At 39.6% G+C, this 144,179-nt stretch overlaps 7 protein-coding genes across 38 annotated transcripts in view; 2 read left to right on the top strand and 5 right to left on the bottom strand.

The window, feature by feature from the left end:
* Positions 1–6,879, bottom strand: part of LOC144516750 (nuclear receptor subfamily 1 group D member 1-like) — a 9,896-nt gene extending 3,017 nt beyond the window's left edge. Inside the window, exons 1-4 of the mRNA XM_078248328.1 lie at positions 6,237–6,879; positions 1,182–1,493; positions 986–1,074; positions 723–867 (exon numbers count right to left, since the gene is read on the bottom strand). Of these exons, the coding sequence (XP_078104454.1) occupies positions 723–867; positions 986–1,074; positions 1,182–1,493; positions 6,237–6,255 (565 nt within the window). The 5' untranslated portion in view covers positions 6,256–6,879. The remainder of the gene's footprint in view (positions 1–722; positions 868–985; positions 1,075–1,181; positions 1,494–6,236) is intronic.
* Positions 6,880–25,416: 18,537 nt separating this feature from the next.
* LOC144516748 (retinoic acid receptor gamma-A-like) lies at positions 25,417–62,587 on the top strand. Of its 2 annotated transcripts, XM_078248324.1 has the most exons (9): positions 25,417–25,625; positions 38,383–38,736; positions 55,919–56,067; positions 56,566–56,707; positions 56,827–56,990; positions 57,139–57,315; positions 57,533–57,737; positions 57,872–58,030; positions 59,171–62,587. In XM_078248324.1, exons 2-9 carry the CDS (start codon positions 38,568–38,570, stop codon positions 59,500–59,502), a joined length of 1,497 nt encoding a protein of 498 aa, XP_078104450.1. In that variant the 5' UTR covers positions 25,417–25,625; positions 38,383–38,567; the 3' UTR covers positions 59,503–62,587. The 2 variants fall into 2 exon arrangements, with proteins under 2 accessions (XP_078104450.1, XP_078104451.1); XM_078248325.1 differs by lacking the exons at positions 25,417–25,625; positions 38,383–38,736 and adding an exon at positions 45,742–46,222.
* Positions 62,588–62,688: 101 nt separating this feature from the next.
* On the bottom strand, positions 62,689–69,792 carry LOC144516749 (calcium-binding and coiled-coil domain-containing protein 1-like). Its single transcript, XM_078248327.1, has 12 exons — positions 69,644–69,792; positions 69,399–69,501; positions 68,060–68,262; positions 67,622–67,867; positions 67,372–67,520; positions 67,224–67,293; positions 66,778–67,032; positions 66,418–66,543; positions 66,002–66,097; positions 64,923–65,010; positions 64,654–64,823; positions 62,689–63,363 (listed from the first exon to the last, which is right to left on the bottom strand). The coding sequence occupies exons 1-12, from the start codon at positions 69,773–69,775 to the stop codon at positions 63,340–63,342; spliced, it is 1,662 nt and encodes a 553-aa protein (XP_078104453.1). The 5' UTR covers positions 69,776–69,792; the 3' UTR covers positions 62,689–63,339.
* A 3,055-nt stretch (positions 69,793–72,847) lies between these two features.
* On the bottom strand, positions 72,848–75,171 carry LOC144516747 (single-strand selective monofunctional uracil DNA glycosylase-like). The gene is made up of 2 exons (XM_078248323.1): positions 74,629–75,171; positions 72,848–73,987 (listed from the first exon to the last, which is right to left on the bottom strand). Exons 1-2 carry the CDS (start codon positions 74,959–74,961, stop codon positions 73,457–73,459), a joined length of 864 nt encoding a protein of 287 aa, XP_078104449.1. The 5' UTR covers positions 74,962–75,171; the 3' UTR covers positions 72,848–73,456.
* A 5,580-nt stretch (positions 75,172–80,751) lies between these two features.
* Positions 80,752–102,494, bottom strand: znf740a (zinc finger protein 740a). 30 transcript variants are annotated; one of them, XM_078248292.1, is made up of 22 exons: positions 102,184–102,493; positions 99,683–99,885; positions 98,844–99,006; positions 98,473–98,676; positions 97,370–97,516; positions 96,590–96,710; positions 96,258–96,341; positions 93,986–94,099; positions 91,625–91,708; positions 91,043–91,126; positions 90,438–90,521; positions 90,011–90,094; positions 89,173–89,256; positions 87,149–87,232; positions 86,705–86,788; positions 86,233–86,316; positions 85,712–85,795; positions 84,868–84,951; positions 84,345–84,428; positions 82,502–82,585; positions 81,967–82,085; positions 80,752–81,777 (listed from the first exon to the last, which is right to left on the bottom strand). In XM_078248292.1, the coding sequence occupies exons 3-22, from the start codon at positions 98,886–98,888 to the stop codon at positions 81,604–81,606; spliced, it is 2,016 nt and encodes a 671-aa protein (XP_078104418.1). In that variant the 5' UTR covers positions 98,889–99,006; positions 99,683–99,885; positions 102,184–102,493; the 3' UTR covers positions 80,752–81,603. The 30 variants fall into 30 exon arrangements, with proteins under 30 accessions (XP_078104418.1, XP_078104419.1, XP_078104417.1 ...); XM_078248293.1 differs by lacking the exon at positions 99,683–99,885 and having other exon boundaries at positions 98,494–98,676; positions 102,184–102,494; XM_078248291.1 differs by lacking the exon at positions 99,683–99,885.
* Positions 102,495–106,867: 4,373 nt separating this feature from the next.
* LOC144516743 (LIM domain and actin-binding protein 1-like) lies at positions 106,868–122,269 on the top strand. 2 transcript variants are annotated; one of them, XM_078248289.1, is made up of 10 exons: positions 106,868–106,966; positions 110,909–111,048; positions 112,201–112,246; positions 115,401–115,835; positions 118,228–118,282; positions 118,550–118,647; positions 119,449–119,527; positions 119,744–119,775; positions 119,874–120,007; positions 120,147–122,269. In XM_078248289.1, exons 2-10 carry the CDS (start codon positions 110,930–110,932, stop codon positions 121,246–121,248), a joined length of 2,100 nt encoding a protein of 699 aa, XP_078104415.1. In that variant the 5' UTR covers positions 106,868–106,966; positions 110,909–110,929; the 3' UTR covers positions 121,249–122,269. The 2 variants fall into 2 exon arrangements, with proteins under 2 accessions (XP_078104415.1, XP_078104416.1); XM_078248290.1 differs by lacking the exons at positions 106,868–106,966; positions 110,909–111,048; positions 112,201–112,246 and adding an exon at positions 113,285–114,330.
* An 893-nt stretch (positions 122,270–123,162) lies between these two features.
* Positions 123,163–142,199, bottom strand: LOC144516742 (SPRY domain-containing protein 3-like). Its single transcript, XM_078248288.1, has 10 exons — positions 142,053–142,199; positions 141,824–141,899; positions 137,037–137,161; positions 133,832–133,964; positions 133,510–133,698; positions 129,159–129,308; positions 126,698–126,755; positions 126,002–126,121; positions 125,786–125,907; positions 123,163–125,683 (listed from the first exon to the last, which is right to left on the bottom strand). Exons 1-10 carry the CDS (start codon positions 142,178–142,180, stop codon positions 125,549–125,551), a joined length of 1,236 nt encoding a protein of 411 aa, XP_078104414.1. The 5' UTR covers positions 142,181–142,199; the 3' UTR covers positions 123,163–125,548.
* Positions 142,200–144,179: the final 1,980 nt, after the last annotated feature.

The following is a 144,179-nucleotide window of genomic DNA, read 5'->3' as shown; positions in this document are numbered from 1 at the left end:
AGTCAAAGACTTGAAATAGAAATGGCTTCTGTCCATATTCACAAAATGAAAACATGTAAAATATGGTTATTAATAATAAAGTTTCCCTGCTGTGATCTGATGCAGGTAATTTTTCACTCCTGCATTTTGGCTTTTTTAGGTCAGCTAAAAATGTTTGCTCCAGAAAAACCATGATTTATTATCACCTAGTTTAGCCAATCCCCAGAGATTGGAGTCCTGGGGTGAAATGATGCACTAGAGCAGATTAACTGTTGTAATATTATTTTAATTTCAAGTCAAGCGCTGTAGTTCATAAGGAAAGAATAACATTATGTCTCAAATGCCTGTTTGTTTATGTCAGTGTAGACAAAAGTAATAGGTAAGACTGTACATCTTGTTGGACGCACTGCGTATGCAACAACCTTGTGCCCCAATTTCCCAAAATAAACTACATTTGTCACAGTTTCTCCATGACTGATGACTACTGGGACTCTAGAGCTCATCTTGCCATACATCAGACAGGAGGGTGAGGAGAGGGGATGACAGAGGGGAGCAAAAAGAGGGGAATGGAGAGAGACAAAAGAGACGAGAAGATGTAGGGAAAAAGAAATGACGTGATGAGGAGCGAGACCTCCTTTTTATCTTAAAGCTACGACAGGAACATCCTATTCTCCATGTAACCCTGCATACATAGATACATTAATTCTTCTCTACACTAATATCTTCTTTAAAAAGACACTCACCATCTCTGGACATGCCCACGGAGAGACACTTCTTAAAGCGGCAGTGCTGGCACCGGTTTCGGTTCATGCGCATTATGACACAGTTTTCATTCTTTACACACATCTTGTAGTGGATATTCTGCTGAATGCTGCGTCTGAAGAAACCCTGGAGAAGGCACAAGAATAATAAAGACATTGTAAAGTGTCTTTTGTGGCAACATGCATGTTGTGTGTACGAAATGAATAGAAAGACATGGCATAATACTATCTTTGCTGGGTCTCACCTTGCAGCCTTCACAGGCATGCACACCATAATGGAATCCAGATGCAATGTCCCCGCACACCTTACACAGAAGTACCATACCTCCGGTCTCTATGAAAGAAGCATACATTCATCATCAGAGAGAGAAGTACAGTAATATAGTGCTGGCAGGTAAACATAGAGGAGAACAGGAAGGAGGGAAGTGAGTGGGTACTTACTAGTGAACGTTCCAGTGAAACCACAAGGTCTTTTGGCCACTGTGGGATGGCTGTAAGTTGCCGATGATACTGTTGTTATTTGGGCAACAGGAGCACTGTTCACCTCAGGAAACTGGAAGACCAATTTCGGGGAAGGAGTCCCTCCCCTCCGTTCCTCTCTCTGCTTCAGGGGCCCAATATCCTGAAAGAAGACACCCTCTGGGGATGAAGGCTGCGAGTGGGAGGAGGGCGACTGGGACTGGTATCCACTTGAGGGGCTGCCAGGATTCGGGCTGGCACTGCCGGACGAGCCAGCGTACAAGATAACACCACCTGGAGGAACAGAGAGGGGCAAAAACTCAGTTTGCTGATCTTCACCTGGGTTGTGTTCACATGTACAAAGTGAGTGGGAATGCAAGTGTTGAGCAATGCCCTACTTTGATCCAGTGAGTCTACTTGGCAGACTTTCACAAACACACACAAAACCCTGATCATATTGGGGCAACAGAAATTTGATCTGATGAATAATTTAGAAAAAAAAAATGGCAGAGCTAGAACAACTCTGACCTGGATATCTGTGTGGAGTCTTTCGGTTTCTAGTCTGTTAGATAATCAAATAAAAACTCTGTTTCGTGCCAACAGGCGTGTTGCTTTTACTAATACTTTTGAATTTCTTGGAAGCCCATTGGAGAGTTATGTGAATAAATAATGCTAAACACACAATGTTCAGGTAAGAAAACACCCTATCTCTTGGTTGAACAGGTTATTGAGCCATAACATTATAGCCTACTATGGATCATATCCTAGCTAAATGTATTTCAGGATACTACAAAGCAAATCTACGTGAATGGGAAACACCATAAAATGCTTATCACAATATGACTGAGTTACTACATGGTCACAATGATAGACGAGCCATAAACAGGCTTTTGTTTACGGATGTCACATCAAGTCAGAAATGCCCTATTACCCCTCAACACAACCCCCCCACCCCCCACCCCTTGTTTTGCAGACCGTTCTTCCCTGCAAGATTAAAGCCTGCCCCTCACGTGCAGGCTAAGCCAGCCAGCTCCCTGCCTGCCTGCTTTCAGCATTGACTCTTTCCTCCTCTCCCTCCCTCCCTTCTTCATTATTCTCCTCCCCTTCTACCTCCTCCTCCTCCTCCTCCCTCCCCACTGTGGCTGCGGGCATACAGACCCATCTATCCGCCAGCCACCTGACCGGGAGCTCACATGGACTCTTGACACAGTTCCCGCCCGGCTCACAAGGCTCTTTGCGCAGTCTCGTGTAGACAACAGCAGCAGTACAATAACAAGCGCTAGAGCAGATCACGTTTGGAATAGAGAGGGCTTTAATGCCGTGACTACAGAGAGGGAAGCAAAGCAGGGCACAGCTTCCTTACGTCACTGTATTCCACAGAGTCACCAGAAACCAGTCACGTTGTTGCTGGCCATTATTTTGACACTTTAAAATGATTTGCTTGAGTTTTTTATTTTTTTCACATTTCATTATGCATGCATACCACAGGTGTTTAAGGATGGGAAAAGTGCAAACCCACCTAAACTAATGTACCCACTTTTATGGCGGACATAATTATTTCAATTTAAAATATCATGTTACTAAAATGAAAAACAGTTGTGAGAATCTCTAATACTGCAAGCATTTATGACTTAAATAATGTATATATTTCTGCGCATTTTGGTGGCCCCTTATGACGATCCTCGTCTTCCGTTCAGTTTGCTCTCCTTTTTATTTCTCAATTAGATCACTGTGTCAGGTGTCTAAAGACCTTAGCATAAAAGTCTGCCAACCACAACATTTCCCATGTGAGGAAATGGCATGCTCCACATTCATTTATATCATGTTGATCATGATTGCAGTTGTGCATGACTCAGACAGAGTAAAATAGCTTTTTTCAGATTTCTGCCTTATTCTGCAGGTTACTGCACTCGTGTACAGAGCTTTCTAGTCTTACTGTAGTGGCAGTGTTATCTCAAGTAGTAACAATATCCTTGGATTGTCAACACTGTCATACTGTGCACGTTCCCTCTTGAACCTTGACCTTGAATCATCGGAGAAAAAGCCTCCCTCGTCTCTGGTGTTTTCTCCCCTTGAGAAAACACGTGCTGCATTTCTGTTAAGCTCTAAGTGCCTCCTTAATTCCACTGCTTGCACGTGTCAACACTGAATTCAAGGTACTCTGGGCCTGACATCTTTTGTAGTGCCGTCAGCCACAATAATAAACTGTGACATGCAGTTTTCTGTGTGTTTGTGTGTGTGAAAAATAAAGCTTTAAGGACATGTCATGTACCTTAGCACAGGGTCATACTGTCATATAAGTGCCACACCCAATTTCTACATTCACAACTGCATCTCCGCCCCTCTCCCATGAAAACATTCCTTAGGCTATTTTGTCTCCTAATAACCATTTCCTAGAATCTGGACTGACTGGGTGCCAGAGAAAGCTCTGGGAATATCATCCCTTCTGCACTCAGGCACAGGTTACAACATGTGACCTGTGGATACACAGAGGCGTAAGAAGTACAGAATAAACACCTACACTCCACCACCCCTCCCTTTTGCCAGACCTCTATAAACTTCCACTCTCATGTGTTCCCAACCCCTGGCCATGCATCCATAGCAGGCCAACTGCATGCACATGTCATGTCTGGAGGGGAGACACCCCCTCTTAACTTCCAACTAGTTTGTCCTCGTTCATGAGAACATTTGCAACTGTGCATGGGCAGTAAGCCTCACTCCACGTGTAACAGCTGGCCTCATGTCATGTGTCTATTTATAAAGCACTTTGAAGAAGCATGGTTTCCTCACAATAGAGGGCAACATTTCCTTTATATCACATAACCCTTCAATTATCTTTTATTGCTATATAAAGAAATGTTCATGACTCCATTGTATGCTGTTCCAGTTTGGACTTTAAGGAGTATTGTGGGTTCACCCACACATATATAATAGACTAGAAGTAACAGGATATACTTAATACTCGGATAGAAATACTATCTGACACCCAAATCAAACTGGGCTTTTAATGTGAAATAGTGAAGTTGTGTGATAGTCTGTCAAGCTGACAAAAAGATGTGGTTTTTTTTATGTTTGTTATTAATGACAAATTGCACCAATACTAGTTTTTTTATCTACAGTATCTATCTATTGCTCAGTGTCTGCAGAATAATTGTTCTTCATGTTGGCAACAAATTGTTATTGTAGCAACTATACCACCACTGAAATAAATGGTAGCTGTGCGCACAGTAAGAACAGTTAAAGGTTAGTCATGTCACCCAAAACCTAGTTTGAATGCAACGAAATGTAGGTTAATGTGTCCTTTTAGACACCAAACAGTAGATTCACGTTTAATATGGTCCATCATAATTACTGACAAACCTTTGAAACCGGTTACAGTAACCAGAACGAAGAAAAAGGCTGCTAAACCTCTCTGACCCACTGACCAAGCTATCAGCGAAGAGGGATCCCCGTGCAAGCTGAGCGCGAGCAGAGTGCGCGCGGTGGAGAGGAGCGGTGTGCTTGGGAATCAAGCGCGGCACGTGGATTCTGAGGCTGTGTACACGTGCTGTCAACTCGAGGCGGAGTAACTGCGTAATAAAAAATAAAAAAAATCCGGCGCATGATTCCCAGTATATCACGACTGTTTCTACCCAGAGTGCACTGGGCGAAGAGAGAATGAAGAAGACATGCCAGCCAGTCATAATGGGCATCCGCTGTTCAAGGACGTTGTGTCTGTTTACTGTTTGGTTATCATAAATATAATATTTCTGTTGGGAAATGCACATTGGACAAATCATCACATGATGATCATAAGTCCAGTGCATTATGATTATTTTACCTCGCGGTCTATGCCACTTAGTGGCTTGCTCTGACATGGTATAGGAGTGTATAATTAAGTAATGAACACAGACTTTAATATCTCTGTCATGATGACTCGTGTCCATCATACAACCAAGGTGTAAACGGTAAATTGTTTTTACTGATAAACTGGTTTGCTTGTTTTCATCATCCGCTATATTAGATAATGACTCAGGTCCTGGTAGAACTGGATGTTGACTCTGAACAGTTTTTTTTTCTTTTTTCTTCTAATGATGGCCAATACATGGATGGAACATTTGGCACCAGACACTAGTTTTGACTCAGTGGGTGTGACTGCTCCTTCACACTCACAAGTGTTTTGGAAAAAGTTGCGCTTCAGCCAAAGACATTACAAACAGCCAAGTTAAATGAGTCACACACTGCAACAAATAATTCACTCTCTACAACTTACACACCATACAATCGAAAATACAGAAACTCCGTCTAAACTAAAGCGCATAGGCTATCCCCGAGTGAGCGTGATTCACCCTGTCTGACAATCAATAAAGGCAATAACGTTAAGATAAGTGAGATGGGCTGCAGTGGACAGACAACGCACTCGGTCAAGGGGCGTTTAGGATCGTGCTTTTTGTAAGTTTTCTGAGAATCGGAAGTCGCCGTGGAGATTGAAGAGAAAGGACTTCCCTCTCTGTGCTCTCACCTCAGCTCCCTCAAAACTCTCAACTGTCTGCAGCCCAGGAACACTTGGCAATGTGCCACATGTTACAGTTGCATTACAGTTAAAACCCTGCCCTATTCAACCCGGATTAGGCTATAGCTATATAATTCCTGAGCATGACTATTACAGTGACGTTCCCAAACGCTGTCCATTAAGTTCAAAACAAATCGGCTTTAGCTCTGCATATAAATTGCATAAAGTATTGGATGCATTAGACAGTGTTTTAAAATGGCATGCGGTGAAACAGGATAAAAAACCAAAGACATCATCGCATTTATGCTTTCGTGGCGTTATATTAAGCAGTTTTATGTGGGTAACGTTAACTGATTCAAGTACATACATGCACAGTGCTAATGAATCATCCTTAAAATTAACATTTACAGAACAATATTTGATGTAAATAAGTGCAATGGCATCTGCTCCCATCATGCAACATTGTCTGATTTTAAATTACTGCTGATTGGCACTGGAGTAATGTTTCCAGTGGATTCAGGCAAAATATATTATAAAGCACTTACCACCAGGACTGTGTTCCATGTTTCCTAGTAGGTCGATGTTGTTCAGTTGTTCCGTGCAGTTAAATTTGTGGGCGTCTAATGCTGGACTGACTGCCTTTGCTTGCTACCGATCAGTATCGTTGATATAGGTGAAAGAGTCCAGAACTGCCAAGGCATAAAGAATGTATCCACAAGCTCAGACAAACAGCAGTGTGCGCAGAGCATTGAGGTTGTTGAGAAAACCCAGACAGCAAAGAAAAAGAAAAAGTAAAAGAAATATTTTGAAAGGAAATTAGAGCAGATCTCTTGATCCAAATTATTTCCGAGGTGAAGAGACGGCACAGGACAGCTCGGCTCTCCGTCTGCACACCTTATGATACCAGGCTGCGAAATAATATCACTGTTGCGGGGTTCTCTAAATTACAGAGGTCCCAACGCGTTCAGCTGCTTGCCATGTACAGTCACGATCAAAACATAATCGGAGTAGAAGTAGTTTAAACACTCCCACTCATCAATGAGCAACACGAGTCCTAAAATAACCCGCACGTTTTCAAGTGCCTGAGAAATGTGACCAGTTTTTTTTCGTGTTCTTTTTGTGTGACCCGTCAACCGCCTGTTTCTCGTTATGTAGGCCTATCAGGGATGTCTCTCTCTGTATGTCACGCTCTCTGAAAACAATTCACCCCCTCCCTTCCTCTCCTCGTGTCCCCACTCTTTTTACTCTTTCTTGCTTTTTCATTGGCCGAGAGCCCCGCGTGGAGACGGCACATTGGGCTCGTTCGACATTGGAATGCTGGTTAAAGCTCTACAACATGTGCGCATGGCATGTGAGCTCGCGCTGCGCTGCCCTACTGACACACATTTTATGCTAATGGTTGCGTGGGCTCGGCGATTAGACAACGAGGAAACGAGGCAGAGAGAATCAGAGGAAAGAAGAGGTGTCACTCCTGTCTCGTCTCCCGATTCTTCTTACATTTCTGTTAGATAAGGACAGACGATAATGGGCTTTAATGCCATGATAGAACATTTTTATTGATAATGCTGGCAACGAGTGAAGACCAATAATTACTTTGTGTGGAAGGTGGGTTGTGCAAGCACTGCAATGCTGATAAGTTTATTTTTTTTTTTTCAGATATAATGGAAATAGTCGAACATTAGATTTTACCTTTAGCAGATTTTTTCTTTTTTTTATCTCAACAAACATTTTATGTAACATGATAGGCATGCTTTACTGAGAGTAATGCTAATAAGTAAATGTCGTAAAAATAATAAATGATATACATGTATTTTTAAAAATTCTAATTTAATTATTATTTAAGACAGTAAAAAATACGATCAAATCAAGCTTCATTGACAGATTTAGCATTTCAGCACAAGGAACATGAGACTAAGTCAACAAAATATAATATAAAGATACCCCATGTCAGTTTCCATTAATGAAAAGTAGGCCTAATCAATAATGCCGTTTTCTGTTATTTCAGATTATAGTTTCATAATATACTACACACTATTTTAGAAACAATAGTATGCATAGTAAAATTGTGAGGATAATGTATGTGGTATGTACAAATAAATATGAATACTATATCGATATGTGAAATAAATAATATAACACACACAAATATGATGCAATTTTACATAAAAAGATAAATTAGGAAATATAATTATTTATTTGTATCAATTCTTTTAGAGTCCCTCCACTTCTGGTGGACTACCATGGGGCCTTAGCTTGGAAAAAAATATGTACGGTAGTAATGGCGAGAGACAAATGATTATTTTATCTCATTTGAATTGTGCCATGAATTACACATATGATTTGTCAATTTAAAATATAATTTTGCAAGTGAAGAAAGTCTCAGTTGGATGTAAAACTGTTGAAGTAAGACTGTGGAAATACGTAATAAGAAAGACTACACACCCCAAAGTTACCATATTGCGCTACGTTGACAAGTAACGTTAGCTAATGCTAATACTTGATGTGTAACGTAATAAGGTTACACGCTTATGAAGTCATTTTTAGTATGATTGTTTTGACCACGGTTAACAGCACTGGCCTAACCCACGATTAAGTTTTCTATGTACCGTTAGCTGTATAGATAGATGACTAATCTAATAATAATTTAGCCAGCTAGCACATCCCTTCTGTCTGCCTCACTCCCCCGGCACTAAGAGACTTCAGTTGGGAATGGGATGAGAGCGGATAACTGCCCCGGGACATATAGTTAATATAGATTCCGCCACCCTTTCCCACCTGAGAAGTATATCTCTCAGCGTCTTGAGTAACGTTACAACAAACCCCTTTCCCACCCAGTGGTGAAAACATGACACTGACATGCAAAATATATTGTGATATTGTGGTTTTAGCTGCTGGCTAATGTTAGCTTGCTTGTTCGCTAACTGGTCAGCTAGCGTAACCAATACAAATCGAATCAAGAAAGACGAAATTATGTGGAAAACTGCAGAATGACATGGTGAACGTTACCAAACGTAATGTAAATAAAACTTGATTTGATAAACTCGTCCGTGAACAGATATATTTTAATCAGGTATGTTGTTTAGCAATGAAAACTACAACTCCCATAATCCCATGCAACGTCAAGCCCACTAAAAATCCGGTCAAAGAATTTCTAATAAGGGAAGAAGTTCTACTCTCTCGTTACTTCCGGCTTCTGAACTGGTTGCAGTTCCACTCTTGATCCATATAGGGAGCACTCACAGGCCAGTGCAGAATGAATGGGACTCTATGGAGCTATACCCCTCAAAATCCACTTTTCTCAGAATATCATTTTTTGTCTAGTAATTTGAATGTTGCATTCGAAAGGGGAGGCTAAGAAAATACACACTGCTGAGTGTTCGATTTTTTTAAAGTCGCTTTTTTGTTCTAAAAAGCCTCTTAACGTTCACTGTACCGTGTACGGTACACCTTGTGGCTGTGGCGTCGCTGTAACCTCCACTCATAAAAGTTTTTATAATTTTAAAGCATTAAATCTTCAAAATATACAGCCATGTGACACACCAATTGAAAGCTTAGACTCTCAGGATTCCATTAAGCCCACACACAAAGCATAAGATGATTTATAGCAGTTACACAACTGCTACAAAGTTATAGAAAATAAAACAATACAGCGTAAACAGCGCAGCTTGTGTCTAGTGCATCCATACCTTTTTCCTTGTACCTTTAGCCACTGCGGGGATTTTTTTGCCCAAAACCTTTTTTTCTTAAATCCCCAAGAGTCCAAGGAAATGGAATATCCAAGCCATTATATCCAAAACAAGCTGTTCGCCTCACAATCTTGACGTTTCTGGCCGACTCACAACGGAAAATCGTTAAACTGTTTTTCATTTCCATATTTGTATTGCTTCCTCGCGTCTCTCCTGAGCGTCCTACCAACTTGATGTGGGTGTCACTGTATTCACTGACTTCTTAGGTTTCCATAGAGACCTGGTATAAGCCAAACGGTGAGGTTTGCCTGTGATACACCAATGGAAAGCTGACGCGATGTGAGCCCACATGCACTCGAGCGACATTTGCTCGGACCACTTAGATTTAAATGCTATAAGTCCCGTCTACATTTTTAGCCAATGAGCAGACAAGTCGATAGATACCAAATATTGATTGACATTTTAACCCTGTAATGGCTGGAGCTGTGTCAAAGCAAAAACAGGGCCTCCTATAAGCATATAGCACCCTGTGCAATGTATAATTACTTATTTCTATATATTTATGTATATAGTTATTTCAAGTACATGTGGGTGTGTTTGTGTATTTGAGAAGTGTTTTATTTTGTACTTTATTGGCTTTTTTTTCTTTGCACTTTTCAAATGGAAATCAGAAAAACGCACAGACATATAGGTAGAAAAGAATTCATATAAAATCCATTTTTGAGTCTTTTGGCTTCTGGATTTTTTCTGTAGTAAGCTGAGACATGTGGCTATGACATTGTGTTGTCTGTAACTCACTAGATGTGTTTACAGCTGTGTATTTTAATAATTTTACAGATGTATGACTTGGACGGAAATAGAAACCCTCCATTCTAGCCTCTGTAACTCTGTGTCAGTAAGGCCTAGAATCACCCTGACACTTGTAACAAAAACTGGAGAGTGTTTCCTTTCCAATGATAGCAGGCACATTCCTGACTGTCAAAGTATATGGGAGCTGTACCACTTTTAATTTGGGTATGACGTTTAGACCAAGCTTGAAAATGCAGCCGTTTGTTAAGAGGTTAAAATGTCAATGACGTCATACTAGAATGCTAGGGTGTTACGGGCAACAACGACTCAACCTGTAAGAAATCAAAAGGAAACAAGTACTCGTTCATTCAACTTTCGACCTATAATCCATGTTGAACTTGCAAAAACTACAATCAAATCTGAGATTTCTCGACGACAATCAGGCGAAAGAGACAAATTTAGCCGTCTAGCTCCATAGAGTCCTATTCATTTTGCACTCACCTGCGATCACCCCCAGTGGAACTCTGGTGGAACTGCAACCAAATTCGGTACAATGGGGCTGAATAGGGAGTGGAAAGGCTTTCCGTAGACCGGCTTTTGGTCCGGTATACACATAGATAGTAAAAGTCAAAGTCAATTAGAAGCAATTTCCCGGTGATGGCTGAGCATAGTGCACAGCAGCTACGCAGCCTCAAACTGAGCTTGACGACGTAGATGTGACGTGAGCAACCTGTCTGAAATTTGTAAGTCTTCTGGTAGCTGTGCCAAGAGAAATCTCAATCATTCCCAATCTTGCAGAGACGGAGAGCGTGAGTAGGAGCTGTCCATGAGCGTAGGAGCAGGAGCAAAACGTTGCTGAAATATTTTGTTCCGATGCTTTCATGGACTCTCTATGGGCTTCTCCCTTGACTGTATGCCTCCACGTCCCCACGATTGCCTGCAAACTTCTCCTGACTATACCGTAATTTCTCTACTGTGCGACAGAAAGTAGCGTGGTCATGACACAATCGTTAGCCTATTTTTACAAAAACGGCTGCTACGGGGGCCATGCTATTGTGAGATACAAGGCACTGGAGCCTTTTATACATTGTTGTGTTTCTTTAGAAATAAACAATGGACAAATAGAGTCTTTAAATGCTTCAGATGTAAAGTTATTCGCTGTCAAAGTGACGCCAAAATGAATGGGAGTCAATGGAATGCTAGTGGAAGGTGATGGCTTGTTAGCCTCAGAAGAGGTACGCTTTCCGGATGCTCGCTTATCCCCTTGGGTATACTGTACATCCATTGTTTTGATTGAGAGATCCCTAGCTGCAATTTTTTTTTTACATATTGTGTAATGTAAATTAAAAAAAAAAAAAATATATATATATATATATATATATTTAAAGTTTTATTTTATTAATTGAATAAACAATTAAACAAAAAAGTATGTAATTATTTCAGTAGCACACTCCACACTTCACAGTGCTGGCAACTTGTAACAAATAAAAAGTCTTCCAAATAACACATTAGAAGACACAGAAAGTAAGAAAATAAATCATTATACTGGGCTTTCCACTAGTGCCTTTCATGTTTAAGGAAAAACTGCATAAGCAGGGCGCATTCAACACGGAAACTGGCGCAGTCTTTAATTGACGAGTGGCCGTCTTTCCAATCATAGACGATCTTTGCCTGAAAGAGCTGGCACGTGCGAAAAGGGCGGTGCTCACCGTGACTCCCACCGCCCCTCCTCCCCTCCATCACGTGTTTTTTCTCTACACAGATTGTGTTTGCTAAAAACCAAACTATTGGCCGGAACAGAGTAGATGTAGGTCAGAAGCTGCTTGGGCAAACATCGTAAAACCGCACCGAAAGCACTCAAGAGACCGCCTGTTGCTGGCAGGCACACAGAGAATAACATTTAGGTCACGTAACGTTAGCTGGGTGGGATTTATTTTATTCACAACTTCTTATTCTTGATAGGTGAGCCGAATGAGAAACTCCTCACCAGCCTTCAACCTGTAGGGAATTAGGCTATGGGGTCACAGTGTGTTTCATAAGCAAGTCAGCCCCTGCTCTGGATTTTAAAGTCATCTGCTAGTAGTTTCAGTTACGGAGATCTAATGATAGAACATTTTCTTGTTGTGGACCTCCATCAATGTTTGTTTTTTACATTTTCATCCAAACATTCCTCCAGATTTTGTCTTTGCCTGCTACACATTGTTATAATCCCAAACATATTACATCAACTAGTGAAAGCCATCTCAAGTTTGGTAATATGAATCATATATATTGACATTTACTCAAGTATATTTTGAGGTACTTCACTTGAGTGTCTACATTTGTAACTACTTTATACTTGTACTCCACTACATTTCAGACAGAGATATTGTAATTTTTATTTTATAGCTGTAGTTCCTAGTAAGTTTCAGATTACATTTTCTTGTCTTCTTTACTTAGGTGATTCTTCCACCACTGTAGATACTTTTATTAGGGCTTAAACCTGTATTAAAGACAAATATTATTTTAAATGACAATACAATCACTTCCTGTACATTTTTTAATCAAATGTCAAACCGTGACACATCAGGCCTGGGTTTCTCAGCCATACAAATATAATCTACACTTAAAGGAGTCATAATGTGCTTTCTAAACAATTAACTATTGTTCTTCCATAAAACATAGTAGAACACATACATACATTGTTTTAAGCCACAACTTCAAACAATCTTTGATAAACTTGAAAATTGGATTGTGCAGCAGAAATATATAACATTTCAAAATGACTTAATAAAATAAAGCTAATCTCAGACATTACATCCACCTGTCCTTTAGGAAAGATTGTCTTTGTAGCTGAGGGGTACAGCATCAATAACTAACTTCAGCACAGGACTCATAAAACAGTTCATATTAGACTCCTTTATCCTTATACATCTCTGTTAACTAAATAAAATTATGTTAAGATTTATCAGTACAGTTGGTTCTATAAAAAAGGTCTTTATTAGAAAATTGTTTAAAAACTGCCCTATACTATTTAGTAGTATAACTGGACAATTTTAAAAAATAATTTTAATTATTGATAAACATGTATTCAATTTGTTTAAATAAAACCAAATTCTGGAAGTCATAACAGTCATATTACCCTTATTGGCATATGCCATTGATGCAATTTTTTTTTTTTTTATCTCAATTTCCCATTTACTGCTTGCTCCACTCTTTTCCACAACTCATATTAACAAATGAACAAACAATGAGATACTGATAGTAGTTTGCATTGAAGGGCTGAATGAATTGTTTGAATGTTTGTTTCAGCATATATCTTGTGAGAAAATAAATAAAATAAATGCAGTTTTCCTTGTGTTTTATAATACCTTATGTCCCCATATCTGAATTTACCCAACATTCTTAAAGCAGAATGAATGAATAAATAAATAAATAATTTTGCTGCAGACCCCTCTGAATGGCATACATGGTTCCCTGGACCCCATTGAGATCCTCAACACAAAATGTTCTTGAACCTGAAACCTGAACCTGATGCCTACAGAAGATGTAAAAAGTAATTGAACAGCACCTCTTTGTGGTGTAAATAAGCCGTGCAGCTTCACTTCTGGTGGACTAGACAGACGTGATTATTGCTGTTGCAATCAGGTTCATCTGGACATGAAGAGTTATTTGGGGCATGTAGTTGGTACTGCTGACTTTACCAAGTGTTGCATTGTAGTAAGTAATACAAAATGTATCAGAGAAGATAAAGCAGTTTGATCATGAAAATAGTAACACTTGTTTTATTTTATTGTCCCCCCCCTTGCTTAGTTCATCTAGAGGTTTGGGGGTCATCTCACCATGCCTATCAGATATTTAAGCAATAACAATGCCAGGAACAAAGGTCCCCACCCCACCCCATTCCCCTGTCAGAGCTATGATTCCACTACACAGGACTATTTATTTTCCACAAGGTGGCAGTGCTTGTATAGGTAAAGGTATGTGATGACTTGGGCTTATTTTCAGTGGGTTGTTGTTGAAAATGTCTTTATTAGGAGTAACCCCTTGAGATGCAGCATCTTGTTTTCGAGGGGGTCCTTAACAATAAATAAATAAACAGTACAATCATAATTAGACACAACAAAACAAAAAACAAACAAAAACAGACATCATAATCAGTCAATCATAATCAAGTTTGAGGCAGAATAAAAATGAAACTGGATATTCATAATTAGAAGAGGTGATATCATGGTATCGTAGAGGATTATGGACAGGTACAGTTGATACTGTAATAGGAAAACATGGCATTTTTAAAGGAGTGGAGAGATAGACTGGATCGAATGTTTACAGGTAAATTATTCCAATGTTGGGGGCTTTAAACCTAAAGTGTGATTGCTATTTTATCAAGTTCTCCATGTCCTCATGTTGATTTTGGCGGCCCCTGTGGACAAAAACGGCAGTGTTCCCATAAGAGCATCACTGCCTCGTAGCATATAGCTACAGCACCGGAGGCTGTACTTTCAGGACCACATTTTCAGGATTGCAATTCTAGGACCCTAACTAAAGGGCGGGTCTTGCAAAGAAAGCGAGTGGGATTCTTAATAACGCGTCAGGACCGCATTTCCCCCCAAAATGGAAGAAGAGCTCCTCAAGTCAAGTGTGAGTGACATTACTGATTGTGAATAACATTATTTTTATTTGTTTAATGCTTAGCCTACTGTGAAAACAGTTAGTGTCTTGAATAGGACAATAAAGTAGCGTTAGCTGTCTAGCTAACGCTAACGTTAGAAGTCTTAAAGTTCCCAAAGTTACAATCATTGTTAGCTTCTGATAGCTTGCTAACTTAGCCTAAGGTAAAGGTGTATTATATTACTTGTTGACTACTTGTTAACTTTATGACTATAATAATTAATTATATATAGCACATTGCTTCAAAAGATGATAAAAGCCTGTCGTTAGGGTTGGTCTTCACTGTCAGTGTACGTGAAATATTTAGTGTTCATTGTTATACCTGGGACACTTTATCATTACAGGTATTTCACAGTGTTTTTACACAATGTAGAATAATGTTCTTACTATATTACTATTTGCAGATAAATATAATAAGAATGTAAAAGGTTTCCATAAGAGACCAAGTGTGTTTTGGGTTATGCTTATTGCACAGAGTTGTGTGCTGTCATAGAGAGGGGTTGGTTGAAAGTTCTCCGAGTGAAACACGTCTGCATTTCCCGAACAAAGGAAACTGACGTACAGAAGGTTTAGCTTAAGCCATAACTACAGGGTACTTAAAGGTCACGAGTCTCGAGCAAAGTACCTTGAGTAATAATAACAAGTAAAACAGGAGCAGAATGTACCGCTTCGCGTGAGAGCAAATGAGGACGAGACGTAACACAGCGGCCCCCACCCTGGCGTGTGAAGATAACAGTGCCTGTGCTGGAGAAGAAGAGGGGGCCCACGAAAGAAAGTATACGAAATGAGGGGAAGAATAGATCGGGGTTCACAAGGTGTGATAGTCTAGAGATACGTGGACTGGCTCTGGCTTTTTGTCTGTTGCTAGGGAAACTTAGGCTGCGTCTCATTTCTCTGTCTTACCCCTTACCCTTACCCCTTACCCTTAGTTTTGCGCGTTCACGTGAGAGTAAGGGCTGTCCCAATACTCATTTTGATCGAGGGGTAGGGCTAAGGGGAAGGGGTAAGGGGTAGGGGTAAGATGAGAAATGAGATTTAGCCTTAGTCTCTGCGTGCTTTGTGATCCCACAGATCTGTGTATTGAAAATCCGATGCTTGACTGATTAAACAAATGTATTTGACTTTGTCTTATCGTCTTATTTGGCTCTTGCTTAGGATCAATGTATCAATTGTATCAATTTAACGAATGCGTGGGGATATATAGGCAGTCCCTCCAGGATTTCGTGATGTCGCGATCGCGCCCATTCACGCAAATTCAACCAATCACCGCAAATTTAGTGCGACTCGCAATTTTGACCAATCACCGCAACTTTTCCGCAAATTTGACCAATAACCTGAAGTTTCCCGCGACTTCAACCAATCCCAGCAGTCCCACGTGCTGTCAGTATGTAACTCTGAGAGCCAATGACCAAACGGGAGTGAGAACGGCCACGGGTTGATTATTTCCTTGTTTCTGATGAAGACGGGACGTGTGTGACTGACTCGAACATCTCACATTTACCAACAAAACGTACAGCGAAAGACCGTGCAAAACATTTCAGACCGTCCTGCCAACCTGTATACATTTTAACATTAATGTATGCTGTGACGTTTTTTTCTCTCTAAAGTCGCTGAAAGTGGCTGCCGTTTCAATCCTCTTGGCTCTCTGCAGTGGGCGGGGCTGCTCAGTTCCCCCCACGACTGATGCGCGCACCCACACACACAAACAATCACACACGGTGGCTGCAGGAAAAACCGGAGATGAGACGTACAGGATGACCTAAATTGAGGACAGCTATGCTCGTTATTGTAAGAGCAATGATAAGTTAAAGTCCAATAAGTAACGTTACTTTATCAAACCGTATGAATGTGTGTCCCAGGCCAGGTTAGGAAAATAACTAATAATGTAAAGATCAACAAGCCACTGACACATATGTTCAGATTTGATTCATTCAATAAATTATTATTTTTTGTCTCAAACCCACCAGCCATTTTCATATTATACCAACATTTGCAGCATCCTGAGCCTTTTTGGTAAGGTTACTAGGAAATCTCAGCCCAGAGTAGTTTTATTCTCCCCAAAACAAGTTTCATAAAACAAAGACTATAAAACTATAGTATATAGTATATAAAACTAACTACTATAAGACTACTTTTTTTGCAACTTTCACTGTCTCCCGCAACTTCATTGCAACAAACATACAAAACATACAAAAGACATCGTAACTTTTTACAAAAGCTCCCGCGAAATCAGGCATCTTGGGCTGCAACAATCTCAAAAAAAGGCAGCGAAATCCTGGAGGGACTGTATAGGTCTTTTATTGGAGTCAGACACATTGTCCCCAAAGGGGGGGACACAGAGAAGGGAATCCCCAACAACAATGCTATGAAATCTTTATCAACTATTTACAAATATTAGGTAATACCTTAATTAAGAAGTAGTAATGAATGCATTTTTTTTTAAAGTGTTACCAATATTTTTATAACCCATCAGTGATTATGTTGTCCACTTATCATTTCAGTGAAGTGGAGGAATTCTGCAGACAATTGGAAAAACAAATGAGAAAAGAAGAAAGACCACTCAATTAAAAGGTAAAAAAAATAATAGTCTGTCCCAAAAAGTTGATAAAGCACATGCTTATATCAGCACTGCTCCTACCTTCTCTTTGTACAACACAATCACTCTAAGCAAGTGTTTGTAGCAGCATGGCTTCACTCTCTCTAAGCAGCAACAGGCCACTGCCTTTATAGGGCTCTCAATCAGCCCTGGACTGCACCACTATCATCCTGGGGGAAATTCTCTAAACATTTGAACAATACCACACTCTGTACAAAGCTAGACAGTTGTAATTCTACTACACAGATAAAGAACACTTTTCTGAGGTATGCTGCTTCCCCCCCAATTAACCCTCAAATGCATAAACCAAACATGATTAATCACTATACACAAGAAACGCCCATCCCTTGGTTCTGACCCCTGATGTCAGTGATGACATCATCAATACCAGAGCCATAGAGAGAGAGAAGAGTTGAGACACTCTTTGATCTCGCTAGCGGGGTGGTCACGTGGTTCACGTAAGCCTATATAGTTCCAAAACACGCCGCGCTGTCATGTTTGTCTATGGGACTGACAGCAGAAATTGAGATATTGAATGGTAAATATAAATGAAAACACATACCCAAGTACTTGTTTGACTGTTATTGCATTATTGCATATTTGTAAATGTCAGTTTTACATTTGTAGTGGTAGGGTGACAACTGAAAGCTATGTATAAGTATTACTTAGATACGTTTTTAAGTTTGAGGGAAAGCTTCACCTTCGTGTTAGCATGGGTAGAACTAGGCTACTGGCTTTAGTGGCTTAACCTTAACTTTTACCTTACTACATCTCTGTTTGAAATCAAAGACGACTCAAGATGTTCTTTTTTGCACAACTGGACTATTGGATTTCCTTGATTTTGCTTGTAATTCCGATTCACTTACCCATGTTTCAGAGAGCGATTGAGAAAGCAGAGTAGCAACAGTCCATTCAGCATTTGGTGTCCAGCCGACTTCTTCTGATGATGAGTTGACCACACAACCATGATAATTTTAAGACTAAGCCATACACAAAGTATCAAATATATTAAAGAATAACAACTCATTACGCTTGGATGAATGAATGAAATAGTATTTTTTTTTATTACACAATGAGTGAGACAACAAGAACAAGTGTGTGTGTGTGTGTGTGTGTGTGTGTGTGTGTGTGTGTGTGTGTGTGTGTGTTTGTGTATCTAACTGGAAAAACAAGAACAAAGTGAAGGAACAGGGATGAATATTATTATTATTATTATTATTATTATTATAGTGCATATATATATATATACAGTATATATATATATATGTCATATACATACCTGTCTAGGTAGAAGAATCATCTCAAATCCCGCAAATATTTCCATCTGTTGAATAATGAGAACACAGGGACAGCGAGGGACAGGCATTAAGAATCATATAGAAATAGCTAGTGCATCTTCACAAAGCTGAAAACAGAGCTGTTTTTCTGACACCATGAAAAGCTGACTTTTGTGGCCGGGTTAGCTCAGTTGGTAGAGCAGGTGCACATATATAGAGGTTTACTCCTCGACGCAGCGGCCGTGGGTTCGACTCCGACCTGTGGCCCTAAGCTTTGTGTCGTTCACCCTCTCTCTCCCCTTTCATGTCTTCATCTGTCCTGTGGAAATAAAGGCCTAAAAATACCCCCCCAAAAAAGAGATAAATGGTTCTCACAGGACAGCGACGGTACAAAAGACGATATGGTTCTCACAGGACAGCGACGGTACAAATGACGATATGACGATCATATAGAATATGATGCATTGCTGCAGATTATTACACGGCTTTGATGAATACTCAATTATGATTGGTCAATCACTGCATTCTATGGTCTATAATATCTGACCGATGCCATTGACAGAGTTGTGATCATAAACCATAAACCATCATAGACTCTAGGGGACAATTTTTTTAATCAATAAAGCATTTATAAATCAATTTATTAGGAGATATATATATATATATATATATATATATATATACAGTCATGTGAAAAAATTAGGACACCCATGCTAAAGTTGACTAAAAAGAGGAATAAAAAAAATCATCATCATAGGAGATATATATATATATATAGGAGATATATATATATATATATATATATATATATATATATATATATATATACAGTCATGTGAAAAAATTAGGACACCCATGCTAAAGTTGACTAAAAAGAGGAATAAAAAAATCATCTTTAGGAAATTGATCTTAATACCTTAATTAAAAAAATGAGGAAAAATCCAACCTAAACGACAAAACATTTCTTTCTGAATGAATAATGTATCGTAAATAAATAAATGTTCTTCCTTAAAATACAGGGGACATAAGTAAGTACACCCCTATGTTAAATTCCCATAGAGGCAGGCAGATTTTTATATTTAAAGGCCAGTTATTTCATGGATCCAGGATACTATGCATCCTGATAAAGTTCCCTTGGCCTTTGGAATTAAATAGACCCACATCATCACATGCCCTTCACCATACCTAGAGATTGGCATGGGGTACTTTCCATAAAATCATCTCTCAATGCAGATCAAACCAGCTATTAGGCTAACTGTAATAAAACCATGCCAATTTCAAAACCACGTTTTCTCAGTACCAGACGTTTACCCGTCTGAAGGGGTGACATCAGCCTCTAGGCAGACAGCTGGAAATATTAAAAGTAAAGCAATTTAAAAACAATGAAAACAGTGGTTGGTAAGTCCAGTGGCTGCAGACTTGGTGTGTTGCGTTGGAAAAAATGACACCATGGGTGAGGTTGGCAATGCTAAATTAGCCACTAGTCAGTTTATGAGTGTAGATGGGGGTGTGTAGATTTGTCCTTATAGCTATGGGCTATAATAATGATATGCCAGGTAGAGGCACAGCCTGGCATTCGGATTAGGAAAAGAAGAACGGGGTTGGGTTTAGGAAAAGAAGAACAGGGTTGGGTTTAGGAAAAGAACAAATGTGGAAAGGAAATCACACATAGGACACAAAGGAAATGTCACACACCGGACGCAATCCCCGCTCTCATGGGTGAAAGTCCTGAGTTTTACCCAATGACCAACCTCCCTATGCAGATTTTTTCCCTTTCATACAACTCGCTACAGCGTCAATTCACACGCAACTGGCGCTACATATTCACTGTACAGACATGAGAGTAATATCAATCTTCTCACCTAACTCTTGGCTTGAAAGCAAATAAGCATATTTCCCAAAAAGTGGAACTATTCCTTTAAAACGGGTACTCTCTTGTCAGCCATTTAAGGGGCATTGTGTACTAATAATCTACTACGTTTTTGACTGTCTGAGTTGATGAGGAGCATGTCTTTGTGGACTGTCTCATTTTGAGGATGAGGTGCAGGCTGAATCACTGAAGAGCCATTGAATTGGCCCTGAATTGGAAAAAAGGCCTTATGTCTGAGGCTGAAGAGGAAGGAGAGGGAGATGAGGCGGAATCCACCATGACACTTCTCTCGATCTTCTTTCGCCTCCATCTCCAATTACCCGTCTTGATTTCTCCCCCATCCAATCATTTCATTTTTTAGCGCTGCGCCCGCCAATCACCATCTGTCCTCCAGGCAGTAACACTTCAACATATCTGCTGTAATTAGACAATCATTACCACATGTGGATCAAACTTCTTCAACCACTCAACCCCTACCTCACCCTCCCATTCGCCCACTGTCTCCTTTTTCCTCCCTCTGTTTTTCTTATTTCCCCGTCTCACACTCTACTACCCTCTGTGTGCCCCTTTTCACTTTTAACTCCCCCTTCTCCCCTCTCTTTCTGATTGAATTACCATAAGTGCAGGTCCTGGCCAAAATATGCCAGCTTGTTCTGATTTAAACTGTCCTTGTTATACCAGAGACTTTCCAAATGGCTGTGAGCAGTTTGTCTGTGTGTAAAGGAGGAGGGGGGGGGACCATGCAGATTGTGTTGAAGAAAAATGCAGCCAGACAACATTATATGGCAAAGGATAAAGAGTAAACAACAAGATGGGGACAGAGTGGAAGGAGTGTGGTAAAGCAGGAGGGAACAGAATGAGACAGTAATGGTGGTTGACAGAGTTGGGTTCACAACAGGTTCATGGTGACATCATGGTTGAATTTTGGGGAACATTTATATAGGAAAAACTATTCGTTGTTCATTGGATGCACATGTACACCCCCAACCTCCTTTTTCTTTTCGTTGTCCTTCTTTCTTTCTCCACTTAGCCACAAACACTAATCCATGCAAACAACACGGAATATGCAAATTAGCTTTGGCACCTTAAAATAAAGTTATGGTTGTGGTTTTTGTGTTTCTTTGTTTAGGCATATGCTTTTCCCAGATTTTGCCTTTGTTTTAATGAAACATTTTGTTTCTTAGGTCACGTGTTAATTGTGTTTATGACCACAAACTGACAACTACAACCCAGAGTGTCACCCCTTTCCCCTTCTCTCCCTCCTATTTCTCCCCCCAGTCCTTGTTTTCTTTCCTCCTTTGCTCCCACTTTTTTGCCTGCAAGTGTAGCCAACCCGCACTGGTACAGTATGTTCTTTGTGTGCATGTTTAGCATTTGAGAGACAGAAAAGACATAAAGGAGCCTTGGGACTCAAAACCTGTTTATGGTGTATGTCTGTGTGGGTGTGATTATATTTGTGTCAGCTCTTTTTCTTGCTTGAAGAAAATTAATAGCAGGGAGTTGTGGTGTATTAAAGGTTCTTTGTGTCTTGTGCATGTGTATTTTGTTTTTGGTGCCAGCGTATTTGGTTTGTGGGCATTTGCCAGCCTTAAAAAGAGTGTAACTCTGTCTTTGCCTTCCTGTATGTATGTGTGTATGTTTGTGTGTGCCCGAGCAAGCCAGCAAGCTTGTCATGCATGCCTGTCATCCTCTGCATGCCTCTCCATGCACCACAGAGCTTTACATGACATCAATCTGAGAGCAGTGGGATAGTGATCTCATTACCAACAGCCTGTTGCTGATTAAAACCTGCCGTCTGCACCCTCCTTCTTCACCCTTTTTTCCTTCTCCCTCCTCTCTGCTCTATCCTGCTTCCTTGTCCTTTGCCCGCTCCCTCCTCCTGCCTCCTCCACCCCTCAACTCCAGAGTCGCACCATTCTGCGGTTTCTCCGCTGCTTGCTGCCAAAAAGGGCCCCATTTGAACCTCTGCAGAAAGTTATAAGCTCCCATATTTTTTCCTCTTCAGTTTTCCTTACTTCATTTCTTTCTTCTTTACTGTATACATCTTAAGGCTGTCTTTAATCGGAGGCCTCCAATATCCTACCTGCAGGCCTCATCGAAACCCTTCTCATGTTGCTAATCTTCTCTCTGAGTCAACTTGCTTTAACAATCATTGACACTAAACAAGAACAAAAGTGGGAGAGAATGGACATGTCTGTGAATGTGTCTGAGTTTGAGCATGTATCAACATGCTATGCATATTACTGGCCCATATATTTACAGTCAGAAATATACAAATGCTTCTTTCACACTTAGCCAGATGTTATACCCTTCCCTCCTCTTTGCGCATTTCACTGACTGACAGAAACACAAACAGGAATAACCTTTCACCTCCCTCGCTGACACTGTTACTGAGACGTGTGGCAGTAACCCAGATGATTGAGGCAGTGGACCTGTGATTGGACGGTCCCTCAGTTCATATTTGTGAACAAAGTGAAATCAAAAAATGTGATTCAAGACAGAAGTCTCATAGCAGAGAATTCAGATTTTGACAAAGGTTTAATGTGGACATTAAATACTGTGCTTATGTTAATATACTCAATGATGTTTTTAAGTTTCCATTCAGTAGTGTATGTGGTGGGGTAAGGTGCTGAGGTAGGGAACAACCGAAAAAATCTCCTATTTGTACATAAAGTCCCATAGTAACAAAATTCATCCCAGGTATTTCTTTTGTTCCACTATTGAATGTGTTCACACATTGTATCACTGCAGAGAGCTATTTCGCCTATTGTGGTTTAGATCTGTTGTTTCTATGTCTTGTATGAAACGAACCCATGAAGCAGTCAATTTCACAGTGTATTGACAATATGTTTTGTATATTTTATCATAAAACGACGAGAATATGCATTTAACACCTAATTTAGCAAGTGGGATTTATTATGGTGACATCAAACAGTTTGATGGTGCAAAGCGTCGCTCCATTCTTTATGTCCCTGCCATATTGTGGCTAAAAGACATAACTTGCCTTTGTTGCTGTTTACACTGTAGTCTTTTATAAGGACAGAAATTAAACAGTTCGGGGACAGCTTTCAGTGTGGTTTCTTTTTTCCATTGAAAACTCTTTTGGTTAGTGATATGGATAAATAAAAGGCCTCTGTCTGGTTTGGTTTGAATCCAATGTATATGAATATAAAAATCTAAAAAGGTTTATGGGATTTTTTATAAAAGTTCTTTGTTTCCATGCCTCAATTTATTTTGACATATGTAAGTACAATTATTTCACAGATTTCCTTGTATGGAGAAGACTTACTCAACAATAATAACAAGCTTGTTACAATTTCTTTTTGCAAAAACTTTATGACAAACTGTATGAATAATTTGCTTAGGTGTGCATAAATGGCATTGTTAGGCATGGTTGATAAAAACATAACATTTAAAAATGTCTTAACAAATTTAAACATTTCTAAATAATTATTAAACTTCTTCTAAAAAGAGTGATTTTATGTTTTGTTTTAAAACCTTATTAACCAGTCAAAAGTCAGAGTAAAAAAGGCTTTTGTTTTGGAAGGTGACCTGTGCTGACTGTAGTGGGCTGAGGCCAGTCAGACAGACAGTAGCAGACAGTTTTATCTCTGACATGAAGAGGCAGGTAGCCCTGCCCCTGAGGGGCCGACTGGCCAGGTTTGATCTCATCACGGATCAAATGTATTGCCATTAAATGCTTCCTTACCAGAAAACCACTGAGTTGATTTGCTTAGGAAAATCCTGTAGGAGGAAAAGAGTTCACTTGAACTGATTTAAAGGTGCGGAAACTGCCGGGAGAATGGCCCTTTGTACTTCTCAGGCTCGGAAAGATGGAAAACAGCTCATAGTAGTTTGCATTTAGGAGATTTAATGAAGTCATCTAACATATATACCAGGCTCTGTGTGATTTTCAGAGAAGTACTATGGGTTTGTTGTGTACATACTATTTTGCACACTCCTCTTATTTGTAATACTTCAGATGTATTGTGCACTTAGAGAAGTTTATTTTGTACAGTTGTTTACATGTGATCATTACGTACAGATTGGCTCACTGTTTGCATTTGCAGTATTCATTTTGTTACATTATAACTTTCGGACACTCAATGTTGCGTTTCCAGTTTTTAAGTTATTGTTTCCATCATCAGGTCACGGATGCTGAGAGTATTTCTTTCCCATCAGGGATATGTAGTCACAATAAAGCACTAAATGGCCCTTGATTGGCCCCAGGCCGTAGACCCCCTCATTGGCTGGCTACGGTCCCAAAGTCAAGGCATTGTAAACATGGAGTGAAAGCCAAAAGCTGATACTGATATCCCCAAAGGTGTGCAGCCCTCTGCAGCATGTGTGTTTGTGTATGTCTGTGAGTTAATGACTGTTTCATTAGTGCAAGTGTGTGTGTGTGTGTGTGTGTGTGTGTGTGTGTGTGTGTGTGTGTGTGTGTGTGTGTGCGCTTTGCTGTGTATGTTGGTGTAGGTCTATCTTTGGATGGTGAGGAGAGGAGGAACACATTTAGAAATGTAAAACAAACACTCAACGACTTAAAATCCAACAAAAGACTGTTGACTGACAATACAGTGTAGAAGGAATGGAGGTAAAGAGAGAGAAAGAGACTGTGAGACAAAGAAAGAGAGAAAGAGAGACGGGAAGAGAGGGGGTGGGCAGCAAGTTGAAACCTAAGCTTTCTGGACCCTGTTTTCCCTTCCTTCAGGCATTCTGTGGCTGGTTACAAATGTGCTGTATATTTGAAGTGTTGGATCACGTGACAAAGGCAGGGTTTGTGAATCAGAGTACACAATGATTTTAGGAGAAGAGAGGGAGAGAGGGTGTGTGTTAGTGAGAGAGAGAGAGAGAGAGAGAGAGAGAGAGAGAGAGAGAGAGAGAGAGAGAGATAGAGAGACGGGAAAAGGAGAGGGAGGCGGAATGCAACAGGCTGAGCTCTGTCGTCGCTATGAGAGGGACTTCTGACTGACAAACATAACTACTACACTCCTTCTCAGCTCATTTCCCCACTGACTTACCCTCGCTAACCACCACACTGTGTGCCGTGTTCACATCCCAGTCTGGTAAGTTTGGTTTTCAATCCCATTTTTTTTTTAAATGTTCTTTTCCTTATAACCTCTGTTGGCGGTGTGTGTGAGAAAAGAGGACATGTCAGAGCATGAGTGAAATGTGTGTGTGTGTGCTTCTCTTGTCTCTCTCCCTCTTTCTTTCTGTGTGTGTGTGTGTGTGTGTGTGTGTGTGTGTGTGTGTGTGTGTGTGTTTTCTGGGACAGCACGAGTGGTGAGATTGAGTTTCCTGAGAACAGCTTTAATTGAGAACAGAGATTTCGAGCGAGGGAAAGAACAACAGAAACAGCTAAGGAAGGGAATGAAAGCTGATCAGCACTTGTATGTGGAACGGGGCTGCTCCATGTGAGGATATGAATGCTTGTGGAGGTGTATGTGTGTGTGTGTGTGTGTGTGTGTGTGTGTGTCTGTGTGTGTGTGTGTGTGTGTGTGTGTGTGTGTGTGTGTGTGTGTGTGTGTGTGTGTGTGTGTGTGTGTCATTTGTTTTCCCCACTGATGGTTGCAGAAAGATTATGATCACTACTAAGGTCCTCTACACAAATAAAGAAAACTGGATCATGTTTTGTTAATAATGGATGTTGTAATTCCCCTAAAGAATTTTATAGATAAGGGGAGAAGTTACGACATACTGTTTTCTACTGTTGCATACCAGTCTCTGCTACAGGTGAGCTCAGTAACCATCTCAGGCCGTTTTCCAGCAGCAAATAAAGTGGCTGCAGGCTCTCAGCCAACAGACTGGCTGTCAGTCACATGATGGACGCTCCATCAACATCACAAATGGCTGAGTAGGTCTGGTCTACCTGAGTATGAACACCCCCCACCCCCCTCGCCGAAAAACACTGAAATAGGCTACTCCGGATATCACAAGACAGTCTGCTGTGTGTCTGATCACTGCTGCCGCTGCTTTGCATTTTGTGTGTGTGTGTGTGTGTGTGTGTGTGTGTGTGTGTGTGTGTGTGTGTGAATACACTTACTGACCCCCTTTTTATACAGTCTGTGAATCATTTCAAATAGCATCCTTTGTGCGACATGCGCTGTATAAATACAGATGCATTGCTTGATTGATGATTGTGATTAAGATGCTATTTATCTGCTAAGTGCTTCTTGCCAGCTGATCCGAGCTGCCCGCGTCTGTCCGCTAACACCATACTGCTGAGCATGCCACTCTGCACTATGCACTCCAATGCGAGGCCCTGCTGCGAGCTGTTGTAGCAAACTCTTGACAAATCTATTCCAGATTAATTTTCCTTAATGTCTGGAGGAATGCTCATCAGCACATCCACAGGAATAGGTGGACGAGTCTATAAGCAGGGCATAAACAGCTGGGTGTAAACAATATTTAGTATATTAGAGATCACATTCTGAAGAGCAGTGAAAGACTCGCTAAATATAACTCTTCTTGTTCATCTCTTCATCTTCTGTTCTGATTGAATAGGTTTTATTTTACCATGCTTTCACTTGGTCATTTTCTCTGTCAGTGGACATCTGCAGAGTGTCGGCTACTGAGTGAGCTCTTTCTCTCTGATCCCAGGTCAGCTTTTTCATATTTTAAAACCTAACATTTAGGGTGGATGCATCTGCTCTTGGTTAAGTAAGTCCTATTGTTTTTCTTTGGTTTCATCATTTGGAAAAGAAATTTCTTGAAAAACTATGTGTGCATGGGTTTGGGTGTGTTGGATATAACTCTTTTAACTGCATTGCAATCTTGTCTTTGTTCTCTCCACTTTTCAAGAATGACAGCCCCTCAGGCTAAGGAGGCTATCTGGCTCCACTCCTCTCCCTCTTTCTTTCTCTTTCTCTCTGTCTCACTGACTTCCTTCTTATTTATTTCCTCAGAATAGGAAAAAAATACTCCATCTTTGCTGTTCCGTGTCAGCTGAGTTTAATTTTGTACAGGGTTGTTCTCATGCTAGCTACACATAAATGGAAACTTGGAACTTGCAAAACAAAGAAGCGATCATGTGCTACTTGTTTTTGAGAGCAGGAGGACACAAATGTTTGGTTGTCCTGCAGAATTACATATCGTCCACAGAGTTATTTTGAGAGCCATACACTGGCTGTGGTTCTGCTTGACGTGCCCAATTGGCTTAATGCGATTGAAAACACTTGTTCATTATTGCTGTCAATGCATTTTTGTTCAAAATGTAGGGCTGAATGTGTCTTAGTGTATCTAAAGAGCTTCTCAGTGTGTTTAATCATGGCCCGGGGTTGCTCTTCAGCACAGGCTACAAGTCCCTTTAAACACACTTCTAATCCTCTGTGTTGAGGAACAGCAAGGCACAGATTGTGTGTGTGTGTGTGTGTGTGTGTGTGTGTGTGTGTGTGTGTGCGTGCGTGCGTGTGTGTGTGTGTGTGTGTGTGTGTGTGTGTGTGTAAGACATATGCGGTGGGGATTCAGACACACTTTTCACTTCAATACTAAATGAAAAGCTGCCTACGAAATGCTTCAATTAGGCCTGACCCATGGCCCGGGCTGCTGAGCCTGGAGCGACAGGGGCTGACCCTGGCCCCGACCTGGAGACCCTTGGAAGCTCACAGGGTTGGCTCCACATAATGACAACATTGTGCGTTTTATGAAGCATTACTATCATCAACATCATCCACATTAGCACTGCTAACACAGAATGCACACTGTGTTATTCCAAGTATGTCGGACAGTTTAAATTTGTGCAAAGCTATATAAGTTAGTCGAGAGTCAAGTGACACTTTGTGGCAAAGAATGAAAAGAATCATTTTCTACTGGGTGAAGATGATTTGATGATTGCACTTCTGGGTAGTGTGAATATCGACCCAAGGAAGCAAAATTGTAACTAATTGAAAACTTGGATTTATTTAAATGTCTTTTGTTAATAATTCCATTGATCTTTTTGAAAATTGCCAATGTTGAGGATACAGCCTAATTTCAATCATATCCAGCATAACTAACTAAACTCTTTTCTGGGAACAGTGGTTATGTCCATCCATAAACATTTGATGAAGACATCCCTTTAGTAGATATACTGTTATTCTTGAAGACTGAACTGTAAGTGCAGGTGTGCCGTTAAAGGATTAGATCAACATGTTTTGGAAATAAGTTTATTGGCTTTCTTACTGTAAGTTAGATGAGAAGATTAATACCACTCTTATGTTTGTATGCTAAATATGAAGCTTAGCTTAGAGACATGAGACGCATCAATATTGTCATCTAACTCTGTAAGAAAGCAAAATAATGTATTTCTCAAAACTACTGCCTATTGCTATGGAACTATTGCCTTTCGGATGAGACGTCACAGTGAACAAATTGACTATCAACTTTGTCCCCCTCAAACTTACTGGAAATCATTTACATAAAATGAATGTCTGGCAATCATTCTGAAAGATGTTTCTGAGTATTAACGATTGGAAAATAGATATCAAATGTTGTTTTGAGGCCTAATATATACATCTGTGTGTACATTCTTGACTAAGCTAACAACATAATGGTTTGCATAAAATGAAAATATGTTTGCCACAGCCAGAACCAGTTTGCGGTTATAAGATGGCTGTCAGACACTGATGGTTTATGGCCTTGAGATATTTGTATTCCTCAAAAGACATTTTTACATGTCAGTTTGACAATAAATATAGTATGGTCATTTGTTGGAAAATCTAATTATGTTGTTTGTGGGTGATGGTGCCTGTGTTTGTTCCCCTCTGTAATGGTTTCTGTGTGTCAGTATGTGCATTTTTTACTTGGTGTGTTCAGCACAGATCATCCCTGGCTGCCATCTCTCAGAATAAGTCAAATTTGAGTGTGGTTTTATGGGTTACAGTTAATTGTCCCTGCTGAAGTCATGTTTTTTTCTTGCATTTGGCTGTTTTTGGGGAGTTTTTAGCCTTCATATTCATTCACACTCTGCCTTTTAGTTGGCTCGGTGTTGTAGCTACACAGAAACTCTGTGCTTTCACACGCAGAGATTATATTTAAGTTTTGATTTTGATTTCCTTAGTACCACCCTCTAATGTTATGGTTGATACATCTGCAAGCTGAACAAAACCATGAACTTTCTTCTGTTGTTCAAGTCAAAAGTGGTTCAAAAATGTGTTCAATCATCTACTGATAATTGCAAATAGAATTCTGAATAAAAGAAAAAAAAACAGCAGATAAGCAAAGCTCATATCCACAAAAGAACCACACAATATAACAAAACCAAAAAATTCAAAAAGAAAGAGTCTGTAGCACTTAACCATTGAACGCTTGCCTATTATCCAGCTGAATCACATCACTCTGGATTGAACCCAAACACTGAAAGTTTGGAAACAGATAATACAACTGAAAGATGACTAAGAAGTTGGGAAGAGAAGAGAAAAAAATATATTTTCTATTTACTGACAAGACGAGACTTTTCAGTCCATGTGCTCTGTTCTCAGTCCAAAAGATCAAAGTGCATTTATTATCAAACTGTTTTTTTTTCAATGGGGTGAACCCACATTTAAAGATTTTTTTTTTTAAAGGATCATTTTTTATGCATTTATTTTGACAGGACAGCTGAAGACATGAAAGGGGGGAGAGAGAAGGGGAACGACATACAGCAAAGTGCTGCAGGTCTGAGTCGAACCCAGGTGCTCTGCATCGAGGAATAAACCTCTTTATATGGGCGCCTGCTCTACCAACTGAGCTATCTGGGCACCCAGTATGTAACTTTTTGATATTATATTATGATATATATATATATATAAATTATTATTATTATTATTATTATTATTATTATTATTATTATATTAACGAACGTCCATTACATTCAAGCCATTGCCAAATGAATTGCTACAAAGCTAATCAAGACTATCAGCTCCACACAACTCTCTCTGTATTTCTCAGTATGGCTATGTTCAGAAGATTGTGGCGTCCAGTGACTTTCGCGCACAGAAACTGTGACGAGTGAAGAAAATGACCTCTTCTGAAGAGTCCATCATGTTTTTTTAATCCTCCGTGTCCTCCGTGGCTCCAAGCAACTGCGTGGAGGAGGGGTGGGGGCACGTGCGTGATCACGGAAGGCTTGTGTTATGTGGACCCGCTGACAGTGTTCTTGTCATTACTTAGAATTCCTCACGGGGGCGACAGAATCTGCGCACTTTAAGGCTTTAAGGCTAAAAAACCCCATCATGATTTAATCCATCTGATATGCTAACACTAAGAACAAATCAACCACATGATGATACAAAACAAAGGACATCATTATGTGATGTGGAGCAGAGCATTTATACCCTATGGTGCTAGTTTGAGGTCACTTAACTGACACTGTTTCAATGTAATGGAAACATTAACAGTATTAACACATTAACATTTACCTTTCTCATTTCTTCCAAGCTCTGTACCTAAAAGCTTCTGACTGAAATCTTAAAACCCAGCAATCCTTTGTAGTTGAGACAAGTTGAAAATGTTCCATTGTGCACATATAGCTTTGCCAAAAAAAATTATGTTGACTGTGCATAATCCAAGTGTATAGGTTTTATGCTGCAATCACACCAAATCAAGCATTGCACCCTCCAATTCGTTTGAATGTGGGCAGTGCGCTTAGGCTGTAGAAGTGGCGACCGCAGGGGACACCAAAAGAAATCACTCGTAAGACCCAAAATTCTAGCAGCATGGCTAAATACTTGCACAATGGAGACACATATGGGCCCTTTAAGTGACACTCATACACCGCCACACAACCATGCACTAATCGCCGCAATGCCTGATTTGGTGTGAATGCATTCTTATTAATGGAGAACTGCTGACACACTATAAATAATAGAGCGATTTGTTTTGTCATTTTGTCTTTATTCCTCATAAAATACAGTTAGTATTTTAAGTTAGAAAATAAAGTCACTTGCTGGTTACCGACCAAATATGTGGAACCACAAAAATAGAAATGGCATAGATATTAAAAGATATAGATATATTTGTTCATAACAGAGTAAAAGTAAAGTCAAGATGATCACCTTTACATCTCTCTTACATTGATAATCTATTCATATGTCTCAATGTTTATTGACTCTATACTCTCAGATTCAGTTTAGAACACAGCTTATAACATTACAGGATGGACCAAGGCAAAAAGGAGACAGAAGGGGCGCCTCAAACCACAGGGTACCCATCTACCACCACTGACCAAGCTCTGACAAATTATACTACTCATGCAGTCAACCTGCAGTCAGCCCTTTCCAACTAAATTTAGACTTGTTCAAATTCATTCCATCTTTACAACACTAGTTATTCTATTATGAGGAGAGAAACGGCAGTAATAATGAGAGCAACAAACCTGTCTATGTGGGATTGATGGGGGATTTTATGACATGAAATAAGTTGAATCAGGTGATGCCAGTAGAATTAAAGAGGGACTCGGAGTGTTTAAAAATTAAAAGAATAGTCAAAACAGCTGACATGTGCAGAAGTACTGATGCGCTACCATAAAAGTACACTAGCAACACAGCTGTTTTGTTGCTGCCACTGTGAAGCCTGTCCAAACAGGGCAGGGAACTGGGAGCTATTATTCCTTTCAGATGGATATTGTTATCTGTTCTATAAAATAATGGTTAACATCCAGGGCAATTGACTAAGCAAAACATGCAAGGTACTAAAACGTACTCAGGATTATATAATTACATGCTTTTCAATGCCAACTAATTAGCCTAATATTCAGGATTGTATAATCCTTTCATGTTTCCCATGATGCATTCATTTTTTATACCAAGGATAGTCAACAGTGCCAGTTCCAAACAATATGCACTGTATAATATACAGTGTATATATTTCTTATTAACCTACGCACCCGGATCAAGCTCCATTTTGTGAACGCTTTAACTGAGGCCGTTGTTTATATACTTTTATACACAGACTTAATGTTACCACACATTCTTCAGCCCTAAAAGTGGAATCATTATGCTATAAAACTGAAGATGAGCTGTAATTCCCCAGTCATCTATTTCCCTTAAAATGCTGCGCGACATTATCTCGACACCATCAGGACATTTTACTATAACATGCAGAAAAAAAACAACAACCGAAAAATGTACCAAAATTCTCAATACACCAAATATTGATGGATCTGAGACCTAACAAAGCTTTTAACCGCCATTATGTTAAGCTTTTAAACAGCAGTAAAGTTAGGAAGTCAACTTTCTGCCACTTCTAACAGAAAGTTAACATTTTTTAATATAGCCAATCACGAAATACAGGTGTTGTCATTAAACTGTATTGATGCTGATTTTGTCAGATGACTTTGCAGTCGTAAAATCAGAGTCAAGAGTCAAGAGTGCCTGAACTACAGGTAGCAGTTATAAATTAAAAACACATCATTCTTTTTTGCTAAATCAGTTATCTGACAACAGAAACAGAAACATGTGAAAACTACAAAAATCATTCAAACACAGTATAGATGATCATACAGGAGGGGACAGAATAAAGATTTAACCAGGTGAGACCCAGGAGAGCACGGGCTGTCTGTCTCACTCCTGACCAGATGTTGACTGCTGCAGTTTTGTTGTTGGCTGACCAAAATACAATTTTTTTTATGAAAACAACCTAGGTCCATTTTTCAAGTGTTGCTTACATGCAGAACGCTAATGGTGGCAGTGTCACTTTTTTACAAATGCTTGTCACTCACAAATGATGAGTCCTATGTGGCTTTCGCATGCAGTGAGTTGTCATTACAGTTGTTTACAGCTGAAAGATGTTTACAACTGCTGCAGCAATGCGCTGAACACAACGAGGTAGCTCCTACAAGCGTAGTTTGATGGAAGTTATGTGGAAACAAAGTTGACATTATGTATTGGCTTGTCGGAAAACACAGAGAGGTGGAAAGCCCCAACATTTTTAGACTAAAGCTGTTTTTAATCCCCATAGTCTGGGAAAAGGGAGCATCAGTTGTGAGTGTCTGTGGTAGTGTATTTGTGTGATAGCAGGACCAGGACCAGGTGACCCAGTCTGACCTGACCCAGTCAGGTCTCATAAAAGCAGCAGTGAGGCCTGGAGGCGCGTAGACACAGCACTGCTTTTGTTGCCCTACCCAAGGTGTATTCCCGCTGGAGGGAGAGTGATGGGGCAGTGTGTTACAAATTAGTGAGAAAGAAACCATTCCTTGGCTTGGGCACACATTACTTCATAGTTTATTAGTGGAAATAGAACCGTTGCTTTATTTTTATGTATGTTTTCTGCAACCGCTTAACCCTTTTTTTTTTCTCCCTTCTTCCATGCTGCTTTACCACAGTTCTTTCTTTCTCTTATTAATCCAGTTTCCAGTATGTCTCTAATTAATAGGACTCTGTTCACTTCTTACACATGGCCTGCCAGATGCCTGAAACTCCCTCCTATGTTCGTCCCTTCCCTTTCTTTTCCTCTGTTTCCCTCTATCTTTTTCCATCCTTTTTTCAGCTTTCCACACTTTATTTTTTCTTCATCCCGATCCTTTTATACATCTGGCTTTCATAGTAGTGATTTTGGTCTTTGAATTTGATTGGTTAAAGAGTCAACTCGAAGCCGAACGATTCAAAAGCTGCATCTGTGGAGGGATCCTCTGTCCTATATTTGCTCCTTTATTCTTCAAGGTCAATTGCAACTTTTAATGGTGCTTCAGCATGTGTGAACGCAGTGTGTTTTCCACTGATTACTTGCCCATGAACATGATTAAAGTCAAAGAACATCTGTGTATGTTCACTTCTGCAGCCTACATGTCCGTGCTTGTATCTTTCTTGTGTTCTGCTTTTAGAGAGACATGTGCATGCATATGTCTTGCAAAATGTGACCATTCCACACCATGTATGTAATCACTTTTTTAAAATCGCTACACACTTTGACCAACCTGTTTGACATTTTCTGATCGTCAAACACAAAAGTTCTTTGTGAAAATAGTCCCAGGGACTCTCCCTAACTAGACTTTGCAGTGAAGAAAAACCGCAGCAGAGCCAAACAGTTACAGAGAATATGTCAATATGGGAAATATGACTTTAAAAACAACTGTGCTGACTTTGTGGCTTTGTGTGTGAATGTGTAATATGTGCTGTATGTGCACGTGTGTGGGGAAGAAATAGCTGCTGCAACAACAAAAGGATGTAGAAGAATTTTACTCTAATAATAGTAGCACAGATGCCTTTTGATTAGGCTAATATTTTGTCCACCCCATTTATATCTGTGAGGGTACATTAATTATTAGAAGAAAAAAAACTCTCAGTATGATGCAATACATTTCAAATACACCACAAACGGCAGGCTCCAAGTTGAATCACCACCTCTCTAAAACAGTTTCAAAAAAAGAATCTTTATGAAGGTAGAATTTATTGCAGCACTGTTGTATTAGACTGCATTCATTTGAGCATAAGGGTACCTAATAAACTGGCAACTGAATGTATATATATATATATATATATATATATATATACACAGTGGGGAAAATAAGCATTGAAAACATCAACATTTTTCTCAGTAAAGATATTCTGATGGGGCTATCGGCATGAAATTTTCACCAGATGTCAACAACCCAGGTAATCCACACATACAAAGAAATCAAAACAAATGTATCCATTAATTAAGTTGTGTGTAATAAAGTGAAATGACACAGGGAACAAGTATTGAACACACTTGCTGGCATTTATTTAATACTTAGTAGAAAAGCCTTTGACAGCTTCAAGACACCTCCTGTATGAAGAAACTAGTCGCACACATTGCTCAGCTGTGATTTTTGCCCATTCTTCCACACAAACTGTCTTCAAATCTTGAAGGTTCCAGGGGCATCGTCAACTCTGATCTTCAGTTCTTTCCAGAGGTTTTCAATTGGATTCAAGTCAGGTGATTGACTGGGCCATTCTGATTGTCTTTCTCTGAAACCAATTGAGAGTTTCCTTGGCGGTGTGTTTGGGATCATTGTCTTGTTGACATGTCCACCCTCGTTTCATCTTCAGCATCCTGGTGGATGGCAGCAGATTCTTATCAAGAATGTCACGGTACATTTCTCCATTCATTCTTCCTTCAATTATATGAAGTCTGCCAGTGCCAGATGCTGAAAAACAGCATCACACCATGATGCTCCCACCTCCAAACTTTACTGTTGGTATGGTGTTTTTAGGGTGATGTGCAGTGCTATTTCTCCTCCAAACATGGTGTATGCTATGACAGCCAAAGAGTTCAATTTTGGTCTCATCTGACCAGATTATATTCTCCCAGTATGTCATTGGCTTGTCCAGATGTTGTGCAGCAAACTTTAAGCAAGCTTCCACATGCCTTTTCTTGCATGGTGTGCGTCCATAGAGGCCATGGAGGTTGAGTGCATTACTAATTGTTTTCTTTGAAACAACTGTACCTGCTTCTTCCAGGTCTTTCTGAAGATCTCCGTGAGTGGTCCTTGGTTCTTCGACAACTCTTCTAAGTATTCTATGGACTCCTCTGTCAGAAATCTTGCGAGGTGCACCTGATCGTGGCCGGTTAATGGTGAAATTATGTTCTTTCCACTTCAGGATAATGGCCCCAATAGTGCTCACTGGAACTTTCAGAAGTTTAGATATTCGTCTGTAACCAATGCCATCCATATGTTTATCTACAATAAGCTTGCAAAGGTCTTGGGACAGCTATTTGCTCTTACCCATCATTAAATGCTTCTTGAGTGACACCTTGGTAATGAGAAACCTTTTTATAGGCCATCAATTAGGACTAATCCACCTGATATTAACTTGTACTAATAGGGAGCAGGATTGCTTCCTAAATACTGATAGATTTCAGCTGATTTATTGGCTTCCCATGTTTTTTTACACCCCTTTTTCTTCATGTGTTCAATATTTATTCCCATTATCATTCCACTTTATTACACATAACTTTTGTCATGGACATATGTGTTTTGATTTATTTGTATGTGTGGATTACTTGGATTGGTTACTGACATATGGTGAAAATTTCATTCCAATAGCCCCATCGGGAATATATTTACTGTGAAAAATGTTGACGCGTTCAATACTTATTTTCCCCGCTGTATTTTATTTACAGTCTAAAATGTCCTGATAGCTAAAGAAAAAATGTATTTGCACAGGGGTAAGAATACTGGAAAAGGTGAGCCACTCAACAATAGATATGAAGCATAGAGTTAGTATGAACTGCCAGGTACTTAAAGGGTTAGTTCACCCAAAAAAGAAAAAAAAGAAAAAGGTAATGGTAAAAAGTCTGGAGCACACTGTTATGGTTAGAGCTTTTTAATAAGGTGCAGCAGCAAACAGTTCAAAATAAAGCATGTTTTCATTAGAGCAAACACATTTTTTTCATTTAGCCCTAGTGGTATTGAGCCATCCAAAACTGTTTGGGATATATTTGTCCAGGTTTTGAGATGTCCACCCAAAACAAAAGCGCTGAATGGTTGCAAACACTTTTAATTGGAACTAGTTTTGCTCACAGAGACGTCTGTGGAGAGTAACTGGGACACTGTTCCTGTTCCTGTTTTTTTTTTTTTAAATATAAGTTTTTGAATTCTGTGAATACATACAATCTCCATTTTATTGGGTTGGACGCAGAAATAGATATATAGATATATTGAGTGAATTGACCTTTTAATATGTAACCTTTGGAACCGTGTACTTTTGCTAAATTTGGAGGTTTTGCTTGGGTGTCTGTATGTATGTATGTATGTATGTATGTATGTATGTATGTATGTATGTATTTATGTATGTATGTATGTATGTATGTATGTATGTATGTGTGTGTGTGTGTGTGTGTGTGTGTGTGTGTGTGTGTGTGTGTGTGTGTGTGTGTGTGTGTTTGCATGTCTATGTGCTACAAAAGCTTGGAACAGTTTACTTTCAGTCAGGTATGGAGCGACCCTTTGAGGCAGCACTGTAATTGACAGGCAGGTGTATAACTGTGAATTATGTATACTGTACCTGTATTTGTTTACCCATTAGTTAGTCTGTCAGTACAAATGAGAGACAAGGACAGGGATTTGTCAACAAATGCATATTTAAAAGACAGATAGTTCAAATATGTATTTTTCACTCTTTATTTCTACTGAAATTCTTGTTATTAGTTCAATGAGGGACATTCGTGAATTCATAATTCTCTCAGTCGGTCTCTTACTCACCCTGGGTGTTTGATTCCCAAAACAACAAGACATTCTTTGGCCGAGCTGTATTTACCAGAGCTCCACCACAGAGAGTTAAGCTCCACCCACTCATGAAATCAGTGAAGGGGATGAGAGAGTTATACAAGAGGGGAGGGCTGCCCTCATTGAATTTATTGAGAGGGTCACAGAGCCACCATGTGAGTCCTGAGAGACAGGAAAGGTGAGACATGATGATCATCACAAACGGTTTGTGTGCTTCACAGAGTGCTTATGCTGTGGGGTACAGTAAGAATGAGAAGGTCTTGTGTGTCTGTTGTTATAAAGGGTTAATGTACCCATGCTGGCTGTTCTCGAGCAGGCTGACTAGAGTCAGGCTGGCAGAGGAAACAGAGAGACCATTTATAATACTGTTCTGCTGATAGGAATCATATGGCTTTGCCTGAAATCATGGCACTACTTTGAAGACAGACAAAAAGCAGGAGAAAAGTGTTGCGGTTTCTTCAATGCTCTCTTTTTGTTCTTCGTCTTCATTTTTGTTCCTCGTCTGGAGTTTGCTTTTTTGTTGTTGATATTTCAGGTAATGTTTTGATTATTGATATTTTTGTATGAATTGTAGTTGATTTGACTTTAGGTGAGTTGTTAAGCCACTGTGCTCTCTAGGTCAGACTTTAGTTCCTGTTTCTAACCCCTCCTCCTTTCTTTTCCCTCCTTTTCTACAGAGTTTGGACCTGGTCAGGTCTTGGTCGCCAAGGTCTGACAGCAGTGCAGCCAGCAGCTGAGAGGGGCTGAATGGCAGCAGTCCACTTCAATCTCACCGCAGGCCCCTGACGAAGACGACACAGGAGGAGGAGGAAACAAGACAGTCAGAGAAAAGTTAACCAAACCGCCAACAGCACTTTTCACGATGGCAACCAACAGGGAGCACCAAGTGCGTCACATGACTGGGTTCCCTCGAGCTATGTACCCGTTTACCTTTAACTCCATGCGGAGCCACTCCCCCTTCGACCTGCTGGCCAGTAGCCACCTCTTCGGCCGGTTTGGGGCAGACCTTCCCAAAGAGATGGCTGCATTGTGTGAGTAATACAAATAATGTATTATTCATTTACACAACTTAAACAACTATGGATATGTGTTATATATCTGAAAGATGTGCATTTACAAAAAGATTTTCCATTTGGTGCAGTTCATAAAAAAGTCATTTCGAGAAGATTCTTTGCAAATTACTTGTATGACCACAGGCCACTGGGGTGCCTCACTTAAACTCACATTAACACACAAGAAGATGCACAAAGATGCTCCTAACTGAAAGAATATCATCATGTTCAGAGCTACAGCTCAAAACTACAATGTCACATACATCTTTATTCAGATTGCTGAGGAAAATGTGTTAGAAATGTTCAATATAATCATGAGGGTTTTAACATTTTCCAAGACTAAATCAGGAGGCAAGAAATCCTGATCCCACACCCTTGCACATGACAAGATAGTGTGCCAGATGCCAATTTGAGGTTATAATCAGGCTTCACATCATGCATTAATAGAAGAGAGTTTTTCCATTTGGTAAACCATGCGCATGACAGAGAGGGCAGGCTGGAAAAAAACAGCAAACATAACATGGTCCCTGGTATAATTTGCTGCTTTCCACAGAATCTAAATCTTTGAAATCACCATTGGAACAGAGAAACATGCATTTCCAAGGAGGGAGCTTTTAGCAGATGAAAGGGTTCCTCATTTCAACTTGCAAAAGCAGTGTGTTTGGATAGAGACCATTTTGAGTCACAGGGGGCGCTATTGCACTTCACAGTGACAGAGAGACTGAGCAAGAATGAGAGTGGGTCATGCAAAGACTGAGAAAATTGTGTATTTTGAAATTGAAAGTGAAGGACACTTCCTCATTTACTTGCTCTAATATACAATTCCCTGAAAAATCTTAACGCCTGCCCTGTCCTCATATCCTTTCCTTTATTTCTCTACTCTTTGTACTGTTTAATGATATTACTCAGACATTACAGGATCACAGCACTATTCAATATGAATCTGCAGGCAGTAAATTATAACTTTGACTTTTGCACTCCACACTGTTAGTTCCCTGCAATGCTAGTGTTGTAGCAATTTTCTAGTTATGTATAATACAGTTGGAGAAATATTGACTGAAACTGTAGTTACTTTTTTTGGCCACCAGCCACTGTGGCAGGTAGAATTTAAAATCCACTAGCCAAACATACTTTTTACCAGACAATTTCTTTTGCCTCATAAAAGTAAAATACAGGAAATGCACAAGCATTGTTCTTGAATTTGTTGAGAATACACATTTAAGTGCTGTCAAATTATTAACAAAATCAATATAATTAATGACTCTTAAATATGTATTTTTAATCAGCCACTCACAAACCTTGCCGTTGTCGTTGTTTGTTGGTTGCTTGTTTAGCCGGACTCTTCACCCTAGTAATGTGCCGCCACTGAGTACCCAGGGCCCTCATGTGAGGAGGGCCCAAAAAGATGCTAGAATGGATAGCTGTGGATGCGGGGAAGGGCCCATAGAAAATGCCTTTCTACAGGGCCCAGAATTTTGTGCTACGCCCCTGGAAAGGTGAAAGAACAACAGTTGAGAAAAACAACTAATGAATCACTCAATTCTTATTGGCTACAAGCATCAGGTAGATTGACAGTTTGACCCGCCAATGGCAAAATTCACCCACATTTGGGGCGTGGCCGGGTGTTAATTTCAGGCCCTATTTACAGGGATCAGAAAAAGGGTGTATTCTGCTCAAGTCATACTTTATTTTCAACAAGGGTAAACCTTGTATACAATACAATATTTTTGTTGATGTAAATATGTTTGGCTTGTTTTTGTCTCTACTCTCCTACTGGAAATATTTAACATCAATATTGCAAAGAGAAGGGTAACAAGTGTAACATTTTCTGATGAAGTTATTAAAATATCCTCTTTTGATAGTAAAAAATGTCCTCCTTTACATACATTTCTTTCTTCAATTTCCTCTTTTAGTTTGCCTTGTATATCAAGATGTTCTTGACTTCTTATGCAGTGCAACTTTTGCAATTTCAGAATAAATAGATACAGGTGCAGCTTTAAACTATTAGTGAGTTTATATGAATGCTATCCTCAGGTTAAAGGAATACTTCACCCTCCAAATGACCTTTTGTGAATTACTCCCCGAGTATCTAAATCTTTGTTATTGTCGCATGACTGAACGGAGAATCAAAAAACAGTCTTACTGAATTGACACACAGTCAACATTCTCCAACAGGTGAATTCAATGCACTCGGTGAGTAATTTATATACAAATGGTCATTTTGAGGGTGAAGTATTCTTTTAATGTAGTTCTCTACATTTGACTGTCTGTTGAAGTCATGTCCCAAATTAGGTGGATTAGCTTGTATACATATTAATCCCGTTGATCAATATTCTAGACTGTGCAGTGTCCAAATCAAACACTTTACACAGTATCTCTCATTCTGTAAGATTGACATCTGCTGTAGAAGTACCTGCTGAACACTGAACACTGTCAATCATTGTGTGTACACAGATAATGTGTTCAGTGAGCTGCTGATATCTGTTTGGGTTCTGGCCCTACAACCAGGCTTATAGCGCTCACAATGTCATTACATCTTTGACATGTTGCCTCTGGGACTTTTATACATATACAGACAGAGAAAGAAAGATATGAGCGGATGCATTATGTCAGTCAGGATTGATGCCAATATGGGCTCAGCAGAATATCTAAATTAGTCACAGTTATCTGTGATTTACACAATCTGACCTGTGACGATTTCCTGCATGTCTTCTCCCTCTCTCTCCCCTTTCTCACCTAGCTGTCCTGTCAAAAAAATGAAAGGCGGAAAAGCCCAAAAAAATCATCTTTAAAAAAAGACATGTAAATGAACCAGGCTTATATAAATAAAGATGAAAAAATGTCATTTCAACGTTATTAATATAGATTAAAGGTGCAGTAACTAAGTTTGAAGCCAAGTTAATTGACCTATGAGGCACATTTATAACACTATATCTAGGTTTGTTGCCCAACAAAACCAGTGATTCAACAATTTCTCTTCCAGATAATGAGATTCCTCACTTTAGCATGTTCATCCTTTATCCCCAAAATCAAATCATTGTCATTTTTACAGAACATTTGGATTTTCTTACCAGGAGTGTGCATTATTTTAGTGAAGAAATGTTATTAAAGGAAAAGGGTCCAAATTCATGTGGACGTCAGCCTTTCAAGCTAAAACCTTGAAACAGCGTTACTACTCCAAAGGCAGGACCTTCACTGTTGTGACACATCATTCATCTTTGCTCTTGTCTCGGTTTTCAAAACTCAAGCCTCTTTCAAACATGCACTGCAGACCTGAAAGTGTCCGAATCATTTGGATCGGACATTAAACAGACTTTATTGTGCCAGCTTCCTAGTACAACATCTGTGTGAATAGAGCCGGTGATTGTCCGAAAAATGTACAGCGAGCAAGTGGGCATGTTGATGACGTTTCAATCTTGCAGCTGGAACGAAACCGGAAGAAAACAAACATCCAAGGGTGAAGAAAGGATCATTTACACAACGAAAATGTCTAACTGGATCAGACAAATTCAAGGAATCCAGCAAGAGATTTATTTAAGTTGTTCAAATTATGAACCTGCTACGTGAACGCAGTGTTATCCACATCATGTTCTGCCTCCTGCATGCTCTTCTCAGGTGCCACCCCTTTGCCTAAACCAAACGGAGTATTCACATTAAGTGTGACAATATCCTGTTGTGTGCTATATGTGTGAAACAACTTCAGACAATGGTCCGCAAATTATTTCTTCTGACATTGTCATATGAGAAAACAGCTTCAATAACCTAGTAGTACTCCTCTCATCCGGTGGGCACGCCAGTTGCAAGAGTTCATCACTGAGTAACGAACAAGGAAATATAATAAATAATAAAAATCCCGGATGCCATGTCTAGAGCTCCTGTTGATCCCACCAACCATCAGTTTCTCACTTGTGCCTCAGTCCAACCTGCTAAAAGAGAAAAAGTTCAAAGACCTCCACATATTGGATGAAACCATCCAGATATCTCAGGAGGATCCTGAAATTCTGGAACTGTATGCGACCCTACTACGTAATCTCTGATCCTTGGTGGTTTCCGTTTTGAATGGAGTTGACGGGGGGGTTAAACTGCCTTGACTATAACGCACAGTACCATGGTTTCACCTGAGGACGGACTGAACCTTTTGACTGCGACTGCTGGCAGGGATTGGCTCGCACTCTTGAATCTTGATCATAATGTGAGAAAGGAGTTGACACATTAATCCATCAGCTAGATTTTAAGAAATAATTGTATTAACTCTGTAGACATCGCTTATGTAAATTGATAGTTTGTCATGGCGGTTGGCCAAAAAGGGTTTTCAGAACTGATTATTTTAAATGAAGAAGATAAACCATACAAATACCAAAGTCCATTCTTTACCATTAAGTGAAGCTACAATAAATTACGTATCTCTCATTAGTTCAAAGTGAACAAAACTATACAAAATTACTATAGATGTTGAAGTGGGATTTGCCAAATAATTCAAACCAGGTCCTAATCAGTGTGAATGGAAGACTGGACTTTGTTCCCTAATGAGATGAAACTCAAAACATCCCTGGACTTGAAATTAGCGGATATCCACATTAAAAGCTCCCGGCTGTGTGTTCAATCATACAGTAAGTTATCTCCTCTTTTCCTAATAGCAGTGGGGACTGGGAATTAGTACAAGAGCACACAAGGAACTATTTTTTTGTTAAAGCTTTTCTGCCCAGTTCTTTGTGGAATTGGTGTAAATACATGATACCATCTACGGATTTTAAGTAAATATTTCTCAAGATGTTTTTTGGAACAATGTATTTTAGTCTTTTTTTTCATGACATCAGGATGAAAATTTTGTCTACATGGAAATAGTTGTTTAGTTATGAAAAGGAAGAAATCTCACTGAAGTGATCATTAGGAAAATAAGTATTTTTCCACAATGAACACAATGTCCTTTTGTAATTTTTGTACTAGTCACATCTTGTTCTTTGTAATGTTTTGAGTGTGTGTGTGTGTGTGTGTGTGTGTGTGTGTGTGTGTGTGTGTGAGTGATATTAGTAACTTGAACCTAAAGGCACAGAGCGAGGCTTGTGTGTTTTTCTTTGTGTCTTTCATCACAGGCACTCTGTTTGAGCACATACACACACAACTCACATTTCCACTGACACTCTGTAGGCTGCACATTCCAACACCCATGAATATCACAAACCAGCACTCTCGCGCTCCTTGCCTCACATTTGTGACTATATTTGTGCGCTTGCTGATGACCGCAGTGAGACTTTGTGCAAATATCTGCGGCCGAGCCGGAGGAGCTGCTGGTGGAGACAGAGAGAGAGAAAGAGAGGCCATTGTTCAGCTCTGTGTGTTTGTGTCAGATATTACGACAGGATGAATAGTGGAAAGAACCTGATTGTGATTCGCTGTAATGTGACTCACTCGTCTTACAAATTGTGTGTATGTGTGTGAGAAAGGCAGAGAACTGCAATTTACCCAACTAAAGTAGTGGGAGTTTATGTTTTGTTAAAAGTGAAAGAAAGTGAGACTTTCTTCTTCACATTCGCCCTGCATTTGTGTCTCTTTCCTCAAAGCAGCAACAGGGGGCAGGGTGCTGTGATGTGGGGAGGGTAATTGTCTCAAGGTGTGGAGAGAGCTCAGCAGGCTGATACTGCTGCTCTGCTCCCTGCAGTGTGTCATTGTAGTGTGTGTGTGTGTGTGTGTGTGTGTGTGTGTGTGTGTGTGTGTGTGTGTGTGTGTGTGTGTGTGTGCCGCCCAGCAATGGTGGTGAAAGACAGGTAAAAACTCCACTCACAGACAAAGAAGGTGGGGGGAGGCAGTACTCACAAAATGAATAAAAAAAAGTTAAGGAAAAAAACTGAAATAATGTTAATGAAAATATTTTAAAGAAATGGATTCAGGGAGTTGGGAGAATTATTAACAAGCAACAGGAGGAAAACAAAAACATAGAGAATTGTAAAACACAAGAGTAGTATGAAGCATACGAAGCCACAGGCAAGACAATTTGGGAAGTCAGTGTGTGTGTGTGTGTGTGTGTGTGTGTGTGTGTGTGTGTGTGTATGAAGCAGGGTGTTAGAGCCCCAGTGGGGGTTTCTTCCAGAGTTCATCCCTCTTGAACGAGGGAAGGAAGGGGAGGAGGAGAGGGAGGAGGCTGAGGCTGTCTCTCGTATACAAACTATCCAGACTCCGGGCCAGTGTGGTTTGCCTGCAGCGGAGTCCCACTTCAGTGTGACTGAACTATCCAATAAGCTCCAGGAGGGAAGATAACTGAATCCATTTTGAACCGAATTGAATTAGATATCCGCACATGCCAAGACCAAATGGAAAGAGAAGCTTTAAGAGATAAATAAAACTGCAATGGAGAGACATGGAGATGGATGACTATTGAGAAAGAAAAAGAAGGAATGATGTGGGGGTAAAAATGCAACACAATACTCTAGTAATATGCTTTTAATTTGGTGGGAAATTGCAGGAACTGAGTGTGTGTAAGCAGGTGTGTTCCTGTGGTCACTTTAATCCTACTGCACTGTACAGAAACTACAGGAGAGCATCCATTTACAGTGAAAGCTGTAAAAATTATCAAATGACACTCTCACTAAATTGCCTCTCTCTCTGCACTTTTCGTACTTGCTCCGAGCAAACTATGTGAGGTGGGACTTTTTTGCTAAAAGTGGTAGAGCTGTATTGTTTGAAAGAGAGGCAACGCTCCCTGATGTGCTGAAACAAAAAGGGAATTAATTCAGAAAAAGAAAGAAAGAAGAAAGAGTCGAGGGAGGGTGGAGGGGAGGTGAGGAGTGTTTGTTTTCATTTGCAGAATATGAATTATGCAGAGGCAAGTTGGAAAACTTAAAGGAGAAAAAGGGGTAGGAGAGAAACTTGGGTGTATGGCCAATCAGAAAGCACATACACACCCCCTCGGGCACTGCGTCCCTCCCTCTTCTTCTTCCCTGACCCCACCTCCTTTTTCTGTGCTGAGAGAGCATGCGGAGACTCGGGTGAGTCTGTGGTGGAGAGGCCCAGAGAGCCAGCGAGAGAGGAGCCGAGATCACTTAAAGCAGTGAAGTCAAAGCAGGCAGGCCAGCAAGTCATCTGGGAACAGAGAGTGTAAAAGAAGTTTGGGTTGTAGAGCAGAAATAAGAGGACTTGGTTTGGAAGAGACAGGACAGGCAGTCAGGGGGCAACAAGAGACAGACATACAGAAAGACAGGGAACACCTGGACCAAGCAGGGCATTAAGTTGCTTTCAATCACAGGAACCTTTTTCTCAGCTTTGCAGTCTCTTAGCTTGGCTGCAGAACAAAATACTATAGTTGTGTTTGCTGTGATTTTGAGCATGTTTGACTGTATGGAGGCTCTGGGGCTGGCCCCGCGGCCCCTCTTTGATGTGTCCGGACAAGGCTCCTGCATGCTCGGAAAGGCCACCCCTTACTTCTCTGGCCTGGACCCCTTTGCTTGGGCCGGGACCGGCAGCATTCAGTGTGAGTACTCCATCCAGTCTATCAGACTGGAACAGAGCAGCTGTGTGTGTGTATGTGAGTGTGTGTGTGTGTATGTGTGTGTATGTGTGTGTGTGTGTGTGTGTGTGTGTGTGTGTGTGTGTGTGTGTGTGTGTGTTATCAGAGTCCCGGTTTTGTTATCCTAGAGCTCTCTCTCCACAGGAAGAGTCAGATTCCTTTCGATTCTCTGTACCCATTCTCACCCTGCTTTTTGTTTGTTTATGTGCTTAGTGTGCTTTGTTAGAGTGAGTGAATTGGGGAGTGCATATTTATACATCATCTTGTTTGTTTTCTTTATGAATGACTTCACATGATTGACAGTTCATTTAAACAATTTGGGACCTGACCCGGGGACGTGTCCAGAAAACAACGTCCAAAAAGAAACAGCACTGACAGATTGAAGGCAAATGAGCCTTGAAATCACATGGTTGTGATTTGGCCAATAGAACCACATTTAGTTAGAAACAGATTACAAAAGAATGTAGTTATGAATGGGATGATTCTAATTTCACGATACGAGCAATTTTATAGATAGTTTAGATTTGTGTTTCCGCTTATGCAATTGGAAGATAATTAGAGGAAAAGATGACTCTTAAGAATAAGAAGTCAGATGTTAAAATATGACTCAATTGACATATAAGCTGTTTCCTAACACAGGGCTAGACATTCTTTTGACAACTCCTCAAAAGAGAGGCGACAAGGCATAGATTGCATTAGGTATTAAGATACAGTGTTAAACACCCCCACACAGGAGCAGTCACACAGCCAAACACTGCAAAGATAAATGAGAAAAATACACTATCTGGCAAAATAAATAAATAAGCAGACCTATTGTTATTGCCATGGACTTTACTTTCAGACTTTTTGATTACACTTGGCTTTGTGGCTTGGAAAATCAAACATTGACACTATCTATCAATAGAAACTGACTTGCTGAAGTCTATTCATATGTGTCACCAAGCTGAGCGAAACAATTTTTATGTTCACAATATCTTCTGCCCTGTGGGAAGTCCCCACTGAGCACCTTGAGTCTATTTATCTTCAGTAATTATTTAGATACCAGGGCATCAAGCACTGTCAGGTCCTCAGTGCTCACTAATGATGACGGATGAGCAGTCAGGATGACAAACACCACAGCAGGGCCTGTTTCAACTCGCTAAGGATCTTCTCCAGATGCCAGCCTGACAGACAAATGTCCACAAATGTTCATTAATCAGTTTTTCTTTATATAAAAATCGGTTTAGTTTCTTTAGTGTAGGTTTCTGCATGTATACTGTCTAACCACAGAGCTTATTTTTTTTTTTTTATTTTTTTTTGGGGGGGGGGGGGGAGGATTCAGCCCCTTTCTATTTCTAGGAAACCTGTTAACATTAATGGACAGTAGCATGCAAAGAGGTGTTACTGACCTCTGGCATTCATACCTTTATTTCTTTATCACGTCAGCATAGATTTGACCTCAATCTCTCTCAAACATGAGGCTGGGCTGCTGGACTGTTGATAGATAGAGCTGAAACGATTGGTGGATTAATTGATTAGTCAATCAACCGAATAATAGCAACTATTTTGAAACGATTAATCATAATTTTTCAAACAAAAACTCAAAATCTCCGGCTGCAGCTTCTCAACTGTGATGATTTGCTACTTTTCTCTGTTTTATATCATTGACAATTAAACATTGAAAATGAATATTTTTTTAGACTGTTGGTCAAACAACACAAGATGTTTGAAGCTAACACGGCAGACACTGGAAAATAGCAACAAGCATTTTCCAATACATATATTTTTTTAATCTGACAGACCAATTGATCAATCGATGAATTTATCAATCAAATAATTGGGAGTTTAATAATTGCGGCCCTAATTATAACGTTGATACAGCTGAATACTTTTTTGGTTCACCACACTTTTTTACTTTTTTATTTTAAATGGAGATCGTATAACTCATTTATTCTAAGATTTCACATTTAGAAAATGTGAAATCAACAAAATAATTTCAGTCAGACTAAAAAACTGTAAAGATATAACAATATTATGGTTAACCTCTTGAGTCTCTTGAGTCCATTTGCCTCTGTAATATTTCAAGCAAATAAAACCTACTAGTACTTTCTTTAATTTCCACTGACCCTTTGCTATATACCCTTTGATAACTTTGCTAATATCAACATTTAGACTTTTTTCATTATTAAAGAAGGCCCACATTGTACATCACCAGCACTCATGCACTGTTGGACACTATGACTCTAATTCCTGAGAGCATTTTGGCCTCTGTGTCTTTTTGACACAAGTTTTCTCTGTGTGTGTGTGTGTGTGTGTGTGTGTGTGTGTGTGTGTGTGTGTGTGTGTCAACTTTTCCTGTGTTTTTTTTATATGAGGCAGTTCAGCACCTCTCTGCCTTCCTTTGTTTCAATGTCAGGAGGCATTAAAGGCAGCAGGGACATGCCAAAGTCTGTCCGCTCTCTCTATCACTGCTTCTTGCAGTGGTGGGGGGTTCTCCTCTATGTGACATTTGTTTTTTTCCTCTTTTGAAGATCCCCCCCCCCTTTCTACACTTGATATTCCTCTTCCAATAGTGTGTATCAGTGTGTTTGTGTGTGTGTGTGTGTGTGTGTGTGTGTGTGTGTGTGTGTGTGCGCGCGCGCGCGTGCGTGTGTGTCTGTGTGTGTTCCTCCCAGCAATAATGTGGGTGTATTCTTTGCTCACACTTGGCTCGGTTTACACGCCTTGTGTTGTGTAACCAAGATCTTTTAATGATTCAATTACGATTACAAAGAGTTAATTAAGAGATTAGGCAGTGTGGGGCATGGGCAGTTAAAAGAGATGAGGGCTGAAAGAAGAGTAGAGGGATGAAGTTGGATTTGGGATTAAACTCCCCTCAGTAACTCTTTGTATTTTGGTGTTTTAGGCCTTGAGGGGAAACGCTCTCCACTTCATTCAGTGATAATCTCCTTTTTCCCTGGCACCTTATTCTCTTTAAATTGGTTCTTCAAAGCTTGTTTAACAATGCTTCTAGACCATCATATCATCACATAGGAGGAGAGCGGCTAACTATGATACAATGGAGATGCTGTTACAGTAGCTGAAAAAGCTAAAAAAAATTATAGTTTTAGGGGTTGTCTACATGTTTTATTTCTTGGACTAGAAAGGGTTTAGATGATTTTGTTGGCTGAAAATGCAATAGTATCACTATGAGGTAATTTGTGTCACTGGGTCATGAAATAAAAATCAGTCAGTGTGTGATATGCTCAAAGAAAGCCAACATTCTTGTAGCTGTAAGACTAGACAATAACAAAGGATCCTAAACCTATAACTTTTCATTTTTCACACTAAACCTTTATATGTTGTTACCAGTTTCTGAAAATGTATTTTGCATCAAACACATTGCTTTTACACAGACTTAAAATTTAAGACTTTAAATATAACAATGGTACATCTTGAAAAACAGAAAAGGGCAGTAACACGGATTACAACCCTAACCAGGTTATTTTACTTAAAAACACTGGATTAACAGATTTAGATAAATTGTCAAGATTTGAAATTACATATTTGGAATGTGTGTTTACACATTAGTGTGATTTAGGGTGTGCCAGAGAAGTCACAGAGTGAACAAAGGCCAAAGCAAAGTAGATTTTCAATACACAAACAGTGGAGTGGCTAGGTGGTCAGGGAAAAAAAGGTTTCAAGTTACAAGCTACCCTGCAAGTAATTTGCATGTAAGTGCTGTGTGAATTCATCCACACAGAGAAAACACATACAGTCTAATTTTCTTTCTTTCTTTCTTTCTTTTGTGGCATAAGACTTTTCCCATCAACAGCCACACATCTCTCTCTCTGGTCATAAACAAAATTAACAAACGAGTCATGTCAGATTATTTAGTTACTGTGAATCAGCAAATACTTAATCACATTATTACTCTAATTTGATTATTTACCGTAATCAGGTTACAGTTTGTGTTACAACATAAGGCATTTACCTTTGACTCTGAACGCCTTCAGACTCATCTGTTGGGAAAGCACATACAACAGATACTGAAGGTTATGGATAGTTGATGAGTAGATCTGATCTAAACCCTTGCATGATAATAACAATGTTTAGAATAGCATAATTTGCAATTGCAGTACTCTTATACAGTAAATGCTACAGGAACAATCACAGGCTGCTCATTGGTGTCATCAGTGAGTTGTGTTCCACCTTGTCTCTGATAGTGGCATCAAAGCTTCCAGCCATGTCTTCACTTTGGCCTAATGACTCTGAATTATTAGTCCAACCAAAATGCTTTTAAACAATTTCAAATCCACATCCCTGATTTGTAGCAGAAGATGTGTTTGAGAAACCATGTTGGCTCCCAGTGTCGTATTCAGGGTGCCCAGTATGGAGGTGGGAGACTCTGTAATATCAAATAAGGGCAAAAATAGAGAGCTGGGTTTATTGGGTGTTATAAAAAAGAAAGGATGTATTGTATGTATGATGATGAATGGGAGGGACAAACCCAGATTTAACAACCTGTCCCATAAACGCACCCCCGACCCCACACACAAAAAACAAAGCTTAACTCTGTCACCATGAAAAAAACAAAATATTACATGAATGTTGTTTTCCAGGTTTTGTCCTAAACCTCGCCTTGAATTATACAATGTCAAGCTCAAGTGAATGTGAATTGTGACTTCCTGAAGATTTGTTTTATACTCTTTAGGCCCAAATGTCTACCTCTGAAACTGTTTAGGAGTCTGCAGGTTTCAGGAGATTGCCCAGAATTTCTGTTTTTGTAAGTGAGCTTGTGCGAATGTGTGTCTTTGTGCTCCGTTGTTTGTGTGTGTGTGTGTGTGTGTGTGTGTGTGTGTGTGTGTGTGTGTGTGTGTGTGTGTGTGTGTGTGTGTGTGTGTGTGTGTGTGTGTGTCTGCCTCCTTTTTAAGTTGTTGGTGCTGTGGTTTTTATGGAGCCATCTCCTGGACATTAGCCTGGTTTTCACAGCCTTTCCTTCAAAAGGCGCTGCTTATGACAGGAAGGACTCCTCCTTCTGCCAGGACAGGAAGGCAGGAGAGGACAGAGGGGGGAAGAGGGTTATTAGTGAGGGTTGAGCTAAGGGGGGGGGGGGGCAGGGGAGGGAACACTGATATTGAACTTAGAACAGCTGATGAAAGGGATTGTCACTCAGATCTCCCCAATCTCCTCCCTGCTGTTGTGGTAATTACTAGCTCAGCATATTTGAGGTTGTGGCTCTCCCCCACTCTTTATCGGTTCATGCATTACAACAAAGTACAATTCACACATGCATTTAATAATGACAAGTATAGACCATGTCGTGTAATCAGAATTTAATTTACAAGTTGCATTAACTCTGCCGTTTGAAATCGACCTCACACTGTTTCTGTAAGTGTTGTCGCACTCAAAGTCACACTGAAAACCCTTACACACACAGTCCAACTGCCCTGTGGTCCCATGCAGCAGCCCACACACACACATATTCACATGTGCACACACATTCCACAGTATGCTGCTGAACATTTTGTGAGCCGAGAGGTTATGTAAAAACTGAATTTGCCATCCAAATTCGTCTCTTGAGGACTCAGGGTGAAAGAAATATGAGTGAAAATTGTTCTTTCGCTGATCTTTGAATTTTACTGTGTTTTTACAATGAGCTGCGTCACAAAGGTATTTTTCAAATTTATGGTTTGGCTCAAAAATTAAACAAGTGAAAAATCGTTTTTAATAATGCCTTTAGCATTATCCTCTACTCCTTTGCGGTGCGAGGCTCTTTGGAGCCCCCAGGCCAATGTCTAGTTCTATGAGATGTATGATGTTGGCAGGTTGAGCCAGGCTGCAGGCCCTACAGGCCATATGCCACACTGTGTCGACCACACAGCCACTCCAAGAGGAATGAAAAAACACCTTCAATATCAGTGTAAAACAAACCACATGTTCACTCTGTTCATGTGTTTGTGTACTGCAGAATTCAAACAACTGCAGCTGGATGACACGTGGTGTCAGTCACTGCGTTTTGCTTCTCATGCACTCATTAATACAGAATGATATATCAGTTCTGACATCTGATGGCACAAGTAACATACCATCTCTGTGAGTATAAAATGGTTAACTATGTTGATTTTTAGTATACTAACAGTATACTATTCATTTTTTTTTTTCCTAATTCTATTTAAATTTTTGTATTTTCCTAACACAAGTAAACTACTCAGGTCTGAAATTGTCATTCCTGTACTTTAAGACCTTTAGGCATCAGAGAAGATAAAGAAGTTGTCTGCTTTCAGAGGGGCTTCAGTTGTCTAAACAGGTGTAAACATGTGTGGATCTGACAACAATGGAGAGCAAGAAGGTGGGAAAGACCAAGAAATACGAGTAGATCAAGTTAAGTCCATGTTAAGGAATTGTACGCTGAAAAACACTCTATTCGTCCAATGACAGGTTATATTTATAGTTTGGGTTGCATGTGAAGTTCTGCAAAGGAGATTTATCCAGCTAGCTGATGAGGCTGATTCATATGAGTAATCTTGTCTGTTCTCCGTCCAATAGAGGTGTGCTGATTGATGTTGTGACATGCTAAGGGGTTAGTTGTAGGTTATTTTTTTCAGGCCAAGGCTCTGAGGCTGAGCTCAGTTCAGGGTGTGATGACAGCAGCTTGACAGTTTTTGGCTCCTCTCCTTCTTTCTCCACGCCAGGTAAAGCCCCCCCTCGCTCTCACCGCCTTCAGCACAGTGTCTCTCACCCTGTCTCCCTGCGTCATGTTTCTGGGAGTCACGTCCCTCCTCACCCGCTCTCACCACTCTCAGACAGCGTCAGTCACTACCTCTCTCCTGGCGCCAGATGCAGCTTCTCCGTTTCAATGGGAGCTATTTTTCCACTTGTTCTCTCAGGGCCACTCTTACATTGTCGTCAGTGTTACTATATAAACAGAAAATAGTGATCAAGTTACAGTGCCACTCATTCAGCTCCACCTCCCACACCTGGGCTCCCCACACTGAATACTACTAATACTAATTTGTAGGCGTGTGGAGGGGGGAATCAATACAGCATAGTATCGCGATATTTTCCGTGGCAATACTGTATCGATACACAGACGCCAAGTATCAATCTTTTATTATATATGTGTTGGTCAGTTTGTCTGCTTGACAATCCCATGTTGCAGCAATAACATTGCTCAACAAGTGAGATGAACAAACAGAGAAGTGTATCTTATTAGACAAAACAGATGTTGACAAACTTTTCCTTTTGTGGACACAATTTAAAAATTGGAAAAAATTTGAAGTTGGAAAAAAAGTTGTAAATTGCAATATATCGCAGAATATTGCAATATGTTTAAAAACGCAATAATATTGTATCGTGACATACAGTAAGTATCGTGATGATATCGTATCGTGAAGCCTCTGGTGATTCCCACCCCTACTAATTTGGTCTATTTGGAATAATCAGAAAATCAGAAAATAGTGAAAAGTGCCTGTCACGCTTTCCTGAAGCCCAAGGTGCTGTCTTCATATTGTTAATTTAGTCCGACTAGCAGTCGTTAAAACGAGTTATCATTTAAGTCATTGTTGATTCATTTTTTTGGTTAACAGCTAATTGGTTAATTTGGTTCATTTTTCAGCTCTGATTAACACAATGTTTCAAACCGCATTTATCTCAGATCAAAACTCAAATGTTAACCTTAATTGTGAAATTGTAACAATTGGGAAAAATACATGTAGCATAAAGTATAAATAGTATAAAGCAAAATAAAGACGTAAGCATGACAAAGGGGTTTAGTTTTAACAACATTACAGCCAGCTGAACACAGGCTGCACAGCCAAACTGCCAGTTGTTTGCTCTCATTTGAATGTCGAAATAGAAGGAACTATTTAATGTCATATTGCTGAAACACGTCAATGTTTTTAATTACAATGTGTTAAGAATATTTTAGATAGGATAAATTACATTGTTTTAGCCCACTTTGGGACTTTAATACAACAAATCAATGACGTGTCATCAAAAAATGAATGGCCAATGGTGTGTAGTGATCCTAGTTGGTGTGTTTTTGAGAAACAGTCTGCCCAGAGATTAATATACACACCTCCATTAAAGACTTACACACTTACATACCACTGTGTCACCAGTTGAACTAGATACGGTCAAGTTAAAATATATAATTATCCAGTTAAAAATAAGGTTTTATTTCTCACTTTCTTGAAACATGTAGTTTATATGATTAAAGCTACAGCTGCTAGTACTGCTCAGAAACAGGATGAAGTCAGTCATGATTAATTGAATGTCATATTTGAACACATTTTTGAACTTTAAAGCAAGCTGCTGGTCATGTAGTTAGCAATGGCCTTCTTCAGTCAAGGTCAAAGTTAAATGGTCAGGATTTTATTTAACCTCTCGGCCACTGGGAAGTTTCTGTCCTCGGGCTCACCTCCTTCTTTCCCCTTTCTTTCTCTTTTCATTTCCCCTCTCTGTTTTTAGTTGATTATTCCTTTGTGCTTTTGCCTCTCTGTTTTTTGAAACCTTACCACTCTTGTTAATGACAGGCTGTGGGTTCAGGTTAGGGTTGCTGTGATGGGGTGGGGGCCACATTTGGTTCAGTCCTGTGCTATCCATTGAAGGTGACAGGAGGGGCTGTGACTTTGGGGTTTTTGACCCCAGATTCTTTATTTTTACTAGGAAGGGATCCAAGGATGGAGCTGTTGATGTGAATAGCTGCCCAAGGTGACTGGATCCCAATAAAGAGGCCGTCAGCCTGGCCGGGGGGCCTCCTTCCCATCCCAGACACAACCTTTATAGGGCCGCTTATGAGCCTGGGCAACTATTAAACCCTGTCCAGCCTGCACTGAGGAATTTAGGGCCAGGAAACAAGGGAGTGGGGGTGGGAATGGGCAGAGGGAGGTGAAGTTGGGGTGACTGAAGGTGAAAGTTGAAAGGCATGTTCGAAGGAATCTGGTTGTTCTTTAGTCATCACCTTCAAATGTGTACCAGGAAGGTTTCATTCTTTTTATGTGTTTGGAGTAAGGAACCACAGTCTTAATCAGCTGGACGTACTTTTCTCTGCATCTGCTTTACATTGTTTGTTTTGAATGTTTTCATTAGCAGCAGTTGAATGACTTTGGTCTGTGGCCAGCAAATGGTGTTATACAGTGTGCCATTTTCTTTAGCGAGACAGCGAGAAAGAACAGAGGGAGACAGCCGAGTCTCATAAACATCCCGCCTCTGTTTGCTCACATGGGGCTGGAGGTATATAGGCAGGTCTGGTTGGATAGCCTTTCAAATAAAAATGTGAACTTGTGCATGTGTGGCGCACACACAAACACACACACACACACAGATGGAAAAATTCAGATGTCAGTCAAAAAGTCAACAGAGGTATGCTGCTCCCCCATTCACCAGTAAATGGAGAAGCCAATCAAATCTCAGCTGCCAATCAACATTTTATCAGGAGGGCCATCTGGCCATCAGCTAATTGTGTCTCTTTTAAGTCCCTGTCAATCAGCACAACCCCCCCACCCTCCCTTTTCTCTTAAAAATGTCTGCCTTTGAGCTTGCCTTCTGGCTCCAAGGGGTGGCCTGCATGTGGTTGGGGGTTGTTTGTTGACTATTCTCTCTTAATCAGTTGGCACATTAGCTTTCATCAAATTTCAAAGAATGTATGTAAACAAGATGTTCTGATATAATAACAGTTTCTTTTTTCTCTTTCTGCAGCGGTGGAGACCCAGAGCACCAGCTCAGAGGAGATGGTGCCCAGCTCTCCTTCTCCTCCTCCTCCTCCTCGCATCTACAAGCCATGCTTTGTGTGCCAGGACAAGTCATCTGGTTATCACTATGGAGTAAGCTCCTGTGAGGGCTGCAAGGTGAATGAAGCCAGAGACACATGAAGACTTTACAGGACATGTATGAAGTGAACAGCTGATATCTGCTGAAAAGCCTGATGTTCAACTAGAGCCTGACAGATGTCAGCACTGCATAGCTGTACTGTTTTTGTTCAGCTGCCCTCTAGTGTATCTGTACTAATAATGCACATTATTAATGTAACAGAGCTAAACACTGTGCTCTGACCATGTGACCAGCAAATGGTTATGACATCTAAATTGAATAAAGCTGTTGTTAAAGTGGCGATTTAGAGCTTAAAAATTAATAAATAAATAAATAAGCATTGAACCAAGAATATCTGTAAATAAATTCATGGCAATCAATTTAATATTTGTTGAGATATTTCAGTCTGGACCAAAGCAGTGGGCCACCCAACTGAGAGACTGACATTGCCATCCCTGAGATTTTCTGAGATCTTATTTAGAGCATATTTCCTGTCATAAAGCATTGTACAAGACAGCTTCTTTTATCGGTTTCAGGGTTTCTTTCGGCGCAGCATCCAAAAGAACATGGTGTATACCTGCCACCGAGACAAGAACTGTCAGATCAACAAAGTGACCCGCAACCGATGCCAGTACTGTCGGCTGCAGAAGTGCTTTGAGGTTGGCATGTCCAAAGAAGGTGAAAATAAAATATTGGCCTCAATCATTTTGTTAAAAAATAATACTTTACTATCTATCAAGCTAATGGGAAGAATGGGCTTTTAATGTGTGTCACCTTGTGCCTGTCTTTCCCTGTAGCGGTGCGTAATGACAGGAACAAAAAGAAGAAGGATGTAAAGGAGGAGGTGGTGCTGCCAGAGAACTATGAGCTGAGTGGAGAACTGGAGGAGCTGGTCAACAAAGTCAGCAAAGCTCACAAAGAGACCTTTCCATCTCTGTGCCAACTAGGAAAATACACCACAGTGAGTTTTCTTCACTGCATAATCACACCCAACCCTAAACACTCACACTCCACTCAAGCATTAGCTCACCGCTTTGCCAGAAGGACAAACACTGTATGGATTCTTCACAGCCACACACACAAAAAGTGTCCCTTTTTCTCTCTCTCAGAATTCAAGCGCTGACCACAGAGTACAGCTGGACTTGGGCCTGTGGGATAAGTTCAGTGAGCTGTCCACTAAGTGCATTATAAAGATTGTGGAGTTTGCCAAGCGGCTACCAGGCTTCACTACGCTCACCATCGCTGACCAGATCACCCTCCTCAAATCTGCATGTCTGGACATCCTGGTACCAACAACATGCTCCTATTACTCCACCTTTTTAACCAACTCCCCTTCCACCCCTTCCACCTTCCTTAAGCTTTCATTTGTCACGCTGCCTAACTTGTCGATGATTCTGAACACCTGCCATGAATTGTTTTTTGGACTGACTTTCTTCCTCATTTTACTAACTGCCAATATTTGTTTTTTTCGTCTCTGTCTTGGGATTTTCTTCCCCCTCTTAGATGCTGAGGATATGCACTCGCTACACCCCGGAACAGGACACAATGACCTTTTCAGATGGCCTGACTCTCAACAGGACCCAGATGCATAACGCTGGCTTTGGCCCGCTCACAGACCTGGTGTTTAGCTTTGCTGGTCAGCTGCTGCCTTTGGAGATGGACGACACAGAGACGGGGCTACTCAGTGCCATCTGCCTCATCTGCGGAGGTAAGGTTGTGCCTACTAGCGTGCTATTATTAGCTTACAGCCTTTAAAGATGTTACTTTGTTTCATTGTTTTACAATTCCATCGCCACCATTTCTTAACCTCTTCAAATTGGTCTCTTTCTCTCATTGTTTCAGACCGTATGGATCTGGAGGAGCCACAGAAGGTAGACAAGCTACAGGAGCCGCTGCTAGAGGCTCTGAAGATCTACACCCGCCGCAGACGCCCAAACAAGCCTCACATGTTTCCCCGCATGCTGATGAAAGTCACAGACCTCCGAGGAATCAGCACCAAAGGTCAGCTGAGGTTTTACATACCAATACCACAGATTAGAAGTAGAGCTGGGTAACAAATACATTCCTGTACCTACCAAAATGTGTCCATAGTACTGAGGATCAACAACTGTAAAGTACTGAATATTGGCAGTGAATATCTGCTCAGATTTGTATTTTTGTTTATGTTTTCCCTCGATCAGATTAAAATAAAACATGGTATTTTTAGACAAAGTCCTGGTACGTCTATTTGTGTCAAGACAACATTTAACATTGTTTTAGTACTAGTATCCACACCTAGGTATTGTATTGGCACTAGTGTCAAAATAGTTCAAACAATGCCCAGCCTTATTTAGGAGATGACTATTCAAGAATCTTAGCAAATGAAGAGTTCCATTCTAAAATAGAACATAGTGTTTTTTTTAAAGAGTGGATTTGTGAGAAATTAAAATGTATTTAATATGAATGTATCCTAAGAATCATTCATGCAAAATAGTTTTGTCAGAGAGAATATACCATCGTCTCCGTATAAGAAAAAAAAGAAAGTGAAAACATGGGCATTTTGTGAGAGGCTTCCTCCTGTTACAGCTATTTCATACACATATTTCAACAATACATACCTCTAGATGTTATTTACTGACTGATTATTGTGGATTCTGCACCAAAGAGCAGATCTATTGTATAAAGATAAAAGTGTATCTACTTTATGATTAAGAATGTGTTTAATATGACTGACATATGAGACTTACAGAGAGGGTTCTTGTTCCTTTCCCTCACTGTGGTCAGGCTCAGAGTTCATTTCCTTTCTGTGGAAAGAAAGATGGACACTTATTTTTTTAAGATTATTTTTGGGGCTTTTCCACCTTGTAATTTGACAGGACAGCTAGGTGAGAAAGGTGGGAGACATGCAGGAACTTGTCACAGGTCAGATTTGAACCCTGGATCTCTGCGTCAAGGAATAACCCTCTCAGTATACGTGCGCCTGCTCTACCACTGAGCCAACTCGGCCACAAGATGGACACTATAAAAACTGGCTTGAATGAACTTGGGATATTTAACGAAAAACTGTCCCCAGGATGTCCTTGCAGCTCTGAGTAAAATGAGCAAAACATTGAAATGGCAGTAAATGCTGTCCTGAATAAATATGTTTGTGTGTGCCTTTAGGTGCAGAAAGAGCTGTCACACTAAAGACGGAGATCCCAGGCCCCATGCCTCCACTGATCAGGGAGATGCTGGAGAACCCTGAGGCCTTCGAGGACAGCAGTGACTCAGGGGACAGCACTGCAGCCGCTCCCCCTGCCATTCAAGCCATCAAACAAGAGGAGAAGGCTACGGATGAGTCGACCGTTGAGGAGGGAGAGGAGGAGGAAGAGGAGGAGGAAGAGGACGACTACTGGGATGAGGAGAAGGAGCGAGGGGCAGACAGTGACGGGGAGCCGGCAGGGGAGCCGGCAGCGGGCGTGCAAAAGAAAGGTGTGACTGGGAAAACGCAGTGAGAGAGACACAATGATGCTGCTTCCTCCTTCAGATCACTGAGCCATCGCCCAGCAATATCTCCTCCCAGAAACCTCACAGAATTAGGCTCTTATACAACAATGGTGTTGCATAAAGCACATATTTAAATATACTGTATATGTTGACTGAAATGGAAATGTGTTAAATTCAGTACAGGAAGCAATGAGTGGGAGAACCAAAAGCACTAAATGTCAGTGAAGAGAGCTCCGTGAAAAATCACTGTGCCAAAATGAGACTGTCTAAAAGATATTTCAAAAGTGTTTCGTCTACCAAAAAAGGAACGAGAGGTGGTGGACAGAAGAAAATGCACTCCTCTGCTATCTATAAGGGCTATGCTTTGTATAAAATTGATGGTAAAAAATACATTGCAACAATAGAACTCAATGTGGTGTCCATTTGCCGCAAATGTCTTTTTATTACTATTCAGAGATATGCAACTTATTTTTTTATTGTATGGTTTTTCTAAGCATGTACACATTTCTGTTCTGTCTTTATGCCTGTTTTTGGGACTCTGTATTGGTTTTTCTGTCCTGCTCACATTTGACTGGACATGTATGTTTTTTTAAGCTTGTCTTTAATTTGATGTTTTCTCCGTTATTGGACACAGTGAAAAGCAATAGGAAAGTTAGAAAAGAGAGCAATAGCAAAGAGAGAGCAGGACTCACAATATGACAAGCATGTGGTATGAAAATCTCTGATGGGTAAAACATCTGAAAGAGAATAAGAAGAAGACTGTAATTTCAGCTCTGGTGCTTGTGATACAAATAATGCTAAACAAATTCAGCAGCATTTCTCCACCTCTTGACAAAAATACACACTTACAATTTAATATACATATATATATATATATATATATATATATATATATATATATATATATATATTTAGACTACAAATCTGCAGAGTAGATTTAATGTCATCACACAATCTCAGGTTGATAACATAAGGGGCACATTTCACCTGTCAGTACAGTATTTTAAGAAAACCGTTGGTGTGAATGCTCCGACATAACATGCCCATCTTCAACAACAAAATCTTCTTACACCAGGTAAAAGGGATATTGAAAAATTAAGTTGTTGACTATGCTGTACATGCCCTTGGTACAGTGTACACAGATACACGTAAGCCATAGTAGTTTCATTTTGTAAGAGTGAGCAAAGAATTATCCAAACAGACATAACCCTGAAAAGCAGTTTACTTCACAGAAAACCTCAGGCGTGTATGTGTGTGTGTGCATGAGTGTGTAACTGAGAGAATTTACCAATACACAGAGTGAAGTTGTAGAGATGTGATGTTCCTGTCAATACTAGTAATGTTGAGTCAGCATGTATGCAGAAGCCCAATTATTAAAAAGGCACATTATAAAGGATTTGTAGCAACAAAAAAATGTACCCAAAGACTTCTGTTGGACAATAGGACGTTGATGCCGATGCAAGCTGACCAAGAATCACACGACCAATCAACTGAGGTTGCAACCGTCCGACATAATGAACAACAAAACAAAAGCTTTACATTGGGTGACCTGTCTGCTGAAGCACAGGATAATAGTTTAAAATAAATGTGTGTTCATGTGTGCTCGTATCTAATAAGTGATGCAATACATGGATTTTGTAAAATAAATACTTATACTTAGTTTTTCATTGAGACTATACAGCTTTTTTTACACAAGATGTATAATAATTGTCATTATCTGTGTAATGAAAGACAGTGCGAGTCTTACTGAGCTCCTTAATAGCTGTAAGGGAAAGACTCTCCATCAGCATGTTGTCCTTTGTGGCATGAGACATTGCAGTACGGATGCAACGTATTGTTTTATGGTTTGTTGACATGAGGGATAAAAAGGTGAAGCTAGTGTGATGATATCCTAAAAAACAGGACTGCATGTTTTCGATAAATCATATATGGAGACATTTACTCCCTGAATGAAGCAGAAAACAGATCCTACTTGACCATAGTGGCAACACCAGCAGCTTTGAACCAGTGACCATGTATACGAGTTAGATACGTCTTTAGCACCAGATGTAAAGCCATCAAGTACACTTAAAGTTGATTTAAGTAGTAAATAATCGACACTGATGCCATAATGATGTTTTTAGACTGTTAAATTGTCATTTGTGATATTATAGGATGGAAACATCACAATCATATGACTGAGGTAAAAGAAAAGAGTTATCTCCAGTGTTTTCCTTCACTCTGTTTCTCTTTATCTGTCACACACACACACACACACACACACACACACACACACACACGGGTGAATGTAACTAAATACATGTACTGTACAAATGTAAGGTACTTGTACTTTACTTGAGTCTTTTCTTTTCATGCCACTTTCTACTTCTACTCCACTACATTTCAGAGAGAAATATTCTACTTTTTTCTCCACTACATTAATCTGACAGCTTTAGTTACTAGTTACTTTACAAATGAAGATTCTTTCACACAAAACACATCTAGTTTATAAATACAGTCTTTATAAATGAAACTACCTAACAATATGACAGCCTACAAGCCAAGTACAGCTGAAATGATTAACCAATTAAACACTGGTGCAATAGATAGTCCATGGAAGAGGTCATAAAGGCCTGAGCATGTGAGTTTTAAAAAATAAAATAAAATAAAAAAGACCAAAGATATTACATTTGGACAAAAACAAACCAAACAACATTAATTCATAGAAACTTTATTAAGGTCATTGATGTAAAATATATTCACTTTGTGTTGTGTGATAGAGGTCATTTCATGTTCTCAAATGACTTTTGAAGCTGGAACCATCTGATCTCTGATACATTTTGTTGTTGTTTTTTAACTGTTTAACTTGTTAGTCTTTTTATAAACACAATCTTTATCTTCATGTTCAGGGATTCAGACACCTCATTAGTTTTTTTTCTCTTGCTCTGACACACGCACACGCACACACACACACACACACACACACACACACACACACACACACATGCAACACACACACACATCTGTTCATGTTTTTACATTTAGATTTGTTCTTATTTGTTGCTTGTCATTGTCTTTCTTGTATTTTGATAAAGGGCGCTTTTTGTTCTTAGACCTTTCAGCGTCCAGTTGTCGTCTTCTTTGCCATCACTTTACAAACTTTTACACGGATTAGTATTAGGATGAAACTTAAAAAATACAGACTGCCATCAACATGTATTTATCATCATATTTTATTGAAAAGTCTCATCTCCCATCTCTTCAACAGAAACTCAGATTAACAAACAAAAATTACATAAATTAACTTTCATGTTCTTCCAATCTGACGCTGTGCTCAACAAGCTGCAGCACTACATTTCTTCACTTGTCTGTAAACACACACACCCACACTTTTGACACGGTTTCAAGATTCACACTCACATGCAGAGGTTACGGGCTGATATACCACCAAAACAAAATGTATTAAATCAAAGCTAATTAAGGCATCAACGATGCTTTTCTCAAAACAGTTGTAATCAGCTAAAAAAGCTAGAAAATCTAGGGATTACAAATGGAGTCTAAAATAAACTGAAATATATTTTTAAGTCTAAAGGAGTTTAATTAATCCTTAATCAGTAATAACACCATTAGCCATACTTATAAAATAATTCTGGACACTTAAGACTTATAGCCTACATTGTGCTGTTGTCTTTGAATATGGACACCCATGAGGTAAAAGCTCTGCACTATAAATTTGACCTTTGTGAAGGCTGTTTTATACATGAAAAGCTACAAAACAAGAACAGAATAATTCCAAAGGTTTCTTATGACCCACATGAACCCGAAACAGTGGTAAACAAGCAACTTTCCATCCATCTTTCTTTTTGTTACCACATGGGGGAGTCGGCCAGCTCACTGCAGAGAGAAAGAGGATTCAAAGTTATACAGAAGGTGGTGAGCATATAAAAACACTGCTAGTAACAAAGTTTTTAAAAATTCAATGTCTCAACTCCTGCTGATCTACTGTGTGCATAACATACACTTATTTGATCATATCTGCTATTTTTACTCTTATTACACTATTATTTGTACTCTCTAGTGCTTAATCTTCCTACAAGAAAAGAAAGTGGAACGACAGCTTTTCTAAAACAGCAAACGGTCGGCCAGGGAGGAGTGTGAATGAAGTCATCACATACTATTTTATGAGAGGTGGAGGAGGGAAACAGGGTGTGTACTGTGTGGCTGGTAGAAAGCCAGAATTGTCACCTCAGGATGGGGTCGATGAGTTCTAGTAGGACCAGTTGCTTCCCTTCGCCACACTCCACACAGTGCTGCCTTGTCAAATCCTGAGTGAAAAGGCAGAAGCAGGGATGGATGTAAACTGCAGCTCTATCTGTCGTTTAATAATATACACACACAAAATATTTGTGTGAAAACCAATGACATGGATCAGTGTTTTTATTTTTATTTTTTAAAATCTACCATTGAATTCAATTTATTAACATCTAAATACCTTAATATATTTCTTAGTTGTATATTTTCAAATATAATCTTAATCACATTTCAAAATAAAGTGTTTTGCATTAAGTGGATTTTACTGCTGTGGATTTGTAACATAAAGAATAATTCCACACAGATAAAGAGCTTATAACTGATCTCATTTGAGTGAAAGCATTTACATATAAACTTGTTGATCTTGTAACAAGACTGTTGGTTACAAGGTAGCAAAATGGAGTCTGTAACCCTGCTCTATAGTCTAAAACCCTAATCTTTGACCTCCAAGTCAAGTAATTAATAGATTACTTGAGCAATAAGATTGTTTTTGTTCTCACAGACGTGAAAAATATGTGATTGCCATAAGATGTTCTTTATCGAGTTAAGATGCTACCGGTGTGCTGAGCATCAAGGAATAATTTAGTTTGACCACCTTTTAAAACGGTCTGTGCTTCTCTGTGAATTTACAACTTTGGTGTTCGGGTTTGCAAGTCTTTGGTCCATGTTTCCTCTTCTAAACCTAACCCAGTTAGAATGAATACATTCTCATCACTTCTTTCTACCAGTCAGCAATGACAACAATGGAACTGGAACAAAAACTCGCAGGACGAAGGAAACTAGTCAAATATTTGCCCACTCAGGTCTGTTAGCTCCGACGCAAGTGGTGTTAGACTTTGTTTGGTTTATGTGTGAATAGGATGACACACCTGTGTGTCAGACGCTGATGTGTCTTTTTTGCTGTGGACGTGTGTCTCAGCAGCAAGGAGCTCAGCTCTGTTGGGCTGTTCCAGGTGAGTGGGCAGGAAAAGAGGCAAACAGCTTGATCTGGGAGAAGCTGAGGAAGCATCCTCGTCATCCTCAGAGGAAGAGCCAGGAGCTATTTAAAATTAGTATTAAGTCTGCACTTTGATACTTTACATGACTTACTTACAGTGCAGTGAAATAGTGCTGTGTACAAAGAGACTTCATTACTTACATGTGCATGTTGGAATTATGCCATTTGATTTAGTTTCTGTCACCATCTTCAATCTCTGCTCTAACTGAAGGATGTAGTTCACCAGTTCCTGCGAGTGTCCAATTTTAAACCCACAGAATTGAGGAAGATTCGAAGAAGAAGAGGAAGACAAGGAATAAGAACTAAATTGATGTGTTCATAACTGTAATGTTGCAGCTTTAAAGTCTTATTGTACCTTAAAGGTCCAATGTGTAGGAATTTCTCCCATCTAGCGTTGAGATCATATATCGCAATCAACTCTCTCGCGCCACGCAATTCAAAGTACGTATTACAGCTACGGTACCCTTCACGCTTCAAAAAAACGGTCTCTTGCTCTTATATATATAATACTTTCTGGGCGAAGAAGAAGACTCCTGTTCCTGAAATTTGGATTTTAAATACGTGTGGTCCTTCATGTTTCCTTCTTCAAACTTGCCGGGGTCGGGAAGCTACGATACCCATTAGCAGCGTTAGCAGCACCTGTGAGTTTATCATGTGACAGTGAAAACGCGAGCAGTATGTCCCTTACTTGCTAATGTCCCTTACCGGCTAACGTATTTCAAGATGGCACATGAATATGGAGCATCTACCCCAGTTCATGCGAATGCAAATGTAAAACTTCAAGCCAAAAGGAATACTTGGAATTGATGGTTGTGGTAAATATTCATGAAAAAGGACAAGATTGTGAACGGGCAACACAGCTTTTGATAATGAACAACTAAACACATTACACACTGGACCTTTAATCTATAATACATCATCATCTATTTGTCTATTATGTTTTGTATTATTAATCTAAATCTGCAAAATAACTAGTAACGAATGCTTTCCATATACTTAGTTACTTTCTCACCACTATTATCAACTTGAAAACTTAAAAACGTATTTATTTGACAAGGCCGCCCTGAGTCAGTGCGCCTTTGGTTCCAAATTGCATTGGGTGCTTGAACAAAAGAATTATGTAGGTGGAATGAATACTCTTGGCTAAAAGACCCATCTTATTAAGATATATCATATAAAGTAATATACATTGAATGTGTGGTCTGGTGTGGAATCCTTGCCTGTTTTTCCACCTTCTGCTCCTCTCTCTCTTTCTGGGCTTTCCTCACACTGGCCTTCAGCTCCTGCAGCTCTCGCTTAGCATCACTCAGCAGCACCTACAGGGGGTAGCAGCATTACACTCACACCATCTCAACACCCACACATCTGACTTGGCTTGTCCTGTTTTTCCTGCCGTGTTGTCGATCACATGACAGTGAGGGGAAATGTTTACTCGCTGTTCATGGAAGCTTTTCTATTTGTGCCCGCATGTGAGTAATGAAAGAACCACGCTGAACTCTGGCATCGTTCTCCAGTTTTCAAAATGTAATCTGAGCAACTGATGATGCAGATTTGTGGCACACGAACAGTTATATATAGAGCAGAATGTGTTTGTGTGTTGAATAATAGTGACTGTGATGTACTTTGATTTACTTACTCGATTGGAATCTCTCTCTCGCCCAAGCTCTACTTCTAGTTTCTCCCTCTCCACCCTCTCCTCCTGCAGCCACTCCTCCTTCCTCTGCACTTCACAGCTCAGTTCTTGTAATTTCTTTGTATCCATCTGCATAAAAAAAGCAAGTTTAACAACAAAGTCAGGTGGACTTATAGATGTATATGCAAGGGCATAAATTTAGGTTCAACATTGGGGGGGGGTTTGAGATCTCCACTTTTGAGCAAAATTGAAATTTTAACACTTCATTTTCTGCATTCTGGTGATTTTTTTCTGCAACAATTTGGGCCTTTTCTGCATCAAATTATGGTGCAAATGTGTATATGTGCTTTGCTGTATTCTCACTTCTGCTGCATGTTTGTAAGCTTCTCTCTCTAGAGCCCAGTTGGCACGCTCCTCCCTGAGGACCAAGTTCTCTTCAGACAGCAGCAGGGTGAGCTGGGCTACTTGCAGCCGGGCTTGATGCAGCTCGGTGTGGGTATGGCCCTGACGGGTGCCCAGCTCTCTCAGCTCCCTACGCAGGCTCTCGGCTACATGTTCACTAGCCTCCAGACGCTCCTGCAGCCCTCGTACCTCCGCCAGAGCAGCTTCGTTCTCCACCTGCACAGAGACAAGACACCAAGAGGGAACAGCAAAGTGAAAACATTTTGAGTTCTACTTGGCAAGATGACATATATAACCATTTAAATCTGGCCTGATCCAGTAAATTGTTAGTCTTGTGTGAGAGTTCCTGTTCCACTCTCTGACCAAGCTATCTGTGTTTTACAAAAGAGGAAGCACCAACCAATTACCTGCAGACACTTTCTCTTTTCCTCATCGTGTTTCATTTGATTGGACGTTTTCTTCACTCTCTCCTTCAGCCTGGGACAAAAAGTTAGTTTTAGGAAATAAATATACCAAGACAAATGTTTAAGCTAGCATTATGTCTCAAACACTTGCCTTTCCAGTTCCCCGTTTTCCTCTTTCTCCCTGTCATTCAGCCCCTTGATTTCCTCCTCCAGGTCTTTGATTCGCTGCTGACTCTCAGCATTTTCAGCCATTAGTTTACTCAGTTCAGATGTCAGGTTTTCCTGACTATATTTCACATTCTTTTAATATCATGGAGAGAAGAAAAAAAGTATTATAGATTATCCATGTGTGTAATATTAATTAAGGAAATTCAGAACTTTTTCAAGGTAAAAATGTGATGGCTACCCCAAGACATCTGGTGGCCTGTCAGTACCTTGTGTTTTCCATCGATCTTCTTCAACATGTCACAGTTGTGTCTCAAGTTGTCTCTAAGCTCTGAGATTTCCTCCTTCATTGCTTCACTTTCATGCTCCCACTTCTCCCTTGCTTTCCTGCTGTTCTCTTTCTCATTCTCTGCCTCCTTTTTAGCCATGTCCAGAGCCTGCTGTATATCCGCTTGTTTTTTTGAGCATTCCTCCAGCCGACTCTGTTCACAACATGAGGATAGAGGAAAAGGATATTCAAACATGTTATATATATATGATACATTGTCATGTTAGTGGTTCTACTCAATTGATTTACAGTAGTTGCACTGAAGGGCCTTGTTCTTACTATGACTATAAAGGGAAGAATATATCAGAAATGATTGAATGCAGTACTGAAGTTTTTTATTTTTTACCTCCAGCAGCTGAGACCTGGGGATGACTAGGAGCAGCTCCTCCTCTCCATCATCCTCATCTCGTTCCTCATTTAGAGTCTCCAACTCCTCCAGCGGCTTGGGAGTACAGAAAGTGAAGGAGCGACTACGAGCACACACCTTTCCCATCTTATCCACGTATATAAACTGATACTCCACAGCACTGGGGCGGGGCAGATAGTGTGCTGTATCAAGACATAGACAATATTAGAGGTATATTATTATATAATAAGACATTATATTTCAGTTATTTTTTAGAAAAAAAATGTATTCATGAATTACATTTGATGTTTAAAGCTTTAGTGCGTAACTTTTTTATAATAATGAACGTCCGTTACATTCAAGCGATTGCCAAGTGAGTTGATACCAAGCTAATTAAGATTAGCAGCTTCACACAACTCTCTCTGTATTTCTCAGTATGGCTATGTTCAGAAATTGGTGTCGTCCGCAGAAACTCGAGAAAAGATAATTACCTCTTCTAAAGAGTTCATCATTTTTTTTGTTTTTTAATCCTCCGTGTCCTCCTTGGCTACTAGCAACTGCGTGGAGGAGGGGTGGGGGTGAAGCGCGTTCACGGAAGGTTTGTGTCATGTGGATGCACCGACAGAATTGTTGTCATTACTTAGAATTCCTCATGGGGGAGTAACTTTAACCATGGTATTGCAGAATACAAAATGTGAACAGTGGAGCACAACAAGCTCTTAATTAGCCCTCAATGACCCACACAAATAAGCTTGAATTTGACATCAATTATTGGGTGTGGTCACAGGTACGATAGAGCAGAATACACGTCTACCACACCCAACCATCAGTGATGCTGGGTGTGGTCAGAGGTGCAACAGACTTGAAACTTTCAACCAGACAGATTTCAGCCTGGTGTTACTTTTTAATGTAAGAATATCGAGAAGATCTATTGAATTATCAACTGTGTCATATTTTTACCTCGGCCAAGCGGGCTGTGTTTTCGGTTCAGTTTGTCTGGGGGGTTTTTTCGGTTTGTTTGTCTGTCAGTAGGATTATGGCACAAACAATGAAATCTGTTGGAAGGGTTAATCATGGGTCATGGAAGAACCCATTACAATTTAGGATTCAGAATCAAGGCAAGGCAGAGATACACAAATTAGTTTTCACTTTCATTAACAAGGTGAAATAGAGCGTTTGTTCTGCATACATATGGTGTCAGAACAATTGAAAATATTTGTTCCACACTGGGAAAATTCATTTCACACTGCATTTACAATGTAAAATAGGGCATGCCTTGGCGGAGGTCTGCGCTCTCCAAGTGCCCTATTAGTTTTTAAATGTTTGAATGAATTCTTACCTGGGAAAAGTACCCAGCAGCTGACACTGGTACCCTCAGTGTAGCCTTCAGGAACAAGAGCCCATGTATATGTGTAAAACTGTTTGAGTGAAGAACAGCCCATCTGTGACATGAAAAAAAAAACATTTTAAACCACAAAACATACAAATGTGCATGCCCATCACAGCTCCACAACACATAACTTTTTTTGCTAAGACGGTTTCTGTTTCAGTGTGGAGGAATGGTGCTAAAGTAAGCAAATCTACCTCAAAAATCCCTATCCAGTCACTGCTGCTCCACTGATGGTCGGAGGTCAGACTGTAGTGGCACTCCACTCTGGTTTGGGGGAAGTACCATTGCCCCACATTACGAAACACCACTGTGGACTGTTTATCCATGGTAATAGGAAGTTATGCTGTTTAGGAAGAAAACATACATGGATCCAGTGAAATAGGCTCCAGTTTCAGTATGGAGGAGAACAGCTGATGAAAGGTGATAGCAGAGTTAGATCAGGAATGCAACCTAGGTCGTTACAGCAGCCGCCTATAATGGCTATACAATATGTTTATAAACAACAAGCTCATATGCCCACTGAGGTTATATCATGTAATCTGCGAAATATAGAACAATGGTGCCTTGTATAAGTGTATCCATGAGGATAAATATATAATAATATTAAAATCTTATTGAAAGTTTTTAGCATTAGTTATTGACCATAAAAGACCATCCTTAGCCAACTAATAGCGCCGCTTTATATTCCCACACACTGACACAATAATTGTTTCCCATGCCTTGTATTTCATTCCTAAAAACCAACAACCTAAGCTAAATTTGCAATTAAGTAATCAATCAAGTAATACGTGTTCTGAAATGGGTGCTGTTAATTAAAAACCAAACGAAATTTGAACAAAATACAAGTTCATTTCTTCCTTGTTCTTATTCCAAGTTAACACATTTTTGTTCTTAGTCTTATTACGTGCAGTTCTATAGGTCAATAACATCCTCATGGCTTTCTAGAACATTTGATAGTTGTATGCTTGGATTTACAAATTAATACATCTGTGGTGTTGTTTTCTTACCTTATTCTGCTGAGAAATGAATGTGATGTCTTTTCTGCCACCTCATGAATGATAGAGCTGTGGATCAATCTGAAGATAGTAATGAGCAATCCTGTCAGGTGCAAGAGTTTCACAACATCTCCTGAACCATGTGGACCCCCGAAGTAAAATTAGTGATGCTGGGAGACTCATGGGAGATGCAGTTCATGACTACACAGCACATCACAAGGCAAAGCAGTACTGTGGACTTCAACTCCCATTATAGGATATAGTTATAGGATACAGGATCTGCTGCTGGTAGTTATTGCTCATTGCAATTCTCAGTAATGGCAGTGGAGGGGGTGAGGAAAGGGACTATGCTAAAGGCTAAACATTTCTCTTAATAACAACTTCAATGAACCCATTTGCCTGGAATCAGTGAAAGGCATAACAACTGTAGAATCCCCAGTCTAACAACAGACATCCACAATATGATTTAAACTCTTGATTGATTCATTTATAATGTTGGCATTTCCTGCATTTTTGTGCAAACTGCTCTAAAAAAAAAAAAAATACTGAAGCAAAGAAAAGCTTCACAGGTTTTCAACAGTGTTTTGTATAAAACTCATCAGCCATTTCCATGTTTCAGTGATTTCGATATACCGCCTACACATAAAATATTCTGTAAATCTGACTTTTATTCTCAAACTGTCTGTGATTGCATAAGAATCGTGGTCCCAGTTGTGAACACTTGATGGCAGTGTAGTTTAATAAACACAAATCCATTATTATGGCAGACAGTTTGAAATTATTATTATTATTATTATTATATAATCAGTTTGAAGAGATTTACAGTACATTAGTGTATTTAAACCGTAAGATAGATGAGTGCAGGTATGTTGGGTGCTGAATACTGTGATAGGTTGCTCTGATGTTAACACAGATCCAGCTCATTGTGTTATGTCATGAGTGGTGGTGAAGTTTTCATTTTTATTCATTTCTTTATTTAACCAGGAGAGTCTCATCCTGATTAAAAATCTCTTTTCATGAGCTTCTTGGCCAAGACAGGCAGCATCACAATTAACAATGCTGCAGACACAAAAACAAAAACGCATAACAATTTAAAATTTTAAAAACAAAGAACAAATTACAGAATCACAAAATACCAAAATCCTTCATCAACATTTTTCACAAGTCATTAACATAAGGGATCAATCAATCAAAACATCTACAGCCAGATGTACCTGCCCCTGAGTCATTTAGAATTCCTTTAACCCCATCCAGAGAGACCAGCTCCTGATAATTCAGGTTATTTTGCAACTGCTTCCAAGCAGAGGGAGCAGCAGACTTAAACACCATTTTCCCCCCTTGTGTTGACTTCGGGTCACAGAAAATATGGGACGTAGAAATAAGCGCTGAAAATGTGTAGAAGAAAAATTTTAAAATTTTAAACGTTGGAAAAAGCAAAAACAAAACAAAAGAAAAGGCGTCGCTAAAAAAAACATTTTTTTCAAGGTTGAAGGGAAGACAACACAAGGGTTAAGTCCTGGTCCTAAAATAAGTCCTGGGAGTGAATACAATAACTTCCCATGTTATTTTGAAGGATGTAGATATTTAGGTAAGATGGAAGCAGACCAAGGATAGCCTTAAATTTATGACAGGATACCTCTGAAATTAATTCATGACAGGATACTTCTGAAATTAATTCATTTCCCATCAACTTAAGCCTTACTTAGCATATTACCATGCTAACATGCTAAATATCAGCCTTAGTTGTCAGTAAGCCTTTATTGTTCAATTACCAGAGGGAGATAATGATTTTTATATTTCATTACTCTATATTTATTAAAACAGCAAGAGTGCTGAGCCCAGAAATACACAGAATTGGATAAAATCCACGTGTAAAGAAATAAAATGCATTATCCAAAAAAAAAGACAATTTAAAAAGACATTTTTAAAAAGAAAACAAAAGAATAATCTTGCACAGTGGTCCAGCATGAACAATACAACTGTATATTTACAAAATAGTTTTGTCATATCAGAATATTTATGAACTGCAAAAGCTACAGTAGGATGGTAAAGTATGGACTGCACCTTTATGGATTTATTTCTGGAAACATAGGTAGGTAGGTAGGTAGGTAAAATGCTTGTTTTTCAAATGTATGAAGTTAAAATGACAATTGTTTAATTTGGTAAATTAATACCTTTTGAAGGTAAATTAAAAAGTCTAATATGTGCATTCACAGTATTGCATTTTGGAATCTATTTTCATTGTCATGTTTAGTGTTCATTGTGTGTCCCAATATGCATCATCATTAGCTAATACATATTGGGACAGGCGGTAATGCCTGCAGTTAGGCTGAATTTAAAGTTGAAACACCCTGAGCTATAAACATACAAGTATATCCAGAGCACCTTATAGTAACATTAGTGTTTAGTTTTTTTTTTTACAATGAATGGTGCAGAGCCTAGTGCCGTGCTCCACATGCACTGATCTGTAAAGAAAAGCCATCTTAAAATGAACAGGTCTTTACAGAAGAAGAAAATGTGCAGTTGCTGAACAGATGTGTTTACAGACAAACACTAAAGCTGAATTCCAAATTGCATACTTTTTTTTTTTATTACTTTTTTTTCTTTAGTATGTACTGCCGCTGCCCTTACAAAGTATGTAGTGTTGCATGCTGTTAGCATACAATTGGAACATAGACCTTCTTCATAACATAAATCTTTGACCCTCTTGCTCATATATGCTGCACAAAGGACTGTGGGTCAGAATAGCCAGAAAAGCATGCTGGTTTGCATATTGCAAAATCCGACCGGATGCAGTAGGACATCCTGGTATTTTTAGCATACTGCGTTTGACATACTATTTGGGACATACTAAATCTTTTCCTGGCTTACTAAATAGTATGCAAGTATGGGTATTGGAATGCAATGGTAGTCTCTTACTCAAACTCCTCACACCATGGTCCACTGTCAGAGTGAGCGCAATCCATGCTGCTACTGATAACTTAAGGCACGTGTCAGAGAAGGTTAAATAGCTCACATGTTGTTCAGCAGTGACAAGACACCAAGTTCTGCCAGCTTGGCATTGGCTACGACCTCCCAGCCCTTATTGGCTAGTGGGTTTCTGGGTGACGGATGCATGATGCCCTCGACACGCACATTGACACCTGCTGCTGATAGAGCTCGCCGCGCCCGCTGCTCTGCCACCCTTCCAACCCCGATCACCATGGAGATGCCCAATGCTTCCACCGCCTGGCACAGTGCAACGTCACACAGGGCCAAGAGGGCCTCCCGTTCATCTGCAGGCAGCTCAGGGGGGGTTAGATTCTTCCCACTGGCACCTATGAAAATGAGCGGGCATAGATTGTGCACAAAACAGTGCTGGAAGAACAGTTCTGGTTCACCACACAACTTCCTGAAGAAGCCCCAGAAACGTGCACCACTCACTTCCTTCTGAGTGCAGGCAAGTCCTGTGATCCGCCGCTTAGGATGCTCGTCCTGAGGATGACCGACCTCCCCTGTGATCTTCAGCCAATCAACAACAGACCTTACTTCACCAAAGGGGACCTGTGCCAAACAAAGTACATCATTTTTTCAACACATTACAGACACAACAGTTACTGGAGTAAATTACACTGATTTAGAGAAGTCAAAAATGTTTGTTATAGGTAACCAGCACACCAAAATCTGGTTAAGGAAAACTAGGAAAATATAGCTCAAACTAGGTGTATAAGTCATGGCACGCAAATGAATGTAAGGACATGAGGTATATTAATTTAAATGCACAATCCCTCCACAGGATAGGTAGTCAAAACATATAATACAGGATCCATCTGACTTAAGGCACTTCATTTCAGTGAATATGGAAAGTGAATATTTCCAAACAAAGTTGCAATAAATCAGATCACAAACCAACTGACACACATTGAATATGGGGCTTTCGGCCCCCTAATGGTCTGGGGTCCCAGAGAAGCTGCCTGCTTTGCCTAGGTGGTACTACACCCTTACATTGCAAATGCCTAATTCAGAGTAGGCTAATATCACTGTTGTTTGGCTGCTCCAGTTGAAAAAAAGCTTATTATTGTTGTTGTTTTGGTTAGCTTCCGCAATCAGACCATCGTGCATTACTACTGTATATTATCCATGCCCCTGTGCTGATCTGACATGCTGAATAACAGAATGAAAATGTATCTATATGCTGTGCTCACCCCGGTCTGTGCCATGCCGAAAGGTCCCGGATTCATCCCTAAAAACAGGATCCTTTGTCCGCTCTGACAGTACTTCTCTACGTAGCAGCGGTGGGTGTCCCAGGCGTACTCCAGCGGGTTGTAAATGTACCTGACAGGCTCGCTGAAGGTGAGCCGACGGAGGTGGGTGTTCAGCTCCAGTTCAACCTGCAGAAACCTGGAGGAGGGGGTCATGTTGACCTCCGGTACCAGTTTAAAACCCTGCTCCTTTGATTCACACAAAGGCAGTTCCTTCTCACCATCTCCACAAGCGACCGTATCCGTGTCATTAGCAGATGCATTGGCATCTAACATTGTTGAATGTAAGCGTATTAAACGAGTGCCGGTTTGTCAGATAAAAACGTAGCATCGACGATACGTTATAACAGCTTCCCTAAAGTTTAGACAATGCCAACTGTGCTGGAATAGCTATCTGATAGATAGGAGGAGGACTAGGACTAGACCAAAGAATTTCTAATAAGGGAAGAAGTTCCACTCTCTCGTTACTTCCGGCTTCTGAACTGGTTGCAGTTTCACCAGAGTTACACATAGGGGGCGCTCACAGGCCAGTGCAGAATGAATGGGACTCTATGGAGCTATACCCCTCAAAATCCACTTTTCTCAGGATATCATTTTTTGTCTAGTAATTTGAATGTTGCATTCGAAAGGGGAGGCTAAGAAAATACAAACTGCTGGGTGTTAGATTTTTTTAAAGTGGCTTTTTTGTTCTAAAAAGCCTTTTAAAATGTCAATGACGTCATACACATATACGGCCAGAGACGCTGCTTTACGGCAAGCTCTGAATCGCTTCCTTTTTCCTCTCGAAGCATCAACAAGACAGCTGACAGGTTAGGCTCTCCCTGTTAATACACGTGCTAGAAAGAAGTTTGCTAATGTTTTAAAGACCACGCCGAAATATTTACTCTGACATTCTGGTTCTGCTTTGGATGCCGTCAAGCGGGATCTCCGATCGTAATCGGTCCTTCACTGACCAATCAGCATTCATTAGCAGAATGCTAGCATGTTATGGGCAACAACGACTCAACCTGTAAGAAATCGAAAGGACACAAGTACTCGTTCATTCAACTTTTGACCTATAATCCATGTTGAACTTGCAAAAACTACAATCAAATCTGAAATTTCTCAACGACAATCAGGCGAAAGAGACAGATTTAGCCATCTAGCTCATTCATTTAGCACTGGACCGCGATCACCCCCAGTGGAACTCTGGTGGAACTGCAACCAAATTCGGTACAATGGGGCTGAATAGGGAGTGGAACGGCTTTCCGTAGACGGGCTTTGGACTAGACTGACAGACTGGTCATTTCTTCCTCTGCGCCTTCCTTCCTGCTAATTCGTCATCTGACTGCATTCAAAGCGGTTGCCGCCCTCTACAGCAACACTTGTGTCATTACAGCGACTCAAAAAGATATTCATTTTTTTGCCCACAGACACACCTGAGCCAAGAACATGGCACTAAATTGCGCTGACCGGAGCAGATGCAGACTCACTCATGGACCCCTCTGGTGTGACATTAGCGCAAGAAATGCACAAATGTAATGTGTGTGCAGCAGCACCTTCCACAGATAAAGGAAACCCTTCTAGATCTGTGCACTTTCCTTAGATGACTTGCCTCTTTGGCCTTAAAGCCAAATGGTTTTTACACAATCTACAAGCCTGGGATGCCCATGGCCCAAGATGCCATTTCATTCCACCAATTCCTGTACCAACTCGTTTTTTTTTTTCTTCTGTTACTTTCTGTCAGCCTTTGTTTTTTCATATTATTTCAGGCCCCCAAAAAGAAAACAAAGTTTACTATCAAGGCCCCATCTTGTGGCGATCGCTCGCTCCTCTTCATGCATTCTCTGCATGATCTTATATTTGAATCTCTTTCTCATCTTGAGGCGCTTTAATTGTTTCAAGCAAAGTGTTTTTCTTTTCCGGAACCCTTCTCCACTTCAGCCCTCAAAGTTCTATTAAAGTATTTGCTATACTACCACAAATGTCTGCACCCATGGCAGTTCCACCCAAGGCTTTGGTGCTCACGTATGGGCCTGATGCTTCAGCACCATCCATTATCAGTGCTATTAGATTCAGCAGGTGAGATGTTACGGTGACACTGATAAGTGTCTCCAAGAACCTTTAGGGCGCCCGGATAGCTCAGTTGGTAGATCGGGTGCCCATATATAGAGGTTTACTCCTCAACGCATGTCATTCCCCCTCTCTCTCCCCCCTTTCATGTCTTCAGCTGTCCTATCAAAATAAAGGCACAAAATGCCCAAAAAAATAAATAAAGCATGAACCTTTATGTCAAATCCTGTTTCCAACGTATAAGTTAATCAACAAGCTCAGTCTCTTCCTAAAACTAATTTAAATGTAATGAACAAAAGAAAGACAAAACATGTTTAAATACTCTCCTCGGTATTCATCGGCAGCAGCCTCGAAATATACTGCCCGAGGCCATTAGTGCAACACACAAAAACAGGGAATTGAAACAAAACAACAACAATAAAAACAAGCATAAGACAATGTACCATAAAACCATCGACAAAAACAAGCAGAGAACCATAGGAGCAGGCAAGGCAGCGGGTCAAATAGACATGGAAAGGGTTGAGAGGAGTCCTTCATGATGCTGCAGGCTTTTCTTTTACACCTTTCTGTGTAAATGTTCTTTATGGAAGGAAACTTGTCCCAGTGATGATGTGCTGGGTTGTCTGCACAACCCGCTGCAGGGCCTTCCTGTCTGCAGCTGAACAGTTTCCATCCCAAACAGTGATGCAGCAGGTCAGTATGGACTTAATGGTAGGCCTACATCTGTAGAGGATGGATGTCTTCTAATGAAGTGCAGGCGTTCTTCACTAAGGAAGTGGTGTTCTGGCTGTGATGTAGACCCCCAAGAACTTAAAACACTGTCTTGCCATCGACCTGTAAGGGGGGGGGGGGGAGAGATGCTCCAGCCCTACTGAAGTCGACAGTCATCTCCTTTGTCTTGTCAACATTCAGAGAGGTTGTTGTCTCTGCACTAAATCTCACCATATCTTGTTGGTGGTGAGCCCCACGACTGTGGTGTCATCACCAAATATGATGATACGGTTGCCCTGCTCTGGTGAATGGCAATGCAGTCGTGGGTCAGCAGTGTGTACACAAATGATACTTAATTTGTTTGTTGGTGGTTATCTTATTAAATACAAATGATCCTAATATGTGAGCAAACTAAGACGCAAGGCACCTCAAACTTGTAAAACTCAAATAACCAATTCACATGCTGGCTTATGGGGCTCCGTAGGCTCTGGGTTATTTTCCCTTTTAGGTAATCCAGCCTTGGTATCTTCTTACAATCACCGAGCATCACGGCTTGTCCTATCATCCTCTATGGATGGGGCCCATTCATCCATCCTTACCCCTCTCTGAGTTGCAGGAGTCCAAAAATATCCTAATGTGAAAGGAAATTATACTTTTCATCCATCAAATGGGTAATCATGGGAATTCTGGGTAAGGACTGATGTGTAAAGTCAAAGTGAAAGGGATGTGTTTGTACTACTTAAAACAAATCAGAATATGAGCCTAGCTGGTTGCATGATTACTCAATGTAAAACATAATTTCACACAAACAAATCTTAAACGTTCGGGCTGTCTCTACGTTTTTACTTAACTCAAAATGAAGTCCACACAGCCAGTAAGCATACAAAAGTCCTTTACAAATTATTTTATTTCAGCATAATAGTAAGAAGCCTCTCCTCTGATTTTCATATAGTTGAAACTAATTGGATCACAAGGGTACATATTAGTTAGCCCATTTTACAATAATCATTGTAACATTTTTTTTTTTAGGAAGTTATTCTTATGCACTCATTTTCCTACACAAAATAATCAATATCAAGATCCTATCTTAACTGAGGACCATAACTCTGCATGCAAGACTAATAAAGAAAACAACTAATCTGTGATAGCTACTGTTATGCGGTTGTTCATCTAATACCATTATCAATATAATTTACTACAAATACCAGGGACTTCGTATAAGAAAGAAAACATTTTCTTGTGGTACTACTGCCTCTAAATTACTGAACATACTGGGCTCTCAACTGTACTGATCCAAATTGTTCTGTCCACCTTCTGTGTCAAGTTGAGGAGAAATAGGCTTGGTCTAAAACCTAAAATCTAGCACAGTCTGAAGGAAAAAATATCCATCTGTCTTTTTTTTTCTTTTTTTTTTTTCCTTTCACTCCAGTGTTTACAATTTCATCAGAATAAAAAAGGTCCTCGAAGCAATCAAAATGTTATGAGAAATTCTCAGACAAATAAATCCTCGGATCTGCCTGAAAAATTAAACCTCAATCTTATAAACAAATGATCTGCGACTCAAGGACTCTATTGCATTTTAACAATGAGATTGATAATACTAAAAACAATAAAAGACAAAAAAAAGTATTAACAAGTGATGTCAACTATATAATGTATTGCCCTTAAGCCATTTCAGTACGTGCTCGCACCAGCAGTATCCCTTCCACATTTGGAATAGTCTTTCCAGAGCAAATTAATGTATTTCTCAAACTTGCTGCCTTTGCTGCCACTGGATTTTACTTAATCTTATCAAAACACACAAACCGAATCCCATCTCTGTACACACTTAAACCGTCGCACAACTTTGCCTTGATATCAATGGACCTTTCCTTTCCTAATTTTCCCCAATAATACTTTTGGTAAAATATTACTGAACTCAGTAATCTGCTCCTTACTTGTATCGAACACAAACATCTGTTCATCCTAGAAATCAGACACCAGATAATGCACTCTGGGATTCCATCTCCACATTCACTAAAGCTTACCTGGACCTTATACATTAAAAAAACAAACAGGAAAATAAAATGTTCTCTCGTCCCCTGAAATCAACCATGATGGGTTTTGTTACTTGCTCTGACATCAAAGAGCAGTTGTAATGTCTAGATATGTACATGTATGTTCAGCCAAATCCTCTCACCTAGCACTTACATTTCTGGCTTCAACAGAACAGTTAGAACAATGCAATCACTAGCTCCCCAGTCACCGAAAGGATCAAGTTTGAGAAACTTTTTCAGCGGGAAGTGGTCAACCCGCTCTCTGCTGTCTGACCTTCAAAGACTTTCACACAGTACGATCAAAGTTCATCATATGTAAAAGAAATGGTTTGTTACAGTATCATTTAGTACTACAATGATTATTTGTGTATCCGCACTTACTTAAGGCTAAACCCAAGGACATGACAGACACCCATTATTACACACCAACCACATAATATTTGGATAAAAAAGGCAATTGTTAGTGTGTAGTAGAGTCAAGCAAGTGTTGATTCTGCTATGGCGTGCGACCAGCCATAGCACTGCAGTGGGAAACAATTTAGCACTAGACTTCTCACAAGGACTGTCAAACTGCCGGGGGCTTCACATACTGTGTTACACTGTAATCAGTAACAATGACCCAAAATATTCATTATCATCATGAAAAGACAACCTCTCTCGACAGGAGAACACATTAGTCTGTTTTAGCGCCAATGAAGCCATCAACATTCTGTAACCATGACAGCTTTAGGAAAAAAGAGAAAACAAAAAAACATGATGAAAGGCCGTCTCGTCTTAAATACGTCTGATCCACAATAATAAACTGTTGAGAAAAAAGGCAAATGAAAAAAAACTAAACAAAAAAAGATACACACTAAGGCCACAAGATTTTGTATACCCCTGATAATCTCACAATGAGAGTATCTGTACAAACAACATAATGGGACAAGTGGCCAACCTGTGCCATTTTAGACCAGAATCTATGGACAGAGCAAGGAGAGACGCTTTTCTGTTACGTACTGGGGATCTCTGCGTATATATACTGTATACATACACAGCTGAACTTGCAATAACTCTCGGTAAGTGTGGGAGGACGACTTGCCAAGGTTGCCATCCTGTGCCATTTCCTGAGTCATCAGCACGTCACAGAACATGAGATCCACAGGTGATACTCCTGTGACCCCAGCCTTTATGTCGTACACAGAGCCAGTCAACTGCAGGCTGACGCTCTCATCATCCACTTCTTGGAAGTCCTGGTTTACAGTTATGAAGCGCTGTCTGATATTACTTTTTAAATAAACACAAGTTACTCACGTTTCCTTATGATTTCACTGAAACGACGAAAGAATACCGTATTTGAACCCATTTCTAATGAGTTTATTTTTGGCCCATTTTGTGCACAAAAAAACCACCACCACTTAAGTCCCATAGTGAAACAATAAACATTTTCAATTATGTATACAAAGTAATCAATAAAATTGTACCTCCTAAGTTGATAAAGTCAGGGAAATCCTATAGTTTGAATTATATTTAGATCAGATACTGCTTTAATTGAAATGTCGTAATGCTTAGCACTAAGTTAGTGACAATGGCAAGCAGGATCTGGCCTCCATGAGCTGTCACAGAGTGGTTTCCTTACTTCACCTGGAAGGAAAGTTCAGTTTTATCAATTCTGACCTAAGTGAGAATCTTTTTGAGTCAAAATGGGCCACATGAGGAACAATTAGAAAGAAGCGCAAATACTTTTTTCTCACCACTTCATCCCATTTTGTTGCTAACACATCAGGATAAACAATACCCATAGCCCTTCCCGAGTACCACCAAATGCAGATATATTTGAACAATAAAAACCTTTTTTTTTTTTTTTTTTGTTTCAAAAATCAAATAGATTAAGTACAAAACAGGACCACTGGTCATCACAGAAAAGTCTCGTCTTTAAAAAAACAGGAAGGTAAAAGAAACAGTAAAAAGTCAACAAAACAAAAAACACAAATGTCCCTCTGTCGTTAGTAATCCCAAGACTAGAGCTGCAAGATCAGTCTGTGCTAGAGCGTGGCGTCACTCAGCACAGAGCTGAGAAGAAGAAACCCTGTGGCTCGTCCCGTCTCGGCGGTGTTGTGGATGTACGGAAGGTGGAATGTCAAACCGCCAGTCGGCCTGGAGGGGGGTGCAGGGGACTCCAGGTTTGGGGCGCGGGTGGGGGTTCTTGGGGGTATGGGCGTGGTTCGCAGCATGGCTGGTTCTCTACTTTGGCTACGCCGCGACCCTGACACAACCGTCGATGCCGCAATAGCCGGTCTGTCCGTGAAAAGTTCTTTAAAAGCACACAAATTGGACATTAGTTAGTAATTTTAAGTAATTAGTGATTCAAGCAAGTGTGTGTGGGTCCTCATATTGCACATTTAACACTTCCAAATGTGACACAAAGAATGAATTAAAACAAAACAGGAATACCATAAGTATAACATTTGGATAACTTTGCTTTGTTAACATTTGTGCATACCTGCTGGCACCGTTCACACTGGTAAGGCTTCTCCCCACTATGGACACGCTTGTGTCTCTCAAGGTGGTAGCGCTGGATAAACCTCATATCACACATGTCACAAGCAAATGGCTTCTCTCCTGAAAGAGCACACAAATACACAGTCAATGAATCGATTTTAGCGTCTCGTACAAACAAACTGTTTTCACGTACTAATCTGTATTTGCAAACTCTATTTCCAACACTTACAAAAAGTTAGGGGGGAAAATTGCCCTATCAGTAAATTTCAACAGTGTGGTTTCAGCACCTGAAAATTGGATATTCTAAAAAGGCCTTGTCATCAACTCATTATGTGTAGATCAGAGTGGAATTTTGTGTTTTCATGGCCCAGATCTACGCAACATAGTGGCCCCAAAAACTGGGGCAAGTATTTTGAGGCTGGTTCAACATCCCATCAAATGACTTGACAATCCAAACTCGAGTTTGTTGTGACCCCGTTCTGTTGGAAGCGCCAGAGCCTTTCTCAGTAATAAGGGTACGGTAAAGGAACGCATACCCGTATGAGTGAGGCTGTGTCTCTCCAGGTGGTTACGCTGAATAAACCTCATGTCACACATGGAACAAGCATACGGCTTCACCCCTACACACACAGAGCAATACATTAGCCCTACCACCCACAAGTGCAAGAAATACAACTTTCAAGCTCAAGCTGGCACTACCACTAAAATATTAACAGAGATAATAGCTCATTTCTTTGTATGTAATGTGCATTTCATTATTTTTTTTTAGAAAATATATGTTGTATGTATGTATGTATGTATGACATGCAACTAAGACCATTTGTTAAACTGTGAATAGAGTTAAGTCAGATTTTAACATAACGTGGAGTTAGACATGTCTGGTTTCAAAGCAAAAACACCAAAATCTTGTCACATTTATTCAATGTATGCTTTGTCTGAATAAACATCAGTAGCATCGTCCCTTGACACTGCAACGACTATTTCAGCATCCTCTCGCCTTAAAGCTATTAAGCCTTTATTTACACCACAAAAATATTAACAAATAATAAGCAGTAATTATTTTGCATTTTGAGTTTGAATTTGAACCTCTTAATACTGGATGTCACGTTTCCTAAAGCCATCATCTACTTTTAAGGGTAAACAAAGATTCATTTTTTCTCAAGACTTTTATTATGACGCAATCAAATGCTAACATAAATACAAAATGAGTAGTATTTTGGAGTTCTGTGTTAATCTGCCGAAAAACAATTGGCTAACTCTTTCAGATCGATTTCTAGGTGACACAGCAGTACAGTATGTTTTAGTAAAGTTAGGTTCCAAGAACCCATTCGGATTTAAAAGAACTGTGGATTTGTTTAGTGTTGTGCTTTTCAGTTATGCTTATTGAGTTCTGAGCTTTGAGCTATTGCATTTCTGTATCCATGACAAAAGACGGGATTTTTTTCCCTAAACTTTCAAACAAAAAGAATCATTGACAATATCAGCCCAAATGTGTTGGGATGGTGTTTTTTCCTTTCAACATATTTTCTGTTTCCTTACTTAATTTCTTGCTAAAAATTATGCTAAGAATTGCAACTAGAACTTAATACGATCCAGAATTCACAACTGGAATTGTAGTCTGAATCATTTAAAAATGTAACCCTAGATAAAAGACAACATACTCAATCCTTTGCATCCACATTATAGTTCTTGAATTGCCCTCCAGTATTACTGGTATACGTAGTACAAATTAATTAAAAAGGAGGAAACAAAACAAGCTTTTAGGAATGAACTGAATCTTAACCTAACACACTGTGTAAAAATCAAACACGTGGGCCCATTTACACCTGGCATTAACATGTGATCTTGTCTCAATTGTCCCCGAATTGTGATCAGATCTCAATATGCAAATTAGTTAGGCGGGCTGGTCAGTAGACTTACTAGCTTTTACTACTATTTGTAGCTTTTGCCTGGTTTGCTTAAGCTAGCAGAAAGACGGCGAGTAAAGTGACCTTTTTAACTTGCTAGGTGGATTTCTTTCTCAAGAATGTTGTCATGGTGTACAGATAGCATTTATGCCTGCGCCTAATGCATTAACATGCGGTTTTTCTTACAAAGATAATGAATCTAGCTCAACCGAGTTTTTAACACAAGAGATTTACCCTATCCGCCAGCAATTCTGGAGGGCAATGTGCAATTTTTAAGTATAGGTAATGTAAGATAAAGACTAAATACTAGTAATTGAAATGTCCTACTAACATCAACTAACCTGAGCACCTACATACCAAACATATGTTCTGACTATTTGTGTAACCACACAAAGGTAACCCTCATATTAGCACTATAAAGAGTAACTGGAGATCTATATAATGTGAGAGGGGCAGGTGCACGGACCCATACCCGTATGAGTGAGGCTGTGTCTCGCCAGGTGGTAGCGCTGAACAAACCTCATGTCACACATGGTGCAAGCAAAAGGTTTCACACCTAAATGCAGAGCATCAATATATTATTTTCACACAATCTATCAATCAGTGCTGTATTTTAAACATCCATTTACAATTGATGGGTTGTTAACCACTTTTCACTTGCTATGTGAAATTTTCCTTAAAAGAATGCATGTTGAGTTTTAGTTTTTTCTCCAAATCCAATAACAAATACATCAAACTGTCAATCAAATTTCAAATCCACAACTAAACACATCACATGAGCTGATGATGTCACAGTCCTCTATTTATTGACATGTGGAGACTTGCTTTAAATGTTGCATTTACACACATAATGCAAGATAGACTTGATCAAGACAAATGTACAACTAGTTACTTTTACAGAATAATAATGGTAATTGCCTGAGACAGCTGACCCTCTAACGTAATGTAGTTACAGTCTGATCTCAGTGACATGGGTAAGGTGGGCGGACGCATACCCATATGAGTGAGGCTGTGTCTCGCCAGGTGGTAGCGCTGAAAAAACCTCTTGTCACACATGGTGCAAGCATAAGGTTTCACACCTAAATGCAAAGTAGCAATATTACATTACCTCAAATTCCATTATTTACGAATAAATACCTAAGCTATTGGTTATTAACCACACATTTGCCAATTCATGCAACAACAAAAATATGTCTGTTTCCTTCAAGTAACACTTATAGTTTCCAACAAACAATAGGGCAACAATACAACTAACCATTTTAGCTAGATCAGCAATTAAAATGATTTTTATTCTGCCAATTGTATTCTGAAGAATTACAATTACAGTCCGTGAGCACTGCAAGAAATGCTTTTACCTTTGTGTGCCTCATGTTAACAGTTTTTTTTATTAAAGTAGGATGTAAATCATGCTAACGATTAACAGAGTATTTTGTTTTATCTGTGTCTTTAAAAGCACATTTCAATGTGAAAACATAACACCAGCATACATTTTAAGCAATTGAGCATTTCACCACTAGTGATTGTCTATTACTGAAGAGCTGATGAAGTAAGATCATTTTCTGAAAAAAACTGTGGTAAGCAAAAAGGCAAACAGTTTTAAAAGCACAGGATGGGGCCAAATGTGTCAGTATTGCTGGCTTTTACAGCCTTTCTAGGTCATTTTCCTTAAAAATAGTACTAAATGTTCTAGAGGGCATCAATTATTGTCATTCTAAGTTTTACACACAGCTACTAAAATGAGACATCTGTGTTGAAACTGTTAACGCTGCTATTAGCACAATAAAGATTATGTAATAATGGCCTACAAAATGTGAGAGGGGCAGGTGCACTGACGCATACCCGTATGAGTGAGGCTGTGTCTCGCCAGGTGGTAACGCTGAACAAACCTCATGTCACACATGGTGCAAGCAAAAGGTTTCACACCTAAACGCAGAGCATTATGGTATTATTTTCAGACTTTGTATTTTTTTGTGTTCACAAGCCATCAATAAGCAATATACTTGAAATATCTATTCAGAATTGATGGCTTGTTAACCACTGTTTTTTCAATCGTTTTGAAATGTCCTTTTTAAGATATTAAATCTGGCTTTTGCTCCAAATCCAATAAAGAATATATCAAACTGTATGAACCAATTCTCAAATCCACAACTTAACACATCACATGAGCTGATGATGTTGCAGTCCTATATTTCTTTACACATTAAGAGTTGCTTTAAATGTTGTATAACACATAATGTAAGGTAGGCTTGATAAAGAAATTGTTTAAAAGAGTACTGATAACTACCTTAGATGGCTGACTCTGTATCTAACATAATTACAGCCTAATCTCAGTGACATGGGTAAGGTGGGCGGACGCATACCCATATGAGTGAGGCTGTGTCTCGCCAGGTGGTAGCGCTGAAAAAACCTCTTGTCACACATGGTGCAAGCATAAGGTTTCACACCTAAATGCAAAGTAGCAATATTATATTACTTTGCCTCACTTTTCATTTTTTAAATCCAGGAATTAATATATACACTATTGGTTATTAACCACACAATTGCCAATTCATGCAAAAACACAAATATTTTCTTCAAAATGCTTTTATCCATTTCATAGTTTTGTAGTTACTAACACACATTCAAAAATAACCTAACTAATGATTTGCAGTTTTCCTGCTTAACTGATAATGTCCAACATCAACAGACTAGGAAACCTCGTTAAAACTTCATACTCAATATTGACATTTCCCTTAAATGTAACAGGCGTATGTCTGAAGTGAGGTAACAAAATTGAATGTCCACACTGATTTCTAACAGTAAATGTCATAGGCACGGTGCACGGACCCATACCCGTATGAGTGAGGCTGTGTCTCGCCAGGTGGTAACGCTGAAAAAACTTCATGTCACACATGGTGCAAGCATAAGGTTTCACACCTAAACGCAGAGCATCAAGAGAATTATTTTTGTGTCTCTGCCACCAGGATAAATAATATAAATCTGTAACCCTATTTTATAAACTTCTGGACTAAATTGATATCGGTGGTTAATAACCAATGTCATTTCTCTGAAATTACTCACAAAAAAAAGGAACATTAGGCTTTAATAAGATGCTTGTTTAAAATTACAAAATACCCAGAGAGGATCTAAAATCCACTAACACAACACATGAGATGATGTCATCTGCAATTACACTTGAATAATTTGTGTATAAATACAGATATATGAGACTAGATCAAGCATACAGGTTTGAAGCATCCTAATCTTGTGACTGGATTAAGATTGGCTGACGCATACCCATATGAGTGAGGCTGTGTCTTGCCAGGTGGTAGCGCTGAAAAAACCTCTTGTCACACATGGTGCAAGCGTACGGCTTCACCCCTATACACACAAAGTACCAACTTTAGCATAAAACACTCAACTGCCAAAAATAATCGACGTTAAACTTTACTAATTGCTTGGTAAAGTTTGGTTGCACTTATCAGCGCTTTGTTTACACTGGAAATTCCAGTATGCTTCAAATATCGGCTATTCCAATTGGAAATGACATTTTTACATCCGTTTAAGTTGTAACAACTGTAACTGCTAAAGGTCTAATGTGAAAATTTTAATTTAAAAAATTGGGGGAAATTGAAGTATCCTGTGTAGAAAGCTAAATAAGAAACTTATTTTGAAACCTAAAAACCTACAAAATGACGATTAAATGTATTGAGGCGAAACCAAAGTCCCTAGTGGGCACATTCAAACTAACACAATAGCAGGTTTTTCCCACACGATGCCAATAGGTGCTTGAGTTTATATAATTTCAACAGACCGTATACAGATTTCTGGAATTGGATTGGTAACGTAAATACTTGAATTTTTGTCACGCTGATCACAGAGGTTAGACAATTTTAGGCAGTTGGTAAACAACTATGCATAACACATTAAGATTGGACATTTGTTTGCAAAGCAGGTCTTACTTTAACCAAAAGAAAAAACTGTTTTACATTAACAGAAAACTGCTCTGAAAACCATCATACAAAACTTAGCTTGTGATTTAAGCAAAAATAAACCATTAACTCTGCTCTATCTTCAAATTTAAAAACTGTACTGTAAAAGCAGACTGACAGACAACGAAACTTAAATATTCATAACAGAGGATTATATGGTATTTCCTCCCCGTCACTTTGAATGTGAAATGACATAATGATTAACCTGGGTGAGCAGTTCGCTCTAAATTTGCACATTTTGATTTTTTACAAGAAAAAAAAAATTAATAAGAATTTTAGCCTAAATATAAAGTCCCAGTTACATCAACTGAGACCCCACAGTGTTTTCCCCCCTACAGGTCTAGCCCCCTCACTAGGCCACATTACCACACACCCATTCAGAATGTGGTAGCAATTGCGATCAACTGTTCCGAAATGAATTGAGCCGTTTATACTAGGAGCTACAGCCACCAATCTGGTTGCTGCACAAATGCAGAATTGATCAGCTGTATGTTTTCCTGTAGGCGCCTGCAGCTGCTTCACGGTAGGCGCCTTCCTTGACCCAGTTTTTACAGGTCTTGCAATTTTTTTTGCATTTTAGATGATACACTTTTTTGGCACAGTTTGAACTTTCCTCGCACAGCTTTAATGTGTATTAATAATGTGAATATCACCTTTTTAGACGAGGGAATTATTATTTTTTTTAATATAAATATATTAAAATTGAATAAAGAGATCTTAATGTGCAGTGATGTCTTTAAGTCTGCAAGCCACAGACACTAGAAGTCTCGGAATTAAAGTGCCTATGAAATATTTTCAAATGCCCTTTCTTAGCCATTAGGCGTTACATGCACTTATGAGAATCTGATTGTTAAAAAGTCAATCAATATTTTAACCTGTTACGGAATGTGTCTATATTTTCACAAGACAGATCCAGCTTTTGGACCGATTGTGAAGTCCATGCTGCATCGAGTCAAAGTAGAATAAAAATGTCTGAAAAGGAATCCTCTCAGTAATGTAATTTTATTTTGGCTTGCACACATCTAGGATTTAAACACAATTCAGTTTTAAGCAAAATAGCTGAATAAAACTACAAACCAAACAGTGTTGGCATTTTTGCTTCAGGGTCATCATGTCATTTCATATACAAAGTATGGGAAGAGGTTTTGTAATGCAGGTGCTTATAAAGCTCCTTGTAGATGCTGTATGAAACATTAGCACTTGTCAATGCAGTGACAGAAAGCAATACAAACTCGAGTTTGAAGCAGCCATGTAAACATTAATGTGGGGTGCATGCATGACTAAAGTCAGAAAAAGAGACGGTCAAGATTTAAAAAAATGAGAACATACCCGTATGAGTAAGACTGTGTCTCTCCAGTTGGTAACGTTGTATAAACCTCATGTCACACATGGTACAAGCATACGGCTTCACCCCTAAACAGAGCACAGGAATGTTAGATGCATTACAACGCACTGATGAAGTTCATGAATACCAATATTTAAAAAAGGACATAATAAAATGCTTTCAGCTTCTATTGCATGCTTAATTACAGAAAAAACTCCATCAGAGACATTACACGAAAAAGAGTTTAAGAACCTGCAGACATCAAGAGCTAAGGTGCATCACCAATTAAGGAGAAACAGGCCTTACATGTTGCAGTTTGGACCAGCTTGAGTAATTTTCAGTCATCCTGCAAACAAACTGTTGATGGTGGTGAAAAAGCCATTTTACATTTCACGTTGGAGCTTTTTTAAGTTAGCCCATGTTTAAGATGCACCATTTCACTATTCCATCAGGGCAAACATTCTTGTATTTGCCTAATAAAAAAATTAGAAAACGTAGCCTCTTTCTCTTGACATTTTAGGTTGATGCTGCATTTAAAATACTTTTTAGTGTAATGTGCCTTTCATTGGATATGCAACATTGTACTCAATACACATGCAATAGTACCATTACAGTGTTAATCAGAATACAAGGTAACTGACAGAGTCACTTTTTCAGTGGACAGTTTTCCAACAAAGCCTACAAATTCTATTAAACATTTTTTAGAAGGGGAAATTAATTTATCAACAATGGCATAATTATGGTATTGTATATAGAGGGACTTATCAATAAAAAAAAAAAAAAGTGTGGGTTGTTTATATGAAAGGTTTCAAAGTGAAAGGGGAACAAATAATTCAAGCATACCAGTATGAGTGAGGCTGTGTCTTGCCAAATGGTAACGCTGGAAGAACCTCATGTCACACATGGAGCAAGCGTATGGCTTCACCCCTAAACGCATACAGTACCAAACTTTAGAAAAGTGTTCTCATGAACCATGTAAACAAAATATGTCATCTTACATACACTACTCAATGTTATGTCATTACAAGGTCTCATTTATTTTCTTGGCCAACTAGTCTCTATACATACCAGACATAAAATGTGTTATGACAATTCGAAAAGCAATTAGCAAATACAATGAGTACACCAGAAAAGAAAAGATCTACTAGTGCTTAAACTTTCATAATCAAGAATTATAATTTGCTTTCACAGGTAGGTGATGCCTACACACAAGGGCAAATATCTACAAACCCTGATACTGTCAAGTGAGAGGGATAAATTAAACCAATACCCGTATGGGTGAGAGTGTGTCTTGCCAGGTGGTATCTCTGGAAAAATCTCATATCACACATGGAGCAAGCATATGGCTTCACCCCTGCACACACAAAGCAAATATTTTGTAAAAACAACACAAGAAACTGAAAAGGACACACTCACTTAAATTAGCTATCCAGACATGTCAAAAGCAGTAGCACCAGTATGATGCATCACTAAATGCATTCGGCTTACATTTTCTAATCTGTCAACATGCGAGTCATAGGGACCTCAAAGAAAATGTGTTATTGCTTAACTCAGTGCAGTTTTTCAATGCTGACATGCATTGCAAATTCAAAAAAAGACTTGACGCAAGTCAAGGTGTAATTTACAGGCACTGCAGTTAAGTACCAATAGAGTTAACTTGGGAAAGGCGGTCCAAAAAAAAGAGCCCTAAAGGGGTAAGGCAAAAACTGAAATGCACTCCTCCAGCATGCCCCAATAGTTAAAATGGCTGGATGCTTGTTATTATAAAAACTAAACTAAAAACCAGACTAAAGTCATTCTATAAACAAAGGACAGACAAGCTTCAGTAAACTGGGTATTTGGGCTGTAATGTAGCAAAGAAGGGCGAACCCATACCCGTGTGAGTGAGGCTGTGCCTTGCCAAGTGGTAGCGTTGGAAAAATCTCATGTCACACATGGAGCAAGCGTATGGCTTCACCCCTATACAGATAAAAAGTATGTAATTATAAGCTAGAAACAGAAAAAAAATAAGTTTCAACACATTACCATCAACTCTTCCCTTAGAATGACTCTTCTATTGCTTCTACACATTATACCATCAGCCTGAGAAACAAATGCTTGTTTTGCAGTACATGGTTATGTGTATTGTGACCATGTGTGGGTCATTTCAATCAAACAAACACACTTTAAAAAATTAGGAGTAATGAAGACATTATTGCACAGAACAAAGTAGAGCATTCAGCAGGGGAAAAGCTGAAGTTGTGTACATTTAGGTGCCCAACTGTATGCATGTATTTACATCAAGAGCTAAAAATGGTAGGTTTTATATTTTACCATACATGTCTGGATACATCTTCATGTTATTGAATATTTGAAAACTGGTTATTTGAAAAACTCTGTTAACACTGCTATAAATTGAAAAGTTAAGGCACTTCTAAAACACCAATACCTAATTAGCTACGGTAAGCAGATGCATACCAGTATGAGTGAGGCTGTGTCTTGCCAGATGGTAACGTTGGAAGAATCTCATGTCACACATGGAGCAAGCGTACGGCTTCACCCCTACATACACAAAGTATCAACATATTAGCTAAGACTTTCCTTAAGGGGAAGCATCATTCACAGGCATTAAATCTCTAGGACCTGGCAGACATTACAAATTCCAATCAAGTTTCATGCCAATGGATGATTTGTTTTACTTCTAATTAGTAAAAGTGTAATCTGTTATGGGAAGAATCTATACATAATCTGGAGTACAATATAAAACAAAAGCTGCAACAGTATATAATCCAAGCAAATTTAAAACGAGACACACGAGTCAGCAGCAAGATAGCTAAGAAACGTCTAAGACGGTGCTCACACTGGCCAGCTGAAGCAGAACCGTCAGCACACTTCACCATTCACTATTACGCGTCGACATGTTTTAGCATTGTGGTAAGCATGTTTTTTGCAACTTATTGCAAGTTGAAATTGGTTTAGCATCTATATAGGCACATTAATTCAATTTATGGTGGGGTGACAGTGTTTGTTGCTTCGAAGTGTTACAAGCGTGCTTCTTTTCTAGCACTCATGAGTAGGGTTGGGCATCGAGAACCGATTCCTACTTGGAATCGTTTCAAAAATTACGATTCCATCGGAATCGTTTCTTTATTGGAATAGTTTGGAGGATTTGGTTTCAAATCCGATCATCACTTCCCAATTTAATATGCCCAAGTTTTGGTTTCCAAAGCAGCCAGGCGCTTGTTGTGTTGCAGCCTTGGAGCACAGTAAGCGGCGCTCTAATGTGGCTTTATTTTACGTTGAAAAAGCTGTAAAACTGCAAACCACCATTGACTCAAAATAAAACGTTCCTCTTATTTGTGAAAATAGGCATGTGACCCGTTTCAACTCCACCCCTCAAAGAATCGGAATCGCGAAGAACCGGAATCAAACGGAAGAATTGGAATTGGAATCAGAATCATTAAAATCCAAACGATGCCCAACCCTACTCATGAGCTGCCTCAACTTTCAAAAGCTTCCAATCTGACCTCCGCCACAAAATTTACAGCAGAAGCACCTGTATAAGCCACTGTGCTACTACACAATACAAATAATAATTTAAAAAGACAGGCAATTACAGCTAAAACACGAGTTGTGCAGCCATTAATCTGCATGTAAATTAAGTGTGGACATCAAAGGACTATTCCCATAATATACCATGGCCTAAGTTAACCAGCTACTTTAAGGAGGGCATTAACTCAAACCGTTAACACACTGCGAAATATTAACTAAAAATAATCAATAATTTATTTCCAAATTGTAACTTTCTAGTAAAGCCATGAACAACCAGATTTCCCAAACGACTGAGTAAGATAGTCTCCTGAAAAATTGTGTGCGTCTGCAAAATTACACTTTTGTCCTAAATGCGTTGTGACAAATCAGCCCCATAGCTTATACTGTGGCTATGACACCATGTCAGTTCCTTCAAACATCTCAGTTAATAGTTGACTAACTAATGTATACTACTATGTACACAGTGTATAAACCTATAGATGCATCTCTTCAGCTCTGCTAGCACAATAAGCACCAGTCCTCAGATAATAAAAAATAAGAAAAATGTAATTATTTTAATTTTGTTGAGCAGCAATGGTACAAGAGGGATAATACACTTTGAGGGGTCCACAGGAGCTATTTTAGTTCATGTCAGGTGTTCTATTCATAAAGCGCATTACAATAAATGCCAATTAAATGGCCAATTTTGGACATTATCAACAGCAAGCCATTCTGTGTGAGGGAGGTGTTGATTCAACCCTGCAGTAATGCAACTGCTGATGGACTGCAAAAAGAGTTTTTGTAAATATTTTGTCCACCCAATTCAACAAAATATGTATACCATTCTTAACAGTAGGATTTATTGCAGGGCTTTTTATATTAGATTGGATTATACTGATGCATTATACTGTATATGTATTATTATTTCTATGGGTTGCCGTTACTATTTCGCTTATAGTTCAGTGTACTATAGATATTTTTTAACTCTGAACAGATCAGGATTGCTTAATATTGGGTAAGGAATAACCTTTTATAATATGCCAAATGTAATACTACAGGACTGTTTAAACATTCTGTTGCATTTAAAAAGGTCAACAGTCAGTCCAATATATAAAAAGGTCACCGTTGGATTTTTACAAGATTTTTTTCTGATCAACTCCTAAAAGGTTGTTTTGGGCCTGCATGTTTGCATATGTTGTTTGTGAGGTTGTAGGGTTGTTCAGACTGTGTATGTTTTTGTTCTCATGCTTCTCTGACTGAGAAATATTTATCTCAATGAGACTACCCGATTAAATAAAGTTTCTTAACTTGAACTGGGTACGGTAAATGGACGCATACCCGTATGAGTGAGTCTGTGTCTCTCCAGGTGGTAACGCTGGAAAAACCTCATGTCACACATGGAACAAGCGTACGGCTTCACCCCTACACACACACACACACACACACACACAGAGCATAACATTATTAGCTATTCAGTCTATTAAATAAGCGAAAATGTGCAAAAGAAAATCAGAAAATGTATTACGTGGAAAACAGAAAGAACAGATGCAGTATTGCCACAAACAGCAACTGCTTACTCAAGCTACTGGGTCAATATTAGTTTACCATTGATGCATTTCTTTTGGTGAATACTGTGGCAGTAGTCACCGACTTTGAAAAACGATTAGGTTGGAAGTTGACTTACCCACAGTGCATACTTCTTAAACAATGAAAAACAAAGAATTGTGTGAAAAGGTGCAACGCAAATATTCACACTATGCAAATGTTTTAAACTAAAGTCCTCAATTTTCAGTTTATATAAACAATTAAGAACATAGTCCTTTGATGTCCATGCAGTTACTTTCACTAACAAAGTAATAATTACATACAGAAATTTCTAAAACTAAATAAATCTTGCATGTTTTTTGCGGCCTGTGCTTTGAGGCTTTCACACTGGGGTCCACAAGTTTGAGTCCACTTTCAAGTCCACTATCAAAAAGTCTTGTTTACAGTTTGTTGTAATCATTGTGCAATATAATTGATTTGACTGATTTTCTCAGTTGTTTCAATAATATCTTATTTAGTAGTGATGCAAGACATGCACATAGAAAAGTCACAAAAATCTGAATATCCAAACAGTAGCACAATTATTATTGCATAGTGAGAATTACTTTGGTTTTTCAACAGAGAATACCACATGTTGACAAAATTAATATGGTCTCCTTTGAGTCGCTACTACTAGGGCTTTAACGTTGAGTTTTAACTATGACATACTTTCATTTAATTTTCATTCAACATTGTTTGAATGTTTTGTTTTAAAACTAGTGGTTCTTGGATAGTAAAACAGTGGAACTGGGAATGACCGTGTTCCAGTACAAGTCGACCAAACAACGACAAACCAAGATGGACGCCTCCACGAACCCTTTTGTTGTGCTTGCTCTACCAGCAATACTAGTTCTAGCCAGGTTAACCATTGTTCGCAATATTAGTTGATAACAATGCATTACGCTGTATTTTTGCGCATACAAACACCGCAGCAACACGTCCACAGAAAGAAGTAGGACAGTACTGTGTACGACGATTTAATGAGACACAAATTAGACAGAAATGATAATAAACAGTATATTACTATAGCTGGATGCCATCTTGGATTTAATGTCTGGGTCCGCTCCTGAACTGAAAGGGACTGCACACTGGAAAGATTTTCTAAAGTCAAATCATCCCAACCAAGATGTGGCAGACTTTAAGAATAAAGCTACCACCAGTAGGCTTCAACACAAGTGCTTGTTGGTCGAACAGCGTGGGGAGTCAGACGTGATCTGTTATACTTGTGACCACAACCAGCTGTAATCTAGCACTGCCCAAAAGTGCATTGTGGAATGCTGATCTGCACAAGGTGTTTACAGAGCAGACTGGCAGGATTATTAGCCTGGGTGGAGTAGTTACTCTTTAAAGTGACTACACCATGTGAAGACCAGTGTATCAAGCTGACATGTCTGCAGGACCCAGCAGCATTTGTATGAACACCACAAATCCAACCTCCTATTTGACTCGTTAAAAACAATTTGACGACAAAACAGGTCAAGCCAAACAAAGTCAAAGCATCACAGTTGAAAAGCGGAAGAAAGTTGTTTTTTTTACAGACAAATCAAAGTTTGAATTTGCAAAAAGAGTTTATGATGGTCACAAGAGAGGCTTTCTCCCTCCACAGACACCAGAGCTCAACTGCACTTAGAATTCTGGAGAAAAGGAGGAATGTGCCTCCAACATCTCTAGGATACTCTAAAATAATATGGATTCTCAAATCCTGCAAACATTTCTACTGATGCCAGTCAAAATGTATGGTATAACGGACATCCGAAAAGGAACATTTTGAAACAACAGTTTTTAATAGTGGACTCAGGACTATTGGACCGTACTGTTATTACATTGCCTTATGTACATTTTCCCTGGTGTTGGGGGGAGGTGGGAAAGGGGTGGCTTTGTTGGAAATTACTGTCCACAGACAAAATTAACCCTGAGCATCTGTCCATTGATTCAAGTGACAGACTACAGATGTAGTCCGATTTATGTAATATGGGTACGGTTAAAGGACGCATACCCGTGTGAATGAGGCTGTGTCTCTCCAGGTGGTAACGCTGAATAAACCTCATGTCACATACGGCACAAGCATACGGCTTCTCCCCTAAACCGAAGAGCACCAATTTTAGTCAAAGTCCCCACAGATACCACCAGTTAGCTGTGAGGCAAAAGCTAGTACCAAACAAGGTTTTTAAGCAGGCCATTGCAAAACCTTACAGTTGCTGCACACTCCTAGATTCATTGCAACTCAAACTTTCAGGGCCTCTTTCAACAAATGATTCATTTAAATCAGGCATTAAAAGCTGTTTTGGCTTAACTGTAAACCCGAGTTGTTCTAAGCATGACCCCTACCTGTATGAATGAGGATGTGTCTCTTCAGGTGGTATCCACTTCTAAATGCTCCGTAACAGTGATCACAAATAAAGTTTTTCTGCACTTTGGATGATGGACCATTCTCATCTCCACCTGTGCCCTAATGAGGACAGTAAGAATAATGGTTCCACATTTCAAATGCCAGTTGAACAGTGCACTAATAATACAAACAGATACAGTGCATTTTACCACAAACACAATGGTATAGTTAAACTGTCAAACATACCCACCCACAACTGGTCAGAACTTGATGAAAACCTAAAATTCCTGTGAAATTTCAAAATATGTAAGGCCTAAGATTTATATTAACTCTAAAGACTTTGCACAAATTCCTATTTTTTCATGTAAACTTTTTAATGGCTTATGATTTCTAAAACCCGAATTATCTTTAGTATGTAAGTAAGTTTTCTTTCTTAACTACATGTGATTAACATTTGAATTGACAACCCTTCCAATGGCCTAATGCCTTCATGTTACTGCTCCCCCTGTTACGCACACAACTGCAGTTATTGTGCTCTGCTCCACTCTGCTCCCCCCCCCCTCCTTTCCTCTCTAGAGATCCTCCACCCCCTCCACATCTTCCCTGAACTCCTCCCCCCACCCAAACAAAATGTGCTCACATGAACCAACTGAGGCACACTTGAATAAAGTTAAAGGCTTTTACAAAAACGTGTGCACACAGCTAACGTTGCATTTTTTGTAATGAGGAAAAATGAAAATGGAGAGACCCTTCCCTATTTAGCCACTACAGCCACTGACCTTCCCTCCCCTTCCTTCTTGTTCTCTCACTTTGCAGGGTGTAACTGATTTCCTGTTCTTTTTTTTCTGCTGCATGTCCTCGTTGGCCCTCATCTCCTTCTCATCCAGCAGGCGGGGAGCTTGGAATTCACCTTCCTTCCGGATAAGCTACAGAGCAAGAAAAAGTCAAATTATTTCCTGATTTCAGATCTCTAACCTTTAAAAACTATAAACAGAACATCTGAACGTGACTAAAATGAAGTGATACATGTGAAGCTCTATTATGTGCATTTTATTTCCAGAGGCCAGCTGAAGAAGACAGTGTTAAATAGTGTGGGTTTGTACATTTTTAAATAATGTCTGATGGAGGAATATTCATATATTGTACTGTCTAGAGCAAGGTTATGTACATCTGAAACAAATATGAATTTTAATAAACAAGAAAACTGTTGTTTGTGGAGGCATGAAGCCAACAGGATTGTGGCGCTTCTAAAGATGTCACTATTTGCCCCTACGGGCCGGCAACATTGCATGCACAACGTATGCGGAGCGGATGCTCAAACACTACTCTTCCACTATAATCAAAGAAAATGGCAACACCGGACAGTCTTCTATTTATATTTTTTACGTGAGGTGTGAAGCCCTTTTAAACAGAAATGGATCATAAAGTTGCTATATTTCTTTTAAATTAAACTACCAATATACAGGAAATGACTTAATGACTGTCAATGAGCGTCGGCAGTTTTGTTTTGAGAGTTTCTGTTTTTATTTCTTCTTTCCCTCACCTGCGTCCTTCGATAACAGCTGAAAGTAGATTGACATTTCACAGCGCTGTGCCGGCTCCAAAGACTGAAGAAACAATCCCAAAGCTCACCGCCTCACCTGTGACTCACACAATCCTACCGTACTAGCCGTGTGTGCACTGCAGGTGTAGCCAGTTACGATACATTCAACGGCACATCCGCTCTACTAACGGTCCGCATACGTTATGCATGCAGTGTAGCCAAAGCATTAGGTATAATCTTTTTCCTTTTCACACTGAAATTTTCAATTTCATAAAGACTGTAAGTTTACACGCTTCACAATATTAAAAGCATAAAAAAGAACCCCAATTTCCACTCTACATTTCCGAAGTGGGTCCTAACCAGGGGTGGACAGCTCATTCCGGATGGGAGGATCATATGGCTCTGGGGAGCACGATCAGGTCCCTCTCTCTGCGGTGGTCCATGGCCAAGTGGAGCCATCATTTTTTTGGGCGGAGCGGCCATGGAGCTGGCCTGCATCAGGGCCATGCTGGAGAGGACAGCCTCGCAGCCAAGCAGCCCCGCCTGCAAAAGAAAAATATTGACGATTAACAGTTTACCAACTATGTCAAACATTTTTAAAGCAGTCTGCAAAAAACATTTGCCAAGCTAGTCATCAACGACAACATCCTGAGTGACACAAAACTGCAAGGAAAGTTATTTGTAACCACTTTGGTGTTCTCAAAACAAACCCATTTCATATGGTCGCGGACTGAGCTGCTGGGCAGATGTGACATTGCTGTGGTGTATGTGAGCGCAGGGACAGGGGTGGGGACAAGGTCATCCAGAGATCCGTCAGTCAGGATGGTCGGGCTGGTGGGAAGCCACACCCACCTCACTCATCTAGCATTAAAACTGAGGAAGAGGAGGATGTGGATGAAACAGACAAGCATTAAATGACAACAGCATCACTCGCTGTCTTTATCGTTACATATTCCATTTACTCCAGATGCTTATTTACCACAATGGCATTTAAACATCACAAAATATTCTTCATTTGTACAAATAACTGTCAGCAGCCCGGTTTTTGTTTGTAGAAATTGGTCAGTATACTGAAAACAGTGGTTGTGGCCAATATGTGATTAATCATACTGTATATTTACCTAGTAGCTATGTTTTCTCTTTTGGAGCTACCCTAGTTGACCATGGTAAGCAACTGATTCCACAATTATTTACCTATAACAAAGTTATACAACTGAACATCATACCTATTTAGCTGCTGTGTGACACACCTTGTGAGACAAACCTCTGAGCTGTATGAAATTATTTGTCACACAGTAATGGTTTCATGTATTCGTGCCAATGTGTTATGGTACAAGTCAGTTTGATGCACACAGCCGCAGGCAGAATACACGGTGCGTAGATTGACGCACGTAACGCAGAACCAAAGTTCACAAGCGCAAGATCCTCCCTGAAATCTTTAGCTGTGCCGTTAACAACCGGTTCAAAGGTTAGCACAACAAGCAGATTGGCGTACGAGTCAGTCACACTATGGCGAGCGCAAAGAAAATGAGGGGGCTGAAAGACCCACCTGTGGGTTCCTGGTCAGCTACAACATCAACAGAGAGATAGGTGTGTATAGATGAGGACGGTGTGTCTACATTGCTCCACAGTTGTAGGGTAGGCCATTTGATGTAGACACATCAAACATATCACTCGGATGTGCCAATCACCGGGACGAGGGAAAAAAACCAACAGGAGCCCCACTCCTTATCCCCACTGCTTTCAAGCAGCCTTTAGACGCAAGAGCACAAAGGGATAAAACAATTACTGAAGCAATTGGAATTTATATTGGCAGATAGCCAAGTTGGAATTGTAACACTCCTCCTACTGCACAAGTTTTTACAATTTTAATTAAGTTTTTTTTTACTAAAATTTGATTTATTTTGTATTTTCAATTTCATAGATGCTTTTCAAGTTTATAGCGTGACTTGTTGCCTTTTGGGACAGTGTTTTTTAAACGGAAAATAGTATACCAACGTTGCCGGTGGACAAAATGCTCTGTACCCAGCAAGAGAGTTTTGTGTGTCTGACACTTGCACCGTCTGTGATGTATCCTTGTGCATTTGGGTTTTTTCCGCTGTACTTAACTCGCCCCCAAACCAGGGTATAAACCCAAACATGACTTCTGTGTATCGTTCTGTGTACACCCCTACTGATAACATTTTGCTGTATCACTAATGTGTTTTGTGGAGCTCACCAATATTTGTAAGGGGTATCTTTGGTCCACTGTTGTAAAAACTATACATATCCCATTCTGAATACATGACCATGGAAGCAGATAAAAGCACAAGCAAACGTTGCTTTCAATAAATCAATAAGTGGAGCCAAAAAGCACATTTCTTCTTACAAATCTGGCGTCAGTTTCAGATTCAGGACCTGTTACAGATACCAAACACTAAACCATTAAAAGGCAATTATTCCACCCCCAAGCCCTACAATACATAACTATTTTATATCCCACTAGTTACCTAGCTACCACTAGTCCTAATTCAAATATCTCCACTTGTTTGCACAGCAGTAAACTGCATGCTGACAATCCAACCACAAAGCACACCTGAATGTTCTGGGTATACATGAAGTAGTATAGTAGGTTAGTTTGTACTTGTTTGTATGACATGAGGGTCAACAAGTTGAAATGTAATGACAAGTGGGGACTACACAGAAACGTAAGAAAAGGGAAGAATCTGGAGGAAATATCTCTACAGCCATGCTAGACAAGCTATAGAATAATGTATTTTTTAGTATAATAAAATATTCTTAAATCTAAGATCTTTTGGCACGTTAAAATATTAAACTTATGCATTCAAAATGATATATAAAGCCATAATAATAGAAAAGGGTTAGCTTTGAAAGAATACAGCATATGGCAAAGAGTGGTTAACAAAAAAGTAAATAATGCAAGGGGAGGAGTTATAATTAATGGGAACACATATTGGGAGTATAAGCCTAGTACCTACGTGAAATATCTATGAGAAGCGGTTGTAATTCCACATTTACTGTGGAAGGGGAATGCAAAAGCTAACATATTAAATGGGCTGTAAAATATAACCGTAACGTTGCATGCTAATGTAACGTTAAAGCGTACATTTTGGTTGGGTTTTAACAAGTATGATAAGAGGAGACCATCAGTTTAACACGTTACTCAAACAAACACTGCTCTGTCTTGTGAAGGCTATTCAATGTTAAACGCTACGTTTTGGCTCCGTTTGTTCTTTTCTCCAACGGTGGCACAAGTTAACGGGAACGCTTGTGTTCCATCATATAGCTAGATAGCTAGCTAGGTTAACGATAGGTAGGGATATAGTTAACGATACGGTGCAATTAGCTAGCTAGATAGATAGCTAACGCTGCTAAGAAAATAGACAGCTAGCTAGCGTAGCGCTAACATTGGCTAACGCTAATTAAAAGACTTCAAGGCCACGTCGTATAGTTAGCTAGATTGGCTGTTGTTGTGTTGGTTGCCAGAAAAGGAAATGCCTAGCTATAACATAATGTTGCTTTCAACATAAAATTTTTTTTTTTTTAGCACCGACTGTGCTGGCCTTCGCACTACCACCCTAACCTTACGTTAGTTTTGCTGATGTTGAACAAGCTGGCTAATATCAGCTAACGTTAGCTGCTCGCTGGCGCCCTCGCCCACTGAAATGTTAGTAACGTTAATCCAACATTTGTTTTAGCCCGCCTGGTCATCGGTTTGATACCGTAGCATATGAGTGTATCTATCGTGCATACTGGATCAATACATCTTTTCACTATGATAATACTATAAGACACAAGCTCAACTGGTTCAAGACAAGATTGAGCGATAAAGACATTCGTGATGGCCGTCGTTGCAGTGACTCCCCCTCCCGATGATTAAGCTAACGTTTGTTAGCCTGCTAGCAATGGCCAACATTGACGCTGTAATATTAGGTTAATCCTTTTGCTGCCATCTCCGAGCATGAATGTTCACAAATGAAAGAGCAGACCAATGAATGCACAGCCAAAATACACCGAGCACCGAAGAAGAAATTTGAAATATGTAACTACCTTTCAGCTTCACTCGCCCGACGTTTTCAAGACCGTCTAGTTTACAAACACAGGAAACGCCACAGGATGTAACCCTCTCTCTCCCCCACACAGCAGCAAAGCTTTCTCAAGCGAAGAGAAGAGGGTCATCTTCTTCGACCAGCTCCCAGTGAACAGAGAGCGTTGGTTTAAGTGCGGACAAAATCTGTTTGTTAATGCATTTTTATATTGCTGTGAAGATTTTACGCCTTTAAATGTTGTTGTGGGGGTAGCTGGCGTGTCTGCAGATTCAGACGACGACTGAAAAGACGCAGATAACAAGGAAGGAGTGGACACTAAAATGACAGAAAATAGGCATATGCAGACATATTGTGGTAGTTTTAGTGGTTCAATCGGCGGCCCCTTTGCCCTGGTTGTCTAAATTATTATTAATACAATGTGACTGCTATTATTGCCGTCGCTGAATCTTTTAGTCTTAGAAGCTCATTAATATTATGATAGCTCCTTCCAAACTGCCTTTAAACGGAGGGTTACGTCATCGTCAGACATAGGCCTAATATATAATATTGATAAATATCTATGGTCATAGATATAATCTCTGGTGTCAGTAGGCTATTTGTTTATTTTATGCGAGTTAGCTGCACTATGCTCTTTTTCTTTTTGTGCTTATAGGGTTGCACCTGAAACTAATCAGGTATTGGGTTAGGATTAGGCTATCTCTAATATCTAATATCTAACGCTATATCTAATTGCTTATCTACTCTATAGTCGGTTCTTCATACCCATACTAGTATGGAAACATCATGTGCTCATATCCATAACGCTTTAATAGGCTCCTTGACTGTATATTTTATGCGGCAAGTAACATTAAAGGTCCAATATATTTACTGTAATAAATCCCCAAATGACCCCATTGCGTCATTAGATATTAAGGAAACATGCTAAGTTGAAATACTGTATTTTCTGACAACAATACTAATGCCAGTATTTTCTCCTTTTGAAATTTGCGTTCCATGACGGAATTTTTGTTTGTGTTTTGGCCTGTGTGTTGTTATCAACTGCCCAGTTTGATCACAGACAGTATATAAGAATGGACCAACAGATCCTGTTGCTCTGGACCTTCTTATATACTGTCTATGCTCTGGATGGAGACCAGTGATGGCCATTAGAAGCACTTTTCCGGTGAGCTCTGAGCGTTACTGTGCAGACTCCAACTGAGAGAGATGACGTGAGCAACCTGTCTGAAAGTTGTAAGTCTTCTGGTAGCTGTGCCAAGAGAAATCTCAATCATTCCCAATCTTGCAGAGACGGAGAGCGTAGGTATATGTAAGGAGATAACATAGGCACAGGCAAAGCCCGTCTACGGAAAGCCGTTCCACTCCCTATTCAGCCCCATTGTACCGAATTTGGTTGCAGTTCCACCAGAGTTCCACTGGGGGTGATCGCAGTCCAGTGCTAAATGAATGGGACTCTATGGAGCTAGACAGCTAAATTTGTCTCTTTCGCCTGATTGTCGTTGAGAAATCTCAGATTTGATTGTAGTTTTTGCAAGTTCAACATGGATTATAGGTCGAAAGTTGAATGAACGAGTACTTGTGTCCTTTCGATTTCTTACAGGTTGAGTCGTTGTTGCCCACAACACGCTAGCATTCCGCTAATGAATGCTGATTGGTCAGTGAAGGACTGATTACGATCGGAGATCCCGCTTGACGGCATCCAAAGCAGAACCAGAATGTCAGAGTGAATATTTCGGCGTGGTCTTTAAAACATTAGCAAACCTCTTTCTAGCACGTGTATTAACAGGGAGAGCCTAACCTGTCAGCTGTGTTGTCGATGCTTCGAGAGAAGAAAGGAAGCGACTCAGAGCTTGCCGTAAAGCAGCATCTCTGGCCGTATATGTGTATGACGTCATTGACATTTTAAAAGGCTTTTTAGAACAAAAAAGCCACTTTAAAAAAATCTAACACCCAGCAGTGTGTATTTTCTTCTTCTGGATTTTGAGGGGTATAGCCAAAGCCCGTCTACGGAAAGCCATTCCACTCCCTATTCAGCCCCATTGTACCCCAGCAGTGTATATTTTCTTAGCCTCCCCTTTCGAATGCAACATTCAAATTACTAGACAAAAAATGATATCCTGAGAAAAGTGGATTTTGAGGGGTATAGCTCCATAGAGTCCCATTCATTCTGCACTGGCCTGTGAGCGCCCCCTAGATGGTACTCTGGTGGAACTGCAACCAGTTCAGAAACCGGAAGTAACGAGAGAGTGGAACTTCTTCCCTTATTAGAAATTCTTTGGCACAGGCTAATTATTGCTAACTAAAATGCTAGTTAACATTAGTAATTAAACTTAAACAGCTAATGTAAGTCGAAACTGCATGCAAGCTTCTCCTGTACTATACGGTATTTCCTCTACTATGCGACAGTAAGTCGCGTGGTTATGACACAATCGTTAGCCTATTTTTACAAAAACGTCTACTACGGAGCCATAACGTGAGGTACAAGGTAATGGAGCCTTTTATACATTGTTGTGTTTCTTTAGAAATAAACAATGGACAAATAAAGTCTTTAAACGCTTCAGATGTAAAGTTATTCGCTGTCAAAGTGATGTCAAAATGAATGGCAGTCAATGGAATGCTAACGTCGGGTGATCGCTTTGTACCATCAAAATGGCTCCATAGGAGGTTCGAGCTCTGAAGCGAAGCTTACCCCCTTGAGTTTGATAGCCAGGCCGGGTTGCCAGATATACTTGTAAAAATGTAAACCCAGCGCGCTACAGCTGTAACGTTAGTACAGCAGCAAACAAACGAACAGGATCAATGGAGATAAGTTCTACCCAACCTAAAAAAAAAAACAGCATGTTTCTAACAGTTTAGTGACCAGCGTTGTTACAAACCCCGGGTAAATATTGGAGATGTATTTGAAAGCTGGAGACAGCTTAGAAGAAGTGCCCAAAAGGACGCTCATGTTGGCTAATTTCCTCCTGAACAGGCTAATTTATCACGGCTACAAGGGACGGGAATTTTATGTCAAAATTTGTGTACTAACATTGAATTATATAGCTAGAGAACCCGAGTTGGTTAATCGCAAAAACAATTGAGACACAGCCAGTAAAGTGATCCCGACTGGTCCTGGCTAAAGCCGCCATGCTAACCATGCTAACTGCTTTTAGCGGTTTCTATCGTAATTCTAAGCCGAAAAAGTGTGCCTGTCAGTTAGGTACAGAGCTCCGCGTGAGCATGGGCATTCATGACTGTCAATATAGCCAGCATCTAACGTTAGCTACTCCGCTGTGCTGTGAAGTAATGTCTGGTCATAGACTGTATATAGAAACATTAGCTAGCAACATTGTTGTGGATGCTGCGGTCTCAGCCTGGCAACCTCTGTGAACTTCGAGTCTGGGAAAGAGGGGGCGGGGGAGACGACTCTCCCCAGTATTTTGAATTTGTACTGCAGGAACTATTTTAAACACTAGCTGTCAGTATTACATATTGCACCTTTAAAATGTGGCCATGTTAGAAGTAAATTATGATTTTGTCCTCATAAATCTACCACGAGATGTTATAGGTAAGCATTTCAACAATCCATTGGTTTATGTAAATAGTCAGAACACTGTAGCTATAGGCAACTGAAAAATAATATGAGTGATTTTGTGTTCTTTGCATTTCAACATAATGTTTACGAACAAGAAAATAAAAACTGATTGATTGCTGGCCAATAATTGAAGTCTAATAATAATGTACAATTATTAAAAAATATCTAAATGTCTATATTCATTTATGTGCAAAGATATGTAAAAATAGGTTAATAGCTCTACCATGTAATATAACAAGCCTTATTAGTCATGTGGACACATTATAATACTATTTTCCAGTTTAAAAATAACATCAATGTTTTTTTTTTTTTGAGTAAAATTAAATGTTTTGTCATATGTTGTGTATGAATCTCTATGTTTAGGTATGAAACTAAAGGTATTGTTTCATTAGGTTACGTAGAAAACTGGACATATGTGTGTTCCTTTGGTTGGCTGTGAGATAGTGAAACCTTGATTCTCACTGAGTTCTTCATATTAAAGCCATGATCTCCCTTCTTATGACACCACCCAACTGGCCTTATTTATATTAGACAAATATAATGCAAACATCTTATGCACCATGCACAGTGACAACCTATTTGTATTCCCATTTACAATGAATAATGCAAGATCTCACAAAGGTACTGTTTGACATGCTATTGTTCTGCAGGCACTGAGCTACATTGTCACCTTTACTTTCAGGACATTAAAATGTCTGAATCAGAGTTCTTTTTTGTAAAACACTTGAGCTCCTTTTTGGAATGAAAGGTGCTATATAAATCCAGTGTATATTGTTGCCATTATTAGTAGCCTAGTATTTATAGTAGGCCTATAGTAGTGTATTATAACATTTCCTTTAATTTAACCTAAATGAGAGCGATGCTCAACCAAACTCTGTCTCAGTCCACATCGCTGCATTGTCACTACCCTGGGGAATCAACTGCCGCTCTGTGAAGAAACCTGAGTTGTTCAGTAGGTCTGCTTACTTTCTCTTCGCTTGAAAAATGGAAGAGTTTTGCCTGCCTGTTCTCAAAATTTGGGACAGGCATGTACCATGTAGGGGTAATGCAATACCTAAGGTCATTGGTGCATAAAAACACATGACCCAGCTCTTCCACTCCTGTGACACCTTTCTGTTCACTCCACCTCTGTCCACACCGGGCGGTGACGCAGAGGCGGCAGCTAGTTTCAGGTGTCTCAAGGTTTCACCAGAATCAACGGAAGTTCGCACAGGTAAGACTCAAAGCAAGGACGTGAAAATATATGTAAATAACTCGAGCTAGGGGTGTTCTAAAAATACTAGATGTAGGCTATTTCGAAAATTCGAACGAGTCTGTTGGTTTCTAGCTTTAGGCGTTGATTTTTATAAAAACGCACGTGCACATACTCTGCCTTGTTCTCTAAGACTCACTGTCTTTCGAGAATAGTTTATATGCCAAACCAGTCCAACTGCTAAGTCTGTGTTGTAGTCTTAGGTTGTCACTTTAAAATTCCTTAGTCTAAATACAACTTAGGCTAGGCTACATGTAACAAAATTATATATGAAAGTGCATAACGATATTTACTGTATATACCTCATATACTTAACTAGATAAAGGCTATTACAGTTCGGCTTTTTACGTCACAAACGTTCTCTACCAAGCGCTTACAGTGTTGCACACCTGAAATTAAAGTTCTTCAAATAACATGTTGGCCTTTTAGCAGGGCTGACAATCTTTAACACATTCTAGTCTATTTATTGTATCGCCCAGTGCTGATTCTTCAGGTCAAACTCAATTATTTCCTTATGTCGTACGCCAATCACACGTCAAGCAATGCGGACACCTCCTTACTCATGAGTCATACTGTATCTGATCTGTGGTGGTTATGTTGTTAAGGAGAACTTGGCTTAAAGCAAGAGTTAAAGGTCACTATCTACATTTCACTGATAACAAGTGAGATGAAGCTAAATGCTGGTGTTTAGATTTCAAAAAGCTCATACATCAGATAGCATGTGTGCTCCACTTGCAGTGTAGCCTACCTGAAACAGGGCCACCTTTGTGTACATTTGCTTACCTCTGATTAAAAACGATTTAGTCAATGTTCTCACTCCCAAAGCTTGAATTCAGATAAGTAGGCTACATAAAATAAATGGCATCATGCCAGAAGGCGTGGAGGTAAAGCAAAGTAACAATGTGAAGCTGATAGTATGGCAATTTATATAAGATTACATTGACCTGTTGTCATAAAAAAAAAAGTCAAATGCTAATTAATAAAGCTGCAAACTGTACCTCTAAATTCTATATCTGACCTATGAGGAAGAATTTCCTTATACAAAAAAAAACAACTAAACCAATTCTAGGTAAATGCAAATCTAACTGGTTTGTGCAGTTTTCATTTGGATTTGAATAGTGACCTACAGTATATCACTAGTGAGGGTGTTCTGCAGAGTTAAATGGTAATATTGGCTTCTTATACAATACTGTGAAGACAATTTAGTGTCTGTACACTTCAGCTTCCAAACCAGGCAATGCAAAATAAAGACAACATTAAGATTTGTTTTGTACATGAAAAGCATGCTTTAATCCCACCCTACTCCTTATTTAAAACATTCCTGCTGTGTATTGATTTTCTGCTCTGTTTAGCTCAGCTATTCCCGTTGTACACTTATGAATGAGTGAGAAGAACTTGATTTAGTTTCTTAACCGCTGCCATTTTTGCAGGAAGTTTGTGTGTTCTCCTTGTTTTCTTCAGTTGCTCGGGCTTCCTTCAACAGTTTGAGGATATGTAAAAGGGGTGGATGGGCGACTCTAAACTCAGTCTGCGTTATTCCTGTGACAGACTGGTGACATGTTCAGGGTGTGTCCCTGCCTGCCTGTTATCCAGTGCTGGCTTGATATCCTGCAAAATGACTAACAGGGTAGAAAAAGAGAATTAACTAATGATTTCAGCATTGCCCTCATGTTAAAGTGTGCCTGCCTGTGGTTGCAGGGTAAAAAACACACTGCAGCCTGCAGTTCAGTGTGCCTGTCTGTTTCATCTAAAAACACTTGAAAAAATAATATAGCTTTTGTCTGCTTTAGATTATAACTGCTGAGAAACCATCAGAAAATAAGTTTTGTTTCTCTCTTTCTAAGCAACACCTTCCTCTCTCTTGCTCTCTTGCTCGCCCAAGACACACGTCTACAGCCAGCAGATCAGTTTGAGAGCTGGTTCGCCCGATCTTTCTCTCATTTTCTCTCTGTTTAAAAAAAAAATATATATATTTGGGAAGCCGACAACAAAGCTAAGTAAGTTTTATTTCTCTCAGCATTGCCATCTCTGATTTACAGCTCCGTTCCTCCGCTCTCTCTCTCTCGACTCATCCAAGCTTACAACCGCAGTCAGTGTAGTTCAGTGTGGGCGCTGGCTTGCATGAACTCTCTCTCTTTTTCTCTCTGTCTTTTTGTACAATGAGTTGGTCATCCATCGATATTCTTGTACTTACAGAAAGAACTACCCCCCTGGCTTTTTGGGGGAGAAAAAAAGCCCCAAGAACTTGAGGCCTTGGTCCCTGCGGTTGAAACGCAACAAGTTCCTCAGAAGGTTCCTAGTTCCTTCACAATAATTAAACCCATTCCCACTTTTTCAACCATTCCTACTACATCATCTACTTCTTACACATTCAAGCCAGCGATCCAGTGTAGCATCAGCCTTTCAACATACAGCATTCACCCCTCTGGCCATCTAGAAACAAACACTAACCTGATAGTAAATTAAATTAATTGCATTTAATTATATATAATTACACATTATTAATAACAAACAATTACATATTTATCTAAATGGGTAACTCCGTAGGTAATACAGTCAGAGGTTTAGTTGCATTTGACTGTTTATTTATTAGGGCTATGTTGAAATTCAGTTCAGTCCAAAGTCTTCACACAAGTCTTCAGTAAAAAGGCCCAGATAGTAAGAGAAATGATTATGGAGTCTATCAGCTGTGCACAGTAGTGATTTAAACTCATAGTTATAATATACTGTCTGAGCACTAGAAAGGAGTCATGGTCTGACATAAGGATGTCTCTCCAGACACAGAAACTGAATCGGAGGCTCATCATCTGTCTGCAGCACTTATTTAAGTGCAGGGTTGTTCAAGTGAAGTTAAAGGGATACTTTGCCAGTGTTCAACCAAAACTCAGATAAAACTGTAAAACTATGCAGCGCTGATTAAATATGAACCAAGGTTCTGTTACTGTATTGCCTATTTCTCGCCCTAAAATGTTTTCAGAAATGTATTTCAGCTTACCGTTTAACTGTTAAACGAGATTGTTGGTTACCAGCCGGCCGCAATATTAATCTGTGACGTGCCAGCATTACATCACCCACCAGCGTGAGCATCTATTGTTCCGGTGTGGCGCAGTGCATTTTGGTCATGTAACTTTGAATATTCAAATTTCAAAAACGCCGTTCTACTGCATAGACAGCCCAGTTTTATGAAGAAAAAAAGAACCTCTTTCCAGCGGTAAAATATGTCTTTTAAGAAAAGGTTGTGGGATGTGCTTTTCTCTGGTCTTTTGTAAATGTTGCCCATGGCGAGTTATCCTCTCATAATGATATTTTGCTTACAGTCTTTTGTTATCTTGCAATCATGCGGAACGAGCCGGAGTGCAAGTTTTAACATGTCAACTTGTTTGTTTGCATGCATTACTGTACGATCACATATACTCTTTGGTATGCATGTCATGTTGTGGGGGGTGACAAATAACTAAACTGATGGAGAGCATGTTACAAACTTGCAAATCAGTGATCTCAGACAGCAGGTAGTTCCTCTACATGCACAAACCTAGACTTTGGCACCAACCCTCCGAAGAAACTGTACAGATCAAGAGTTTTTGTAGTACTGTCAGTATGGTCTCAATCACCTAAAACACTAAAACTTGTAGATGTCAGATTACTCTATAGTGAGATGAAAAGTAGACTGGTGAATAAGTGCAGACGATGATGGAGAGAAGCGTTTTATTTTCTGGCTATAAGAAGCAAGAATGTTTCAGGCTGGTTTTAATGCAAATCTAGGATGTGGCTCAGCATATGGGGTTAATGGTATAACTGAAGTTTAGCTTTCTCCAGTAAAGGTTTGGGAAATAATTTAGAAGCGAAGAGTTACAATTAGTGTGTTAATGAACGTGGCTTATGGCGGTTGTGTTTGTATTTCAGGTATTCAAATAGCTGCCAGAGATGGAAAGTGGTCCATTCAATCGACGGTGCTGGGCAGCACAGTCCTTGCGTGTCACTGCGAAGGAGCTGTCACTCAGCAGCCGAGGGAGAAACAATGCCATTGCTGAACGCTTCTCCAAGTGAGTAACATCTGGTTTTCAGTAATGTTTGTTGTTAATGTACACTTAACGTAAATGTATCTGTAATTCAAGAAATGAATGCTAAATACATTTCTAAAAGACTTTTGAAAATTCCTTTTTTAAAAGCCACTTTTAATGCAAAGTTGGCATTGTATTTGATTACATGTAATTTAGCTAATGCTTATATCCAAAGCGACTTACAATTATGGGTTAAGTATCTTGCTCAGGGACACATTGATGTATTGCAGTGGGAATTGAACCCAGATCTCCCACACCAAAGGCATGTGTCATATCCGCTGTGCCATCACCACCCAGATGAGAGATGTTTGTGTTATGACAACTTGACATTAAGCAAGACAACATAACCTGTCTTAAATATGTCATAGCAGGCAACTGTTTAGCTGTTTTATGTGTTAAAATAGCATTAAACTGTTTTACATTGGCTGTCAAGAGACCATTATAATTGTGTCATGAATATTTTCATTGACCTCAAGTAAAGTGGAACCATTTGGACCTGTCATTAGGATGTCATAAAAGTTATAGGACCAGTTTGACGACAGTGGATGATTTAATGAGTTTTGGTCCAAATTGTTTCACTTTACTTGAGATCAAGGAAACATATTCATGACCCAATTATAATGTTCTCATGACAGCCAATGTAAATGTACCAACCACTTAATGACAGTTTATATTAACACATAAGCAGGTTCTTAAAGTTTGATTAGGCGTGCCATGACATATATTTATGCTATCTTACTTAAGGTCAAGTTGCTACAACACAGAGATTGTTGTCTTCGTTAATGTTAAGTTGTCATAACACAAACGTCTCAAAAAATGCTAACTTTGCACTAAAAGTGTCAGAATTTATCGAATTACCGACACAACAGTCATGAACATTCAAAAAGACTCCATGTTCATAACAGGTGTCATGTCAGATTTATGCACACCCCTTCAAATAAAGTGTTAACAAATACGTTTGTAGGTATTACTCCTTAAAAATGTAAGAATTATAACTGAAACTAAATTGAAACCATACCTTAACAAACTGCAAGCTAAAATAAAATCTAACAAACTAAAATCTAAAAATTATAAATGAATCTTTTTTTTTTTTTTGGAGTCACCAGAGGTCAGTGTTTCTTTTGTCTCTCTCAGGTACCAGAGAGCTGCTGAGGAGGCAAGTGCCGAGAAGAAAACGGGAGTAAGTATCTCTGTAAAGGGGGCTAGAGACATTTTATTTCCTCATATTTATTTCCTTTCCCAGGGTTTATGAAAAAGTAGTGTACAGCTGTTCCTGTATTTGATACACGAAAGACAAATGTAAGTTAAAGTTTTTCACATGAAAATCTACATCTATGATACATCTTGTTTACAGCATTTTGATAAGCCTCTCCTAGCAAACTACACAATTAAATGAAGTGTGTGTATGGTGCATGTCTTGCTTAATTTGCTCAGTAGCTGCTGGTGGTGCTAAACTAATTATTGCACACACACACACTCACCATGCCAACACACTGTCTGGCTGACCTCTCATTGGCCACTTGTTGCGATGGGCAGGCTATCAAACCCATAATCCTACTTCAGTGTAATCCCTTTTAAAAGCTCTTTGTGGCTCCAACTGTGGCAGTGTGAAAGACTCGTAAACAAAGCAGTACTGAGATTAAATGAGTAACTGATCATCAAATATCATGAAGAAATATAAGGTAATGTTGCTGTAAATGTACTGTATGAAATTTGCCTGTGTGTGTGTGAGCAGCTGCTTTGAAAGCTTAATTAGCTTTTATAGACTTAGATTAACGATCTGGCTGGTAATGACAATGACATATATATTTTTTTTTTACTCCAGTAGAAACGTAATACGGTATGAATATACTATATGTGAGAGAAACCTTCCTGCGTTACTTACTTACATGCAGTGTTTAACTTTGAAGATGAAGAAGGAAATTTCTCTCAACATGTTCAGGTTGTCAGGTTAATGTTTTATTCTTGATTTACATTTTTATGTGATTCAACATAGTTTGTAATCATTTTCAGGAACCAATGGTATTTGTGGATATGAGCTGATGCCACTATTTGGACGGTTACAGAAGACTAGTTCAAATATTTAAGGATAACACAAGTTTGAATGAGGAGCATGAAAGGCCGTGTGTGTGTGTGTGTGTGTGTGTGTGTGTGTGTGTGTGTGTGTGTGTGTGTGTGTGTGTGTGTGTGTGTGTGTGTGTGTGTGTGTGTGTGTGTGTGTGTGTGTGTGTGTGTGTGTGTGTGTGTGTGTGTGTGAGAGAGTTGGGCCACAGCTTCTTAAATGTGAAGATTTGCTGGTTTTATGTTTTTATTGATTATTATGGCGTTTTTGGACATCACTTTGAACTCTGATAACTTTTGAGGGTTTTGATAACTTTTGATCTGTGATGATTTTTTTTAGAGTAAATTACTGATCAAAATATAATCAACAGATTGAGGGATAACGCTTCCATCAAGCAAGTCAGTTTAATCTCCAACTTATACAGGATGCAGTTACAGGAATTTTAAATTGTGTTAAACAACGAACAAGTTTAGAGTTACGTAACATTTTTAATAAATACTTTTCAAACTGAGAAATCAATGGCGCCCAAGATTAATTGCCAATGTTTTGCTTGTAATTGTGTGGTGTGTCTTTTCTGACACTTCTGTGATCTGGACTCAGGTCCACAACTGACTGAGCGTCTGTCATTAGCTCTTTTTTTTTTTGTGTCCCAGAGTATCTGAGCTCTGAGGAGTGTTTAAAATGATATATAAAACTCTGTTACGAGACAACTCATTCCAGCTTTCACGTGGTGATTTTTTTTTTTTTTTAATGGCTTTTGTTCTTTCATTGTGCCAGTATTTTTCCGTCCATCTTATCTTGTATTCCATTTTGTCACTTTTTGCCTCACCTAAAACTTTTGTTCAGTCTGTGAAAATAAGTGCTATGTAGACACATTTTTAGTGCTATTATCGTCAGAAATAATTTGCAAGTGGAAAAATGTCAAAGCCAACATAGCGAACAAAGAGTTAACTTTTCCCTGAATGTATCATTTCCTGCTCTGGTTTCCTGGGTATTCTCTCTCTCTCTGTCTGTCTCTCTCTCCCAATTTACTTTCCTGGTGTTAAAGGGGCCGGGCTAGCTCTTACTAGTAGATTTTGTCTAGCTGCTAACATCTGGGAGAGCTCTGTCTCGCTGTCTTTCAGCACACTGACCTATAGAGAAGGACCAACCAAAGGACTCTCACTTTCCTTGCTGTCAAGTTGTGGTTCCACTTCGTTTGGGTACTCGTATGGTTTCTTTTTTGTCTGTTTGCTTAAATAACGGGAACAATCTTGTGACTGTCCAGTTCTCTCCACTCACTCTCGACTTCCCTCACAAAGACAGTAATTGTGTGTCAGTAATTTTTGTGCACTTTGGGTGTTTTTGTTTTGTTCAGTTCTTTATTTTTATGTTCTTATGTCTTTCTTCTTCCATTTCTCTCTTTTCCGTCTGTCTATCTGTGTTTGTGCATGTTCCAACTTATTTGTAAATGTACCAGATTTAGTTTGATGTACTGATGCACTGTGCACTATGCTGATGCACTATGGTAGTTAAGTCTTCATTGTGTGTTTTGATTGTCATCTCTAATCATCTTTTAAATTAGGTTAAACATTTATTTGTAGTCTTTTTTTTTTTCAAGCATTGTGTTTATATAATATATAATAGTGTTAACATGTTTCCCACTGACCTGACCTCAGCTGAGAGGCTTGCCTACAAAAGCTCACAATGTTTTCTAAGATTTACTAAGTTTAAGTTGACTTATATGAGAGTGATTTATTCACATGTCCACGTCCTCTTTCTTCAACGTGTCATTCCTCTTTTATAATGAAGGAAGTTCCCGGCGGTCACACGGCAGTAGTGTGCCTCCTGTTGTTCTGCTGTGCTGTTTGCTGCTCAACGTGTTTTATTGTCACGAATGGCTGCGTAGTGAACAGAGCCTCCTTACTGTTTTTTGGGAAAGGTGAAGTTGTCGTGAGGAAAGGAATGCAGCTGGAAAAAAATCTGCCTGCCTGCTATATCCATCTTGAGCCAAGCGTTGCCTTTAGTGGCCACAGCAAAACATCTACTTCCTGGACCAGCTTTGAACAGCTGTTCACCTAATCTGTCAGAGAAGCCAAACTCAGATTTTGGCATTTCCTTTTTTCCATCCTGCTGCATTGGGCTTTAAGCTGTATGTCTAGTACTGCACATTTGTTGCCAAATGGAATACTTCTATAATTCAGCATGTACACAGAATGACAGAAGAAGAACAGACTATACTGTTGCTTTTGATTGGCAGTGTTTTTTCAATTTTTAATCTCTTCTTCCTCAGTCTTTTGAGAGGGCGTCACCCTCCATGCGGTCAGTCAACCTCGGTGCTCTAAAGAAGCGCTGGGAGCCGGCACAGGGCAAGCCTTCTTCCATCCCTCATCCTCCGAGCCCGTCCAGCCATCACAGCAGGCCTCCTGCTCTGGCCAAGTCTGCTTCTATCACTGAGCACTGTCCTCCAGTGAAGAGCCCCGGCCTGCCGACCACTCAGGGAGGTCAACTCACAGCCAGTCGTGTCGAGCAGCCCGCAGTTACTCCAGAAGCATCCAAAGGTGAAGAGCAGAGAGGCATGGACAGGTATGAGCTGACACACCGTGAAAGACCGGAAAAGCTTGAAGAGCAAGTTCCAACCAGCCCCTGTGCCTCTTATGAAAAACCCAGAGTGCCACTGAACAACCTGAAGATGAAGTTTGAGAGAGGAGAGGACTCCATGGGCAAGGTAGTTACAGACAGATCAGATCTTTTTCTGCTTTGCAGCCTCTTCTTCTGAACACTTCAGCAAGCACTAGGACACCCCCTCAATACATTAATAATTACATTATTTATGAACCTACACAAAAGTCCTCAGTTTTTGCATACATTTGACATTAATTGAGATTGTATTTGTTTGCATTATTGTTTTGTGTATGTGGCTGCTCTTAGTCTCTTCTTTTTTTTGCCAGCTGTGCATCTATTGGCCATGTTGCTCAGGCATTAACTGTAACCACAATAGGATTTACTGTACTGATGTTGGTCAGCCATGTAAAATATATTTTCTGAACCTTCCTTGAGAAAAAAGGCAAAATGTTTTTCTCATGTGGTTAACTTTATGTTGCATAACCTGAAGCTGCTTTAATGAGCATATTTGAAGGAACGCTTAACCGTTTAGATGCTAATTTACAAGGCTTGTTATGCGCTAATTATTATATAAAGTCTGGGACTTTGTAATTAGTGCACACATGTAAAGAAGTCACCTTTACTGACCATAATTATATTTTTTCATCCAGCAACGACTTTGACCATAAATACTCAGTGTTAGGCATTGTTGTGTGTTTTAAGATTGTTTGTTTATTTTCATATGTATTCTTCCTAGTGTTCTCTGGTCCCTGTGTTCTCTGAAGTAGTCTTGTTCCACCTGGATTTTGACATGTCTCTTCCCCCACCCTTCCTGTCTTTCCCTGTCACACACTCTCGGCCCAAAACAACAAGCACCCCAGTCTTCACCTTCCATAACATAGGAATGTAGGAACATTCCTGACCCAGGGCTCTTTCTTTCTTCAGAGGATCACCTCTGAGGAGCAACTGGCTTCATCTTTCCTTTAGCCACAGTGTGTATTCTGGATTTTTGTGCAGTTCGGTGTATGTGCAGCAGTTGTCATACCACTGCATGAATTAATATTCATAATCAAGTGAAAAGGAACACAACCTGACTTAGCTGTAACTTGCACTCTGGAATTTGAAGTCTTTTAAAAATGCTGAACAGTATGACTAACGCCATTACGTCACCACAAGGAAAGAAGAAGTGTAAAAGTTACTGGTGAACATTTACAGGGAAGACTAGCAGTGTTGTAACACTTACTTTGTCAATACTGGCTCAAAAGGTTGACTTTCTTCTCATTCAGTGAACACAAGTACTGTAGGTTAATGCACCCATGCCCTCATTCAACTGAACCTTTGAGTGTTTTAAAATGCTTGGATGTACGTGGCTGAGGAAGATGGGGGCACAATAGGACTCACTCCACAATCCCAGTGAAGCAGCCTAAAGGAATGAGCTATTTTAATTTGCCAAAACTCTTTTCCACTCGTGTGTGTGTGCACAGGATAACTGCTGAGAGAAACTGTCTGGTTTACTCATTAGTGTTGGTGACACATGGGCGCACACACACACACACACACACACACACAAAGCTCACTCTATTAGTAAAGTGTGATGGAATAGTTTTGGTTCTTTGGACTGCAGGTCAAAAGCATGTTGGTGGCTGTCTGGCCAATGGTAATAACTGGTGACTCTCATAGTAGACCTTTCTTTGGCGAAGTGTTGCTGAGATGGAGCCTGTAGGTTTTTGGCAATTATGTTTCAAAGAAGTTATGACATTGTGTCAGAAGTAAAAGTAGAATCTGGAGTCAGGATTTAGATGTAGTGTCCCTGAAGATTTAGTCTGTTAAGAATAATTCTGGACAATACCTGAAACACGGAAGATATTTATAGTTCATTTGGAAATCTAGGGGTTTAGCTTTATTTTTATACTTTAATGAGAACGCAACCACTTCATAATATTCTTTCTGTTTTACCCTGAGGATTCAGGTTTTGCCCATGTTCTTCATCACGGTGCTGACCTATTTGGGGTGCTTTTCCACCGGTCCTGATGACTTGTGATATCCACGTACGATACAGGACAGGCAGCGCTTCACATACAGACTGGGAAACTTGTACTTTAACCCGAATATCTTGGTCTCAGAAATCAAAATATCTGACTCTCTCTCACCCTTTTCACTAATCGGCAGAGACTAAAACAGTAGCCTTTAGTATTAAATCACACACAAACTAAACCACTTTTACAATATGTTGTTTCTGTGAAGAGGTGCCAGTTTACCTCTTGGGCACTGCTGAGGTGCCCTTGAGTAAGCCACCGAACCCCGAACTGCTCGCGGCGCCTGTTCATTGGCACCCCCCTCACTTTGCCATCGCTCCATTAATGCATGTATAAGGTCCTGTTTATGCACGTGTGTGTATTTTGGGCCTGTGTGTAATGTGTAACTCCTACAGAGTGAAAAAATGTAATTTCCCCCCTGGGGATCAATAAAGTATCTCTTCTTTCTCACTGATTCCACCAATCATTTTACTCATACAGGGAGGCAGGACGACATTACGCAGTAGTTCATCAGAGGACATGGACCAACATGGCGGTAAAGACGAACGCACACACAATTACACACAGCCCTTTGAATAACCTGCTGAGGTCTTGTACATGGCTAACCTTTAATTCCAAAACTACTGCGTTACAAGCAGTTTTGTTTCTGGGAACACAATAGTACGTGCCACAACAACTAGATCATGAATAATACTTTTAAACTGAAGAGCAATCATTTGCTGTTTTAGTGAAATGCAGCCACAGTTTTCGTGTGAGTTTACTGCAGTTAAAGCATTACGTGTGATTGTGTCTTCTGCTTTAGGTCTGTCTGTGTCTGACAGAGTGTTGGAGTCCACATCCATGAGGGAGAAGATGGCCAAGTACCAGGCTGCTGTTTCCAAACAAGGCACCACTCGCTCCGTGAGTTCACGCAACAGAAGCGGAATTTGAAAAATATAACTGCCAAAATATAATCTCTCAAAAATATCAATGAAATCTTGAAAATAATCGAAACCACAAAAAGGTAGATTAAAACATTCAAATTGAAGTTTTTAATAAAAAATAAAAAGAATTATGGGTTTAATAACATTCTGCTGCAGGTGTTTTTAAAGACCAGCAGTCATTAATAAAGCAGTTTTAATTGATCAATTAAAAATCTTGGATCTTGAATCTTGGATTTTTAGATTCCTATTTATTGTATTGTATATTACGAAATGTGTCTTTTCTAAATTAATAATAATCCCAATAATCCATAATTGTTTCGAAAAGATAAGTGATCTAAAAAAACATAAATGGGTAGATTTAATCATGCACAAAGTCATTAACCATCACAGTATTTCCGAGATTACTGGAGTTTGACCCCACATTAAAAATTATACATTTGGAACCTTTAGACAATTTAAAAATGGTGAAATAAGTCAATTCTTCATGCACTAAGTTTTAAGAGGACTGAGCTTTGATCAATTTGTGAACAACACAAAAGTAACGTTTATATATGGTAGTAATGGAGGCAACAGCATGTATTGGTGATGTCTGTCTTCCTATGCAGATCTGCCCACTAATGTTACTGTATGTACATTGTTTGCTGTCTTCCTTTTTTCTTTAATTTCTTCATTCCTACCTACACTAGAAATAGGCAAAATACACAACAGTTCATTATGTAACAGCCAGTTGACATGAGTGTTTGTTTCCCTCTTTTCTTTCACTTTGTGTTTCCTCCAGGGTCTAGCCCCAGAGGTGCCTGCTCCAAAAACATCTGCACCAGTAAATCCGAAACACATTGCTGCACCTGAGTGCAATGGTGAGTCTTAGTGGATACTCTGAGGACATGTTCCCACGTTACTGTTCTTGATACAGGATCACTTGTAATTTAAAATGTGAAATAGAGCATTAACTACAATATTATTATACCCAAATAACGTTAGCACCCGGAATGAGATACAGTTTGGTTTGATTGCCCTTTTCAGCTGGCTTCTGAGGTACACCAGTGACTGATGTTTTGTGTGTTTCGTTTCAGGGGAGAGCAGCGAGCAACCCAAAGCATTTAGGGTGAGTCAGCCATCCCAACAAGCAGGAGACATGTATGAATCATCAAAAGAAAAATCCAATTTCAACCCTTGTTGTTGTTGATGTTGTTGTGTGTTTAGAAGTTCAGCCCACCGGTGAGGGAGACGTGCATTGCTTGTCTAAAGACGGTGTACCCGCTGGAGAGACTGGTGGCTCTTCAGCACGTCTACCACAAAAGTTGCTTCCGCTGTGTTCATTGCAGCACGACGCTCAGGTTAGTCTTGCACTGTCGCATATTTCCTGAATTGTAATCATGCGTTTTGATTTTGAAATGCTTCCTCGGTGGCCGACTGTACAAGAACCACAAAGAGGGACATTTGCTAAATGATATATTTGCTACTCTCTATTTCTAGCATAGTGAACTACGCCTCCTTGCACGGTAATGTCTACTGCAAGCCCCATTTCAACCAGCTGTTTAAAGCTAAAGGCAACTATGACGAGGGCTTTGGCCATCGGCCTCACAAGGAGCTTTGGGAGCCTCGAGCTGATGGAGACGAAGGTGAGGAAGCGGTGACGCCAAAGGAACAAGAGGGACCAGCAGTGGTGACACGTCCAGCTGAGAGTATCTCAGACAAACAGGCCACCCTGACTTTGGAAACAACCCCACAGGTTAAGGTTACAGACCTGACTGCCTTACTGGAGACACGTGTGCAGACCCATGCCAGGTCTGGTGAGAAGCTCGAGTCTACAGAGAAGCCAGCGGAGAAACGCAGACTGAGGGTCGCCTGGCCTCCCTCGGCTGGCGAGGGCCACTCTGAGATAGAAGCACTTAGTCCAGTCACGGAGGGAGTTTCTTCAGGCCGACCGTGGAGAGCCAAGTGGCCCCCAGGAGACGAGCTGCCATCATCCTTCCAGAGCTCAGATCGGGCTGAACTGAAGAGCCTGAGGCGGAGCTCTTCCCTAAAGGAGCGCAGTCGGCCTTTTACACTCGCAGCTAAACCCAGCCCAGCAATTACTCCGGCACCAAGGGAACCTCGGCGCCCTCTCAAATCCCTGCTGGAATGGAGAGCATCATTCGAGGAAAAACGCTCATCTGAAGAACCACCCAAGGAAAACAATCCAGAGCTTCAGCAGGTGAAGCAGCAGGAAAAAAAAGAGAAGACGGCGCCTCAAATACCGAGCGAAGATGCAGCAAATGCAAGCGAGACAATCTCAGAGGAGGACGTGGAGACTGAGCAACAGGAAGAAAGACACAAACAAGTACAGAAAGGAAAGGCAGCAGCAGACAAGATGGCGGTGGAAGAAGGCTCTCTTAGAAGCATCTCCCCGGATATCTCACCGTCCCCCTCTCCACCTTTACAGCCAAAACAGAACCGCGCCTCCCAGGATGTGGGCTTCTGGGAGGGGGACAAAGAAGGAAGTGATGCAGAGGAGCTGAGTGCAGAGGATATAATAAAGAGGAATCGCTACTATGACGAGGAGGAAGAGGAAGAGGAGGAGGAGGAGGACTCATAGGAACATCTTACAGTCTTACTGTCATGTCCATCCAACACTTTGCCAGTTTTGTTTTCTCAGTCTATAGGTAGATCACAAATGTAGCTTTGCCAGATTTTAAAGGAGATGCTAAACATGTGTAATAGTTGTTTGTGTATGCGCATTTATATTACAATAACTGCCCTTAATGGTTACATGTTTGATTTCTTTTAATTGTATACTGTAAAAATATCTAATACCGCTTTAAATGACTCCTGATTGGAAGTTGGACCTTTATTAAATTCATTTATCTTCTGATAATTATATGTACCATCAGTGACCTGTTATTCGCAGGTGGTGTGTCCAAAAACCATTGTACTTTATGTGGCACTTTAAGTGCTTTTTAATGACAGGTAGTACCAAGTCGCAAAAAAACAAACACAGAACACTAAGTGTGTTTTTGCCCTTCCTAGAATGCAGAAAAGACCTAAATATCTTATACCAAAAAAGTGCACAGCAGTACTGTATTTGTAAAATGTTTTGGAGAGTAAATGTCTGGGCCTTTTGTAGTTCATATTCCTACATATTGTCTCAATTTGAATTGTAAATTAAAGAAAGAACAAACCAGAAATGAGAATGCTCTGGATTAGGTTTTAGCAAACCTTCAAATCAACAAAATGACTGCTACTATTAAAATGACTGGAAAAGTCCACTGCTTTGGCTGTTATTGAGACTTTACTTTCACCCAGTACTGGAATATACAAACAGACAAGTCAGTAAACCTTAATAACCACCATTACCACAATAACAGGGGAAATATTATAATCAAGGTTTCCACTTATGGCTATCCTTTCAGTCTAATAGCATATAAGTTATATCATCTCCTTGGGCCTTCTGGATTTGTGTTTAACATTTTCAAATGTGATCCACTTTAGATAGTATGTCAACCACTTTGTATTTCAATGAATCTTTTTTTTTAATTTTTTTTTATAATTTGTATAATGACACATTGGGCGTTGCAGTCTGAACTGTTGTTGAAACAATTAAAATGTATCAATGAGGATACCAGAGTTTGCAGTCCATCTGGACTTTTACTTGAGTTCATAAACAAACCAATATACTTTAACCACAGAACTACCAGCTTCCTGATAAGTGCACCTTTTCACAGGAAACAATTGTCTTTTAACAACTCAGAAATCTTCACTTGCAGGCTATAGTCAGAATATTATCTTCTTTTTAATGTACGTCTTGATAGGAGTGTCACTTATGCCATCCATTTGAGAAGAGACAGCCATCATAACAATTAAGCCAAAGTTAACTTAATGGATATAATCTCCTTTAGAGTAATTAGTTAAATAGATTTTTTTAGATATAGAAAAGAATATTCGGTAACACTTTAAAGTATCTACATAACAGTGACATGACACATGAACTCTAACCCTAACTTGTCATGACAAAAACAGAATGACACTTGATGAAGCGTTATGTCATAAACGTTTGACTTGTTTATGACACGTTCATGACAGTGTCATGTCACTCTAATGTAGATACCTTCAAGTAAAGTGTAACCGAATATTTATACTCTCCTCTGAAGGCATCACGATTTTTAGTCCTGTTAACATTATGCAGCGCTTACTGTTGAGAATTTAGTACCACTGTTGTACTTAAATTTTAAGTTTTAAGACATTGAGACAAAATGTAACATCAAGAAACCCAAATTACACCATAAATGATATGCTTCTCTGAACAGCTTTTTTAAGATCACGTCTATTGAAATAGTTTTACTCCAGTACTACAAGACATCTGTGGGAAGAGTATTCATTTTACATACATAATTAAGAAATATTAGGTCTGCAGTTTATAAAACATCTAAGATGATCTCATTAGCATTTAAAGTCAGCAGAAAGAAATACATTTTATTCATACTAAATTTGATGCAACAGAAAAGGCCGAAAGCAGGGTGTAAATATTCTTTATTTGTCTAAATAATTTTTTGGCATGTTTACCTGATTGCTTTAAGTAAAAAGAGTCCAGATTAAATAAAAACATACATGACAGGATGTACACAAGGGCTGGATCGAGAGAAACTGATGTTAAATGTCATTCATGATTAATTACACAAAAGATTAAGTAGGGCTAAATATTAAAAGCGTGTAGCAGACGGCCGACAGCAGCAGAAGACCACTACAAGCTCCTGTGAACAAAGATGAACATTAACACAAAACTGGACGACAGTGAAAAGTAAAAAAACCAAACACGAGTACACCCTGTCTACAGTACAGGCTGATATGAAGATGTGCAGAGTGTTTCCTCGGCTCACAATTAGCAGCAGTTAAGCATCACATGAACACCAGTCTTTACATTTTTTGCTGACCATAGGGACACTTCATGGACGCAATGAATCCTTATTCAAATGTATATCGCAGCAAGATTTTGAGTCCGACATGGATCTATTAAGGTGTTTCATGTCTTTTCAGTGACATGCAGAGTTCAGATATGTGGCACCTAAAGGATGAGATGTAGAAAAAGGTTTTTAGTGTAAATGTGGTTCCACAAACTGAACCAACATCCAGGTGGAACATTTCCAACACCTACATGGATCAATGACATCCAGACTGGACCTATTCACACAGGCACTTTACTCATTAGGTCAAATGTTTAAAAGCAGTCCGGTTGTGAAGCTGGAAGAAGTTCTTATATTTGTCCATGCCAGAATAAAAAAAGAAAAATGAAAACAATAATATACAGCAAGTAAATCCTCTAAAAGTAGCAGTTACAATTAACAGCATATTGTTTTATTTCTATGAACAATTAACAACTTGTTATACGTGTGAACTGATACCACAAGCAGCTACTTTGTCTGTACAACTTTTGTAAAGGGTAGATGTGTGTGAAATTTGGTGTCACAAAAAGAAAACAATCCATTACCATGGGGGTGTAATGAAAAAAAACAACAACATAAAAATGTATACGATTTAAACGATGGTTGACTTCAATTTACCGCAAAATCCGAAAAATAACCATAGAAAAGACAAGGTATTTCATTTTGATTTTCAAATATACCTGAGAGCAGCAGATATTACAGTATGGCTTCATTTACAACATTCAGATCTTTTGTTAGATATTGAAATATTTAACTAGTAGGACATTGATTACTATAACATGCTTAGTCCTGCCAGCGTTTAATACTCGAGAGTTGAGTAAGAGAGTTTCCATTTTGAGACATTTCATCCAAAATATGGTCTACAAAACATACATTCAGTATCATGACTTCAAATGTGTATTTTTTTCTGAAAATTTCAAATTGTTTCTAAAGGCTCCACTGAGTTTGGCATTACTTTCGGTAACTTAAATATATAGAGATCAGTCATTTTCTTGGTTTGTTTGTGTGTGTAAGGCAAAAGAGATAAATGCTCGGATGTGCTCAGAGAACATGTATGTACAGTAGTTACAGTTGGACACCAAATATCTCTATACTGGAAAAACACATTTAAAGTCGGTTAGGGGGTGCTTCTTTTGGCATGATTTTGGTTTAAGTGTTGCATCTTTTAGACACAAAGGTTTCTTCCGAAGACTTGGGAATGATTATGACCTGCAATTTTAATGACACATTGTCTACAATTAGGTTAAAATCATACCTGATTAAAAAACAGCTAGACGTGATATGAAAACCCAAACATTAATTTGGCATTTTGCTTTTAAAACTGCTTAATCCAAGGTAACAATTAAATGGTTTGGATTCAACAAATTGCTCTCACATTTAATTATCCCATAATTCCTAATGCATTGCACAAAACATGCCATAATGACTCCCTTTTTGGAGACTTTCCGAGCATTATTTTCCAGATTATCATTCTCACCACTGAGTGTCAGTAACACACCGTCGATTGAAGAAGTACAGCAGACCTCTGGTGATGAGCACAGTGTGGCTGCACTGCAGCCTGTGAGAGTGGCGCTACATATCTGCTGACATATATACTATTGATGATTAGAGGGTCCACTTGTTTGCTGAAGTCTGCTCTGATTTGATTTTTACATTCTTTATTCTGAGATCCTTTTTGGAAATTGTCTAAAATTGTGTTTCACCTATACGAACCTATGGTTAATGGTAATTATAAAGCACTTCTTTGAGGCACGCATGTAATATTAACATACATTATTTTGATCATTCTTACAGCATGAGGAAGCCACAGTCACCTTCTACAGTGGAGTGACTTCTCCAGTAACATCTTGGAGCCTGCTGATGTGGAGGTATTATTTATTAATTGATTTCCAAAAATGTACCAGAGCTCAATCATTCGTCCATGCTTGGATCTCTCCACTCAGTTTTCTACTACTCTGCTCAGCCACTGAGGGGGTGCAGGTCCACTCTGACCTTCTCCCCAGTGCTCATCATGCCAATCGTGGGATGCAAGCCTCCTACCGGTAAGGCCACTTCCCTCCGGCCCACCACCTTTCCATTTCTTGTAAAGAACACCTGTTCGAACACAAGGGGGCAGCAAGGAGATAATGTGAATATTTTGCACTGTAGGTTTAAGAGTCCACGGTTTTATATTCCCAGATTTTGACAGCATCTCACCGTGACCTTCTTCCCCTCCAAATCTTCTCCCTCATCCTCCTCATCTTCATTGCTTGCATACAATTCATTCTGAACCTCACTGGGTTTGGGAATCACATCAAGGTCCCAGTCGTCTACGTCATCTGAACAGGCGCAGACACAGAAATAGAAAAAGAGGCGATCAGAGATTATACACGATGATGCACAGTGCTCTGGAGACAATATCAATATGTTCACCTCCACCATCAAGGCTGTAGTCACGTGGAAACATGATCCCACAGCCCATAATGTCCCCTTCAAAGCAGCGCGGTCCAAACGCGTCCCCGACCCCACTGCCCTGGAACAACTTTCCATCATCTACAAAGAACAACAGGGACGCTGATTAGTGCTTCACGTCACATGCATGAGAGAGTGTGATACAATCAAGACACAAGACAACATCTGCCATTACTAACATGTACACACACATTTGTTTGATTGAGCAACCACTGGTCCTTCTTAGCCAACACACAAACTACTCCAACAGGTAATTTAGGGTTGCATGATTTGGACTGTGGAAGTAAACTCACGCAGACACAGGGAAGAACATGCATCAAATATTAAGTTGGAACAATAATACTCGTAAGTTTATTTGGAACTATTTTCAGCAATGCACTGTTCTGGCTGGTGGAAGCCAAAGAAAGCTACATGGAAATCATAAATAACCTTTTAAATATTTAATTATTACTGACACGGCTACCAAAAATAATACTAACACATCTGTACTTTCTGCCGTTGCCAAAAACATGAGTGACAATTTGGTGCCATTACCAATTTGATTGCTGGCGATACAATGAATGTGTACACAGTGGTAGTGTAATATGGATTTCATTGAAATGCAGAGAAAACACATCGACAGATCATCATGCACCATCATGATCAGCCAACACTCACCTGCATGATAGGCTATAGACCCTCTGCTCCAACCTGGATGTCTGTTTTTGGGGTAGTCCTGTGAGACACAAGAGAAAGTTCCTCCATCCATTTCTTTTTTCATTTTTTATGTATTGATGGACATTTCTCTTCTTCTCTCCCTCTCGTTTTCTGTCTTGAATGGGACAGACGGACTCAAAATTCACCACAAAAGCAAAAATGTTGCCTCACGCGCAGCATTACGAACAATGATTGTAGCCTTTGGCATCCAGAAATGTCAGTGTTTAGACTGACATTTTGGAATCCAAGCTGATGGATGATCTCAGATAGCTGCAGAAATGACACGAAAGCTCTGAGAAAACGCCAAACCAGGTGTTGTTGTCTCACACACCTGTACATGTATATAGGATCAATCTAATTCATGTTTTAATTGGGATATCTCAACAAAGACGAGTACACATATTTATTGTGTGTTTCGCCTAATTAAATTTGGGCTTGCACATCATACAGACTTGACAAGCTGCATAAAAAACTACATCCTCTATGATCACGAAAATAACAGTTAATTGAGAGTAATAAAAGTGATTTGTAACTGGAATTTGCTCAGAGGCCAGATATCTTTAAAAATACAACAACTGTGTCTGTGTTTATAGTGCAAACTCCATACCAAATGTTAGCAGAGTCTCTGGGTGATTTGGAGCAGTAGTTAAGAAGTCTGCAAGTCTGCTCACTGTACTTGTTTATTCCTAATTTGCCAGCAAGTGGATGTATATAATTTCCAAGTGACATGTAAAACCCACAACCTAATCTTCTCCTGATTTATAAGTATCTGCTTCTTCAAATAGAACTACATGCATTTTGTATGTAGCATTGGGCATCCTAAAGTGTTGTTTCTACAAAGATGGTTTGTGGGACAAACAACAAACCAACATAATCTTTAACCAAGCAATGAGACTCTGATCAGCTGAATCACCTGTAGACTACGCAACTTTGAGTTGGATTTTCTGTAATAAAAACAGATCGTGAAGTGTAAAGTCTAAGTAAACATATAAGCCCCTGTAAGCGGAGCACTAACGTGATCATGGGTAACAGCAACAGGTGAGAAAAGGAGATAAGACTGAAGGAAAACCACAGAATTAAAGAGATAAGGTGCGTAGAAAACAGAGACGATGGGGCTTTACCCCGAAGCGACAAAAGAGAAAGGAATGCACCATAAACAATTGCTTCTTCATCCAATACAAGCAGCCACTGAGTGACTAGTAACTGTTAAGCATGTATTACCCAGAGACTGAGAGAGAGACACCTTTGTTTTGATTTCTGTAGCGAGAGGTAATGCTTCCCATCAGCAGACTGGTGCATCTTGCAGGAGATGACGGAGGATGGAATAAAACCTCAGGAATGACCGTTTGATGTATCTATAATGCTACACCAAAACCGCAGCCACGTTGAGAAAAACAATTCCTGGAAAACAATCAGCAAAATGACAGAGCTCTATTCTCCACACAGTCTGACCCGAGGGCACAACGTGCCCACACCTCACACAGTAACTACCGGCGGAGGAGTCACGGGGAGCTTGAGTGCACCAACAGTGATCCACCACGTCCCAGGCTGAGAGCACCATCACAGCTGGCAAAACAGCAGTGTGATTAGCAAGACTGAAGCTCAGTCAATTAGCATCCAATAACTGAGAATCCCAGCGAGGGCAGCACAATCATTTCATATCTGTTGTTTAAATGGCACGATGATGACTGCATCCCCCAGCCACCATTCTGCTGTTTTAAACAGGATTTAAACAGGATGTGCACATGAGTTCATGAGATTTTCATGTGAGGCCAAAAGCAGCCGGTTGCAATTCTGATGTGTAAACATTCAACAAGTCTTCTCTCAGACCCAACTTATTTCCAAAATATGGATCATCTCTCGATGTCATCATTTGTGATTTAATACCACCTAATTAATTAGGATATCAGCCTTTAATTGTTTAGCCTGAGGATCTTCGGCATACCTTTAATTCTTTTCTATTCATCCCATCTTGTGTACGGTGACTGACTGTGTGAAAAGAGGACGTAAAATAAAGCAGGAACTGAAAGAATCTAAGACAAAACATCAGATGTTCTCATCTTATCCCATGCCTAACCTTTCATATACTCGACTGCAGTGTTCTAGTTGACATAGATTAGCATGTAAACCGATCAACCTGCTTTCTATGGAAAACCAGATGTGGGGGTAAAATGAGACAATATTTATTCTGTTGTTAGCTTTTCCTCTTTCCATCACTCAGACTGGAAACAGTGAGAGCAGTGGTGCATATGATGGAGAGCGATGATGAGGGGTGTGTGTGTATGTGTGTGTGTGTGTGTGTGTGTGTGTGTGTGTGTGTGTGTGTGTGTGTGTGTGTGTGTGTGGGGGGGGGGTTCTTTACTGACAGATAACCACAGAGTGTGCAGTAAGTAACACGGTGTGTCAATCAGGAGGCTCTTACCCTGCGTGCCAGCCCCAGGGCAATGTAACACTTCTCTCCAGCATCTGTGATCTCCAGTTCATAGTAGTGGAAACGTGTGTTGAGAGGCCGACGGGCCTGAGCCAAGCCCACGTCCACGATGCTCTTCCCTTTGCCCATGTACTCCAGCAGCTGTGGAAATAACACAGACACATACAGTTACCTGCCCAGCTCCAAACAGCAGACAGACAAAGTTAGCAAGTAGCTAGTTGGTAAATACATTGGAGCATCTATCAGGTAAAGATAAACATATTTCTCTCATGAGTTGAACAACAACACTAAAAGGAGAAGGAATATTGGATTTACATTCATGGGGTGGCCAAAAACATGACTGCAAAATAAATACCAATGTTGCTTCATGTGCTGCTGGATGTGTAATTAAGACACTTTTTTTTTTGCTAAAAGCTATTGTTACTGCATACACTACACCTTAGCTACAACAACTTCGTAAAATGATAATATGTCTAGAATATATATTTTAGTCAAAGAAATGAAAAGTTGAATTCATAACAAATAAAACACACCCTTGCTCAATTCAATACACTCAGGGGTTTTGGCTCTACAGCCTTATCTAGTCTGGTATGACTAGTAGCTTTTGGTAGCTAATGTTAGCTAACTAAAGTAGATAGGAGTATATAACAAACTTCATGACCCTTCTTTACTTGTGTTACGGTTACATTATGTTTTAGCATATAGCATCCTCCCATGTTTGTCATGTCCCATGTTTGTCCCATGAGCCAAAGTCCTGCCCTATTTCAAAAAGTAGCTTCTGTGCCACTGGTCTCCAAAATGCGTTATGCAGCACTTTTGTTTTTTCTGAACCAGCTCAAACAGTGTGACGAGAATTAGGCTACTTTCTGTATTTGCTATTCCGTGCAAACTCATTAAAGAAACATGCTTTTAGATTCCAAACCTCACAATCATTTGAGTCTTATTATTATTTAGATAAATAAATGGAAACACTATCTAGCTTTAGTCAAGCAGACTGTTAAACCTAATGTATGATTAGGCATGTCAAAAAAAACAATAGCTTAAAGCATGAAATAATTTACCGCTGGGAAATTTTGAAAAAAATGTTTATGGAAAGGCAGGGTGGGTATAATCTGAGAGAAGAACTAAACTTTAAAAAGCTCAAAATAAGAACAACTTTAAAAAGTTTGTGAGTCACGATCTCTGGGGTGAGTTTGTGGAAACCATTCCGGAGCAGGTGCTAAAACATTGTACAAACATTATACAGTTTAAACAGTTATAAAAACACTTTATTAAAAGGATATGAGGAGGAAGAGAGGTGATTGTGAGGGTGGGTTAATATACTGATTGTACTGGGGTGGGTGATTGGGGTAATGGGTTGTTTGGTGCAAAATGTAAAAAATGTTTGGTAGGTGTTTAAAATTATATATATATATATATATATAGTGTATATTTGTTATCTTGCTATCTCAGCTATGAATATATAATATAAAATGTATGACATATACAAAATTGATTATATACACACACACACACACACACACACACACACACACACACACACACACACACACACACACACACACACACACACACACACACACACACACACACACACACACACACAGGAACAATTTAAAGTTGAATGAGGGGTGGGAAAAATAACCCGTCCGCTCCTTTTCGGACAGATTGAACATATTGTTTGTAACACTTTATAGATATTGTTTCCTTTTGGTGTGTTGCTACACACTTATTGTCTTTTTACATTTTATTTTATTGTTGTTACTTTTTGTTTGAAATAAAAAAAAAGAAAGAAAGAAAGAAAGTTTATTCAAATTATTATAACAACTCAAAAACTCCTGGGTTCATCCCAGACTGTACACTGCATTTCACTGCTAGTCATATCATGTCTGACACGGCTGCTGCTTCCCTCTCAGGTTGGCTAGAGATGGGAGTTGAATAAGATGAAAGAGCATGTTTTATTCACACATTATCCTATTAGGGACGTTAGATGATGAGGTGAAAAACTAGGTCGTAACGTCATGCAATCCTTTCTTCTGGAAAAATGGGGCAGGGTTTGGATTTGTCATCCCTGCGAACTGTTTGGGTACTAAAAGCAAAGCTACAGCAACACAACAGAGATAACTGTTTACTGCATGCAGCAGAGGACATCAACACCAACAACGCTGAGTCCATTTCCCAAATGTCATCAGAGCAGTAGATGAACTCTGTGTCTAGTTTATTTGCTTGAATCTTAAATCATACACCTACTTTAAATAAATAAGATATATTCCAAGTCTCATCCATCATAATTTACAGGCTGATTCATTTTCAGAGAACTTGTGTTTTCTCATACTCATCCTCCTCTTCCCTTTCTGGCAGTATATAAGCACAACCTCAAGTGGTAAACAGTTGCTCCGGTGCAATTGCAAATAGATGACGAAACCAAGAAACCACGATGTCTAATAAAGCATGTTTCTACCAAGCAGTCCGGTTCAGTCCAGTTCAGTAGGTTACACATTAGAACGGTTATTTATGCGCTTCCATTGTCAAAAGTTGTGGATGGTACCAATCGAACCGCTCTGTTACGTCCCGTTTTTTTCGTCACAATAACAAGGTTTTTCAGCTTGTTTCTCAGCGCATGGCTGTCCACGGCTGTTACCATCTAGTAACAACCCTGCCTACATTTAAGAGTACTCTCTACGGTGGAACAGAATCAGAGCAGATCTAGTGTTTAGGTACATGTCCATACGGGTTACATACGGTTCTAAAGTTACTATACCGAAAGTATTTGATGGAAGGGCGGCTTAAGTGGAAATCACAAATCCTGTAATTTAAAAACTTTAATATCACATTAAAAATATTTAAGAACGCTCATCCCTCATGAGCCTTGAAAATCCACAGAAAAGCACCACTCTTGCTTTGTTAATAACATGTTTTATTTTTTGGAGTGTTTGATTGATGATGCAGGGAGATCAGACAGCGGTTTGTGAGCCCTGCGTTCATACAGGACAGGGCCAAATTTGTAGAAATAAAGGATAATTAAATGTGTGGGTGGCATACAGGTACTGCCTAAGGGCTATTCAGCTGCGATCCCTTCCCATCCCCTTTCTATTGAGGTTTTGCATCAACGCCTGAGTCAGACACAAACACTGCAGTCCTACCGTCACAGTAGGAGTCCCAAAAAAAGAGAGAGAGAGGAGGTCAAGCAGTACTTTTAGAGAAAACATTGGTCTCTTCTTATTAGGTATTTAGGAAAAAGATAATATTTATGTCTATATTTGTATATTTATGAGATTTGGGTTAAGACTTGCAATCTAAACACTTGCATTTGCACTCTGATTTGGATTTGACACGCATCCACCAGTTCCATATAGGCTTACTGATACTGTGTTTGTGGACAGATTTTGTATTTAACTTTTTGATCAATTCCTGTTGCAGTTATTCACTTCCAACAATTTTGAATAAAACCATCGGAGAAGACAGAGGCAGACTTCATAGGTGTCTGTATGTGTCCGGTCTTGGACATGTTGGCCAGAGTATACGCTGCTAGGGTTCAAGTTCTCCACAAACTCTTTGTTAAAAGTACTCCACCGATTTAATATTGTCTCACAACCATGGTGATATTAAATCTACATCGATGAAGCAGAATCAGAACAGTACTATTCTACACAGTGTTCTTCTCTGTCAAAACCTGGCACCTACATTAACTAAAATGCAACTCCAACTGCTGACAGTCAGGTTGGAGATTTGGGTGTGTTATGCAGCTAATGTAGCCCCAAGCAGAGATGATGAGCGAGCTACAGTGATCTGGTAAACTCCCTTCTTTCTAACTCCTCACTTCCAGATTTTCAAATGTGTAGTCTTCACCCCCAACCAACACTTGACGTAATTTATCAGACTTCTCACAGCTCTCTCTGGAGCCTCAAAATGCTTTATACAACTTTTTTTTTAAAGTGCTCATATTATGCTCATTTTCAGGTTCATAATTGTATTCATGTTTCATGTTTCATTTTCAAAAAACACCATATTTTTTGTTGCTGCAGCTCCTCTTTTCACCCTGTGTGTTGAGCTCTCTGTTTTAGCTACAGAGTGAGGCATCTCACTTCACTTATGTTCCATCTTTGTTGGGAGTCGTACATGCGCAGTACCTAGGTAAGGACTACTAGCTAATGTCAACATCCTCCCAACCAATCATTACACAGCATGAACCTTTTAAGGGAAACAACCTGTCACATTTTTATTTTACGGTATATTTAACGTCCCTGACTGGCAGACCTGAATACAACAGAACTGGAAAAAACAGAATATCCATTTTTGAATACATTTTTCCTTTTGTCTATCTCTCAGCAACAGGACTTACCGTGCCGGTCACTTTGACGTCATGGAGACGGCCCCAGTCCTCTTCATGACTATCCACAATCATTTGTCCATCATCCTCCTCCGTCCCACATTCAGCGTTCAGGTCCAGCTGCACTTCTTCCCCCAAAGAGTGCATTCCCACGGCCGGGTAGAGAGCATCAGGAGATGCTGGGATTTCCACACTGCCGACCTTGGCACACATTCAAATACCGTATTGTTTAGAGAAAGGTAGCTGGGAACTCTGTATACATTCACAAATAAAATTTGAATGATGAATAAATTCTGTCTAAGGTGACGTAATATGATGGTAACAAAGCACTTACCTCTTTGCCATTTTTGGTAAAAAACACAGTTAGCTGTCTATCATCAGAGTCCAGAGATACTCCACAGCCGATTCTGTCACCTCTGCAGCATTTTGGGCCAAACTGCTGTCCTACAGTGTTGCCATTATACAGCCTGTGGAAAGACAAGTTGGGGAGGTTGAGGTTCAGATCCGTTGTATTACAATCACACTTTTATATTATCCTGGCTAGACTACTGCAATTTCCTTTTCACCTGCCCTAGCAAGTTGTCCCTGGACTCCTCTAAAACCCCTTTCAGACCAATGGCTCAATCAGGGTTATACCCAGGTCAACTGTGTGTTTGAATGGGGTAACCATCCTTGATCTACTCGGCTTCGCGACCCAGCTAGCAAGGTGGGTTTGATCAGGGTAGGCTAGGGTAGATTTCAATGTGAATTGCGCACGACCTGGGTCGCTAACAGCCGGGGCGGGACAAATTATGTGATTGGTTGGAAATGACAGTGGGGCAGTCGTCACAGGTTGCCGTCTATGTTCGCCGCACACTTTAAAAAAAATAACATGTGCTTTATGTTGGGTTTTCACCATAGACTGTATAGAACTAGGATGTTCACAGGCAGCTTCAACAACAGCAGAGTGGAGCGGAGCGGTTCAATTCATTTTTGAACAGTCCGCTGGCAGTGGGTGCCCGGATGTTTACTAGTCTGCCTTTTGCAAGTTTTCCAGGCGAAACTGCCTGTAAAAACCCAGCGTTAAAATATATGAAATAAAGTTTTGTTTAATCCTCTTGGCGCCGCTGCTCTTACTCCCTCTCTGTCTTGCTTGAGATGTCTGCAGAATGCAGTTCAGAGCAGCTGCTGGGTAGCGCAAATCTCTCTCTTTTTTTCTCTGACTTTTTAAAAAAAATTTTATACTTTACTTTTAATGAAATCAAACAAAGAGAAATGTTCTCCCCTCGTCTTAAAATAGTCGATACCACAGTAACCTACTTCCTCGTCCAGCTGCTGCAATAAATATGCAGAGGAAGAGAGATCACTGCACAAAATCATCTGAGAAGTGTTTGATGGTTATTTATTTGTGCTTTAAAACATAATCACTGCAAAACAATCATAAAATAAGCTTTATTTATCTCTCCCTAGTGTACAGTGACAGATTCAAGTAACTACAAAACATTAGTTCTGCTGGTATACAGATGGACTGGAGGATGTGATGTTATAGTGCGTTCCATTTACCTCGGACCTCGGAAGCCAAAGCTGGGAATGACGTCACACCCGAGTTGAATGCGTTCCATTTACAAGTCGGATTTTCATTGTTTTCATTAGCTCTAGCCAGAGGTGTCAAAAGTATTCACATTCATTACTCAGGCAGAAGTATAGATACTAGGTTTTAAAAAGACTTCTGTAGAAGTTGAAGTATCAACTCATGCTTTTTACTCAAGTAAAAGTGTAAAAGTACTGGTTTCAAAACTACTTAAGGTATAAAAGTAAAAGTAATGTAAGGGGGAAGAAAATGCCATTAAGGACAAAAGCTTAGGCCGCGCCACAGAAGCCTATAGTACACTACCCCACCTCCCCCAAAAAACATTTTTCTAAAGGCCATAATGACTATAATGTTATATTAAAATGTTAATGTTGAAAAATCAGGGATGCACCTGTTTCAGCCGCATTTATGCCCATTGAAAATGAATGCATTTTAGTACAATGCAAATACATTAAAGAACCATATATGTGTACTACTGAGCATTAACGTGTTTCATGGAGCGGAAGATGTGATGACTAGTTGCCTATAAGTATTGTAATGGTGCAAAAAGTCAAACTTCAGAGGCATGTTATCAACAGCCTTTATTGGAATGTAAATGTACATCCAAGCTTAGCTGCAGGAATCTGTGAGGGCAACGAATGTAAGATAACAAAACTGGACAAGAAAATTGCCGGTGCTTGGTTGGGACATTTCGCTGGAGTTCTCTTGAGTCTCTTCCACGGACATCTTCGTACTGGGCTACATACGTCTGCTATTTCCTTGTGTGACGTGATTTGTGTCATGGGCAGGTGCGATGGATCACGTACCAACCAATAGGGTGTCAGAATGGTATATGTTTATACTTCTCATCCAACCACAATCAAATTCACTCTATCCGGATGGCGCGATTTATCTGGGTAGGTTTTTGGTTGTTTTTGTGTTTTTTTGAATGATGACAAGCCGGAATGAAAACAAGTCAAACTGTAATAGGAGTAACCAGGCTATTTTTAAAATGTAAGGAGTAGAAAGTACAGATAATTGCATGAAAATGTAAGGAGTAGAGCGTCTGTTTCAGAGCAGCAGAGAGAAGCGCAGACATATCAGTGGCACCAGATTTTCGTCTGTATGCAAACGTCAATATGGAATGGATTAATCTGCGTTAATTTTTTTAACGCGTTGTTTTTTCTCAGATTAATTAATCGAAATTAACGCGTTATTTTGACAGCCCTAATAGATACCCAAAATTTCTACTTAAGTTACTTGACCCCTCTGGCTCTAGCCAGGTTAGTCATTGTTAGCAATGCCAGTTTATAACAAAGCATTACGCAGTTTTTTGTGCATACAAACAGCATAACATCATGTCTACAGAAGAAGAATGGAAGATGGACAGCACTGTGTGTACGACTGATTTAGTGAGACACAAATAACACAGAAGTGTTTACAACTATATGTTAAACAGCTTTCACAACTGTTGATGCACGGAGCAGCCATGTTGGATTTTCAGCTTGGGGTACTTCGTGGCTGCCCGAGTTCCGAGCTCGGAAATCCGAGGTCAGGGGGCGTGCTTCCGACTTTGACCTCGGAAAATCTGAGTTACGAGTACAAATGGAATGCACTATCAGCAGTTCAGTTGAATATGACATGAAAGCCCCGCCCATTTCTATCATTTAAGGTAATCGTTATGCATTGCTCCCGGGTTTACCCAGGTGAACTCTGAATTGTTATGACCAGGGATATACCCATTTAGACTGGCTTGGTTTGAATTTCCAAAAGGAGGGTTGAACGCTGATCAGACAACCCTAGCTCAACCTGGCTATTGTTTTAAGACAGGAAAACAATTGTGAACCTATCCTTTAAGAACATGTTCTGTGAGCTTGTGTATGTACAGTATAACATTACGTTGTGTCAGAAGTACATTATTCTGCTGCATCTCCGTGTATCATTAAGAGAGTGTACAGTATATGTAAAGAAAATGGTCATTGTCACATACTTGCCATCATCAGCATGAAAAGCCACAGAATGCGGGAGCCAACCGGGCTGATGGTCCAGCTTGTAGAGCTGAGGTACCAAACCAACAGCAATCATTCCCCTCACTCCTGTATCGATAATGGTGACCTGCAAACACCACAGGTTCAATAATCACTCAGAAACAAGAGAGGAAGTATCACTGCAGTTGAAAAGCCCCTTTCTTCTTCTTTTTTTTTTTAATGCTTTATAGAGACTCCAAAAACCAGAAACGGATTCTCTTTGGAAAGTCTTCAAACAGTAATATAATCAAGATTTCCCTTATTTTTATCTGCAAACAAACACATTTTCAAAATTGTGAGCATAAAAACGTAGTTTCTTCTAAATAATATGATTCATTTCAGTCTTGCTCTGACACATCTTAGGATGTCGACCCTGAATTCACAAAAGCCGTCTTAACAACCAGAGCAATGAGTCATCTACTAATTACACACCATGTGTGGGAGGCGTTTATATTGTGCATAAGCAGAGGAAGATAAGGTGAGGGTGAAGGACACAGATGTATTTCTCTTATAATCAGAACTTTTCATTTGGTGGATTTTGTCATACAGATATACCAAATAACATGCACAGTACTAGTATGTTATGTTGACAAAAAAAACAGGTTTTAAGCAAGCAACGTAATCCTGTTTAGCTAACACTAATTTATATTTCAGTGAACAAGACACAGCCATGCTACCTGCTCTGCTAAGCTGAACCTATGTTTTAAGCTAAATGCTAATGCTAGCATTTAGGGGTGACCCCGAATAGTCGAATATCCGATACTTCGATCAAAAGGAGCCCGATTCGACAGAAGCTTTTGAAAAAAATCTTTTAAAAGTGTGTAAATAAATTCAACCGCCCCATGACAGATTTAAGTTTCACTTCCATGATCCGTGACCGACGGAGGAGCATCATGGCGGCAGTAGTCTCGCTTTGCCAGACCTTCCGTCACAACGCTGCGGAGGAGGGTCTGGCTAGTCCACACAGCATTCCGGGATGGGAGAAAAACGTGCTCCGGTTTATTGCCATTTCTTTAAACCAATCACAATCGTCATGCGAGGCGCTAATCACTGCACAGAGCCCCGGTGCCACTGCAAAATAGCTTCGGGAAGGAACTTGTTTTGGTGGAACGTGTACGTTCAAAGGTTGTTTGAACATCAAGGATATAGACTAGTAGACGATAGGCAAGTCTTGACGATTCTGATTTGACTATGTAAATTCTTACCCCTACTAGCATGGCAACATGCTCACAATGACAACGCTACCACGCTGATGATTAGCAGGTATAAAGTTTGTTCGCCATCTTAGTTTTTTTGCATGTTAGTATGCTAATTAGCATTAAGTACAAAGTACAGCTGAGGCTTATGGGAATATCATTCGTTTTGCAGGTATTTAGCTATAAACTAAAGTATTGGAAAATACATTTTTGATGCTGGTGCTGCTACCGGTGTAGGGGATCACCAACGTCAGAGGGACTTATTCTCTGCAGACCATGAATGTCTGTATAAAATTTCATGGCAATCCATCCAGTAGTTGTTGAGATATTTCAAGTGGATAGTCCACCTCGTAGCTTTACAGATTTTATGGTAGGAAAATCATACACGGTGACATCAAAATGCCCATTTGAGTGCTGCAGGTTTATTTGCCATAAAAGCTTTCTGTTTCTTCTCCTTCAGGCTTTTTACATGCCATCACATTTTGCTTTTGGGTTGGCACTGCTTCTCTTTTCACTTCATGAAGTTTTCCAAACCAATCTAAAACGATATAGCATATCTTTGTTCAAAACTGCATGTTGGTTCAAAGTGAAAACCCTGAAGTAAAGAGCTGGCCTTTACCATTGTTATCATAACTGAATACTGACCATATGACATCATCCCTAGAGAGCTGTACATGGACGCACTGCAATCGGAGCACTGCTGGCAAATGCAGGGCGAGGAGCAGAGGAAACTTTTAAGTTATTTCCCATGACCTCAACAATGGCCTATTGAGTGAGGATAAGTCCCTTTTTTCTGTGTCAGTGTAAAACATGCAGATGAACCCTAAAATCTACCATCAGATCAACAATCAGCATCCACTTCACTATCATTTATTAGCTTATTTGCCCATTTACGCAAATCGCTTCCTCCCTCCTCCTACATGACTCCCACAAAGTGAGTCACAGGGATGAAGCACACGCAAGTTTAAAGGTTGAGAGGGTTAGTTACTGTTTCACTACACGTCAGACTGGGACAGGATATGTGTGTGCTAGGCAAGTTTGAACATGGTTTATTCTGAGAAACAGTCACTGTCCTGGGATGTTTTTGCACTACAGTGTCTAGACTACCAAGAACTGTGAAAATAAACAAACCAGCACATGATTTGTAATGAGGTGCGACTTACTGTATTTGGCTTTGTGAAACTAGTTTGTCAGGCAAGCCCCTGTATTAGATTAAGTCAGTTCACCCATCAAGTCAAAAGCACCACAGAAACTTGTATATACTGTATCTGTATGCAGCAGCTGTAAATGCAGTGTTACAGTATGTAAGAGAGCTTGACCCCTCATACTGGCTGACAGAGATTTACTGGCTGCTAGCTGAGGCTGTTTACAAATAAAGAATCTGACTCAGCTGGTGTCAACAGCACGGTATTGTATATTTTAGCCACCTAGCAGCAACTAAGACTTGTTGCTGGCATTTTAGCACAATATCATGCAAGTAGCCATCAAGTGCATATTTCACGTTTTGAAACGAGTCTGATTGAAAGATACAAAGACGTTTTTAAACAACTCATGCAGCTAACATGATCTTAATTAGCTAGCTAGCTACAGCTGATAAAATCTGCCCGCAACGACTGGCTAGAGATGTGAAGCCTGCTTTTGTCAGAATTCAAGAACTTGTTGTTTCAAAAATTTAGAGAATTTTAAGTTTAAAATCTGCCTTCGTTATCATTGTAAACAACATAGGTTCCATGCCAGGGTGGAAGGCTTGACAGGCATAGCAACAGTAACTAAGAGGGGAGGGGCTTACAACACCTTTGTATGAAGTGAATCAATGTTAATAATAGCATGAATTTTCTGCAGATAAATTGCAGGAAATGTGTGTGACGTGAGTGAGTGCACGTACTGAGTTCCTGGAAGACTAAAGCTCTTCCTATTTGGCTTCTCCTCTGATCCAAAAATACATTGTTGTCTCTTCTTAATGACAAAGGTTTTACAATAAAAAATGATGCGATCAAAAGACAATTTATTGACCCTAACTGAACTTGGTAAGTTGACTGAACAGTGTGTCAACATCAAAGTTGTTCGAAAAGAGATCTGTTGCTATTTTCTGGGCTGGGGCTGAGACTTAATTGCTGACGCTGCTTCTGAATTTGGTGTAAAAGACTTTGGCATAATAGCTTTAGTAATCAACACTGTACTCCCATTGTCCCAGCGCACAATGTAGAAAGAGCTGCCAGGTGATTGAACACATTTATTTCCAAGCTGAAAGATCTTTGTTTCTGATAAAAGTGCCGTTACCAGAAGGTGTCATGATTTTCTTTTTCAGTGTGGCTCAGCAAGATGACGACTAGCAGTCAGACACAATGGCCTCCTGTCATCCAACACAGAACAAGGGCTGTGTCCTAAATCCATAATACTAATGCTTTAAAGTTAACACTATATACTACTCTTCACAGTACAGTTTTGACAGTTAGTGTACAAAAAAAATGAATGTAATTTATCATATTCTACTCGCAGGAAATGAAACAAGATGTGGATCACTGCTCACAGTTTCAAATATACTGCAGAATTTCTTTACCAAACACTAATACTTTATTTTTTTGTTGTTGTCTGAAATGTATCTGAGCTGAAAACGCCGGTACAATGTCTTATGGTTGAAAACTGTTTGTTATTTCCAGTTTAGAGGAGCTCCTTCATTTCAGTGGTGTACTGCATTGTGGGACAATACGTGTCCATCAATACCACAAAAACCAATTAATTTGTATTACTAGTATCCTTGATTATATTCAATTTTGTAAAACTTCCACTGGGAACGCATTACAAACTCAAAACCCCTGTAAAATGAGTGTGGAAATGGAGACACAGTACTTACAGTAGGTTACAGTAGAAACACCCCCACTACATACGTTTGCAAGTAGTATGTACAGCTTACACTTGATTAATTCCAAGGAATCTTCACTTCTATCTTCATTTGTTATGTTAAAACAATTCTGAACAAGTGGGCTGTTGCATCACAGCATATTCTTCTTAAATTAAAACATATTTGATAAGGGTAATACTAAGAAGAGTGGAGAGCTATCTTATCTCATTTTAGGGTGACCTCTTACCACCAGTCCAGGGACAGTGGATGTAAAATAGCCTCAGGCTAATTCTGGCACATTTTCCCTTTTATGTATTATTAGTGTGCATTGTCCCTGACAAATAAACCTGAAATAAATAAATAAATATCAAAAATGTTGTGAACTGTCAAAAGTAGACAGCTGTGCAGTCAATAGAGTACAGAGTATAACTAGTGAGAATGGCTGAAAACCTGTTGGACTGATGATGCTTATTTGTGTTCGCAAGGACATTACACTGGCAGTTAATCAACAATGAAGCTGTAGTACATAACACCACCCCCCAAACACCCACAGCACAGGTTTGAGTTCAGTTTGGGTTCATCATTGAATATCACACTGAGACTAGTGAGGACACAGAGTAAATAATTATTGTAAATTAGTCAGGTTTACATGTAAAATCAAATAACTAAATGACGAATGTGTGGCTGTAACATTGAAATGATCAACTCTTACTTCAAAATAGCGATTTCTTCTTGACAATGGCCTGGCTGCCACAAAACACCCAACTTCATCTGAATTCCCATGATACCTACAAAGAGATGCAAAAAGAAAACCAAAATATTACTATGCAAGCAAAGTGGGTTGCTAATTCAGCAAGTAAAGGAAGAGTTCTAGCATAACCATATTACAAATCTGTGTCTCCAGTTCAAACAGTCATGGTGGCATTGCTCATCACTGTTACCTGAGTATGTCCCCGTCTCTAAGCATCCTTTTGAGCCGCTCCCGGTATCGCACCGCTCGCACTTCACGAATTTCTCGAATTCGCCTCCTCCAGTTCAGAAAGCGATAATGAATGTTTATGTCGTCCATGTCTGAAAATCATTACAATCTAGGGAAACAAATCACAAAGTATTACTGCTTTAGAGCTGGTCAACTAACATTATATATTTATTTACATACAATGTAATTTGTTTCTGATGATATTTTAGACTAAAATATTAAACTAGAAGGACCTGGCTTTGATCCTCAGGCTAAAGCCTGACTGCGAGGAGTTGGTGCGTTTGTTTTTCCATTTATGTTTAATCCCACATTCCAGAGACAAGCAAAGGCCTGGACAGTGATTGTACACTGCCAACAGGCACATACAGTACATTAGTCCCCTATTTGTGTTATCCCTGTTATGGTCAGGTGTCTCCCTTGGGTGTTTTCCACCCCATGTGAACCTTAACTGACTCTAGCATAGACTTAAACTTCTGTTAATGCCTGTGTATAAAAGACACCCTTGACTCAGTGATGTGTTTCTGGTCTTTCTCTACCTGAAGTACTGCAAACATAAATGCCAACATTTGAACTTAATGTCTCACTGGTCTATGACTGCAGCAAATTATAATTGTTATTATTTATCAATCTGTCAATAATTTTCTCAGTCAATCAATCAATCAATCGTTTAGTCAAGAGTCAAAACATAATGAAAAATCCCCATCACAAATTTAAACCTGAAAAAAATCTGTTGTTAGGCTAATATATTAATATTCGCAGATTATTTTCTGTCCATCAATTAATCAATACATTTTTCAACTCAACTGTGGTGTATTTAATCGATTATGATGTTTTCCCCTGTCGTCATTAAAGTCAGAGGGAATCAGGTGAACACGTTTTCACAGTCAGGATTTGTTGGTCCTTTTTAAATTCATAACTCAGTATTTTAATACAAAAGCATTCAAGTGTGTGGATTTTTTATTTTAGCTAGCTCAGTGGTGGATCATCATTACACATGCGTACAGAGCCCCCAGGTAGTATTACACAGACTGACGAAGGGATAAAATAGTTTCGTTTACTGAAATGTTGTGTTCCTGGAAATGATGGGCTCATTTTTTGTGAAGATAAAACAAAGTTACCAACGTAAATATGACTAAAAAGTAGTTAAGGATCTAACCGGTAATGTGTTTTGATAAAGTAAACAAATATGCGAGCTATCGCCTCATTTTATTATTCTTAGCGTGTTAACTTCTCTGCTTTAACCTTTTACGAGCCTACCCTAAATGCCGCATCGTATTTCCCAAACTACAGGCAGGACTCGGTTGGCCGGTTAGCTGCTTTCAGCTTTACTAAATTATCGCTAATAATGTACTGTAAACATGACTGTATCTCAGGTTATAGTCAAACTATTCAAAGCCTATCTGTCTCATGATGGTTCCTTACTGTTTTAAAACTTGTAACGCGTCGTCCTTCGGTTTTTCTTCCAATTTTAAGGAGTTGAAGTCTGTCACTTTATGTCCAACCTGCGCCGTCGGAAGTCCCGCCCTCTCAACCAATCACATGAGAGGATAAATACAGTGTGTGTAGTCCTTAACCTGTGCACTGCTGTCTGTTAATGTAGTCTTTCAAAAGGCTTCTTTCTGTGGTTTTACAGTTGATGTTGTACATATGTGTAACCCGAGGAGTACAAATAGGCTACAGTGTGTCGATATACCGTAAAATCTGGGGCAAAAAAAACTTTTAAGACGTTAAGACCTTAACAAGAAAAAAAATAAGCATTGTCCCCTCACCAGTTTTTATAAAAAAAGTTTTTATTTTATACAAAATAAATAATGAAAGTTGACTTGTCTAGGAGAACCCTTTTTGTCTATATTAATACCTGTGCATAACTACAAAACAATTTAAACAATAAAAATGGCTTTAAAGTTTGTATGTACACAACTCTGATTGAGTATGGTTTACTGGCTTGCCATGGTATACTTTTTATCCAAATCAATCCTAACCTCCATAATTTCTGGCCCAAAACTGTGCATAACTCATGTTATTATTGCTTTCTTAGCCAATGCACTTTGCCTTTGTAGGGCTGTAAGTAGCCTATTGTTTTACTTTT

Source organism: Sander vitreus, chromosome 4 (genome assembly GCF_031162955.1).
Source record: "Sander vitreus isolate 19-12246 chromosome 4, sanVit1, whole genome shotgun sequence".
NCBI classification, from domain to species: Eukaryota; Metazoa; Chordata; class Actinopteri; order Perciformes; family Percidae; genus Sander; species Sander vitreus.
The sequence above is the reverse complement of the archived record's forward strand: the minus strand, read 5'-3'. Positions and strand labels throughout refer to the sequence as shown.

What these genes read in the sequence shown, in the direction of transcription:
- LOC144516748 (XM_078248324.1), top strand. Translation starts at nt 38,568, where the DNA reads ATGGCAACCAACAGGGAGCACCAAGTGCGTCACATGACTGGGTTCCCT. An exon ending in CTGCATGTCTGGACATCCTG is followed by an intron (nt 57,316 to 57,532) that starts GTACCAACAACA and finishes TCCCCCTCTTAG; the next exon opens with ATGCTGAGGATATGCACTCG. An exon ending in CATCTGCCTCATCTGCGGAG is followed by an intron (nt 57,738 to 57,871) that starts GTAAGGTTGTGC and finishes TCATTGTTTCAG; the next exon opens with ACCGTATGGATCTGGAGGAG.
- LOC144516749 (XM_078248327.1), bottom strand. Translation starts at nt 69,775, where the DNA reads ATGGATAAACAGTCCACAGTGGTGTTTCGTAATGTGGGGCAATGGTAC. An exon ending in CCAGGTCTCAGCTGCTGGAG is followed by an intron (nt 67,868 to 68,059) that starts GTAAAAAATAAA and finishes TGTTGTGAACAG; the next exon opens with AGTCGGCTGGAGGAATGCTC. An exon ending in AGCAGAAGGTGGAAAAACAG is followed by an intron (nt 65,011 to 66,001) that starts GCAAGGATTCCA and finishes GGACACTCGCAG; the next exon opens with GAACTGGTGAACTACATCCT.
- LOC144516747 (XM_078248323.1), bottom strand. Translation starts at nt 74,961, where the DNA reads ATGTTAGATGCCAATGCATCTGCTAATGACACGGATACGGTCGCTTGT. An exon ending in TCGGCATGGCACAGACCGGG is followed by an intron (nt 73,988 to 74,628) that starts GTGAGCACAGCA and finishes TGTTTGGCACAG; the next exon opens with GTCCCCTTTGGTGAAGTAAG.
- znf740a (XM_078248292.1), bottom strand. Translation starts at nt 98,888, where the DNA reads ATGTCACATCTGCCCAGCAGCTCAGTCCGCGACCATATGAAATGG. An exon ending in ACACAGCCTCACTCATACTG is followed by an intron (nt 91,127 to 91,624) that starts GTATGCATCTGC and finishes TTATCTGTATAG; the next exon opens with GGGTGAAGCCATACGCTTGC. An exon ending in ACACAGCCTCACTCATACGG is followed by an intron (nt 82,086 to 82,501) that starts GTATGCGTTCCT and finishes GTGCTCTTTCAG; the next exon opens with GAGAGAAGCCATTTGCTTGT.
- LOC144516743 (XM_078248289.1), top strand. Translation starts at nt 110,930, where the DNA reads ATGGAAAGTGGTCCATTCAATCGACGGTGCTGGGCAGCACAGTCCTTG. An exon ending in AGCAACCCAAAGCATTTAGG is followed by an intron (nt 119,776 to 119,873) that starts GTGAGTCAGCCA and finishes TTGTGTGTTTAG; the next exon opens with AAGTTCAGCCCACCGGTGAG. An exon ending in CATTGCAGCACGACGCTCAG is followed by an intron (nt 120,008 to 120,146) that starts GTTAGTCTTGCA and finishes CTCTATTTCTAG; the next exon opens with CATAGTGAACTACGCCTCCT.
- LOC144516742 (XM_078248288.1), bottom strand. Translation starts at nt 142,180, where the DNA reads ATGGACGACATAAACATTCATTATCGCTTTCTGAACTGGAGGAGGCGA. An exon ending in AGAGACGGGGACATACTCAG is followed by an intron (nt 141,900 to 142,052) that starts GTAACAGTGATG and finishes ATCTCTTTGTAG; the next exon opens with GTATCATGGGAATTCAGATG. An exon ending in CTACAGCCTTGATGGTGGAG is followed by an intron (nt 125,908 to 126,001) that starts GTGAACATATTG and finishes GCGCCTGTTCAG; the next exon opens with ATGACGTAGACGACTGGGAC.